The 137,602-nt window shown below is 37.6% G+C and overlaps 1 long non-coding RNA gene and 1 pseudogene across 1 annotated transcript; both read left to right on the plus strand.

The window, feature by feature from the left end:
- Window positions 1–31,232: 31,232 nt before the first annotated feature.
- On the plus strand, window positions 31,233–31,933 carry LOC112835888 (ATP synthase F(0) complex subunit k, mitochondrial pseudogene; annotated as a pseudogene).
- Window positions 31,934–32,793: 860 nt separating this feature from the next.
- Window positions 32,794–91,937, plus strand: LOC141372442 (uncharacterized). Its single transcript, XR_012377695.1, has 3 exons — window positions 32,794–32,833; window positions 33,458–33,536; window positions 91,800–91,937. It is a non-coding gene; the product is annotated as an uncharacterized lncRNA (long non-coding RNA).
- Window positions 91,938–137,602: the final 45,665 nt, after the last annotated feature.

Genomic DNA, 137,602 nt, shown 5'->3' on the forward strand with positions numbered 1-137,602 from the left:
CTTCTCTTCTCTTCTCTTCTCTTCTCTTCTCTTCTCTTCTCTTCTCTCTTCCCTTCCCTTCCCTTCCCTTCCCTTCCCTTCCCTTCCCTTCCCTCCTCGCCTTTCCTCTCCTTTCCTTTTCTCTTTTCTTTTCTCTTTCTTTCCTAAAAATGTTGAGGCTTCATTAGGTTACCCATATTATTTTGTTCACTACAGTATTTCCAGAGGCTAAAACAGGGACTGGCACATAATAAGCATTCGAAAAATATTTCTGAATGGATGAACTATGTAGATGCCCAGGAGTTTTCCTTTGTTTTTGGTTTAGCTCCAGTGATTTGTAAATATAGTTGCATAGGAATATCTGAGAAATATTTTAAAAATAAAAATCCTGGGTACCATCCCTAAAGATAGTAAATCAGACAGTGTAGGGCAGGTAGGGTCTAAGAATCTAACTATACACACACACAATCTAGTGCGTGTACGTGTGTGTGTGTGTGTGTGTGTGTAGAATAGATTTTATAATTTTTAACAAAAATTCAACTGTCTTAGCATTTCAAATATACAAATATTTCTGTATAACAGCTTCTTAAAAGTGAATTGCTTATCAAAAGGGAATGCTATTTATACGTTTGCAAAATAAGATATTGTCAAATTTCCCTCCCAAAATTCCATACATCTGAGTACTCAGAATGTTTGTTTTTAACACTCTTAACCAACATTGGATACTAACAATTTTTTTAACCAGTTGATGGATAAAAATATATATTTTTATTGTTCTATTTTTCCTAGTTATTTTAGGGTTCACCAATTTTGTTTTTGGATCGTGTATATTTCCTAGTTTATGAATTTTTTATTCAAATGCTTTGCTCATTTTTTAATTGAGTTATTCGGCTTTATTTTAAAGACTTACCCTATTTTATTAATGTAAGTCCTTTGTTACATATGTTGCTAATATATTTTTGTGTATGTTTTAATTTGACTCTTCTTATGACCATCTTCAATCGCACAAAAATTTTAATGAATTAGGATTTTATTTATTTATTTGAGAGAGTGAGAATGAGAGAGAGAGAGAGCACATGAGAGGGGGGAGGGTCAGAGGGAGAAGCAGACTCCCCGCCAAGCAGGGAGCCCGATGCAGGACTCGATCCCGGGATTCCAGGATCATGACCTGAGCCAAAGGCAGTCGCCTAACCAACTGAGCCACCCAGGCACCCAAATTTTAATGAATTAAAATTTACCTCTTTTTCTTCCCTTTCTGATACGTGATTTTTCATCTTAAAACTTTTCTATCCCAAGGTCATAAGCATAATATTTCTCTTTTTTGCCTAATTCCTTTCCCTAAAAAATTTTTAGATTTTTATTCCTTATAGTATTTATTTATTTAACATTTTTTTAAAGATTTTATTTATTTATTTGACAGAGAAAGAGATAGTGAGAGCAGGAACACAGGCAGGGGGAGTGGGAGAGGGAGAGGCAGGCTTCCCGCTGAGCAGGGAGCCTGATGTGGGGCTCGATCCCAGGACCCTGGGATCATGACCTGAGCCGAAGGCAGCCGCTTAACCAACTGAGCCACCCAGGCGCCCCTATAGTATTTATTTTTATAAGTAAGATATAGTTTATTTATTTTGGAATTGGCTAGTTAATTACTTCAACATTATAAACTGTTTATACTGTGCCTGCTAGATTTGAAATATATAAATTTTAACACATAGCACATTCAGATACGTACATGGGTCTGTTTCCACATGACCTATCATTTTTCCTTGATCTATTCTTCCATTCTCACACCAATATCATACTGTCCTAATTCCTGTAGTTGTATAATGTATCTTGTTATCTGGTAAAACAAGACCTCATCATTAGTCTGCCTTTTAATTTTTCTCTAGCACCTCTCATATTTTCTCTTCTAGAAATAGTTAGAATCACCTTATCAAGTTCTATGAAAAAATTTTGTTGGTATTTTGATAGGTATTTATCTGAAATTCTGGTTTAATATAGGGGGAAGTTAACATCTTTACAATATTATGTTTTCCCTTCCGGGAACATGGCATACCTTTGCATTTATTCAGATGTTCTTTTATAGCGTAACTGATACTTGAAGATATAGTGACAATTTAATCCAATTTGGCTTTTGATTTATTGGAATAAACAGTGTTTACATCCTCAGCCTGCTATTTGAAAACTGCTGGCAAAAAACAACTTGGAACATTTATAGCCCGTCATGTGGAAAGAAAGCATAAACAAATTAAAATAAAATAAACCAGTTGTTTCTTTAAAATGCAGTTTTCAAGGACTTCAAATTATAAGTCACCAAAAGTTTTTTCATCTTATGTTTTAATGGTATGAGGCATAGTTAAATTTTAATCCACATTTTAATACCCATTAGTTCTCCGAACAGGAAACAATATGTATAATTTTTGAATTTATTTGTTGACAATTCATGCTTTTTATTACATAATTAATTTAAAGTAAATGAAACAGTATGCATCACTTGTTAAATGGGAAAAAGTGAGAATTTGTCTTTATATAGTATAAATATTATCAAAAATTATATTAGCATCTTTAAAATATGGTATTTAAAAATATATGAATCCCAAGCCACTTTTATCCTAAATCACTTTTCACACCCACAGAAAACGATAATAGGATTCAAAAAAATGAGAGGAGGCTCAGGAGGTGATAATGTGGTTGAAATCAGTCATTTGAAAGACAGTCAAGACTGGGATGTGCCTCCTGTCTCCTACTTTGAAGTTTAGTGCCCTGTGCCCTTTGTTTGTGCTCCTGCCTCTCTTTTGCTTTTCATTCAAGGTCTCCACCCATGACCATACTGCTAAGAAACTGGAGAATGGGCTGGAAAGAAATGGAGGAACGTGGCAATCACATACATGCTTTTCATTGAGTGAAGATTGCTATTTTTCTTTCAGAGCTTAAAGCTATCAGGCTAAACAGAACAATAACTCAGACTACTTTGCATTCTGTCTAGTGACTTAATTTGAATGACAGTATTAATATTTTATCACGAAATCAGCATTTTCTTTTAAATATGTACTTTTAAAGCTTTATTGTACCCGAACATGAAATTTATGATATCTTGAGGCTCAGATATTTTCTGTTGGAGCAGTGTTCTCTCCCATTCTTTCACAAAGTCAGGTGGTCAATAGAATTCAAAATACAGAACTTTCCTTTAGAGATGCCTAGTGTCCCTGTTGCTCTTTGGAGAGTTCAAAAACTGATCCTCAGATGCATCTGCCTGAAAACCCAACTGCCATCATGAAACATTTCCCATTATTTGCATTAGGTCACAAAGAAGTCTTGCCCTGAGCTCTTTCAGAAATTTAAGAATAGAACTTTAAACCATTTATTTTATATCCTACAAGAATTTGAGTTCATTTTCAAAGAAACATCAGAGAAAGCCTACAGGATGGTGGGCTGAAAATAATTTGATACATTAACTATTTTCCCCCATATTTTCCTTCTTTTTCTTGCCCCACAGATCTGTGCTTTAAAGCCCAAGAAGAAGAAGGTGGCAAATCAGAAAAAAGAAGTCTGCCAGACTGCCTGGCTTTTGCTTCTAAAAGACTAAGTGCATTAAAAAACAAACAAACAAAACCCTCCAAAGCAGGGATGGGCTGAAATGGAAGAAGATGGAGGACTTCCTAAGAATCAAGAGAGAGCGGGGGAGTCCTGGCCTCATTCTAGGAAATAACTTGCTGAGGCTGTGGGGAGAGGAGAGGCATGTGGGTCCTAGAGCTGTACCTTGGCACTTCCCTGAGAATGTGGCATAAAGGTGGGGGTACTCAGTTGATATCTTAGGCCTAAGGCTCCTAGTCATTCCAATGTTTGAGCATCGAAAGTGGCAGGGGAGCATCTTAGTGTCAGATCTGGACAGACCACATGACCAGAGTCAATATGAATTTCATTCATGACTGCAGTGGGCCACGGGCCCATCACAATTGATGACCTACTGGTCCCTGTAGTGGATCCTCGGATCTCAGCATACCCTGGGCAAAGCCCTAAGAACAGCTAAGATTATTTCTGCCAGAATAGAGAGGGAATTAGAAGAAATCAGTTGGTATTTTTCAACACATATACCTCTGCAATGTGCTACAGAAATTGATCCAGTAGATTCTGTACTTGTCCTCACGCAAGCCTACAATTTTGAGTCTTTCTCCCCAAAAGCTTATGTCTCTTCCCAATTGTTACAATATTATGTATGTGTTTGTATCAGAGAGAGTTAAAGGTGACCATTACCCCAGACATTGTGTGTTGTGTTGCAGGGCTGTTAAAATCTGTCCCTTGGGCTGCCTGTAATGGAAACCAATGTAAACTACCTTATGCAATTAAGAGGACATGCTTTATAAGGCTAAAGCGGTGTTTGGGGGGATTTGAAGGCATGGATGTGGCTGGAACTTGGGATGGGGCTAGAAACAAGAAATGGAAGGGCATTAGAAATTGTCACTGCTTCCTTCACCTGTTTACCCTCCTCTCCTCTCCTCTCTTCTCCTCTCTCCCTGCCCCTCATTGGCTCTTTCTGCTTTTCTGTCTCCTTCGCAGAATCTTGCATTACACTTCCTTGTTGGGTATGGTGCAGCTGACTAAAGGAATCTCAGCTCCAAATTTTTAAGCGATAAAATTTGAAGGGATAGGAGGCCTTTCTCAGTGTCTAGCACGTATGAGTGCTAGATGATGCGAGATCAACACTTCCTGCAGAACACTCATGTTCTTCTCATTACCATCCTGAGCAAACAGACCACTCACTTCCAGCTTTTCATCCTTCTTGACATGGTCAAAATTGCCTGATTTGGCTGCATGTATTTACCTAAGGCTTTCATGTAAGGCTTCTTATTTGTTATTGAGTATCACATATAAGCGGACATGCAACCATGAGAAACACATAAGTGTTCTTATGAAAGAAACATATCAAGCAATCAAATTGATAGATTATGCCCACAGAACACAAGCTCTTTTATTTCCCTTCCTTTTCCAAATTTCCTTCTAGGTAGTACTTAATGGTGTGCTTTAGCTTTTTTTTTTTCAAAAATAACTGCTAAATATGTTTCCTTTGCTTCCTTCCTTAAAAACAATCCTTTTGTCCTTGCAATTTCACTTTGCAAAATCCCTGCAATGTATTATTCCAACATGGCGATGTAATGATGTTTGACATGAATTCCTGTCCACCTTGTACCTCTACCTCCCCGGCAGTCTTCACAATGCACAGGAGACTAACAGAACCTTATTTGCTAAATAATGGCTTTGTTAATCTCATTCTTTTACCCCAAATTTCATCCCCTTAACAATTTAAAATGGATCCTGAGTTTTCCACTTCCGACTGATTTGCATTTTTCTTAGTTGTGTGCTGTTGAACAGCTGCTGTTTTCTCCCCAGAAGGGGGCGGGGGATGGTTTCCATGGAGATGGTGATGACTCTGCTCAGATGTGGACATCTCCAATATTCCCACTGCATTTGTAATTTCTAGCATCCCGTCCATGTGGAGCTCCTAAGTAGTTTCATTTTCTTTTGGCAATAAACTTGGAATTCTGACTCCAGAATTTTTAATTGGCCCTGGTTTGTGGCCACCAATGTATTTAATTGACATCAAGATATATTTATTTGTCATTGAGTCGTTACATGGTTATGTGCTACAGAAAGTAATTAAAACAGGTACAATGCCTGTTATAAATAGAACACCTTGCCATAGTGCTTAAGCCATAGTGGGAATAAAAGAAATGCTTATTGATTGATTTGTGGCAATATAAAGGAGACTTTTAATTCCATTATGTTGCTGCAGGGAAAAAAAAGATACTAAATTAGAATCAGTTTGGGAACACTATTAGAAAATTTGTTACTCACATTCTGTTTTAGTCATAGTGTAGATCTTACAAAATCCTAATTTTAGAGTTGAACCCTATCATGAAAAATAATTCAGTAATTTAGGCAAGACAGTTGGTATTATAGGAAAAGACAATATTAGAGGCCAGACTAATTGAAACATTGGTTGTTTAGTCAAAAAATACAGAAGTAAAAATTAAAGAAAATTAAGATCTATATTATAATCATTCATTTATTTATTCCTTTACTTATTCAACAAATGTTTATTGAGGACCTACTGTGTATCAGACTATGAATAAAATTGTGAGCAAAATATAATCTCTTCTTTATGGATCTTAGAATCTAATGGAAGATACAGATACTAAACTAATAAAAAAATCCATGAATGTATAATAACAAGCAGTAATAATATTCCTGAAAAAAAGTATAGGGTGACATGAAGGCATTTAATAGGAAGGCAGAATTTAGACTGAAGTGTGTATGGCCAAAAGAAATCTAAAAGCTGGGCAGGAGCTAACTGAACAGGGGTCAGAGTGGTGTTTTAAGCAGAGTTAGCGTTCCAAACAATGCTTAACAATTGCTAATACTTGGTGTTCCTCTAGGATATTTGAAACACACATCCAAGTACTTTACCATGAGTCAGGCTCTATTATTACCTCCACATATGAAGAAATGGAATGCAAAGAAGTTAAGCATGAGGTAAGACAGAGGTGAAGCCAAGGTTTGAGTCTAAGCAGTCTGAAGCCAAAGCACACATACCAGATTAACTACTCTATACTCTGTCATGTGGTGAGCAAAGACAATAATAGAATTTTTTGTTCAAACAACCTGTTGATTTTATATGACTAGAGATATGAGATCTGGGCCCAACTAAAAGATCTTATTTGCTATTATTATTGATTTGTTATTTGCTATTTTATAGACATAAAGCAGGCTGAATCTATTTATGCCGGTGGACAGTGTCCATATTAAAGGTACCATGGGATTATAGAAGGATGTGAAGGGCTGTCACCATCAGTCTGCAGGAAGTGTTGATCTCGCATCATTATTTCCAGGTTTCTTAAGCCTTATTCTTCTTCCACCCTTCCTTAATGGTTGATACAAGTAGAATAATATAATTTAGCTGTGCGGGGTCCTGTATATGTATAATATGCAATCAGAAACACATGCCAATTTTATTTTTTGTCACTAGGAAAGATTTGTTAAGTCACCAAAAGCCAGAAAACACTAATAATTATTTTGTGTACCCTACAAGGCAGGATGGTGGAATGGGATGTTGCAGTTTAAATTTGGGCTCACCTATATTCAGGACAAATATGTGATCCAGGTCAAATGGAGGGGAACCCCAATTTGATGATTTTGTTTATACAATTTTAGTGAATGAGATTGCAAGAAAGAAATACATTTAGGTTACAAGTAAATCAAGACTCCAATAATTAGTTTTAAAAAATCAATAGGAATAAGATATCTATAGGCAATACCTTGAGTATAACGTGATTATTAACTATGATGTTTCAACTGAACTTTTGACATCCAAAAAAACTACACAAAGACAAAAACAGAAGTTGTGTTTGTCTAGGCATGTAGAGGTAAAATAATATGTACATGGATTTCATTAGAAAGAGTCAATTTGGAAAACTCAAGTCCTCCCGTCCTTTTTCTGTTCCCAGAGTTGATGTTTTAGGCCATTATGTCCTAAGTGTCTGGATGTTTGCCTGTATGCCCCACTCATTTGGCCCGAGAATAGACATACCCTAATGTTGCTATTGGTCTCTTTTGGATATGCTAATAGTTTAATTGTATTTTAAATTTATTTTTAATGCCTAGAGTTTCCCTAAGTGAATTTTTTAAATCTAGAAAATAAATACAGGTCTACATTATAGCAGTGAAAGGTTCCCCTTTACCACTGCTGTGTTGGAGGGCTGTTAAAAAGTTTAATCATTTAATGTTTATAAAGTGCTTTAAGAATATTAATTACAGGGTTTGGACTGAAAGAAACAAATAGTGACTCCTATTTTTAAATACTTTATCTCCTTTTGAATATACTGTGCCAAATATATAATGTGGTACACCTTTATATATAAAAATGTTTTTAAAATAATTACAATTGACATTTGGTAAACTGCTGACAGCTTGTGTTATATTTTGTAGAATATAGAAATTTTCTACATTATAAAAAATTTTTAACCCAATTGAGGCCTCACAATAACCCTATGAAAAAGGCAAGATTGGTAATAATTAATTTACCAGGAAGAAATTAAAGTTCAGAATAGGAGAATGAATTTTGCAAAGGATGCCAGCTACAACGCTGGGGGTCTTAGTGCTCTTTCTCTACACAAAACAAAAAGTAACATAAATTTTGGAAAATTTTGTACTGAATCAATTCTTTACAAGGATCAGTTGACTACCATTAGGAATAATCTAGAAATAAACCGTTGAATCTTCAGCTAATGCCCCAACTCAGGGAGAACCATGCCTTTTGGATAATAAATAAGTCAATACCAAACTAGCTACCTAAATAACTGTGGTGGAGTTGTTTTATTGGTTGTAAGTGACAGAAATCCAACTCAAGCTAACTTAAGCAGAAAGAGAATTGATTGACTCCCACACCTGAGAATTACAAAGAATGGGATTTTCTTTGGTCTTAATTGTATCCAAGGACTCAAAGTTGCTGTTCAGACTCTTTGATCCCCAGGCTTCCTCTATATTTGGCCTTATTCTCAAGATGGTTTTCTCTGTATGGCTGCCAAGGTAACTCAACTACTGGCAGAGCTAAGGCTTTCCTTATTTTTTCAGCTTGATATCCCAGAAGAAAGCAGAAATTTTCTGGAGGACTTTGGATCCTGTGCTTATCAGTGAACAAATTACTGTGGTCAGGGAGATAGAGCGCTCTAAATGGGCAGGCTTTGGACATGTGCAGAATGTTGGGGAGTCACCCCCACACAATCAGAATGGGATTGCAAAAGATGGCCTCAACCAAAGCTGCTCTATTTTCATCTGTTTCAGTGATTGAAACTCTGTATTTTGTTTGAAGAGTGGGCTCTATGGCTTCTAAAGCTTGTAAACTATTGCTTTAGCAGAGTTTTGATTAAAACCAAATAGGATTTAATCCTTCTAAGTATTTGATATAATTGAAGATATTTGGAAAATGGAGTTGGAAGACCTGGGCTTGACTTTTGGCTTCTCCATTTATAACCATGTGCCTTTGTTCAGACAACCTGAGTCTCAGTTTTTTGCGCCTGTCACAGCCTAAAAATAAAACTAGTTAGAATGCAGTGAAACAATGCATGTGGAATATTTTGTAAAGGTTCATTGGTGCTGTTTTAGTTGTTATTTATTTTAAGTTGTATATCATTCCAAGTCCTGAAATAGATGGAAATTGATGGGACAGTCAAAAGGAGTAACTGAAGACAATTTTATTAATAGAGTATTTACAAACATATGAGCAGGGCTAGGGGAACCAGCAAGGGAGAAATACCCTGAGACTAGCAAGCATGAGAAACTATTACCTCCCCCATATCTGGAAGGGCGAAGAAAAGGAAGAGTTGCCAGAATACAATGAGAACTAGAGTTATAAGAAGGGTGCCAGATAGAATCTGTGGCATTATGTAAAGAATCCTAACCACTGGCAAACCCAGCTCAGCAAGAAAAGATGGAAAGATAAAGACCCCGACCTCTCTCTACTCTTTTACAGGTGGTGTTTCCCATTGGCCAAACCCAGCTGGAATCTGGAGGGCAAGGGATGCTGGTGATGCAATCATTAGGGGTCATCCTCTTGAGTCATAGAGCTGGGTAGGGGAGGGTAGAGAGAGCATCTGTAAGGAGAAATGAATATCTGGTATAGCTCCCTTTTCTCTTTACTTGGTTTATTTGAAGAACATCCAGTGCTTTTATATTTCATTTAGTTTAGTTTCTAGTTCATTAGAATTTAGTGACTGCTAAAAACAACAACAACAACAAAACATTTAAATATGAGCTCAATAAGAACTATTGCTTACTTTAAAACTTGTCTTATTCTGTGGTCGGTGTATGTGGACTTAAAGCATATCCTAAACATCCTTCAATGTCTTGTGAAATTCCATCTTAGTTGGTTAGGATCATGTCCCACTTTGCTTCTGAAAGCAATGCAGGGTAAGCTGTGTAATTTTCCATAGTGATATTTTCAGTGGCACTTTAAATTGAGTATTTCAAATAAGGATTTAATTTAGGTTTAATGAGGGAGTTATTATATGTTAATTAAATATCAACTGATTATTATGAATATCTATTGGGGCATAACAACTTTTTAAATTAAGATTAATATCTCTTAAACAATCAAGGATTAGTAAATATGCTACTAATAATCAGTTTTAACATAACATTCAATAGAAAAAATACATCTAAAGGCACTACCTTGAGTATAATATGGTTATTACCTGTTAAATATCAATGGATTATTGAGAATATGGTTATTGAGTTTTGACTCATAGATCTTAATAAACTGCTAGTTGCACCTAAATAAACCTCCATAAGTCAGCTAGTATTTAATTAGCAGAAGTATTTATAGCCTAGCATTTACATTAGCATATTTATAATCAAATAAATAATATAATAACTCTTTTATTAAATCTAAATTAAATCCTTGCCAGAGGCATTTAAGGAGCAGTGAAACTACATTGGCTATGTGGTCTTTAATATTTAATTCATTACATCATTTTTAAACTTTAGGAATATGTTAGACAATTCATTAATATACTATTCGTATTCTAGGGATGTTATGAAATTGCACATAATCTATTTAGGATTAAAAATATTTAGGTTAAATTGGACAAAATTCTCTAAGCCTTTCATTTTGGTCCATTATAACTAGGCAAAAATATGGGGTATGAGTAAAATATGTCATTTTTATTGGCTATAGTTATTGTTGCTGAGATTTAACCACCACACATATTTGGCAAGGTTGTTATCGTGGCATGTGAGGTGTCTACACGAGCTTCTGTAAACAGGAGTTTGGATGTCAAGTTGCCCACAAGAAAAGAAGCCCCGAGGAGGCCCTGTATACAGTTAGTTTTATGTTCATAAAAATAACACTCCACAGATGAATTGGCACTTGTCTTGCACAGTTAAAAATGGAGCATAATTTCCTCTCAAGAGTGAGGAATAAAATCCAAACTAATTTTATTTCAATATTGAAATATCATAATTAAGTTTCCTTTTCACGCAAAGCAGATGAGGATGCAAAGAGAGTATTTGAGTCAGGCTTATCTCTTCTGAGGGGTCTAGTTAGTTCTTCCTCATCCTTGCTACAGGTGGAAGGCTTTTCAGGAAAACTGTAAATTTCATTTTCTCCTGTAAAAAATATCTTTGTTTCTGCAGACATTTATTTCAGTGGCACCCCTAGGGAATGATTCTGTGAGGATGCTAGCAATTGATTGACATTGATTTGTGGATTTGTGTTTAAATTGGCCAAAGAAATCAAGGAAAGTCTACTAAGGGTTCAATGTGTGAATGAAGAATTCCATATTTTGGTGCTGCTGAAACTCCCAAAGGTCCATGCTCCTTGGCCTTTGGTTGTTGTGAAACAAAGGAGACCTGGATGGTGATGGTGATGGTGAAGAAGAAGAGGAAGAAAAAGAGAAAGAAGAGGTCACAGTGGTTTACATGTATGGAGTTACATGACTCTCTGTCTGCTAGATCATGTTCTAATTGTCTTTATGTGGATTATCTTACTTAATAATTGGGTTTCCTTTATAGGATATTAAGATATCACTTCCTTTCTCTCAGAATGCCTTCCTCCATGATCAATGGCCATTCAGGTGATCCTTTGCAAATCACCGTGCTTTTCCCAATTTGTGTCCAAGTCATTTTACAAGGGCAAGGTTCATGGAGAAGCAGAAGGATGAGTTAGGAAAAGCCTTGGTCTAGAAATCTCCTGTCTTGATTCCTACTCTCACCTCTGCAGTTAACCAGCTATATAACTCACCAGATTCTTCATATATGAAATAAAGGGGTTTAGATCTCAGGATCTCAAAATCTATTCTAGTGCTGGGCTTTCATCCTTATGAATGTTAGGTTTCAGCTGGGTCAGCACTTATTGCTAGAATTTGGAATATAAAATACCTTTAGAAAGATTAATTCAACAATGTATTGTTATTGGCCTGATGGAAGTTGGTTATATATAGTCTTATTTTTCTGTAACATTAAAACTTATCCTTTCTACATGTCCTGAACAGAGAAGTAAAGATGATTATTATTGAATCTGTACAATGACTGTCTCAGAGGGGTTTAATTGCTTTCCATTCCATGGATACCGAAGGAAAGCTATTAGAATAATGAAGGCTCAGCATTTTGAAGGAGGCTAGAATGTAGCAATCATGCTATTCTACTTTTATATATCATATTTCTAAGATCTATTGATAGACTTTTTCAAAATTTAGCTCCTTCAGAAATAGGGATTTTGATTCTGTGGTCCAGCATTACAGATAAGTTTTTCACTTAACTTTGTCCCTGCTAATGATTTGCTGAAACAGGGTTCTTTAAGAAGGTAGGTGACCAAGGGTGCTTTCCTAGGTAGTTACACCACTTGGATCAGGATTTCCAGTGTTAGGATTGGCTTCTTTATGTAGAAGGGGCAAGACAGCTAAGTAAATAGAAAACCTGAGATCCTCATACCCAGAAACTGGAAGTTTCCATTCCAGACTACATAACAAGGGGTATTGAAGAGGAAAGAGACAGCTAAAATGGGTCTTATTGGGAAACAAAGAAAGCGGGCTGCAATTGAAGTTTCTACCTCGAAATCTGGCTTTTACATTTTTATTTCTTTCCATATCTCTATTAAATAACTTCTCTAAGGGACTCTTTCAGTATCGCTGTGCTTTCAGTTATGGTTTCATGTAATGGTCACAAATAACACTATCAGTGTAGATACCTCATTCAGAAGTCAGATTAGGGATCTACACATACATTAATGACACTAGTATTTCTCTTCAGCTACTTCTTTTTTCTGGTACTCATTAGGAGTTGTTCTTCAAAATTACAAATCATGGATGGGGTTGATTTTGCCATTTATATCCCACTTTATAGCATGTTGCTTTCTCTAAGTTTAATATGAGCTTTGCTTTTCCCTGAACAAAGAAATTCAGTCTATAATTTAATTTTAAAACACATAAGCTAATATAAGGTTTCTGTACCTACCATTTCAGTTAAGCATCTAAAATTAACCTACCGTTTAAAAAAAATTTTGCTCGGCTTGAGTCTGTAGCTATCACGGTTTAAATGTACATTCAGGTTTTGCAGATGTCATTCTGCGGTGTGAGCATTTGTTTTTGTAGATTGCATGGAATCTGCTGGAATTCTCTTGGAAGTAGAACGTAAAAATAGGTGTAAAAGCCACCCTGTCATATATAACTCCCAAAGAAAATAAGACATTGCATTTTCCTAGACGTAGTCAACAATTGTTGCATGCTCATTTCCATTGTAAAACTCTGCTTGATCTCAACAAGTCATATTGCCTATATCTCAAATATGTGATATTAAATGACTTGATCAAACAGCTTGTCTAGCAAAATGCAGACAAACCTCTCTCTAAGTGGTGAAGATGAACCTACTTTGAAAATACATTTAGAAATCAACTCATAAGATCAAGGTTATTCCAATGTAGCTGGAGTATAGGAAACAGATAAAGAGACCTGAAGAAGGGAGACAAGAAAGTTCTTGGAGTGATTGGGAAGAAAATTAAAATGCCCAAAGTAAAGTACAGTCTTGTGTTACATGACTTTGCCTTTGTTACAAAGGCCTTTTCTTAAAACTATTGCATCCAGATTTCCTTATTTTTCCTAACATGCTATTTCTAGGATGCGTGATTTTGTGTGTGTGTTTTCTTCTTTTCTTCTTTTACCCATACCTTTTGTATTTCTCCAGAGGCTATCAATTATTCTACCCTTCCTCCTCTTTTCTGGAGTGAGAACGCATTTTGATTAACCTCTCTTAACCCATTCAGATCTTGTCTCTTCTGTTTGTTTTACCATGATTTAATTCTTCTTGCCTACGTCCACTTGGATTATGGATACTTTCTTCCATTTGCTATAAGCCAGCTCTCACATTCTACATCTATGAATCATTCACATGCAAGGTTGAGAAGAGATTTATACGATCTTAATGCAATAATTCAAAAGGTGTACTGCTATCAGATATCTGATTTTCAAGCAAATAACAAACAAGTTCACCTCATTATAAAATAAAACAAGATAAATGTAGCTTTAATCTTGACTTTAAACCCTTATTTTGTTGTCACCTTCACAATTATTATAAGGTTAGTTCAGTGGTCATTGAGGTTTAGAGAGGGCATTTGGGTGTCTTATATTTACATCAATATTTGAATTTAGTTATAGAATTTTCCAAATGTATAGGATTTGTTTATTCTACAAAGATAAATGGGGTCAGCTTTAATCTCAAGTCCTTCATGTAATTCCTTCCTAATACATTTCAGCAGAATACAAACAGTTCAATATCTCTCATATAGGCTACATTCCTACAGATGGTCATGTATGTGTTCTTCATTTTTTCCATATCCATCTCCAGACTTAGCCTAAATTACCATCACTTGAACTATGGTTACATTTTTTCCCACTCATATATTGTCTGACCCAGTAATTCAAATGCTAACTTTGTGGTTACCAGTTTTTGTTTTCCACTGTATCTCCAGTGCTATGTTAGGCACAACATAAATTGAATGAATTAAAAAATTGTTAGATTTTCCTTCTTAAAAACTCATTGAGGGACACCTGGGTGGCTCAGTTGGTTAAGCATCTGCCTTCAGCTCAGGTCATGACCCTGGAATCCTGGGATCAAGTCCATATCTGGCTTCTTGCTCAGTGGGGAGTCTGTCTCCCTCTGCCTGCTTGTGCTCTCTCTCTCTGACAAATACTTAAAAAAAAAACCTCATTAAAAAGATTATATACAATCTCTCAAATTTTACCCTCTACCACTTCAGACTTATAAACTCTATCATTCTGTTTTTTTCCTAGACTTTCACTTCCTTAAATGCTGAAGCTGTATCTTACATCTTGATGAACATCTTTGCTTTTTTTTTTCCTTCTGCAATACTCTCCTTCATCCTCTTTCTGTTTTGTTTGTCAACTTTTACCTATCCTTCAGGTTTTAATTTAGAGCTAATTTTCCTCATGCCACTACTATGGTAGACATTCCTTAAATGTTTACCCATTGGAATCCCATTCCTCTCTGTTGTTATGTTTGGTATATTTTTCTCTTGTACTTCAGTGTGTATTTCTGGGATGGAGACCATATCTTATTCTCTAGTATATTCCCAGGCCCTAGTAGAGGCTTGGTAAATATCTATGAAAGGCTGAGTAAATGTTCTCCAATTCACCTCATGCCATCCATCATGTTGGCCCAGTGTATTGAGCCAAGTTTTTGCCTTAATTCTTGCTTCTAGATTTTGGGTTGTACTATTTTGTATTTATTAGTCTTCCTTATGGGGACAAAGGCTTTATTTCACACCCAGCAGAGTGATTTGGCTTCTGTTCCCTGAGGGTATATCTTTAGGATAAGGAAAATATATACCTGCTTGACCTCTGTGCTCAATCCACTTACTCAGAAATCCCCATGGCTAACTCATTTTGGAATTGTGCCTGAGGCTAACATGACTCTTATTCTTCCAAAACAGTTCTTATGGCTGTAACTCAACCATGGTGGTACTTGCTCAAGTCCCAGGTAACAATACACAGAGCAGAAAGGAATCTTTATCAGAGAACTCATTAGTTTTCCAACATGGCTATGCATCTGAATCAACTGAGAAAGTTGAAAATGTACACAAATTCTGGTTCTACCGCAGACCTAATGAATTAGAATTTTTCAAGGGTAGGGCTCAGGAACTTAATTGTAAAACTATCCCCTAGTGATTTTCATATACAACCATGTTTGGAAATCACTGATTTTTATTTTTATTTTCTACCTGAAGGACGACTACTCTGAATTCTGAACTAGAAAAATACAATTACATTCCCCCATTATTTAAGGGAAAAAAATTAAAGGAAGGACCAATTTTTCTTGAGAAAGAGAGATAAAAAGTATTTATGAGATAAAAATCAATCAAGGTATACTAGGAAATGAACCAAAACTCAAAACTCAGCAAAGGGACAAGGATATCCTCCATTTTTTCTAAAGATAAAAAAGTTTCCAGTGGCTTCTCTGTTTTACCTCATTTGTTCATACATTTACTAACAATTAATTATAACAGTGCCTACTACTGACCAGGCACTGTTCTAGGTGTTAGAACATGGGAATGAGCAAAAATTGACAGAGTTCCTGCTCTTACAGAGCCTAATTTTTAGTGAAGTCAAAGGAACAATAAATAAACACGTAAGTGATGACTTTATCTTGAAATATTAAGTTCTATGGAGAAGAATAAAGTAGTGTGAAGGGATAGAGTGTTAATGCTATTTTATTTGGGTGATCAGAAGGGAAGCCTTCTCTTAGAAAATGACATTTGAGCAGAGAGATCAGAGTGAGGTGAGAAAGATGTGTAAGAGATAGCTGAGAAGAGTAATCTCAGAGAAACTGAGGCAGCAATATGCTTGGTACTTTCATGGAAAAGCAACATTAGGTAAGTCATTTATCCTTCTGAGCATCAGTGTTTTCATTTGTCAAATGAATATGGTAATTTTGCTTTGCTAATCTTTAAGAGGAGTGCTGTGTGTATTAAATTAAGCAGTGTACATAAAACTGCTTTGTCAAATCAACAGCACCATACAAAGGGAATCTATCAAGTATTAATAGTCTGATGCTGATCAATGTTGCCTTCACCCAGAATAAGAGGCACAATTTTAGATATCCTGGAGCTGGAAAGAACTTCAGGAAATCTTACTTTCTCTAAGCTTTAAAGTTTGAGTGATAATATTAACCCATTTTTCAGGTTCACACAATTTCATTCAAAAAAGATTAAGTGACTCATCCAAGTTGACAATGCTAGTTAGACTAGAAGAGAGCTGATAACTCTGTTTTCTATTTTCTAAGGCAATGCTCTTTCTACTAGATCTTTTTTTGGAAATAATTTTATTTAGTCATGTTGACTCTCTATGTACTTTCTAATGTGTTTAAACATCAAATTCTGGTGAAGAAAATGCAGTCCAGTCTTTCCACAGTCAGTGCCCAGACTCAGAAGGGGAGGACAGGGGCATTCTGGTATCATTGTTAAGGTCATAAATATCTCCCTTGCAGAATTAGCACTGGGGCTGCAATCCTTGACTCCAGAAAATGGCTTCTGCAGCCGGGCCTTCCATCACTGTGAAGTGACATATATCATCATCCGATATGGATTGGCCAACATAAAAAAGCTCTATGTGCACAAATTTTGAGACATTTTATTGAGAAATGGAGCTTGAAAAATTGCCCAATGTCATCCTTCCTCTGGCCCCTCCCTAAGGAATGGATATACATGACTTAGTCTGAGAAAATCATGGTTTAGGAAAATTCCATCGGCCTGGAACTAGGAGAGCTGACTGCGTGATTTCAGGGGGATTGAAGTTGGCATTGAAATCCCCACAGGGAAAGGTCCTAGAGGGCAGACATCTACATTGGCTTATCCTGCATAGAGCTTCGTTGAACAAATCACATAGAAAGGGTAGCATAATAATGCAATCTCTTTGTGCAAGAACTGGTCAATTTGGAAAGCTGTCTTAACTCATGCTGGCCACTTTGGGACCTTTGAGTAAATTATTGCCTCACTGGGAGAGCCTGGCTCATTAGGCTGCCACATATACAGCAAGGATAGCTTTATATTTCCGTTCCCAGGAATGTTTGATAGATATTAATGGACTCTATTATAAACTGGATGCAGGAAGGATGTCTATTAGAAAGACAGTCCTCTGTTTTATTTCTACTTGCTGTGCTTGCAATCCCTCAACTCTGCAGGAAGAACAAATACATTCACTGAATGCCTACTATGTGCTGGCCACTTTGCATGGAGTTTTCTCACTGAATTCGACTAATAATCCCTCTTTTATAAATTAGGGCTTTGGGGCTTTGTATTAGAGTTATCCAGAGAAACAGAACCAATAGAATGTATATACAATATATACATAAGGAAATCTGTACATATACAATATATAGAGATTTATTATCGGGAATGGGTTACCCAGTTATAGAGGCTGACCAGTCCCAAGATCTGATATTGTCAAACTGGAGACCAAGAGAACAGATGGTGTAGTTCCAGTCTGAGTCTGAAGATCTGAGAACTAGGAGAGCAGATTGTGTAAGTTCTAGTCTGAAGGCCACCAGGCTTGAGACCCAAGAAGAGGCAATGTTTCAGTCAGAGCCCAAAGGCCAGAAAAGACCAGTGTCCCAGCTTGGCAGTCAGATAGGAAGAGTTCCTTCTTACACACGCTTTTTCTATTCAGGTCTTTAATTGATTAGATGGGTCCTACCCACGTTGGGGTGGGGGTGGGGTAGGGAATCTCTTTTGCTCAGTCTACCCATTCAAATGTTAATCTCATCCAAAACACTGTCACAGACACACCCAAAATAATGTTTGACCAAATGTTTGGGCCCTTTGTGGCTCAGTCAAGTTGACACATAAAATTAATCATCACAGGCTCAAGGGGAAGGAAATTTGCTAAAAGACACATAGAGGTGAATGAACATATTTTTGTGTCTCAAAGCCTGAATCTTTCTCTTGCACCTCATTGCCCTTACCACTTCCTAAGTTGTCCCTCTGTGTGGAACAATATGTATTTAAATAATGTGATTTTTTTTTTCTAAAGACTTCAAGGGTTACTGTGCAACTTTATTTCTTACTATTCTCTAATGTTCAAATTCCAACTCATTTAAAATCATGTCATTGTCAGTTATGTATTTATGATCAACTGTATATACATGACTATGACTCATACCACTTTAACATGCTAGGCAATCTCTACCCTGCTTTTGGATCTGTCATCCTTCACTCATCACCTGAACTTTTTTAAAGCATCTACCAAATGTTGGAAACCATGGCAAATACTGATAACATAGAGGTAATAATAATAATAATCATAATAGTTAATATTTATTGGACGTTACTGTGTGCTAGATATGTTCTAAATATTTGTGTGTATTAATTCATATTGGCCCTTCTGGATCTATCATTCTGCTCTGTCCCTGGAGACTGACCTGCATAGACTACATCATCAAGGCTGCCCTCTGACTTCTGGCTGTATAGGAGTGTTAGGGAGACCTGGCAGAAAGTAGAAGGAGAGAAGAGTGTGAGATCTGAGTGTTAATTTTCTGGCTCTGTCAAAGGGCACTGGTCTTCACAAGAAGGCAGACTTTGCATGATTCTTCTTTTGGGTTCCGGTAAAAACTCCCCTCTCCCATCTCTTAGGCCTATGCGTGATAAGAACTCAGCAGCTAAGACTTCCAAGTTGTTTGTGGTTTCTCCATATCCATATCTTTGATGACAGCTCCTTTGTAAGTAAATTCTCTTTGAATTTCCCTAGGGTGAGTGGGTATCATTTCTTTTGGATTCCTGGCTGATACATCATGGAATCCTCAAATCAACCCTATCAAAAATATACCATTATTGCCCCATTTTAAAAATTAGGGAAGCTGACGGCTTCAGCAGTTTGCTGGAGATCACATGTCTTGCAAATAGAGTAGCCAGGATTAGAAGACTGGAAGTTCAGCTTTTAAGATCATGTTCTTAACTACCACACTATTATACCTTAATGAATAATCCTTGTTTTGAATGAATACTCTACCTACAACAACCTAGTTCAAGTCTCCTTTTCCTCTGAAACCTTCCCATTTTATTTGGCCACTATTGTTTTATGATCCCTAACTCTCAAATTTATTAAGAATCATTCTTAAATCTTATGCTTATATACTTGTTCTATAGTCACAGAAAGAGCATATTTGTTGTGGTGCGGGTAGAGACTGCTGATTCCCTTTTTCACTCCTGAGCAATTAGCTCAGTCCTGGGAACATGGTACATTCTTAATAAATATTTGCTGATTGATTCAGAGGTTTACTTATACCCTATTAATAACAACAAGGAATATTTTCTTGAACATGTCATAATATGGAAAGAAGTAGACTGATAAAGAGCCTGGAGGCTATTCCAACTATTCTTTTCCAGCTATGTGACTTTGGAGGAGGATCATAACTTTTCTGTGCCTATTTCCATTAAGGCAACTACCATGTTGTGTTCCCTGCATCTAGTGTGGACCTTGGCATCAATTAGACACTTGAAAAATATGTGTTAAATGGATGAATAAATGTGTGTTTTAAAAATAAACTTTAGGGGCGCCTGGGTGGCTCAGTTGGTTAAGCGACTGCCTTCGGCTCAGGTCATGATCCTGGAGTCCCAGGATCGAGTCCCACGTCAGGCTCCCTGCTCAGCGGGGCGTCTGCTTCTCCCTCTGACCTTCTTCCCTCTCGTGCTCTCTATCTCTCATTCTCTCTCTCTCCCTCTCAAATAAATAAATAAAATCTTTAAAAAAAAATAAAAAAAATAAAAATAAACTTTACTCTTTAGAAGACCTTTAGATTTACAGAAAAATTTCAAAGATAGCATAGTTGTATACTCCACACACCCAGTTTCCCCTATTATTAACATCTTCCATTAACATAGTGCACTTGTTACAATTAATAATTTATTATTAATGATTAATAATTCATTATGATTATGAACTAATATCTATACTTTATTAAAATTTCCTTAGTTTTACTTAATGTCTTTTTTGTGTGTGTGTGTCTATCAGGATACCACATTACATTTAGCTGTCATGACTCAGACTTCTTTTGTTCTTGAAGACCTTGATTGTTTTGAGTAGTACTAGTCTGGTGTTTTGTAGAATGTTGCTCTCTTGGGATTTGTCTGATGTTTTTCTCATGATTATACTGGAGCTGTGGGTATTTTCATTACATTGCATCAAGGCTACATAGTATCAACATGACTTATCAACTGTTGTTATTGACCTTGATTACTGTTGCTGAGGTAATGTTTGTCAGGTTTCTTCACTGTAAAGTTTTCTTCCTTTCCATACTGTTGAAGAAAGTCATTATGCTCAACCCATACCTAACGAAGAGGAAGTTATACTCTACCATCCTGAGATAAAGTATCTACATAAATTATTTGGATTTCTTCTGCATTATTTGTCTCTTCTCCCCCATTAATTCCATCATTTATTTTTGATCAGCATGGACTCCTGGATATTTATCTTCTACTTTGGGCTGTAATCTAATACTACTATATTTTTTGCTCCTATTGTTCCAGCTTTGACCACTGGAAACTCCTTTAATTGGCTCTTATGTCTCTTTGACATATACCCATCATTGTGATTTGATTTTTTTCCCACCAGAATTTCCATGCTTTCTGGCACTTTACAGTGCTCCAAGCTCATCTTGTATATTTCCTCTTTCAGTCTTATAATCAACCATTTCTCCAAGGATCCTGGTTCCTTTTATTGGTAATGGTATTAGAAACCAAGAATCGAGCACATGGTATACTCAGTGAGAGTAAGGAATGGAGGAAAGGAATAGGAAATGTTCCCAAACAAAGGCCCATGCCACTAAAAAAACCCCAAAATGATCTGTGGTACCTCGAAGGGGCTGTCCACTGTATGACATGGAGAAGGTGTTTATACTTTCACAGCTTTCTTCTAATCTTTCTGTTCAAAGAGAAAACTTCAGTTTGATCCTGGTAATCTCAGACTTAGGAATTTACTTTTCTAATAAAGTAAGTAGACTTCAGACACTGAACTTCAGGCAAGTAGAAACATCTAACTGGAATCTATCAATATTATTTTGTGTTGCTTGTGTTCATTTATATTATCATCTTTACTTTATGGAAAATTCAACAGTGTCTATTTCTAATAGCAGTATATACTTTTAAAATATACTAAGTGAAAAACGTAAATAAATTTATAGGGAAAAAAGCATGTCAGTGGTTGGTATAATGTGGAGAAAGTGGTGAGTAAAATGGTTGAGTTTGGAAAAAATTAGAAGGAATAAACGTGAAAATCTCTTGCAGCTCTAGAATTTGATATTCTATGTCAGCCAGTATCTATTATCTCACCCCCATAGCTGTGTGCAATACTTGGGAACAGGAATATTTTGCATCTGAATCCCAGAAGGAAAGAGGGGACATTGTTGAGAACACTGAAATGCATACAGTCATTTTCTTGCAGCTGTTCTTAGCCCTAGATTTATCAGCTCTAACAACCAGGCATTGGCAGAGGGTCAGGTGAGAAATGCTGGGTAGTGCCTCAAGGGACCGAGGCATTGAGATCAGAGAACTACAAACCAAGGGGAAAGTTGATTCTAATAGCATCAATGGATATCCTCAAAATGTTCATGAAAAATGAAAATATAAAGCAAATAATTGTGACAAGCATATTGTCTAATTAAGATGAATGGGACATGCTCCTTATGCATTTTTAATCCGTTAAATAAACAGCATATTAATAAGGCTTAATTATATCACCACATACTTAAAGTGACTTTCTAAAATAAAGTTTATTTTGATTTAACATATGCTTTTTTTGTGTGTTTTTGTGGCACTTTTACAAGCCTCATACACAAATAACATCTTGAAATAAATCTCTTGGATGTGATTACCATCTTGATCAAAATTTCTTCCTTTTAATTTCTTGGATAATTCAGGACTGATAAAGTAATTTCCTACTTTTAAGATAAATGTCCTTTCAGTACTTGTGCTTGAGCATTGCAGAAATGACCTTCTCATCTTTGATCAGGTTGTTTCATGCTTCTATTCTTTCATTCCCATTCCACATTTAGGTGGGCAGCACATCCTGTTGACAAGCTATGTCAGAAATAGCTCCTCAATCTGCCTCTTACCCTTTACGTCTATGGAGGTTGGCCACAGATTCTTTGACCCTTTACCCCTCAGGAAATAGGGTTAATTTCCTCTCTTTGTTTCTGGGCTGGCTTGTAACTCTTTTGACCAAAGGAGTGTAATGGACACATGACCTTCAGAAAACCAACAGCCTTTTCCTTAGTCTCTTGGAGCCCTAAGACATCAATAAGACTACTCACTCTGCTGGAGAAGCCACATGGAGAGGTTCTGAGGTTCCAGAGAGAGGGAGAGCCTATCCTCATAGCCAGTGCTGGCTATGTGATTCTTGGCAAGTGAATAAGCCACTTACATATTCCAAATTAGCCTTGTCTGACTACCTGAGAATCATGAGCATAATAAATGATTGTTGCTATTTGAAGCTACTATTTTGAGGGATGTGTTATACAGTAGAGAACTAGGGTGATAGAGTAACTGTTTTTTCAAATGTTGTTTGTCCCCCCCACCCACCCGTCCCCAAGAATCATAGCTCCCCACCCAATTGCAGTTAGGTTTTGCAACCTGATTTGTGATACTCCTCACTTTGGGAGGATTATAATTCCTCATGTCACCAACATCAGACTTGGCCAGGTGATTTTTTTAGCCAGTAAAATATGAGCAGAAATGACAGGTCACTATGGATAGAAGTTTTAAGAGACATCATGGGGTTCCATCCTCCCCCTTTCACCTCTATCAAGAGAATAGGAATGTCACAAATGAGGGATGTTCATCTGGCCTGGCTGCCAGAATGAGAAGGACATGGAACAGAGGCGCAGCTGACCCACAACCAACATGTGATATGGGTGGGAAATATCCCTTTGTTGGAAGTCACTGAGATTTTTAGGGTTCTAGATGGAGCCACTAGAGGAATCATCCTGAAACGTAGGCACTATGAGGTCACTCACCTACTTAAAAGACACCATGGGCCATGTAGTCTTTTACAATTTTGTTTCATCTTACCTCTTCAGTCTTGTCATGCTCATACCCCACAATTCAGCAGGGCTTGCCTTGATTTTTCACCTTTGGCTGTGTAGGTCATTCTGTTTGGCATATATTTTCCCATTGTTCTACCTGGAAGATCCACTTTAAGTCGAATTTACTTTGTGGACACTTTCCTGTTTTTCCTGGACATTAGCTCCTCCCATTTGAGTATGTCCATAGTGATAAAGGTGATAATGATGATGACAGTGAAGAAGATGGTGATAATACAACTCTATGTACCAGGAATTGTTTTTAGTATTTTACAATTTTCAATTCATTTAATCCTTGCTATAACCCCAGGAAGAAATCCTAGCATTTCCATTTTATTAGTGGGGAAACTGAGGCAAAGTGATGTTACACGAATCACTCAAGATCACACACCTATTAAATGCACTAGCCAGAATTTGAACCCTGCACGGTCTAGCTCCTGGATCAGTGCTCTCTATTGCCATAATGCACTGCAAATTTCCAGGATAGCATTTATGTTATATATCTATTATCTATATTTATACTAGCGTTATCTGTTTTCATGTTTTTTGGGGGGTAGATTGTGAGTTTCTGCAGGCCAAGGACCATGGTAGTCATTTTTATACCTTTGCATGTAACACAAAGTCAGGCACACAGAAATTCAATAAATAATTTTCAATAGCTAAAGCAGGGTTTGAATTTAGTTCCTAGAACTTTGAGTCCAATTTTTCTTCCTCCCTCACATTAGTCACCTTCATTTTATGCTGCTTTTCATCTTACTATTATAAATGAATTCTGGAAATGCATCTGTTCTATTAGTTGAAATAGTAGCTAAGACATTTATTGAAGAAGACTACTAATTCATTTCAATTATTTCCTTTAATGTTACAATAATTATGATTCAAAAAGGAATGCTAATTTTATGAGAACTTGTTGTGCATGTTAAGATAGAGTCTAACCTCATAGCGTCTCCTTCAAGGTCTTACAATTCTTTTCTGGATTGCTCCCCACTTCTCTGTCCCAACTTGTTATAAATCACCTGTGACCTTTTGGTCCAGTTATTAATTATATTCGTTATAAAGCTCTTCTTTTTACTGACAATTCTTTTTTTTGTTTGTTTGTTTGTTTTTACTTACAGGTTATTGATCCTTTTTCTTTATGATTAAATTTCTCTGAAAATACAAACTCTTCTAATACCAATCCTGTTCTTCCTCTCCCTCCTCCTCCCCATTATCCAGATATCAGCTGGGATTGGCCCCCTGCCCTTAATATCAAGAAAAGTTAGATTCCGACCATGATCCAAAGAAAATTTAACACCTATCCTATGGTTTTGATGCTCCAAGGATTTTCATGTTCTACTACTACGGTTCTGAGATTCTACTTTTACCAAATTATTTCAGTTTAGAGACTATCTCATTTCTGGACTTTACTATCCATCAACTGTAATGCATGGACTCAGAAACGGAACTCAATCATTTTCTATAATTTCTATTATGAAAAACGACTCACACCAGGATTTTTTTTATGAAGCAGGCTTTCTAGCATCTAGGTGTGTGGGATTTACTCAAGTCAAAGTGAGAAGTATAAGTCCCTCAGATACTTCTGATGTCCATCAGGCTGTTTGGCCCTCCTCGTTTCTCTATCTTCTCCCTCCTCTACTTCACTGGCTTCCAATAAAACATTTTGGTTCAGTCTGGTCTAGCCACCTCCTTTGTTGCCTTGGTTCCTCTGAACATCTGCCTCACCTTCTTCTTACAAGCAACCTCTCAAGGTAATTTCTCTAAACAGAGATAGCTTTGTTTCTACTCTAAGAGACACTGTTGTGCTGACTATTAAGGTATTTTGCTTTGCTTTTCTACAATAATTTTTTTCTCTTATTAGCCCTGTGAGATAGGGATGGTGAGCCCAGATATCTTACACATGTTAATAACAGATTACACATGTGCCCTCATGTTTAAAATACGAAGTTTGTATTAGATAAGCACCTCTATCAAGAGAATAGGAATGTCACAAATGAGGGATGTTCATTTGGCCTGGCTGCCAGAATGAGAAGGACATGGAACAGAGGCACAGCTGACCCACAACCAACATGTGATATGGGTGGGAAATATCCCTTTGTTGGAAGTCAGAAGATAAGATATCATGATCTCTACTTTACAGATAAGATGCCTGATGCCCAGAGAGTTTTAGTGGTTTGCTGAATGTGAGAATAAATGGTGACCTGTGGCCATAGAACTCACTGTTTTCTACTTCTTGGGTAGTACTCTTCCTTAATTCTCCAGCGAATGTCTCAGGTCAGTGAAAGTCTGGGTAAAGTGTGGGATGAGACAGTAGGGAGCAGCCAAGCATGCATGTGGTGCCTAGATGAAGGTCACTGTGGGAAAGGATTCATTGGAGAATGTTTAGAAATGATTCCAAGGAAGTAAATTTTTTCATTTAAATACAGATGTCACATAGGAGAGGAAGTGTCTATGAGAATGAGGATTTGTAGAGATGCATTATTAATGTCTTTATTCAACTTTCTGCTTCTTTTACTTTATCGCCAGCATCTTTGGGTAGTTAAAGCTACAACAGAAAGAAAGGATGTTATGTTGTCTTATTAAGATATCAGCTCTTATAAAGACAGGCAGCTACATGTTTCACCAAGAGGTACAATCATCTCCATCAACATATATTTATACAATGATTTTTTTTTTTATTTCTGCAAAGGGCTAGGTCAACAAGTTTAGTTTATCAAAGGGAATTCCATTTCCTCATTGACTTTAAACAATGAAGCCCTTGAAACATTCAGTCAATACACATCTCAGGAAAGAACAAAGGAAGCATATGAAAGGAGGATTAGTAAATTACCTGCCTTCAAAATTCAAATAAAACTGCACAAAAGCAGTTCTCTATATTTGCCGGTAATTCAACAAAGCCAAATGAAGCCCATAGATCCATGTTATATAGAAGTGTTCAGCAAGCTGAAGGTTGCATGAAATGGATGTTCAAATAAGGATCATTTTAATGAATACAATTACGAGATGGATAATATGCAAAATGAATAATTTAAAAAATATGGTGGTTAATGTATGATCTATGCATAATTACAATAATACACAATTTGGGATCAGAGAAATAACTGAACTGAAATTGTTGGTTGGCGTGAACTGAAGGAAAAAAACACGAAATTTATTGAACACCTGTTATATTATAAATGTCCTCAGATAATGGTGTTTTTTAACATAGCCAACCAGAGAACACTGTAGATAAGGGCATTATGACTCAGTGGCTAATTAGTGGACCTTATGCACTGTTCACATTCTTCTTCTCTGTATTTCATTTTTCACCTTATTGGCACAGGATTTAAAAATGGGAAAACCTAGAGATGAAAAGAAAGGACGGGAGTGGGGACGGAAAGAAGAAGAGAGCCAATTATCTCCTTTCTCCCTTTTCTTGCCCCTCTAGAGTGATGGAGACTGCCAGAACAATGATCTTCAGGGGATGCAACTTAAGCCAATTTAAGTAAAACAAAAATAAATATCTGATGCACAGAGGCAAACATCAATTTATAAGATAAACATCTTTATGAGAATTGTGCTGGTTTCTGTTGAGGTAAGGGATTCTTGAGAAAAAGACTCAAAAAGTTTGTGAGAAGGGTGTGAAAATGATTTGAAGGATGAATTTTATCTTGGCATGGAAACTGAATAATGGGTAACCATGACCAGTTGACCTTTCTCTGGCTCAGCCACTATATTTTTTAAAAGGCAATAATAAAATCTTTCTTTACCACCTCTCTTAGGATAAGCAGGTTTCTTGTTTACCTGATGATATATAAATCACATTTCCTTTCCTTTATTATCATTATCTCTAGGAGTAGAAAGAGTAATGAATTGCAGGGTTTGTCATGATCTTATTAAATATGTTAAGATATTATTAGGTTATAAACAATAGAATTGGGACAATTTATAATAGGCTTTAAAATGTTAGACCTTAAGAATAAAAAAAAAAAAGCATAGACCTGCAAATTTAGCAGACAAATGTAGGCAGTAGAAGGCTAGAAGGGAAAGCCAATCTGAGAGTAGTGCTAGGTGAAGGCTATTGATGGGTTGTAGGGAAGGTAAGCTGGCTTGATACTGACTGGCCCTTGGCAAGCATAACTAGAGGCTTATAGGTAAGAATGTGAAATGAGTAGTGAGGTTAGCAACCTGGGTCACAATAAGAGCATTGTTTGGGGATGGCAGGTAAACTGGCTGCAGACAAAAACAAAAACAAAAACAAAACAAAAAAACAATCCAAGTGCAAAGAACAGGCAAAAGGATAGTCAAGAAGCCATAGCCATGTTCCAAACTTGTATGATAGCACCTGCTTACTTCTCCAATCCTAGCAAGTAATCATGTTGCTTACATAGAAGGCACTCATATTCTTGCTGATTTCAACAAAAGAGAATCACACCACGTTTTTAAAAGAGAAAGGATGTATGAACGTTTGTGATGGATTGGACTTACCCACTTTATAAAATAACTTGTGCCTCAGAGAAAATGATCCCACTCAAGACGTCTTTCTTGGAATTGCTCTCAAAGGCTTAGTGCCGAATAAGAAACTGTTTTTTATCCCCAAGCTGAAATGTCTCTTGAATTTGGACATTTCCAGCCAAAGCTTTGGCTCTCATCACCTTTCATCTGTCTCATATTGCCATGGCCTCTGCATGGGCATCTCCACCACATGTGTGTCCACGTTGTCATTGGGGTTATTGTACAGAAAAAATGCATCTGATCATGTCCTTTTCCTGTTTAGAAACCTTCGTGGTTCTTTTTCTTCTGAGTTGCTCTTGGTTCAGCCTTAATATTTCTTCAGGCTCTCTACCTATCTTCCAGCTTGTGTACCCGACGTGCTAGCCCTGATGAACATTTTACCAATGCCCCAAAGTGCATGATTGTGTCTTTGCAAATGTATGTATTTTCTCTCCCTTTGCTGAATAAACTCTTAATCCTATTCTAAACTTCACATCCCCAAAGAAGCCCCTTCTATTTATATCTCCTCTTGCTATACCCAGGTGATTCTGAGGCTTCTGTAGGCTCTTTGGTATTCTTTCCTTTGGAGACCCTATCCCACATCATATCAATATACCAAAATGCATCGAAATCCTATGCTTAAAATCAAATATTTGGCCAGTATAAATTTTTGTGGGGGGGATTTTAAATGAGCTTCAAAATTATCTGGCTCCGTATAACTCATTTACTTTGAAGTAAGCTACGATTTCTCAGCAGTCATCATGCATACTCAAGAAAATCTAACCTGCAAATTGTTTTCAAGTATAATGAAATGTTTATGAATTCTGAATATCACCATGAATGACATTGACATAATATGTTTATAGGCATCTAATTAAATCTTTGTGATTTTGACTTGGAAGTTTTGATTTCACAGTTTAAAGCCAGCAATTTGATTTTTAAATTCAAGACTCAAATATTTTCTGTGGCATTTGAAAAGCTTATTGGCCTCACTCAGTGTGTCTGTCATGCCCAATGAGTGAGCTTCTTAAATTCGTGTTGCTAATTATTGGATGGCATTCTCTGTTCTGTATGATTGAGTTCCTCAGTGTTTGGTACTATCACCAGCATTGGTATCTGACACAGAGAAGTCTGAACAGATGTACATATATGTGAATAGATACGGATGACATAGGTAGACACAAGCATAGATGTAGGTAAAGCCATAGACATATGAACAGACATATGTCATAGACATTTGACATTGACACACCCAAAGCCAGCCAGTCTAGTCTATTGGTGTCTACTGGAATGTAAGCGTTCCTGATTTCCAGTCCCCGGTTGAGAATTCCATTTTTTGTTTCTTCAAGAAGCCTTCTTTTGCTCCTTTGTTGTGTAGGTTATCTGCACTATGCCAACTGAAATTGGTTTGGATCAGTCATTTGCTGCTTTAAAATGGAACAGTGGACTCTGTAGATTTTAGTGGATTATTTTCTTTTTATACATTATTTCTTCAAGAATTGCCTGAGAAGGCACACTTTGGTATGTTCCACTTGATGAATGTTGTATCTTATTATCTTTATACTTTGAAAACATTTCCAGGAAATTCTTCTTTGGGTACCACATGAAACCAATACCCAGCATATGCATTCTCAGATTGATTGCCTTACTGCAAAGTGATTCTCTATTACCATGCTGTGGCCTTTTAGAGACTAGTGAAGTATCAAAGCTTTTACCATTAGATGATTAGCTTACATTGCTACTATATATGGAGTTACTTGAAAATTTGTCAAATGTTCCCTGCTAATTATTGGCAAAGTCCAGGCAACAGAGTTCATACTCTGATATCATGCTTGGGAATGAAAATAATTACAAATTGTCTGACATAGAGACTAACTGAGGTATTATTTGTTTTTTCCTATAACTTAAATATAATGTTTATGGTTTCTATGTGGTTAACTGGTATACTTTTGTCTACTAACATGCAGTGGGCATAGCTATATAAGGTTAAATTTGTTTAATTGTGCCAGGCTAAAAAGGATTTGAGGTTATGTACTAACCCTGTTTTCACCTAAAAGAATCAGGTAAAAATTTGAAGGGAAGGGAGTAAAAAATTCAATATGCATCTTGGTATATTTTTAGAATAGGTTGTGGGCAGCTGGGTTGCAACTCCCATTAACGATACTGGGATTTGAACATCTAAATTCCTATAATCAGTGATAAAATGATGTTCAGACTTGCCCAGAGTATATTATGTAAGACTCAGTAAGCAGGGCCTTTTATTTCCCAAGTTAGCCAATTATGGGCAGGCTTTGGTGTGTTGTTGACTGCTGCACTACATTTATCAGAACACTCATACCCTTTAAGCACAAAAAGCAAAGGTTAAATAACATTACAGTTCTGACACAAATGAACAAAAGAAATTTGAGATCAAAGTCAATGACCTGTCCCTTTTTGATTTGTTGGTGTAGGAAGAGTGAGTGAATGAAAAGGTAGCTTGAATGAAGGCAGAATTTCTACTTTGACTTAGTGTTTTTGCCATGAATTGTTCTTTTCAAGGGGGAAGTTTAGGTATATAAATGCCATCCTTCCATTTTCAAAAGGCTTTGAACAATTCCACATAGAAAATGTGACGATAGGATATAGGCTGCAAGACCCATGAGGGCAGGAAATGGGTCTGGCTTAGTCACGGCTATATTCCCGGGAACTAGTACATAGTAGATTCTCGATAAGTATCAGTAGATATATAAAGAATTCCGTAAACATATTCTTAGTCACAACTCAGCTCATTACACATATATTTGAGTATGTAATGTACATCATCAATTACTAGATGTGGGAGAAGAAGCAATGTATTTATTCAAAAGATAAGGATTATTTCTGCCCTCATCTATCTTCCAATCTAGTAAGGTAGGTAGTCAGAAATGAAATAATCATGAACGATGTCATTACAAATTGTGAGAAGGGCGCTGCAGAAAAAGAATCGGAACTTTCAGAGATAATTACAAGGGGTCCTCATTTTCATGGAAGAATTAAAGCAGACTTCTCTGAGGAAGTATCAATTAAGCTCAGGTCTAAAGGATAAGTAGGATTCATTCATTGCAGATTAGAGGCAAGGACATTTCCAGCATCAGGAAAGGCCTGCGCAAAAGTTCTGTGGTTGGAAAGAACGTGGCATGTTCAAGAAATTGAAAGGACGTGAGCTAGTGTGTCTGGAGAATACTGATGGGGAAGGTAGCGTGAGTGGAGATGAAGGGCCATGAAGAAGTCTGGAACTTACATGTCATGGCAAAGTTTGGGGATTTCATTCTAAGGTTTCTGAGTAAATATTGAATGGCCTTATGCACATTACACACATTATGCACATAACGATCTTCTTTGGATTTTATAAATATATGTCCCGACAAGAAGCTATTTGTTCACCTGGGTAATGGGATCAGAAGACATATGCCTCTGAGCTACGGTAGCTGACCCACAGTCACCAACATGGAAAGTGAAAGAGAAAGAAATGCTTTTGTAAGCAATGAAAATGGCAATGTGGCATGTTGCCCCGCTAAAACCGACTAATGGAAATGGGTTATTCTTAGGGAACCAGGACTCAGATTAAAAATTTTAAACCCGGACCCAACCAGCGGAATTGGTGCTTTCTGCAAGATTGAAATCGTGGCCAGGTCCAGAAACTGATGCCCAATTCCATTTCACTGGTATCAAAAAATATTTCAACTCTTATACTCTCACAGGTGGAATGAATTGTGTACTGGCCACATATGGAGGCATTGCTTTGATGATCTTATACTTCAAGTTAAGGTCTAAAAAAACACCAGCTGTGAAAACAACATAAACAAATTTTAACCTGTACCTCATCTGTTAAGTTCCCATGCCTTGGAGAAGCTAATGTCAACTAATCATGTGATACTCAATTTGTACAATAAATTATGAACCTGGAAAAAAAAATTTTTTAAGCCCGAAAACCCAACTTGTATTTTATATAATCAGAAAAGGAAAAATTTTCCCACAGGACAGACGCCTTGTTTTCTCTCTGTATTATTCCAATCTTGTTCTGTTTTCACAGAAGAGGGTTTATGTATCTCATTTTTGTTCTTCTGACGCATTTGTTGCCCTGGCTTCTTATATAATCTCTCTTCTTTCCTGTGACATCATTTGTTTGTTTTTCAGGGTTATGCGGCAAAAATATCTGAAGGACTTAGACCTGGCTTTCAATCCCCTTTCTGCTCCGTTTCATGTCAATAGCAGAACAGTGGGCCAGCAGAGGACGACACTGAGCCCGCCTGGGAAGACAGAAGCACAGCAGAAAGGGCTTGTTCCATACACATCCCTTCCCCCCCCCCCCCCCCCCCCCCCGACGACTTTGTATGTTTTGTAATCCGGGCCAAACTTGAAGCATTTCCCAAACTCTACTTGTCAACAATCAGCCTCATTGTAAATATTGTATAAGGAGCATTTCAAAAAACGGTTTCTTCCTGAAATAACCTTTTAAAAGTGTATCTCTTCATCTCCTTTCTCAGTGCGAGGATCTGATCGGCTTTGGAAATGTAAAAATGTTTCAAAGAGCCTATCTGCTTTCAGGACTTTCTCGGGACAGACAGGGGTAGGTGGAACACTGCCTATTTCCACATCATCCAATCCTCTGGCTTTCCACTGATCACAGCCTTCTTTGTGATTCTCTCTTGTTATTTATAGCTGGTCTCTGTTGTTTTCCTCTGTCCAGTTTCATTACGAGAAATAGCGTGGTGGTGGTTTCTAGCTATTCGGTGAGGTGGGTTCTTAAATTTAAAGAGTCCTTTTATTTCTTCCCAATGAAGGCTTTTGTTCTGGGGTAAATCTTAGTCTATCGAGTCCCTGTATATCCATGTTTCTTTCCCTTTTCTTCCCTGCTTCATTAACTCTGGCACCTTCATGACTCATACCTGTCAATACTCCCTGCGGTGTTTGGTGAGGTGCCCAGTGTCCCTGTACCAAGGCCTCTTTCCAGCGTGAGGCAGTGTGAAGAGGCACTGGTGCAGGTGGGGGGAGGTGCAGAGCCGGAGCCTCAGAGCAGAATTCCTGGTTTTCATTCTGAATGACCAGCTCTGCTTCTTTCAACAAGTCATTCTCCTTCTCTTAGTCTGTTTTTGCCTCTGCACAATACAGGAATCCCAGGGACCTAGGAGATGGCAAATAAAGTAATTTTTATGATAGTTCACTTGAAATATAAAGTATGTAGAGGAAGGCTTTATTTTGACTCCGTTAATGACAGATTGTCTACCTGAGAGACCTTTCTTCCCCCCTTAATGGGAAAATAATATGACGGTGTGTTTCTGCTCCCCCCCTTTGGCCTATTTAAGATGGACCTGAATTATACGTTCATTTAACTTATGTGAATTTGGCTGTCCTCATTCAGCAGGGGTAGACACGAAGAGAGATGACACACGGACAAGTAGACAGAGACAGATACATCTCCTTCATGAATGGAAGCAACGGTAATGTATTTCAATGCTTGAATGTTGTACTGACTGAGAAATGATATGTCAGCAACTTCCTAAAAATATGTCAAGGGTAGTTTTTAGCTTCATGAGATTTTTACCTGCTGTTGTAGTCCATTCAGGCTTCTATAACAAAATGCCACAGACTGAGCAGCTTATACACAACAGAAATTTATTTTTCAATGTTCTGGAGGCTGGAAGAGCACAGCAGCCTGCCAGCATGGTGGGGTAAAATATTCCCTTCCTGGGTGCAGATTTCTGGGTGTATCCTCACATGGTGGAAGGAGCAAGGGAGCTTACTGGTGTCTCTTTATAAGAGCATGGAGCGCATTCATGTGCTAATCACCTCCCAAATGGTTCACCTACAAATACCATCATTTTGGGGGGTTAGGAGTTTAACAGATGTATTTTGGGGGAACTAATCACTTCCCAAAGGCTCTATATACAAATACCATCACTTTGGGGGGTCAGGAGCTTAACATCTGCGTTTTGGAGGGACACAAACTTTCAGACCATAGCACCTGCTCAGTGTAGGCCCTAGCTTCTATAGGATGCAGGTCCTTGGCACTTCATTTGGCACTAGCTGAACCTTGGGGATGCCTGTTTCTTCACGCAGGCTACCCATAATGTGTCTTAAAATGATAATGACCATTTTGTTGAATGTCTACTAAATACCATACATTTTACATGTATGCATATATCACTGCTTGCCCTGTAATATGCATTTTACTAGTCCCATTTTTCCCCTAATGAAATCGAAACTTAAAGATATTTAGTAACTTGCTCAATGTCATACAGAGCAAAATTCTTGCTCAAGTGGCATGTGTCAAACTCATGTATAGTCATTTTCAGGTCCAGCAGGTTAAAGGTGAAGTTCATTAGCGTGGCATACAAGACTCTTCATGATCTCCCACATCCTGAACCTCTACCCTCCTCACCTCCTCCTGCTACATCCCTGATGCACCTGCTGCTGAGCAATGGTGCCTTCTTCCCCCACACCATGCTGTTCCCTACCTCTGTGTCTTGCACTCATGTTATTCTTGTTTGCAGAGACATGCGTCACACTAGCTGGGTCACTGTCACAAGTCCTTTAGGGTTTAAGACACCATAGACACAATTACAGTGATAAAGAACACAGCCACTCTTCTCTGTCACTTTCTAGCTTTATGCCCTTGGACAAGTTGTGGAATTTCTCCATGCCTCAGCTTCCCTATTTGTAAAACGAGGACAAAAACACACTACAGGATTATTGGGAGGATTAAGTGAGTTAAGATATGCAAGTACCTGGAACAGCCCATGGCGCAGGGTAAGACATCATGCAAGTGTTTGCTCTTACTACATTTGCCACTCTCCTCCAGAAAGCTTTCCTTGACTCCCAAGAGACTTCTCTACCAAACTGAGTTTGGTGCTTCTTTCATCATCACCTGCAATATAAACTTGTTTTAGAATTTCAGTTTAGATATCTGCGTCTATCACTGTATGTGAGTTTCTTGAGGTCAGGGAACAATTTATTTTTGAATAGTCAACACCTTGTACATTACCTAATACATAACAGGTATTCAAGAATGATTGCCAAATGAATGAAATAATTATTGATATTATTATTAGTGGTGGTATTTACTAACTTTTATGGGCTAGCTACTATGTGTTTTGCACTATTTTAAGCACTCTGTGGGATTTCTCTAATTGTTATGATTAATCTTATTTTACAGAGGAGATTATGTAATATGCCCAGAGCCAATCACTAGGATATATGGGAATGAGAATTTAAATCGAAAAATAAGATCCCAAAGTCCACATTCTTAGCTACTTTTTAGTGGCTGCTTCCAAATGAGTTTAAAGAGGGGAAGGAGGGCAGGTGGGAGGAGAGAGCGAAAAGGGAGAAAAAGAGAGTGCCTTGAAACCTGGAGTCTTGTTGGCTGTCATCTGAGTCCTTGTGGAATTGCCTTTGCTGACTTAGAGATTTATGTTAAATTCTTGACTTTTCACAAAAGTCACTATAAAAAATAGCCGTGTGGAACCTACTTTTCCATTTGCTGTAAAGAATTATTTGTGAGTGTTGCCAATTATATCATTTAATTCTTGTACATAATACCCCACACAGGAAAAAAAAAAAACTGTTCAGAGTTTGTTTCTGGTAAAACCTTGGTGACCCTTAAGGCACTAGTCTGTTTCCTTCTATCTGATCATTAAAATTGTGTGACTAGCTTTGCATTGGCTGCTGGAAACTTAGAGCCAGACTTTATGCTTGGTCACAGAAATTGTATTGACCCTCTCATTGGAATGTTTGCTTTTCTCCTTTGACCATCTTTCTATCCCAAAGCTTTATTTCTATATAATTAGTTGTACTATATTTATTTCTTCTGCCAGCTGGCTTTTTTTTTTTTTAAAGAAAGAGGTGGTATAATTAAATACATTGAGGTAAATATCTGTATGGGATTGATGATTTCCACTCTATCACACATGGCTTGATGTCAGGGAGAGCAGTACACACAGCATCAAATATACTCTTTGTAACCATCTTAATAACAATTTAATGATAATAATCTTTTGTAGATAAGGTTCAGAGAATTTCAAGACTTTGCCCCAAATCACAAAACTAATTAATACGTTGTAGAGTCCAGGGACAAACTGAGAACTTTCAACCCTCTGTCGTTACCACGTTTCCATGATGGCCATGATTCCTAGTCTCTTGAGGGCAGTATCAAAGTAGGTGACTATGCTTTCTACAACACATTAATAAGTCACTGGTAAGAGATAGAGTGCTGAGTTCGATGGAGCAAGATTATGACTTAGTATTGCAAGATTTAAGCTCTTATGTAATTTAAATATATTAGTTATCTCATTTAACTCTTCTTTTCAGATTTTTAAATTTTTTGTGTGTATATTGAGATATAATTGACATATAACATAGTGTAAGTTTGAGGAGTATAAGGTATTGGTTTGATACATCTATAGATTACAATATGATTCTGCTTTCATTTTTTAAAAATAAATGTATATTTCCTCCAACACAAATGTTAAGAATGCCCACTATAGAAAACGTGGAAATCCAGTGAACTGGAAAGAAGAAAGAAAAAATTTACTCAAAGTCTACCACTCAGAGTAAGTCATTGACATTTAACATTTTATGTTATTTCCTATGTGTAATTATTTTTTAAACTTTTTGTGGTTGTGATCACATTATTTTCTACTCTCATTTCTTCCTTAAGTTACCATAGACACTTTTCCATGTTATTATCAGCAACAAAATGTTAAATAGCTGCAGACTAATTAGAGAAGTAATTCATGATAATTCCCTTAACTTTTCCTCTATTGTTGAGCTTAAGCTTGTCTTTAATATTATTCATAATGTTTCAATAACTGTCTTGGTGCATGTAACCTTTAGGTTAAATTAGCAAAGATCTAATTACTTAACCAAAAGTTAGGAAGTGTGATATGGTGGACTAGGTATAGGTTTTGGTAGTAGAGAGACGTGGATTGGAATTCTGTTTCTGCTTCCCACCGGCTCTGTGGCTTTGGCAAATTACTTAACTCACAGATCCATTGAGTTTACATTTATAAAATGGGAATACTCATATCTGCTTCCTCAGGTCGTTGTAAGTATTAAATAGAATAATGTACATAAAGCTCTTCAATAGTGGGTAGGGTTTTGATGTCTATTATTGAATTCTTCCCCAGATGGCTGGTTGCTCCAAATTACATTCTCACAAGTAGAATTCCTATACATCCTTACAAGCTTCCTACCATTTTTTAAATGATGATTTGATAGGTAAGAGGACTGTCTTGTTATTTTTCAAGTCCTAATGCTTTGCTTCTTCAAGAGAATGAATACATCCTCACACACTGGTTACCATGTTGATTGGATTCATTTACTGACTTAGGAGAATTTTTTTCTTTTTCAGGAAAGAAATTTTATGTATGCAAATATTGTTCCTCCTGGTGTGCCTTTTCTTTTATTTCAAGTTTAAAAGGTCTGTTCCTTAACACTCTCTGTAGTTTTTCTTCAAGTCGTCCCATAAAGCCTTGTGATTACAGGTTAACTCAAAGAGCTTGTTCTATTCTACATGTGAGACATTTCATGTCTATGCTTGGTGGGACCTACAGAGGAGATCTATTGAAATCTTGCCTGCATGAGTCCAATCTTATTGGCTCACCAAGAGTAATTCAATGTCTGCAAGATATTCTAATACTTCGTGTCTGTAGGTATGGTTCTTTTGTCATGTTTATTTCAGTTTAGCAAACACTTATTGAATGTATACTGCTTACCAGCCATTGTGTTAGGCTCCAGGTCAGGAGTTCCGTGGACCCCAAACACTGTGGATAAAAATTTATGTGACCTGTGAATTTGTGCAGGAAAAAGAAATCTATCTTTTTTGCACCATCTCTTACTAACTGACCACTAATTCTCTTAGTTGCAAATGTAAAGCAGCAAATTCCAGCAGTGTTAGCAGTATCTGTGATTTGTGTCACCTTTAGAGATCACAGATATTTTCTTATCAAATCACAGTTACTGTTGATATCTAGAAATGTTACCTTTGTTATTATTTCAAAATTATGTTAGTTGTTAGAGTTACTATTAGATTTTGTTTTGTCATGTACTACTAAACGAGAACACACATTACAATATCATAATTTTTTCTTTAACTATATCTATGACCGGTTTATATATAAATATGCAAATGCTTCCATAATTGTTTTCACTTATAATCCTATGAATTATATTTATGCATGTAAAAACTTTATTCTGAGTGTGCTATTTTCCAAAGGTTTCATCAGCTTGGCAAAGGCATGGCTACAGAAATGGCTAAAAACTTATGATCTGGTGAATAAAATATTCATAAAAATAAGGTCATCACAATACTTACATTTTTTGCATTTTCCACAGATTTTCTGAACCTAATATAAGTTCTCTGACAGGGAATGTCACTCCTTGGGTATCCTTCAATCTTTCTACCATGACTTTAGAATCATAAATGTGTATTCAACTCTTACCATTTGTGTCAGATACTTCACTTTACCCCCATCATCTCATTTAATTCTTCAGACTGTGCTATGAGGTGGACAATAGTACTTCCCTTCTTTAGTAGGAGATGAAGCTGAGGTTCACAGAAATTAAGCACCTTGCTTATTCACAGTGCCCTTATATGGAGGAGACTGCTTGGGCAGGTTCCAAGGTCCATGACCTTAAATGTGGCCTCATTAAGCCAAGAGTCACTTAGCATAATTAATTTTAATCAAAAGCCACTGAATAACATCACCTGTATCCTATTACCATGAGAACCCCAATAATTAATAGGAAAATGACATACTTCCTTTCTTCAGCATGTAGAGGGCTTTCTGTGCTGATCATTCTCCATTTTTTTCAGGCCTCTGTTTTGCCCTTCCATTCCCTGCACTCTTCCCCAAAAATCTGACCTCAAGAATGGCATCACTTGGGCTCTAATTTTCTCTACTTCTAACTGGGTTCTGCTAATGAAAGGCACTGGCAAGAAATTGGAGGAAGGGATGGAGAAGGGCTACCCATAGTTCTTTCTCTATTTTCCCCTGCTGGGCTGTAGTCTTCGTAATAATTGTGCTCCTTTTCCTATGGCCACATCTCCTATGAGGCACTTCCTCTTCTCTTGCTACAAATTTTTTTTTTTTTTTGAGTACCAGTAATATTGTTCCCTCTCCTGTCCCTTCAGAACTCAGTGTATGACAGCTTCCTACTGTAGCTAGTACCCAGATGCTCTATCATCTCTCAATGATCACCTTGACCTTCTTTTTTTCTCTGTAAATAATGAGTTCATTGAGCTTTCTTCAGTTAACCCTTTGAGTGGACCATCTGATTCTTATCAGTACCTCTACTGATAATTTCCTTTTGTAGAGGAAGAGCCAATACTCATTCATAGTTCAAGAAAATCAAAAGCAGTTGTTGGTCATTAAACATTTGCATTCCTCTGCATTAAGATTTTCATACTGGATCAAACTATGTTTTGATGGATGAGCATTTGGGCAGAGAAGAAAGAACAGTGGAAAGAATACCAGACTAAGTTAGAAAACTATGTCTGCTTTTGTATCTGTCCATCTTACAGAGGTAAACTTGAACAAATTCTAAAACCTCCATGAGACTTGGCTTCTTTATTATCTCAAGGACAGTAAGGATGACTGTCCGAAAGCTGTTGTGAGGAACAAATGAGATGATCCAATGAGGATACGTACGAAGTAAAGTATTAAAGTATTTAAAAATTTGGTTAATTTTCCACACACTATGTTCATTAAAAATGTGTAATACATGTGGAAGCACTATAATAGTTTGGCATTTTGTAAATGTGATGATTCTATGTATTGTACATTTCAGAAATCTCAGGATGTCTTACTCACTGCTATTCCTCCAGTGCTAGCAGACTGCCTGGCTCATATTAGTTGCTCAATAAATATTTCAAGAAATATTCACTAAGTGCCTAAGAAGTGTTGCCTAGACTCAAATATCTCATTGTCTTGTAAAAAAGACTGACAAATAAACACATACATGCAAAATGGGTTGCCTAAACAAGAGGACACTTGACACATTCTGACCAGGCAGGAGGAAAGACATGAAAGAATGAGAGGGAATGGCAGTGGCAAGCGAGCTGGTGTGACTCTAACATTGGGTGATTATGAGAAAGAGATGCTAGAAATAGTGCAAGCTCAGGCAAGGCGACTGAGGTGGGGATTAGGAACTTAGGTACAAAAGAGACTTCTAGGTGAAGATGGAAAACTTGGGTTGACTAAATGTAAGGGAGAGACAGAAGGAATAATCAAGGATTAATAATAGGGATAGGTGTGAAAGTTCTGACTTGTATTAAGGCATAGGAAGTGGCATTCGATTGATACCAGAGCAAGCTTTGAGGCGGGAGGTCATAATTTGAGTTCAGATGTGTACTAGGAAGAACCAGAGTGACACGTAAACAGAGGTGTTTAACAAACTTTTTCAAATCTGGATCTAGAACTTAGGAGACAGGTCTGGGCTGCAGAAATATGGTATTTTATGAATATGACAAAGAATGAGTCATTTTTAAGAGCCAAATTTTTTGAATAGTAAGGGTTTATTACTTTCAGCACTAAAACTTAAAAAAAATCATTTGGATGAAGATCTTTCTAAAATTTTATTGCACATTTTTCTGCCACCTTAAATGATGCATCTGGAACCAAATTTATTTTTTTTCTCTTGATGGCTCAGGGTCATCATTATAATCATCTGTTTATGATAGCATACTATAATTCATTGATGCTGTTGGGATAATTGAGATGCATAGAGCTTTTTCCCTTTATTAAGCGACTTAAGATCATTGTTGTTCTTTTTGTTCTCAAGTTTCATTTTTATCCTTTCTATGATTTCTCATTTGCTGTCAGCTGTCATGTCCTACAGCTATCAAATGTGTCACCATGAACTGATATACTGTATCCTTTCAATCACTCATTCTTCCACTAACACTAGTCAGGACACCAGATAATCATACATGCTGTAGCTATGTGCAGAGCATGTGCAAACCATTTCAGAAGGATGAACAGAGCGTATTCCCAAGAGGGAATTACATGAGCTTTAAGGAAACACATTTTGTGATATCTTTTGACTCTCCAAAGGACCTCTGTGTTTATTTTTTTAGTTCTCAGCTGTGTTTCACAAAGATAGCATGGCCAGAATTTACATTTTGGAGTGCTAAAATGTCACTTGTTTGCGTACCAGAAAAAGACAAGATAGAACAATGGGTTCAGGACAGTAGAGTTTAATGCATATTTTTTAATTTCTCAGAACAGAATCTGCTCCAATTTTCATCAGTTACATAGGATTGAGTTTTTGGACTATTTTTTAAAAATATGTTTACTACTAGGAAAAAAAAAGAGGAAGCTCTTTGGTGGTACATAAGGTCATGCAAGGTCAGTATTTTAAATTAGAATACTTTGTTAATTTTTTCAAAATGATTAGATTGAACCCCGTCAATTGAAAACTCCAGTGTTTCTGCAGGTCATGCCTTTTCATGGTCCATGTTCACTGGCATTGTTTCTAGACAGGTTTTATCTGTGCAGTGTCTTGTGTCTCCCTTTGCTAACACCCTGGAATGCGATGCAGTCTCTTTTGCTAGTTGAAGTTTCCCCATTTGTCACCGTTTGTCACCACAAATGATGCTTTGAAACTCTTTTTCTCTCCACGTGCACATTTGTTAGCAGTTTCTTGGTAGTGTCTACTGGGTTATTTGTCTCTGAGGAATATCATTTTCAGTTTATTTTCTCTGATATTCATTTAACGACTTGTCACGTCAACTCAAGCTATAATTTCCTGTCAATTATATTGTAAATTTTTCATGTATCAGTCAGCAGGTCTCTTGACGTTCCTCTTGTTATGTCTTGTCGACAGAAATTCTTTTCCCTCCATGACCTTTGATTTCCTGAGAGTGGCATCTTGTCCTTTCTGTACCTTAGGACCAGGAGTCTCTTTACAGTTTGTATTCTGACAGCTGAAAAGGTAGCAAGAAACGTGCAAGCATATGAAGCAGCTCTGTCCACTCTTGTTTTTTGTAATGTATGCCATCCAGATAGACATGCACATACACAGAGATGACGCCATGCAAAACCTGGAATTAGGCTGTCACATACCCAGGAACCACCAGAAGCTGGGATTGAGGTCTAGATTAGATCCCTCTCGAGAACATTCAGAGGGCACATGGTCCTGCAGACACCTTAATCTTGGACCCCTTCCTTCCAGAACTGTGAGACAATAATTTTCTCTTATTTAAGCCACTAAGTCTATGGTACTTATTAGAACAGTCCTAGAAAATGAATCCAGCCCTCATTATCTTTTTTTAATTTAATTTAATTTTATTATGTTATGTTAATCACCACTATGTGACTTAAAAAAAAAAACAAAAAAATAAAAATGGAAACAAAAAACAAAGATTCTTTTGGAGAATCTGCCTTGCCCACCTCAAGAGGGAGACTCTGTTTTTTCTTTATTTAAAACAAACAAACAAACAAACAAACAAAAACCTGTAAGAGGGCTTTCTGTTCAGACTCAAAGGACAACTTTCTAAGATAGTGTTTCCTGAACCTGGCCATGTCCAGAGACACTTAAGGAAACCTTAAAAAAATGCAGAGTCTAAGTTTAAATCCCTGGAGATTCAGATTCAATATGTTTGGGAAAGGACTTGGTTATCTATTTTGAACAATCTTTCTAGGTAATTTTTATGATTGGGTAGGTGTAGGTAGCACTGGTCTAGGGGGTTGAGTAATGAAGGAGATATTTCAATAATGGGCATATCATTCATGGAAAAAGATACCATCTAATAAATGCTTGACTCCCTTGCCTCCACTTTCATTGATTTTAAGATGGAATAAGCTAACCAGAAAAACCTCTGCCCTGAACTTCATTCTTGTGAAGCAAAAGAGATGGGGACCTTGGGAGAGAGTAGATGTAATAAACTTCTAGGAGCTTTAACAGCCCAGGAATGGAATTTGGGGTATAGCTGAATACTTTAGGAAATCAGATTTCATTCACTATTTATTCGACAAAGTTCTAGAAGACTTACAATGAGCCAGTTAATGTAGACTCAGGTAAAGAAGAGACATGCTTCTGTGACCAGAGCTTCTAAAAGGAGAAATGGCCGAGGATGTAATGACAGCATGCTTTCAAATGTTTAATTGTGAAAATCTGACCTCAGGCAGCTATAGAAACCAACATGGCTATGCAGGGAGTCCTCTCAGGCATCTGGATTCTGAAAAGCAGGTGCAAAAGATGGAAGAAGAACATAGAAACAAAACTACAAAAGAGGAGTGTGAAGCTATAAAAATTGGGTCAGAAAAGCTAAACCTGTTGAAGTAGCAGAGGTAATATGGTTTCCATTTGCAGATCAATAAACTGAAGCTAAGAAGGGTTATGTACTTTGGTTCCATCTCATACACAGCCAAATGGTACGGGGTCCCTTTCCTTCCTTTTCTCTACCACTCTGCGGCCCACAGCCAACCCTACTGTGCCTTGTAGCGTAAACCTAGAGTCAAGTGTTTGGGTTTTTTTTTGCAAGAAGTAAACCCAGAACTGCCACTTTGCTTCATATACAGAGAGACCTCCTGTCCACAAAAGAAAGGGAATACTCATAAGTCTTCACAAAAATCTTTTTGGCTGAAATCTGCCTTAAGATATACTCTAAGAGGAAAGGAATATCAATGTACCTTTTGTGATGCCAAAACTCAGGATGTATTGCTATGTTTTTGTTATTTCTGAGTCAATTTTTATAACCTTTCATATTTTTTGAATCATTGTAGTGAGCTGCTTGATTTTGAAAGGGTGCCTGAATATCTTTTAATCCAAGCCTTGAGGATCCAGAGATGAATCTCTTTTCATGACAAATTTATGACATCCCCTTTATGTTCAGATATGGTTATAACTTAGGTTTTTAAGGTCAACTTTTAGTTTAATTTTGAAGAAAATAACCAAACCTTACTAAATACAGCTTTCTGGCTGTAGGTGAATCCCAGTCTGGGGTTCTGAAAGACCAGGAGATAGACTTCTAAATCATTAGTTGACAACTTAATGTATATTGGACAAGATCAAAAGGTTTGGTAATTACCTAATCTATCCTTCCAACAAATCTTTGAGGTAGGTGACTAATACCATCGAACTCATTTTGCCAATGGGAAACTGAGGCACAGGAAGAGTGTATATTTTGCCTTTTTATTCCCGTGTTCTGAAACAACAAGAAAAACGATAACCAAAAGCCCCATGCGGTTTCCTTTCCCACCTTCTCTCTCTAGTCTAGAAAGGTTATTTTCTAGCATATGGTGGGAATAAGAATAAGAGACAAAATACTAAATAGTGGGAGGCCAATACAGAACCTGGGGAGTAAGCATGAACACAGAAATGGATTTTCTTTTAGCAAATCCCTCTATCATCACAGATATATTTATAACCCTTGCTGAAAACATCAAAATTGACTGACATACTAGATTGTTGAATCATGATCTATTTTGGAAAGGAGAGAGAGCATAGTCAGGGTATGGAGGAAAACAGTGGGTATTCTGTTCTATTTGAAAGGAACAATGAGGGCCATGACCTATAACTTACAGAGAGTTCTGAGCACCTTTGGAAGAACTAACTGGCCAAAAGGACATCAGACGCAGATCATGGGATTGCTGGGCAAACAGCAAAGGAAGGATGTGCACAAAGTGGCCTTTCTTAGGAGATCAGAGATATGAAACTAGTCAAGGGAGTCAAAGGGGATATATGGGTGAGGTTGAGGAACCAGCTGTTTGTAAGGAAGTAGTGAGAGCTTGAGTCCTTAGTGTTCCATTGTGTTTCTCTGCCTGCCTTACTCAGTTTCAAGGGTGCATATAAATGCTGTGGCAAGGTCTGATATTCACTGTCATCTGTTTCAGGTGACATGAAATTACTTAGAATCCTCTGTGTGGGATCCCTCAAGGAACTTAAAGTTCATTTAGTTAAACACCGCCATTATACAGATGATGAAAGCAGACACAGAGAGGTGAAGTGACTTGCAAAAGATCATATAGTTCATTAGCAATAGCCTACTGCTCAAGCAGGGGCATTGAGTTTTATTTCATAAAAACTATATTGTCCCTACTTTTTGTCAATTCAATCCTTCATTAAACAAACATTTCCTAAGTGACCAATATGTTCTAGACACTCTACTAGGTACTAGAGATTGAAAGAAAGAAAAGAAAAAAGGTTCTAACTTAAGACCTCACAGTCCAGTGGAAGAATTTTGTGTGTGCTAAGATACTGGAAACAAAACGATAAATATCATGAGAGTAGCTGTGGGAACCAAGGTGGGGGGTGAGTTTACAATGACACAGAAGTGCCTGTCTTTATAAGTTTGATTTTTTCCAAAATCAATTATTTACTTTGGAATGCTAATTCAAATCATTGCTCAGAAATGAGAATATTTGAGAAAACATAAGCTTAGATTTTTCTTACGAATGCAAGTCAAAAGCCATCGTATTTCTGGACATATATTTTTTTCCCAAACTTTTCCCAAAAAAGTTTGATTTTTTTTAATACTTCTGCAATGAGTTGAATTGTATTCCCCAAATAAGGTATGTGGGGGTCCTAACCCCTAATATCTCAAAATGTGACCTCATTTGGAAATAAGACCCCTGCAGAGATAATTAAGTTAAAATGAGGTCATTAGGGTGGGCCCTACTCCAATATTACTCATGTCCTTAAGAAAAGGGGAAATTTGGACATGGAGACAACACGGAGTGAAGATGATATGAAGACACGCAGGGGCAAGATGGCCTTGTGACTGGACTGACACATCAGCAAGCCAGGAAATGATGCCCAGGGTCCCTTCCTGGAATTTCAGACTTCTTTCATTTTTGGATTTCTAGCTTCCAGAACTGTGAGACAATACATTTATGTTATTTTGAGCCAACATTTTTTTTCTTTTTTTTTTTTTTTTAACCTTGTTACTGCAGCCCTGGGAAACTAATGCAGGCTCCTTGGACAATGATCAAGGAGCTAGACTGATTTCTGTTCCTGATACTTTGCTCCAAGACTTGTATACAGAATAACTGGAAGCTGTGCAGCCATGTGTGACTTTGACTCTAGAGCTAGCATGATTGGACACTTGCACAGGCTTCTCTGAGGGCTGAATCGGGATTTGGAGACCAATTACATCTCCTCACCTTCCTCAAATCATCATAACTCTTCCTTCCATAAACTTCCAGTGTTGGGCTCTTCATGTGGTCCCACAAATGTCTCAGTTATAAACAGTTGGCGCTGCTCATCACAAGAACTCCTCAGCTCTCTGGGGTTAGAATGTCAGGCTTTTCACTCTAAAGTGACTGCTACCAAGTTTCCATTGGAAACCTCTACAATGGCAATTGTCATCAAAGTAAGCTAATGTTTTAAAAATGACTTTTATGACCCTAACTGCGGTACAGGGTACACTGCATTTTAAAACCATAAAATCATGACTGCAGATGGTATTTCAAGGATATTCTCTTTTGACATTAAAAAAAAAAAACAGGTATGGAAGTTATCAAGCAGCCTTTTTGAGAGCTGTGTAATTCTACGTGGAAGAATGTTGTAATAGTTTAAGGGCTGCGGTGCTGGCAGGTGGGATTAAGAACATCAGCTCCCTTTCTCTTCTGCAGTTGACCAGCTTGTGCACCTGACACGTACACTCACACTCTGTGGGCTGCCATTTCCTGGAGCAGAAAACCTGGGCAATGACATTTATTTCCTCCCACCTTAGAGACTGGTGAAGGTATAGAAATTGGTGTCAGGGTTCCTTTTAGAATTCAACAAGTGAAAAAAAAAAAAAAACCTTTTTATAATTTCAAGGTTTCCTCATACAGATTTATTTTTCACCAATAAAGAAATGACACCCCTCCTGTATATGGAAGTCTGTTCTTAAAGGCCTATTGCATACATGATCATCACACATGTCACAAACTCAGGATAGAAAATGCTGGCAAGCAGTGAGTCACAATGAGCTCATAAGAATGCCCTGGGATCTAAAGCTTTTGTTCCCAGACACAACCAAAAATTGTGCATGGCCGGTCCTAGAGCTCAGAGACTCAAGCCTCAAGTTGTTAACAGCGTGATCACATGATCAAGTAGAAGCAGAATGTTAGTGTTAACACAATAGGCGGTGAATGGGAATACAAAGCAAATTTGAGAATGCAAGCAGAAGGATCACTATTGAAGTTCTTCTTTGATATATACACAAGCACAGGCAACAGACTTAATAGAAAATTCTTGATGGACCATTACTTCTCACACAATGAATATCAGAATCTTGATTTCCAGCTTCAGGTAGAGTTCATCTTTTCCAGGTATTTATTTATTTATTTCTACAGATAATAATTATTTAGATAGGCGTGTTAACTTGAGACTTCATAAAGAAAAGGCTTTGGTGAGAATGACTGAACCCATCTCTATGGTGGGAAGTGTACACAGTGGATTCCACATACACACAGTAAACCATACGGGGTGTTTCCAGGTGTTCTCATGTTGGTTTCTACTTCCCCTTCACTAACAATCTGGTGACAGTGTTTACCCTGTGTAAGCAAGAATATCATCTCCCTTTCGTTCTGCTCTAGTTTGCATCCTCCTGTGGGCGTTCCAAGCCACTCTTGCCTTGTGCTCTCTGCCACGGGGCACTGTTCCTCCCTTCAGTTCTCTTGGTACTAATCTCCAAAGCTTCTAGACTTGGAGTGTTGGCTCCTGAGTCTGCCAGATGCTGCAGCTCCCTGTCTCTTTAATCAGGCTGCACTGAGGCCATGTTCTCTGGGGGCAGTTGAACTCTTTGGTAGGAACACCATTTTCTCTGAGTCTAGAGGCATTACAATGGAGGCAATTAATTTTTTTTTTTATGGTAGAATTATTTGGTTTCTAATGCTGTTCAGTTGATGGTACCATGCCATTCCCCATGCAGCACTATTAAGTTTCCACCTTATACACCCAACAGCTCAGGCAATGACTGCTGTAGCCCAATTCTGTGTTGCATTATAGCTCCAATAAACAACGCTTTCCTAAGGAATCCCCTTTCTTTTCTTTCTTCCTCCCTTCTTTTCCTTTTCCTTCTCTTCTTCTCTTTCATTCTCACTGACCATTCAGTACATGGTAAACACTGTGCTAAGCACTTGGTTTCCAAAGATGAATAACTATAATCATTGCATCCCACTCCAGCCTCACAGTCTAGTGAGGAAAACAGTCAAGTAAACAAAAAGCTAGAAAAGAGTGTTGAATGAGAGGTCTAAACAAACTAATTAATAATGTTTGCAAATCAGGGACTTTTCATGGGGAAAGGTGTTACATGAACTGAATCTTGAAGGGAGACTACCTTTTTCACTAGGTAGAAGGTTTCAGATAGAATAATTTTAGAGGAATGTCTGTATGTTACATGCTAGCCACTGCTATTTTTCAATCCAGGCCATCATAAATCGTAGCTATGGCATATGACTCTACATTGCATGTAGAAGTCATACCTACTTCATGTCAGAAATTCTCTAAATATCCACTTTAAGTTTTCTTGTCTCCAGGGTACTCATTCCCAATGTTTTCATCTCTTTTGCATATGACAGTTTGTGTTCTCCCTCACCCCCTATACGGCACAAGTATGCAGACATTCTCTTACTGCTTTCTGTGACCATGTTCCGTTTGTCACCGGCCTTAGTCTGAGAATTTGAAGCCAAGGGAAGAAGATTTCTCCTCCCCAGCCCACAGAGAACACACAGGCCTTCCTCAGAAGTCTCCAGATAATACCGAAGGATCCTACAGGTCAGTGCAATCCATTGTACCAGAGCATAGATGGATGGGTTCATGGGTTCTTACTGGACAAAACCATTGAGAACAAGAGGGATGTATTCTACAAAACTGCCATATCTTGCTTGCTGCTACAATACTCTCTCTGGCTCTCGACCTCTCCAGTGCTTTCTAGTCCTTAAGTCGAGAATGCAGGGAGGGGATCATTGCGAAGGGTCTCTGAGTTCTCCATAATTACGGTTCTTAAATTGGCTTTAAAGTCCTTTTTGTTTAAAATAAACTATAACACAATTAAATAGCTCATTTTTGGTCTTGGAAGAAATTCAAGCAGGCATCATTTGGCAAGATGCCTCAAATCATCACAAACTTTACTATAGCAACTAATTTGATGTCATTCAACAAATATTGGAAAATCTATCATATGGCTAAGCACTGTGCTTGGCTCTGAGGAAAGAGGTAGGGGAATGTAACAGTGAAAAAGGCATGGAGACTACAATCGAATGGCTAAAATAGATATTCACACAGCAAACTGTATTGCAGGCATACAAAGAGCTTCCTGTGGGAAACAAGGAGGCAGAAACATTATTGCACTTACTTGGTAAAAATGTATGGGCATCAATAAAATTACATGTCTTAACTGAGTATGTTCTAGAAGACTAACACTCATATTACAGCCCCAATAGTCTGTGGATATACTTGCCTAAAAAGAGAATTTGAACGCTGACTTGACCACTTACTGCATGACCTCATACAAATTGTTCAACCTCTCTGTGTCTTAGTTTTGTTTTAATTTTTGTTTATGCTTCTAATGTGGAAAAATAATATTAACCTCATAGGTCATTGAAAAGATGAAGTAGGATATAGGGGGAAGGTGCTTCACCAACTATAGAGGAAGTTGCAATTTTTAATTACGATTTTTCTTTTGGTTAACCTCCATGAATGAAATAAGAAGTATCTCTCATAAGATACTAGAAACAACATACTTAGTTAAGAGGTAGAATTCATTAAAATTGCAGTTCCAACCTGGACTAATGCTTTCTCCATGACTTGTCCAATTCTAGAACAATGATTAAGCCTGGGTGATACAGTTCCTGGCTGTTTTAGTAGAGTGATCTAAATGCAATTCGCTGCATTCTGGGATTTCCATGTTTCTGAGGTTAGCTGTATTGCTTGGAAGGCAAAAGTGTGGAAGGGCAAAGTATACCCTGGTCCTAAATAAATATATTTTACATAACATCTTCCAGAGCTTTACAAAGTGCTCCACAGGTGACTAAGAATGAACACCATGTTCCTAATTGCTAACTGAAATACCCAGGCTGGTCTCTCTCCAGTTCTCATTTTATCAGTTAAACCAGAGCTCTTTTTATTTTCTCTATGATGACCATGGAAGACAAAAGCCTTTAGTAAATTTACTGAAGGTTTGTGACTCTCTGAACTGCACACAATATTACTGAAGCTTGCTTCTTTTCCAAAGTGAGCCAATGGTGTTGCTTTGGAGTCTCAATGACCTCCTCTTGCTATAGAACAGAGATGCCAGGTAACCTTTTATTGCTTCTTACCACCTTTCAAGCAAATGAAGAGCCAGCATAGCAAAAAGGAGCGTCAAACTTATTAACGGTCTTTGAGGGTCACCAGTTGAAATACTTCCTAAATCAGCTGGAGGATGAAGAGGGTGAATTATAAGAACTGAGATAACTCTAGCAAGAGTCCTATCTATGTGAAAACAGATGATTCTGTAGGTGTCTGAACAGATGGACATTCATCTTATATTTTCCCAAGGCTATTGGCAAGTGACTCTGGCTGAACAGTTTAAAATAAAAATGAAAAATCATTCTGGTTCAGCAAAGTCTCTGCACCAACTTTTCTTGGTCTTTTGTAAAGAATCACTTGGTGAAAATACAGAGTATCAGTCTCCTTGGGTCTTGGACCACTGAAGATCTAGAATAGCCCAGGAGGGCCTTTGACCCCAGGAAACAGTACCTACCTGTGAATACCTGCCCTGTGTTTTGTTTCTTTAGCTTTACTCTTGTGGAATTAAAATCAGTTGTAGAAATTTCCATTCTTTTGTCTTCACCCCCCACACATGCCCATCCCTTACAGCTTTTTCTCCTCCCTACGCATATGGCTAGTTCCAGTTAAAAGAGAGAATTTGGTGCCCTCCGGTGGCTCAACCTGACAGCCTCTCTCTTGACCTCTCAAAGCTCTTTTAGGCCTGTAGGAAGGGTCTAGTTCCATAGATCTCTGATGGCTCCTTGGTTGTTGTCGTGTAACCACCACTTTTAGGAAAGGAATCTATCATGCTCTTAATATTGTGTGATTCTCAGAGGAGAAGGAATTGGAAAATAAAGACAAAATTCTCTGGCTTTTGTTTGTACAAAGACCTAAAAGCAATGAAAACCAAGTATAAAAAACCCTATACTCTTACCATTCCTTTTCATTTTTAGTTTTGGAAAAGCCACTTACCATTTTGCCCATAGGTATTTTCTATGGAATGAAAGTGTGGAGCTAGATGATCTTTCAGGGTTCCCCCAGATTCTACCACCGAGGGATTCTGAAATTCCAGAAAAGGGAGAAATGTTTCCAGATGATTTCACACTTCAATACTTGATACTTTTCAAAACTTTAAGAGTTTAGAAAACAAGTTATAATAAAATGTCCATATAAGTCATGCATGGTATTAGTAGGTATACATCTAACATAACTAAAGATTCACTTGCTTCTGCCCTTTAGGATAATTAGATGCTGCTTTGTAAAGTCATCAAGAGAAAGCATTCTAATTTCCTTGTTTGAAGAAGATGGAGAACATATAAGTGTATTTTCATAGCACTTAGTTAGTGTTCGGTAAACTAATGAACAAATGGATGGGAAAAGAAAAGGAACGTTGATCTTAACTCTTATAATGCATAAGAAGAGAAGGAGGCTATATTTATGATGGAATAAGAAAAAATCCACCTATGCCTGAAATTATCCTTTCTTTCTTTCCCTAATCCTTAATTCAACTGTACCTTCATGATGAGTCTTTCCATTAGAGATTTATTTAACCCTTTGGGTGATAATAGTAGGCTACCTCCAGCATTTATTTTTATGGGAACAGTTGTCTGGGATGAATAACACTTTATGACTGGTTGCAGAATCTCAGTAAAATAATGTTGAATAAAGGAATGTATCAAAATATTTCTTCTGAGCACTTTTGCAAGAATTGATTTGGAGATTAGCAGATCAGTCCCAAGAAGAGAGAGATAAAGTGAGAAGAAACTAGTGGTAGTGGTGGGGTCTTGGTGGTGGGGGTGACCCCCTAGAATGTGAAACCTCCTTTAAGGCAAGCAGCTCTGTTTGGAACATTAACATAAGGACGTTGGTTAGGCAGGAGAATATACTTTTACTCTAGATTTGTGCTGTACAATACAGTAGCCACTAGTTGCATGTGACTATTGTGTATTTGAAATATGGCTAGTCTATGGGGTGCCTGGGTGGCTCAGTCAGTTGAGCCTTCAGCTCTTGGTTTCAGCTCAGGTCATAATCTCAGGGTTGTGGGATCAGCCCTGCACTGGGCTCTGCACTGAGCGGGGAGTCTGCTTCTCTCTCTCTCTCTCTCTCCCTCTGCCCATACCCCTGCTCATGCATACTCTCTCTAAAATAAATAAATAAATCTTAAAAAGAAAAAAATACAGCTAGTCTAAATCAAGATGATAGTCCAAATTGAGATATGCTCTTAGTATAAAACACACATTGGGTTCAGAAGACAAGATATAGCAATGGTGGTTGGATTATGAATATATTTTGAAGTTGGCACCCACACCACAGGATTTGCTGACAGATTGAATATGAGGTGTGAAAGGTAGGAGACAAGGATGGCTCCAAGGGTGGATTTGCTATTAATTGAGATGAGGGAGTATACAAAAGGAGACATGAAGAAAGTCTTGAAGAAAGGCTTGAAGACATTAAGTGATTCACCCAAGGTCACAGTGTTAAGTCACAGAGAAACAGAGTTACTTGAGCTGATAGAGAACTCAGAGGTCTGTTGGTTCATCTTTCTTATTTTATAAATGAAGAATTTGGGGTCTAGGGAGGAGAAATGATTTGCTCAATGTCACATAGCAAATGAAGAACAGAAGCTCTAAGATGGATTTCCTGACTGGTAGACTAATGGTTCTCTTTTGCCATTACACTACAGCTGTAAAGATGTAAATGAAACCAGGTTTAACTATGCTTTTAAATATATTAAGGAAAGAAGAATCACTGGAGATACTTTTGGGGAGAACGTTCAAAACCACCATGTAAAGCATATTTAGATTCTTCTCTATAAGTACTAACCAGATAACTGGCTACCCCACTGAATTCAGGACAAATGATTTACTCCCTCTTTCACACTTATTTAAAGCCAAGGAGAGCTATGGTAACTGTCCCTTATGGAGAAAGTCTCCATCAAGAGCCACAAATTTTATCTTCAGTCTTAAGAATTCTCATGGCTTAGGTCAAAGCAAGGAAAACAGATAAAATATATATTTTATCTGTTCACACAGCCATCTTAACATTTTTTTAAAAAAAAATCAAGGATAAAGGTCAGTATATTTTAAAGTGAATGTGGTTATTGGTTTGAATGTGAGACCCAGATGTATGATTGTTCCCTTATCCCTGCTGATATTTTTCATAAAAAATTCAAACCAGCATAGTATTTAATGATTTTTTTTTTTTTTTTGTGGTGGACATTTGGTATAAGTCAGCTATTGCCACAATAATGATGCATAACAAACCACCACAGTGATTCAGTGTCTTACTGTGTAATAAAGAATTTGGCTGGCCTTTGTCCCCAGTTCCTGGAAGGTAACCTCTAAATCTTTGTAATTTCCTGAGTGATAGGAGAGTCTTTGTTATTCATGTTGGGTCCTGATCAGTTATGCTAACTCAGGACAGGACTGGTCATTCTAGAAAGACCAACCATGTAATTAGAGTAAAGAGGTGTGGGGGGCTCATGTGCTATCAGCCTGACCTCTGGGGAAAGGAGGGAGACTGGAGAGTGAGCCACATGGGTCATGATTTAGTCAATCATGACCATGTGGACACCAAAGCTTGGGTGAACTCCCCTGGTTGGCAATATCCTTAGTATTGTTAATGCATCTTGACTCCATGGGGAGAGAGGACAATGGAAATTTCATATTTGGTTATGAGGTTAATGCATCTTGACTCCATGGGAAGAGAGGACAATGGAAATTTTATGTTTGGAAGCCTGTCAAACCTTGCCATCCAGGTCAATCCTTTAGGCTGGTTCTGATTTCAATCCTTTTGCTATCATAAAACTGATCATAAGTCTAATGCTTTCTTGAGTTCTGTGAGGAATTTTAGTGAATTATTGAACCTGAGGGGGAAGTGAGAATCCTCAAATTTATAAGCAGTTTGTCAGAAGTACAGGTGTCCTGGTGACACCCCAAACTTCTAGCTGATATTTGAAGTTGTATTAAGGACTGTGCCCCTATAGGGAATTGGTACTTACAAACATAAGCATTTTTATTTCTTGTCAATCATGCATTTGAGGGTCAGCTGGGTTACCTCTACTTCAGACTATAGATTGACAGGGCTCAGATCCAAGGTGGCATATCTGATCCATGTCTCATTCTGGATCTCAAGCTGGAGGGTGGTAGACACCTAGAGTATGTTCTCCTACGGTGATGACAAAGCACAAGAGAATAAATCCAACTACAAGCACATTTAAAAAATGTACTCCCTCACACCTAAGAACATCCTATTGGCCAAAACAATATGGACAATCTAAAAGATAATGGGTGGAATAAACACTCAAACCTACCATGAGGCATGGCAAAGGTCTGGATATATCATTCTGCTATGAGGAGAATGACAGATTGACACCATTGTTCAATATTGTGCACATTTACTGAGGATGTTATAGGAAGAGGAAGCTTACATTGTATACTCAGAGTAAACCATCTCCAATACTGTGCTGATAGTTCTGATCTCATGGTTACCCTCTTCCAAGGCACCATGCATATCTTCTCTTAGGACTTCCACATAGTTCTCAGTGTCTCATTTGTTGCCTGGAGCAATTCTCTTTTTATTTCAATCACGCATACTGGCACACCTCAGAGATATTGCTGGTTTAGTTTCAGATTACCTCAGTAAAGTGACTATCACAATAAAGCAAGTCAAATGATTTTTTTTCTTTTTTATGGTTTCCCAGTGAATATGAAAGTTATGTTTAGATTATACTGTAGTCTATTAAGTGTGCAATAGAATTATGTCTAAAACCCAATGTACATACCTTAATTAAAAATTATTTCATTACTAAAAAATGCTAACCATCATCTGAGCTTTTGGCACATTGTAATCACTGATTATTGATGACCATAACAAACATAATAATAATGAAAAAGTTTGAAATATTGCGAAAATTGCCAAAATGTGATGCCAAGACATGAAATGAGCAAATGCTGTTGGAAAATCAGTGCCAATAGACTTGCTTGACACAGGGTTGCCACAGCCTCCAATCTGTGAAAAACACAAACTTCCAAGTGCAAGAAAGTGAAGACAATAAAAGGAGGTTGCCTGTATTCCAAAATAACAACAAAACTCCTAAACCCTGTGCTACCAGGACCTGTCTTTCTTCAGATGCAGTTTAGTGATCATTTTGTGGTGTTTGTTGACTACCAATTGTTGTCCCTGTGACCTCAAACAAGTACATAATACTTCTGTACCTTGGTTTTCTTATCTGTAAAATGGACAGAATATTACCTGCTTCACAGGATTGAAGTGATGATCTGATGAGATAGTCCATTTAAACTCTTAGAATATTGACTGGAACAGAGTCATCACTTAATTAAAAAAAAGATAAAATTTCCATAGAACTTATTGTGTGTCAGGCAGTCTTCTAAACACTTTATATGCATTAATTAATTTAATCTTAAAAACAATCCTATGAGGTAAGGATTTTGCATTTTGATTTTTCATCCTCATTTTATACAGGATGGAATTGAAGCCCAGAGAGATTTAGTAATTGGCTTAAGTCACAGTCTGTAGGAGACACAGATGGAACTTGAACTCAGGCAGTTAGGCACCAGTATCCACACTGAGCCTCCATCCCTTATGCTGTCACCTCGAGAGCTCAATAAATATTTGTTGTTGTTGCTATCTTTATTGGAGCACATGGGACTTCAGATCTTGCCCCTGCACCAAAAAGCTTATAAAAGTTTTCTTTCAAGCATATTCAATAATATTCATAAGAATACTTTAGGCAAATACAGTTATTTCCATCTGTTTACATTTGTTTATTTCTACTCCATTTGGTTACAAGTGGAGTTTCATGCCTTTGGATAGAAACACATATAATATGATAGGAAAAAAAACCCAAAGAACTCTGGCTTAGAATGGGGCTGTTTTTTCCCATCTAGTGATAAATTCAACTACAGTTCTTCCATGGGCCCTCAAAAGAGGGATGTGGTGTGATGTCATGGAATGTGCTGTCAATGACATGGCAGTAACAGCTATGGTGGAGATTAGTGGTTGAACTTTTCTGGTGGTGTCTCTGCACCCAACCCTGGGGCAGAGTGTCAAACACAGTACTGTAAGAACAATTTCATGTGATACCAAATTGAAGTGGAGGGTTGTGATGCCCAGTAACCCAGCTTGAAGCACCAAGTAGCAATTCTCCTCAAGTTCCAAGTGTAATTATGAAGTAGTGTGATTGATTGTTTAATAAAGACATTGGAATTGTACATCCAAATGAGTGCTATCATTCCAAGTCATCACCTTGGGAGGTTGTGAATCTATGCTAATGATACTACTGTGGCTCAAAACTGTTTTTGGAAATCTGCATTTAGTGCCAGCTTAAGGAATCAAACAAAACCAATGGACTCATTATTTTATAGTCAGAAATTGCATCACTCAATTCTGTCACTAGCCACTTGACCCAACACACTCACCTAACCCAAAGAGTTACCAAGTGTCTTTGGCTCTTTCAAAATATAAAGACATCTTCAAAGAAGGTAAATTTGCTGCCAACAAAGATTATTAAAATAATATGGTTGGAGTTTCAGGATGCCAATATAGACCATGCCCATTTTTCCTTGCTGAATTTGGAACCAATTTAGAGATGGATGTAGGAGTTCCATGATTATACAGCAACCTACCATGTTTATAGTGTTAATGCTGATTGAAATATGGGAATGGAGATGTGTGGAAATGTAGCCTTGCTAATCCTTCAACCCTGGAATGAGACAGACTGACCCACTCAATCACTAACTGCTAGAACGTCAGTAGACCTCTGGTGCAGGGCAGGCTGGTGTGCATGTCTTGGGCAGGCCAGGTTGCTGCCCTGCAATAAGGGAGGCGAGAGAAGAATAGGAAGACAGTCCCCAGGGCTTCCAGGTTTTTATTAGATTCATTACAGCCAAATGAAGAACATGGACAAATTAATGGCACCTAACAAACAAGAAACTCCCCCTCCTCCTTAACAGACACCGCTCTGGAGTAAGCAATGGGAACTTTTACTCTAGCTGATGCTGCCTCATGGGAACATGAGGCCAAGGGAAAGAAGGGGATCTGCCAACTAATACCCCAAAGAATCTGAATGCAGAGAGAGGTTGTGAGAAAAGTCTCTAACTCTGGAAAAAAGTATAGATAACTCTCATTTCTAAAGGGGATCTATTTATCTGGTTGGATATAGATCAGCATTTTAGAGAGGCAATAATTGCTTGGATTTACAGAATTTGGTTACAAAATCTACCACATTGTAGATATTTACCATCTATGTGTGGAAGAAAATTATGCACAGGGCTTGCAAGTTTCTTGGGCTGCAGTTGTGCAGGATTTAAAACAATATTCCAGCAGTGACGGGTTCTGATCACGTGCAAGTCTCAGTTGTGCGTCCTCAGATGCCTGCTGGGCCAGTCACGTCAGGGCACATCCCCATGACTCTAGGATGTGTCAGAGACACACAGGGAGACTCTCTGGCTTGGTAAAATCAATGCTGGCAGGCCTAAAAACATTTTTTTCAATCCCCATGGTCAAAGTCATTGCACATGATGCAATTATTTATAAATATTCAAAATACAATTATGAAAGTAAAGATATAAGGAAAAGAAGCAAACATGAGAAATTATGAGCAAATGTTCCATTTCTTTTGTATAAAATTTTTAATGCATCCCAAATGGATAAACATATCTGATAACCCCAGCAAATATTTATCTTTACAAACATACAGTATGGGAAAAATATAACTCTTGAATTGGATATTGTTTAATAAATAAAACACATGAAATACATGTTTTAAATTAGCTTCTGGCAGTTTATTTAAGATAGCTCCTAGTGTTGACAAGTATTATAGCATTTATGGGTATTTGGAGGTTGGCTGTCAAGTTTAAGGATCATCTTCTAACTATTGTCCATCCCGCTCTCCACCTTGTTTCCCTCTATTTTTAACCTCTTCTTGTTTTCATCTAAGCCCACCTGTATGATCTCCTTCCCACTTCTAATTTAGTCATTTATGGGCAGATATGGTGTTTCTCCATTTAGGTGATATAAACCTGACTCAGAAACAAGAATTTTCTTTAACGAGATTATAATCTCAAAAGAGAGAAGAACATTATTGTTATATAAATGTGCTATGGGAATTCAGAATTGAAAGTAATTTTTCCCATCTGGCAACATCAAGAAGGGTTTCATGGAAGAAATCACATTTGAGCTGGCTCTTTGAATGAGCAGAGTTTGAGCATGGAGAGATGGGGGGAGGGAGGCTGAGCAAACAGAATAGACTCGGGTTTGGCAATGGAACATTTGAGGGCATTCCCTTGTATGAGGGAATTATTGGTTTGCCAAGGGATAAAATAAGAAAGAATAAATAAATAAAATTGGAAAGAGAGGGTAGGGTCAGGTTTTAGATGATCTTGAATGCTTAATAAATAACCAGAAATAATAAGAACCATGGAGCATAATCAAGTAGGAGACTGATGTGGTCAGACCAGATCTGTGGCCCAGGTAGAGCAATCAAGCATCAATCAGAAAAAGGCATGAAATATCAAAAGACTGAAAAAGAAGGGGAGTATCTGGAGGCTGTTGAAAATGTCCAGTTCTCTGGAGATGATATTCCTGGTTTTGACGCAGAGCTCTTTCTCTCTTCTTAGGGAGTGCTTTACCTTACACACGTTAACACTCAGAACTCCTTCTCTGACTCAAATCTTTTATGTCTCTCCTTCAACATAATTCAGATCTTCAACGGCTTCAGTGTTATCAACCAGCCCATGTATTGAGATTCCCCCCACCCCCAAGCCCCCACAGCCGTGGACAGGTGCACATACCCAGTTTCCTTCTAGTCCTGTGGATGTCTACAAGAAAACAGGCTACTGTTTATTTTGTTAAAACATGATTTGAATCAGACCTACATTCTTTTTTGTTTCATTCTTTATAAATTACAAAATTTTTCTCTCACCGTATCTTTCTTGTGCTATGCCCCTTCCTTCCTCTGCCTTTGAAACCCATGACACATGCAGGTTATACAGAATGCCAGGTATAGGTCAAAAGACCTCATTACTAAAGACAAGATCTGAGAGTCTGCTGTTCAATGCAGTGTAGTGTACACATTCAAATAACTCATTTTTATTTTTTGGGGGAGAAAGCAATATGAAATAACTCTTGAATTTCTTACTTCCATTCAAGATTTGATTCTAATCAGAGAGTCCAATTCTGGATTTCTTGAAGAAAAAGTCATAACTATTCATCTTCATATTTCTAGTATCTAGCACAGGGACAGGTACGTGGTAGGTACCCTCCAAACATCGGTTGAATGACTGAATGAATAGATGGATCAATGGATTATTGTTTTTCTGGAAATATTTTATAACACTACAAAATTGGCATTTTGTTGGACCGTTTGTACTTTGACCTTGGTAATACAGTCTTTCCAGTGATCTTCGCTCCTCTGTTCTCCCCTTATTATCTCGAAACATGTATTCATTCCTTTCCTTGGCTTTTCTGTCTCTCTCAATTTCCCGCTTCCCCTTTTAGAGAGCATGATGAATATTAATTATGTTTTAATATACAAAAATAGCACACTCATGGCCTTCGATTTTTCTTTGAGTTGTCCTCACTCTTTCCTGTGTCTCTTTTGATTTCCTATTATTTTTTTGTGAAGCTAAATCAATGAGCCCTCTTTTCTCATTTTATCTTCTCACTTCTTCCTTTTGCAAGGGCTTTTTCTTTCACTTTGCTTTAACTATCTTTTTCTCATTGTCTTCAAATTATTTATGGTCATAACCATCGCTCTATACAGGTAGCATCTAAATGCAAATATTCTCCCAGAAAAATTACAGAGTGGCAGGGGAAAATAATGCTTTGAAATAAACACTGTATATTCAATTGGTTTCCAAATCAGCACCAGCTAAACAAATCCCTAATAGCAGTCCTTAGAGAGACAAGATTAGTATGTTTTGAAATCAGAAGTTATCTTTTTTCTCTTTCTCTAACTTCCCCTTCCTTTTTTTTCCCTTTAAAAATATCATAAAGGATTCTTGCAAACAACAAAGGAGACTTTTGGCTGAAACTTTTGGCTTCTTATCACAGAGTGCATGTGTGTTGTTACACAAACAGATACAGAAGTGGAGTCTGGGAGGGGAAACATTAATTTGACTTGCAAGTAAGTCATTTCAAACTAAAGAAATGAAGACTTTTGTATGCTATCCAGTCCCTTTGTGATGGATGTGCCTTATGAAAATATTCCTAAAAGATTCAAAACCATGAGAATAATCAGCTGCACTTTGTTAAGGTGAACCTCTGGGTAGTTTATGATGGAGCCAGTGTTGAGGGAAGTAAGGCGGGAAGTCTGCCTGTGGAAAGAACACAGGTTTAGATGCACCATACACATCTGAATTCCCATTTTGGCCTTACTAGCCATGTGGCTTTGGGCAAGATGTAACCTGTTTGAGTCCCAGTTTACTTGTCTGGAAGATGACTGTTTATAATTAAACCTCTAAGGGATATATAAGAGTGAAATGAAGGAAAATGAAGTTTATAATTAACCTCAAGTGTTATAGAAGAGTGAAACGAAGCATTGTCTATCAAGGGCTTCTAAGGGTATCTAACATTCTCAGGTGCAATAACTTATAACAATTGCAGACTTACTATTACTGATAATAATATACATACAATAATTCTACATGAATACTCTTCTTGAATATACACACTGATCTTTCTCACATTCTTGCCTTTGAACATGTTACTCTTTCTTAAAATGCTCTCCTCCCAGTTCATCATTTAACATAGAGAACTTATATTCATCCTTCAAAACCCATCTGTTCAGACATCATCTCTTCAGGAGTTTTGCTCTGACCTTCTTGAGGAGAACTGATTACTTCATTCATTGAATCATTCAACCAGTATTTACCCAGTATCTTCTACATGTCGGGCACTGATCTAGGAACCATAGAAATGGTTGTGAACAAAACATTAAAAAAAAACCCCTTGCATCTTGGAGCTTACATTCCAGTAGAGGATATGAACTATAATCAAAATTAAGCAAAATATATAGAATGAAAGATGGTCATCAGAAAGCAGGAAAGAGATTACAGGATGCTAAGGCTGGGGAGAAGAGTAGTTTCAATTTAAACAGGTTGATCAGCAAAGGTATTTGAGCAAAGCTGTGAAGGAGAAAAAAGACTGAACCATTGAGAAACTAGGGAAAGAGTGTTCCAGGCAGAGGAACAGTAAATGCAAAGTCTCTGGAGAAAGTTATGTTATCTCTGTGCTGTATCTACTTCTATTAGTACATTTATAAAAATATTTTATAATTATCAATTATTACAGTTTTAAATAAAACATTTTATATTAGATAAGGTATATATATTTTAAATTTTGTATTTGAGGGTGAAGACTATGAAGGCAGGGATCGTGTCTTATGTATCTCTGTATTCTTGTTAGGTAGTGTGGTCTTTAGCAGGTGTTCAAACATGTTCATTCTAATGAAATTTAACAATGATGTTAATTCTCCTAGACAGAGTGGGTGCAGAGTTTCAATTGCTAAAATAGTTGGTCAGGCCAGGAAGTTTTAGCATGGGGTAGTATTCTGCGGTTGGTTACTAAGCAGCAGACTTGTCTCTTGCATTTCTTTCTTCCTTTTGTGAAATAGCTTCCATGAATGTTACTCTCTGATCAGAAGAAAGGTATTTGGAATGTTGTGGCAGCAATAGGCACTATATAGTAGCATAAGCAATTGGTAGGTTTCAGCCTTTTGTAGCAGCTCTCACTCGCTTTGTTATTTGCAGCAATTTTTTTTTTAAAGAGTTCATTTATTCATGAAAGACAGAAAGAGAGAGAGAGAGGCAGAGGGAGAAGCAGGCTCCCAAGGACCAGGGAGCCCGACGTGGGACTCAATCCCAGGACCCTGGGACCATGACCTGAGCCAAAGGCAGACATTCAACCATCTGAGCCACCCAGGCGCCCATTGGAGCCCTGGCAAAAATAACATCATCAACAACAAACAGCTAAAACTAATGTAACATTGTGTATCAACTATACTTCAATTAAAAAAAAAAAGAAAAGAAAAAAGAAATTGAGCTATGGCATCTTAAGGATGAAAGGGATCGAGTAGCAGCTGGTTCAGGTGTCATGAATTCTTATGCCTACAGAACCAGGTAGGTGACATTTAGACGCCTTGTCTAAATAATGCAACTATAATGCAACTGTAACTCAGATCCAGCCATTTGGTCTCATGCTCAAATGAAGACTGAGTATCTGCAAGATGTTCTGAAGCGGCTATAAATCTACATGTTGTGAAAATCTCTTGATTCTTCAATGTTGGCAACCTACTTAATTTTTTTTAAACAAAAAATATGCCAAAACAAGATGCCAAACAAAATATGCTTGTGTCCCGAATCCTGTCATTTCCAAGTCTCATATTTTGTTACCCACCCCCCACCCCCATTTCATTGGTGGAGAAAATGAGATCTAGAAAAACCAACGGCTTTGCCCAATCACAGAACTAGGGCAGAGGCAGAGGCAGACCTCGAAGCTCCAAAAATCCAGACCACGGTGGACATGATTTCATACCTTCAAATACAGAGCATGTCTACTTGCTTTAAAATAAACATGCAGCTGATATTCAAATGCACTCACAAACATCACATATCCTTTTGCTTTCAGTTTGTTTGAAGGCTTAGTGTAGAAACAGCTTCTGTTACATCAAGGATCAAAACATCAGGGTTTGGAACATTGTGTGCTCATTAGAGTTAGTGTCAAACGTATCTCCCAGGCTCACACCTACCTGTCATTCAAGGGAAAACGTCTCATCAACTCTTTATGGAAGCCCCCAGGGGCTTCCTCTTGAGAGATCCTGAACATGTAATTTTCACCACTAAGAGGCAACTGCCACATTTCCTCCACTTCTGCCTCTGCTCGCAAACAGGCCTTTAAGAGTCACTGGTATTGACTTTGCTGTGGGTTTCACCTACCAAATTCATGATTCTTAAATTGGCCTCCTTTAAGTAAAACAGTGCCTTTACACTAACCGCACCCTATGGAAAAGGAGGGAATCCAGCCCCTACTCACACAATCCTTACCATGTCATTTTTTTGTGAGGGTGATCCCACGGAAATCTTTGTTGCCTTCCCAATGTTCCAGAAAACTCAGTGTGTGTGTGTATTTGTGTGTGTGTATGTATGCATGTGTGTGTAACACATCTTTCCATTTTAATTTACAGACTAACTTGTTCTCAAAAGATATTTGATGATTTGAGAAAATCATAATGATACAATACCAAATACTGAACATTTTTTCAGTAATTTCAGTTTTCATAATTTGGAAACATTTATTAGCAGTTAATTGTTTAATTAACTTGATATATTAATTGAATTATGTATTTCTGGGCCCATTTTTAAAAAGTTAGGTTTATTGAAATATAATTTACATTATTAAAATTTACCCTGTTAAAGTGAACATTTTGATGTGTTTTGATAAAGACTAGCAATCCTGGAACCGCAATCATAATCAAGATACAGAACAATTTTTCCCCAAAAAAACATTCTCGTGAATCCTTTTGTAGTTTATTGACTCCTCTCACCTCAGTCCCTGGCAACCAGTGGTATGTTTCTTATTTCTATAGTCTTGTCTTTTCTAGAATGTCAGATAAATGGACTCCTACAGTATGTAGTCTTTTATAGATGACTTTTCTTACATAGCATAATATTTTAGAGATTCATCCACAATGTTGCATTATTCCTAGTTATAATCCTTGTTACTGTTGAGTAGTATTTCACTGTATCAACATAACCACAATTTATTTATACATTTACCAGTTAATAGAAAGTCATTTCCAGTATTTTGGCTCTTATGAATATCATTATTATGCACATTTGCATGCAGGTCTTTGTGCGGGCATGTGTTTTCACATCTCTTGGAGTAGAATTGCTGGGTTATATATGATGAATGTATGTTTAACTTACAAGAAATGGCCATAATCCTTGCAAAGTGGCTGTACCATTTTACATTCCCACCTACACTGTATGTGACCTAGAATTGCTTCACACATTTACCCCCTTTTGATAGTATTAGCCTTTTCTAATTTTAGATATTTGTGATGGTTGATTCTACGTGTCACATTGATTGATTGGGCCACTGTGCCCTGCTATGGGGTCAAACATTATTCTGGGTGTTTCTGTGAGTGTGTTTTGAATGAGATTTACATTTAAATTGAGGGACCTTAAGTAAAACAGTTTGTCTTCTGAAATACGAGTGGGCCTCATTCAATCAAGTGAAGGCTGGGATAGAACGAAAGGCTGACCTCCACTGAACAATAGGGAATTCTTCCAGCAGACTTTCTTAATCTGCAACATGAGTTCTTGGTTTTTCAGCCGACTGCCTTTGAACTCAACTGTAACTGCTTGCTGAATCTCCAGGATAATAACCTCCCCACCAGATTTTGGATTTGCCAAACCTCCACAATTATAACAGCCAATTCGTCAAAATAAATCATTATGTATGTATGCACATCCTCCTGGTTCTGTTTATCTGGAGAACCCTGACGGATACAATGTCCTAGTAGGTTTATAATGATTTCAAATTCTGGTCTTAGTTTGCATTTCTAATGATTTCTGGTGATGTTGATGTGCTCATGGTTATTTGTATATCATCTTTTGCAAAGTGTCTGTTCAAATATTTACCCAGGTGTTTTGTTTTGTTGTTTTTTTTAATCTGGTGGGGGGCAGGATTGTTTGTCTTTTCATTATTAAATTGTAAGAATTCTTTACATATTCTGGATACAAGTCCTTTATATTACATGTGACTTCCAGTCATTTTCTCCCTGTGAGTGGCTTGTATTTTCATTTTCTTAATAATGTCTTTAGAAGAGCAGAAATTTTAAATTTTGATGAGGCCCAGTATATCAATTTTCTTTCATGGCTCATATTTGGGTACTATTTAAGAAATTGTTACCTATTCTGCAACCTTGCTAAACTCATCAATTAATTTTAGTAACTTTAAAATATCTTAATATTTTCTATATATGTAATTTTGTTGTCTGCAAGTGATGATAGTTTAAAACAATTCTTTTAATATTTAAGTAATTATTTAAGTCTGTCACTATTAGGTATATCAATATGCATAACTTTTGTACATATGTTCTTATCAGGTCAAATACCCTTGTATCTTAGATCACTGTGAGTTTTTATCATGATGGATGCTAGATTTTGTCGCGTGCTTTTTCTGCATTTATTAAGATGATCATATGGTTTTTCTTTTCGTCTTTTGATAAAATGGTTTACATTGATTACTTTTCAAATGTTGAACCAAACTTGTACTCTTAGGATAAGCCTCACTCACTTGTTCATGATGTATTACCTTTTTATGTATTGCTGGAGTCGATTGTTAATTTTTTGTTAATGATGGTTGTGTGTATATCCATAAGATTTATTGGTTTGTAATTTTTTTTCTCAAATTATCTTTATCTGCTTTTGGTATTAGGGTAATATTAACTTTATTTAAAGATTTATTTATTTATTTATTTATTTATTTATTGAAAGCTTGCATGTGTGAGAGATGGAGAGAAAGAGAGAGAGAGAGAGAGAGAGTTTGGGGGGGAAGAGCAGAGGGAGAGGGAGTGAGAGAATCTCAAGCAGACTCCCTGCTGAGTGCAGAGGTGACCTGGGGCTAGATCTCATGACTCTGAGATCATGACCTGAGCTGAAATCAAGAGTCTGATGCTTAACCAACTGAGTCACCCAGGTGCCCCAAGGGTCATATTAACTTTATAATATGAGTTGGAAAAGTGTTCCATTTCCAGGAAAGGTTTGTGTCAAATTTGTATTATTTTTTCCTTAAATATTGGTAGATTGCATCAATGAAACCATATAGGTGGGGAACCCCCACTCCCACCCTCTTTATATCTGTGTTTGTTTGAAGGTTTTTAATTGTAACTTTAATTTCTTTAATAGATATAGGGCTTTTTGCGTCATCTGTTTCCTCTTGAATAAACTTTGGTCATTTGTATCTTTCAAGAAATTTGTTCATCATATCCAAGTTGTAAATGCACGATTGTCATAGTATTCTTGTTACCCTGTTAAATGTCTGTAGAATCAATAGTAGTGTTCTTTTATTGGAAATTTGTATTTTCTTTCTTTCTCTTTTTTTTTTAAGATTTATTTATTTATTTTAGAGAGAGAAAAAGAGAGAGAGCACGAGAAGAAGTGGCAGAGGGAGAGAGAGAGAGTCTTAAGCAGACTCCACACTGAATGCGGGTCTCATGACCCTGAGATCAGGACCTGAGTGGAAACCAAGAGTCAGATGCTCAACTGACTGTCCCACTCAGGCGCCCCTCTCTTTTCCTTTTTGAAAAAAATGTATTGGTATAGTTAGAGGTTTATTAACTGCATTAAACGTTTTTAAAAAAACAGCTTTTGGTTTTATTGATTTTTCTCTATTATTTTTCTCTTTCCTATTTCACCAATATATTAGTACTCTTATCTATATTATTTCCTTCCTTCCTTTTACTTTGGATTTAATTTGCTTTGCTTTTCTTACTTTCTTAACATAGAAAATTGCAGTATTGATTGGAAATTATTTTCTTTTCTAATATAAATCTGATTTCTAAATATAAATCTAATTTCATGCAGCAAAATTCTCTTTGAGCACTGTTTTAGATGCATTTCTACAAAATTTGATATGTGCTTTTACTTTCATTTAGTCAAAAATATTTTCTAAAGTTCACTGTGGTTTCTTCTTTGACTCATGTGTTATTAGAAGTGTGCTATTTATTTTCTAACCATTTGGAGACTTTTCTTGTATTTTTCTGGTATTGATTTTTAGTTAATCCCATGTTGTCAGAGAACACTTTTTTTTTCCAGAGAATACTTTTTTTTTAATGATTTAAGTTCATTTATATTTATTGAGATTTGTTTCATTTTTCAGAATATGGTCTATCTGAATGTCTATGGAATATCTATTTACAGTGGAAAAGAATGTGTTTTCTTCTGTTATTGAGTAGTATGTCCTATAAACATCAATTAGTTCAAGTAATTTCATAGTATGGTTCACATCTTTTATACCTTTACTGATTCTTTGTCTACTTGTTCTTTTAGTTACTGAGAGAGAATTGTTGAAATTTCCAAACACAGTGGTTCAGTTGTCTATTTTTTTCTTTCAAGTCTGTTTTTCTTTATGTATGCTACGCTCTCAGTATATTTTGTATTACTATTCTTTAACATGATTCTTTGCATTAGACTACTATAGTAAGTACTATTATTTTCTATACTCTGTAGGTAAGAAAACATATGGATAGAAAGGTTTAATAATTTGCCAAAATGACATATAGCATGTAAGTGGTGTAGCTGGGGTTTGAACTTAGGCACTCTGACTTCAGAACTTATTTGTATGGTAAATTATTAAGTAAAGTTGGAAAGTTAAATAACTATGTCATAATTATTTAAAAGAGAGCAAGATAGAACTGGGAAGCCAATATTGAATATCACTCTGTGATAGACAATTGGTGATTTATTTCTTTATTTTACAGTTGTGTATTTTATATGCTTCCTACAGTGAACATATATAACTGTTACAAAAATAAAAATGTAACTAAGTCTTTATTTTATTTGTTTTTATTCCATAGAATCATTAAAAAGGAGGCAAGCCATTGGGTTTTAATAGATTACCATGATATTTATCTGCCCAATAATTTGCCATAATCCATTTAACTATATTCCTAATTTCCTTTTTAGAATGCATCCAATTTTGTTTTTAAATAATGTGTTAAATACCATTGCATGTTTGACTATATGTCCTATTTTTTCCTTAGTATAAATTCCTAGAAGTGTATTATTAGCTCAAATGTACAGACAATCCTATAGGTTTCTTAAGGAATACTTTATTGAGTCATAGCAAGGAATAGATACATAGAATAATTTCCTATCTCAAACACCAGAAATTACAGAGAATTTTTCTGTAGTTTAAACTAAGATACCTATAGAGGTGGAAAAGAGGGGGAAAAAGAGATTTTTGAGATCTCATTATCTCTTAAATATTTAAGTAGTAAGCATACTTTGAGAACATGATTTTATACAAGTGTCTAAAACATTTTTTACAACACTTGACATCCACACTGACATAGGGTTAGATGAAATTATTTTAAAGCAAATTAAAAAAACGACTCTATACACATTAGTAATCACTCTTATCTCCTTGAGCCTTGAGCACAGGTAGACAAGGGCTTGTAAACATCATCTGAAATGAGGGCATACAGCAATATCGAGTCTATGAAAACAAGATTTGAAATTCCTTTGTTCACAAGGTACTCAAAATATTCAAATCAGGGTCACTTATTGCATCGACTTTGGATGAATGTTTCTGAGATGTCTTCAGATTTCCCTTTTATTTTAGGCAGATTTTGTTCTTAAAGAAAGACTCCTCTTTCTTTCTTTCTTTCTTTCTTTCTTTCTTTCTTTCTTTCTTTCTTTCTTTCTTTCTTTCTTTTTTTTTATTCTTAGTAAGAAAGCTTATGTTATCCTGTTTGGTAAAAGAATAGCTGAAGAATTAGCAAAAACCAATTTTTTAATTGTTCTGTTATCCAAACAAGCACATTCAGATTTTGCCATCATTCCTCCCACCTCCCTCCAATCCTTACCCACCCTCCACACTCAGCCACACGACATTTGTTTGGTTTTCATGGGGTGGTAATGCCATGTATCGGTACTTCTGAATCTGATGCTAAAAGAGAGAAATTTTATTTTTTATTTATTTTTATTTTTTTTAAGATTTTATTTTTATTTATTTGACAGAGAGAGGCACAGCAAGAGAGGGAACACAGGCAAGGGGAGTGGGAGAGGGAGAAGCAGGCTTCTCGCCGAGCAGAGAGCCTGATGTGGGGCTAGATCCCAGGACCCTGGGACCATGACCTGAGCCGAAGGCAGACACTTAACGACTGAGCCACCCAGGCGCCCCTAAAAGAGAGAAATTTTAAAATGCTTCTTTTTATTCATTATAGATCATTTTTAAGATGAAAGTCAGTGAATCAAAACAAAATTTTTGTCATACAGACTTTTGCCAGATGGTATTGTGAAATAACAGCACTCCTCGATATTCTTAAAGATTCATTATTGGTGACAGTTGAATCAAATTTATTTTATAAATTGGAGACTCCACCTCAGTACTTTGTGATGCGTTGGTTAGTTTTTGAACCAGTACATATTCATACCTTTTTACACCATACCCACTATTGATGTGTTAATTTTGTTCAACTTTTGGTTGGCTGACACATATCTTAGCTCAGGCTACTATAACAAAATACCATAGACTCGGTGGCTTCAACCATAGACATTTATTTCTCGCAGTTCTAGAGGCTGGTAAATCATGGCCAGGTTCTGGTGAGAACCCTCCTGTTGCCTCAGACAGTTGCTTTCTTGCTGTGTCCTCACATGGCAGAGAAGAGAGAGAGATCAAGCTCTCTAATCTCTTCCTATGAAAAAGCTAATCTCATCATGAGGACCCCACCCTCAAGACCGCTTCTAAACCTAATTATCTCCCAAAGGCCTCACCTCCAAGTAGCATCACATTTGGGGTTAGGCCTTCCACATATGAATTTTGGGGGACATAGACATTCAGTCCATAACACACACACACAGCCATATATAAAGGTAAACATATATGTATGTGTGTGTAGAAAGATACATATGGAGACATATCAATAGCTAGGTAGATAGATGAAAATACAAGAACTCAGGAACCATTATATACATATAATGCAGCTATTTATATATATCTCTATATGTGTATATATATGTATATCTAGATCTTCACATACTGTATAATACATACATAATCTATATGTATATATGTGTGTGTATATATATGATATATATGTTAGCCAATCCAAAGTCAAAAAGTATACACACACACACACACATAAATAAAAATGTTATGGTTTCTGAGTTCTCATATACCTGAGAATGTATTTTTCCTTCAAGCGTGAAAACTGTGATAGACCAACATAACAATAAAAAAATTAAAAAAAAAAAACCCTTTTCTCCAGCTCTGTAGATGTTGCCATACTGCCCTCAGACTTCCAATATTTCAGATAAGAAGTCTGAGGTAAATTTTTTTTAAATCACTAAATTTGATTTTTGTTCCTATATAAAGAGTTGTGTTTTTTTTTTTCTTCCGGTTTTGTCTTTGTTGGATATTTAAACAAATTATACTTGTAATACAAAATATCTGCCAGGATATAATACAAAAAATTTTGCCGGAGTAAATATGTTATTCTTTTTATTTTTCATTTGTTTTGCCAGAAACTTCTAAGCCTCTTACCTTTGTATTACTTTTCCATTGCTGCCTAACTAATTACAAACCTAGCATCTTACAAACAATATTCATCTATCATCTCACAGTTTCTTTGGGTCAGAAGTCTGGGCACAGCTGGACCGAGCCCTACTCCAGGGCCTCACAAGGTTACAATCAAGTGTTGACCAGGCTGCATTCTCTTCTGGACATTTGCCCAGGGAAGAATCTGCTTCCAAGCTCACTGAGGTTGCTGGCAGAATCCATTTTCCTTTAGTGGTGTGACTGAATGCTCAGGGTCTTTTCTGCCTGTAGGCTGGAGTTTGCCCTCCGCAGAAGATGCCTGGTTCCATAGGCTCCCTTGCAACATGGCAGCTTCCTTCTTCAAGTTGGCAAGGAGAATCTCTCCCTGTCTGCTAAGACAGGGTTTTATACAATGAAATGCAATTATGAGAGTGACATCACATCACCTCTGCCATGGTCTTTTGGTTACAAGTGAGTGATAGTTTCTACTGGGAGAACTGAAAAGTCATTTTTGAGTTTGCCCACCACAAACCCACTCCCTTGGACTTCAGGAACTCTTTTCTTCAAGTCTAATTGTGGGTTCTTCTTCAAACATTTCATTTTCTTCCTTAGCAACAATGGTAATCTCTAGTTTTCTTAAAGCGGGATTCTGCATTTGTGAGATGTTAGACCAGTTTAAGCAAAACCAGGAACTTAACGGCAAGGTCCTGGAGTAGTTTAAGAACCACAGGTTAGGCAGAGTCGAAAAGAGCAATGGAAAAGGCTGGAATGTAGCAGAAAGAAATGGAAGTGACAAAGGTCCATTCTTCCAGTGCCCTGTCTCATCTCTGCCCTGCTGTGCACATGGCTGTTTCTGTCTCTTGCTACACACTGGCTTCCTTTGCCTCAGTCGGTCCACACTCTGGACACCAGAGGATTAAATGAGTCAGCATACAAAAAGCCGTTGGAACAGTGTTGGTACATGGCAAGTGTCCAGCCACGATAAGCTATTGGTATTACTATTATCTTTATTATTATTTTATTTTGTATATTCTTACTGTGGGGGTGGAGAGGGAAGAGGGGCTCCATTTGCTAAATAAGGTCGGTGAATTCTGGGGAGGCAATCTCATAGCTCTTCGGTAGAATTTCATGTTTTTCTCCTTTTCAGCAAATTTTATTGTTTTGCCTTTTTCTTGTGCATTCTCTAAGATCTCAAATTTTCTTCTGTAACACTCATTCTATTTTCTACTATATCAGTTGTACTGTTTACTCATTTCAGTGCCAGAATTTGACTCTGCAATTAACTCCAACTTTCCCTCTCCCCAAATTTTCTTTCCCACCTCTCTCTCCTTCTTCCCATCCCATCAGTCTCTTCAACACAATCTATTCTTTCTTCTGGCTTTCTGATTTGGTTGCATACAGTCTGCACTGTTTGTATCCTCCTTAGAATAGAAAGAATTTATAAAAAAATTTTCTGGTTATTAGAGTAAATATTTTTCAGAGATTTTTTTTTTTTGTGCTCCTAAGCTAAATTTTTTTTTTTCCTAATTCCAGAATCCCCCACCTCCATGAACTCATGATTTTATGTTGGCTTTCTTGTCATCTAATGAAAAGAGACCTCTTCAAACCAAATACATAGTTGATGCTGTCATGTCCCTCACTGCTCCATCTCTGGGGCAGGCTAATAGCTTCTTCCTGTGAGCATCTGGGGTTCTACCCCTGAAGACTTCTCTGGCATGCTTGGGTACAGGACAGAAATGCAGAAGAGTTGTCATCCCCGGGAGTTGTAATCACAGTGATAGCCCGATGGGGAATAGAGGTTGCCCAGTGTCTTAACCTCTCTGTGGGGACAACTTCAAAGCATGTCTTAAGCTCTCTCCCAGAGGTCTGCAGTGGGTCTGAGCACCTGTATCTCACAGCAAACTTGTTGGTTAATGCACTTTTATTGGCTTCCTTCCCTTCTGTTTATTACTTCTTCACTCCCTGATCAAAGTTTCCTGGGATGTCCTCCCATATAACCTACTTGCACTCCAACCTTGTCTCAAGCTCTTCTTCTAGGGGCTCTCATCCTAAGTCATTTGTCAACAAATCAGGTGAATGATTTCCTCTTGGGTGCTCATTAGATCATTGTTTTGGATTTAGAGCTAACAAGAAAGGGATATACATTGTTTGCAATTTTAAACAGATTTTCATTTGGCTCTCCTTTGGCCTGAGATGGGCTCATCCCCAATTACTACGCCCTGCTGTGAACAGATAAAAGGCAGAAAAGCTGTAATCACCAACCCACTCTGTTTTCCCGGTTTTTCCCACTTTTGCGTCACTCACAGTCTTTTACTTGGAGGCTTACAAGTTGTAGGGTGCCGTGCCATTCATCTTCATGTTGCCTTTCAGTTATTCTCTGAAACTCTCTATCTAGGACTAGATGCAGAACAAAAGACATTCACAATGTTTAAGTGGAAATAGCACTCTATCCAAAGGGGCAGTATCCATACAGAAGATGTTCTGAGACCCAGTTTTCTTACACATTAAATTCTTTAATAAAAGTGCTACGTTCCACAGGTATTATGGTCAAGAAAAAAACCCAACTATCTCTGTCCTCAGGAAATGCACATATAGTCCATAGACCAGCTGCATCAGAATGACTTGGAAAACAGATTCCCAGACCTACTAATTCATAGTTTCAGAAACCCAGCTACTTATGAGTTCTAAAGTTTGTAAGTGACTGATCTAGTGGTTAGTGTAGACTTTTTATTTCTTAATTTAAAAGAAACTCAGAGAAAGAAAAATTATCTTCTAAGCAAATGACTTTTTAATCCACTGTCCATTGATGTTAATTTAAGTAATTAAATTAAGTATTTTAATTAAGAAAGAGCAATAATCTCCATTGTCACCCCATCTCCTTTGAAAAGACCATTTGTGTATTGGGTTTTCCTTTAGTGTATTTTTGCTGCGGTATATTCTCATGTGTCTTCTAAAAATGGTTATGTGCAAAGCATTTTCTGATTCCTTGCTTGAAAATATTTTACTTCTAAATTTTATACATAATTCGTCTGGGTATAATAATCTGGCTTGAAAATAATTTTTCCTTAGTATATTTATGGCACTATTCTATTGCCTTCTCACCTCTGGAATTGCTAGGAAAATGCCAGTATGATTTTGCTTATTTTGGAGTGATCAGTTTGTCTTTCTAGAAGCTTTTAGGAATTTTCTCTTATCTTGGGGAGTCTCAATTTTTACAATAATGTTTGGTATGGTTCTCTTTTTATTCATTGTGCTGGAACTCATCGGGCCTTTTAAGCTCAATGCCGTGTACCTTTCTGTGTCTCCAGGGAGTTGGCTGTTTATTGCTCCAATAATTTATCTATTTTTGTCTTTTTTGAGAATCACATTATTTTGGATGTTGGAACATCTCTATTGGTATTCTAGATGTCAAATCTTTTCTTACATATTTTCTCTCTTATCCTTTTTTTCTCTATATATTCTGGGAAATTTCAGAATTTTACTGGCCATTCTTTATACAGAATTTTTCTTTTTTAGCCTTTTCTTTTTCATGCTGCTGCTTTGGAAACTCTTGATGGTATATATATATATATATATATATTTAAAGCCCTGTTAATCATTGTGCACTTATTTTTCATCTATTGTATAGTTTGTATTCCCATTGACTTTATTCATAGTATTAATGCTTCCAAGTGTCTAGCAATATGTTGACTTTAGTTTTAAATTTTGGTAATGTTGTGAGACTCTTTTGTATCTCCATTTGGGCAATTTTGTGGGAAACTTGGAGTGGCTCTATCAGGAGGCACTAGTCATATGCCAGTTAAAACCAGAATTAGATCCTCTGTTTCTCAAATTAAGTTTACAAACTTGCCTCTGAAGTTCATAAACTATGTAATAACATTGGCAGTGTATCAATTCCTCCCAACTTGTGTTAAGTACTCCCCGAGTGGTAATTTCCTGGTATGCATATTGGCCCTAATTGAAAAAAAAAAAATCTGCCTAACAAATGTAATGGACTGGTACTTCTAGGCTATTATTTGCACATCTTGGCGGGGGGTGGTATTTTAAGGTAGAGGCTTAAAGCCAAGTGGTTTTAATCACCTGAAAAGCAACTTACCTGGTGTAATTTATTAAGTGTGTATATGTGTGTATTTTAAGCTGTTTTTGTCCCCTGGAATCCTTAAATAGAGGAGAAACCATCCAAGACGGGTATTTTCAGGCTGGAATACCATGGTGCACATCTGCCTAATAAAGTTGTTGTTGAAGCCCTTCCTGTTGACTTTTAACCTCAGGGTCTATGTAAAGCCCCTCATTCATTAAGCAGTTGATTCCATTAGCAGCAGGCTGTGTCTGGGATCCTGGGGACCCTGCACCTGGCCTGCTTTATTCCTGACAAATCATCTGATTTTATTGATAGCCACCTGGAAAATTACATGTGGGGCAGGGGGTTAAGACACACAGCTTAGAACCCACTCCTGAAAAGGAGCAGCAAGAAACAACCCACACTGGTCACCTCTGCAGCCAGTCCGTAAAAATAGGCATTTTTAAAGGAGTGACTCAATATTACTTTGCCAAGTTCACACTGCTCTTTCTCTCTCTAAGGGGTATTTTAAATGAGGCAAGTTTCTCTTCCAGTTTGCATTGCGGAGGGGGCAAGGACAGCTCCCAGCCTATCATCAAAAGCCTTCAGCAGCCCCGTGACCAGAGTCTCTTGTCAATTCCTATATTACTCTGTCCCCCAGGCCTCACATGGTGCTTGCGGGGTGGTGCCTAGCAGTTCGGGAATAGCAATGCTTCTGACCCCATAGCAAGTCTTCTTTCTGGCTGCCACATTAGATCAGAAACTGTGTGGGATTATCCCTTCAGGAGGCAGTTCTCCTTTTTCAGTTGTTAGCAGGTGTTGCTGAACAGATTCGCACTCTCTGGGGAGATGGGAAGCGCTTCGGTGTCAGAGGAAGAGATTTGCTTTGGGTTAACAGTGATGATGCCACACCTACACACACTTCATGCAGTTCCCAGAATTTCATCCCGTGCTCTAAAGCAGCAGAGGCAAAATTGGAGAAAAGTGTTTTACTTTTGGGGAAGAAGGAGCAGAAACCTCCTAATTACTACAGGAAAAGGAAGAGGTTTTGTCAATTATTTTTCCAAGAAGATGGGAAGCTTGAGGGCACTCCCTGCAGTTGAGTCAGGAAACTTATTTTGAAAGAAAGAAAGAAAAAAAAGAAAGAAAGAAAAGATTGCACATAGTCTTAGAAATGAAACCATCTGTGACCCTGTTTCTTCAGATTTGAAAAATATGGAGCTTGAGGTTTCTGTGGCTTTTCTAGCACCTTAGGTCTTATGAGCTCAAGTTCTCAAAAGAGTCATTCTCTATAGAAATGTGCAGTTGCATATATCTGATCATCACTGATTGGAGGGGAGGGTGACTTAATGAAAAATTAGAATGGTTAAATAAGATAAAAAAAATAATAGCTGTTGTATAGATTATGCAGCCCTCCTGTGTTCAAGAGCAAGCCATTACTCAAACCAGACCAGCTGAAGTATTGCAAAGCAGATCTTCCTGGGAAGCCAGTTTTAACAGAGAACTTTAAAAACATTTATAATTCACACGGTAATTAGCAAATATAAATGGTATGATGATTTTTTGCATGGCATGGTCTCTTGGAAAGAGTGTGGAGTAGAGGAAATGATACTTTCTTTGGAGTGAATGGACCTGGGTTTAGATTCTTTTCACGCCACCTATTAATTGTGAGATTTTGAGCCATTTAATGGTGCTTAAAGTCATAGTTATTTATATCTCACTTTGACAAAAATACAACTGCATTACAGGGTTGTTAACAGGAGTAAATTAAAAAAATGCATACACAATGGCTGAAACTAAAAATTGTATGTCAGATTTTCATTGCATTTGGAATAAAATCTAAACTCCTTGCCAGGACCTCCAGGACCCTATAGGCTCTGGTCTCTTGCCTCCCTCTTTTTCTCTGTCTCCTCTACTTACCCTTTGCTCAGCTCCATGCCCTCCTGGCTTGACTGATTCCCACCATGTATATCTACCAGATGTCAGCATCAGTGATATCTTCTTATAGATATTGTGATTTACAAGAAATATGTATTTGGTCACATAGATGATCAAAATGTATTACTCACACACATTTGGCCATAGTCCATAGTTCCTGGCCCACCACTCCCCAAACCCTTGGAATTTCCTATGATAAGAGAGCTAAGTGTGTCTCCTCTTATATGAATGAAGTGATCATTGGACCACCTAAGGATGGGGGCTGTTTGTCAGGAGAATCAACTATGTGATTAGAGGGTTTGACCTTTCAATCCCACCCCAGACCCCTGGGGAGATGAGTGGGGCTGGAGGTAGAATCAATTGCCAGTGGCCAGCAATTTAATCAATCATGCCTAGGTAATGAAGCCTCTGTAAAAGCTCAAAAGGAGAGAGTTCAGAGAGTTTCTGGATTGGTGAACACGTGGAGATTTGAGGACAGAGGTGCACTCTGAGAGTGCATGGAGGCTCCATGCCCTTTGCCTATACATTGCCCTACATATCTCTTCCATCTGGCTGTGCCTGAGTTATGCCATTCTTTAATAAACCAGTGATCTAGTAAGTGAAACATTTCTCTGTGTTCTGTGAACTGCTCTAGAAAATTAATTGAACCTGAGGAGGGGGTCATGGGAACCTTCAATTTATAGCCAGTCAGTCAGAAGTACAGGAAACATATGACTGGCATCTGAGGTCCAAGGAGGGGTCCATTGGAGCCTCCAGTGTATAGCTTATTGTTCAGACACACAAGTGATAACCTGGGTTTGTGACTGGCATCTGAAGTGGGTGGAGGGCAGCCTTGTAGGATTGAACACTTAACCTGTGGGATCTGATGCAATCTCCTGTAGTGTCAGAACTGAGTTGGATTGTAGAACACCCACTAGGTATCTGAGCATTGCTTGTTGGTGTAGGGGAAACTTCACACACACATATTGAGATTGGGGACCAGAACCCAAATTAGATACCTCCCCTTGCCACCTTTCTGTACGTAATATAGTGTCCACCAGCACTACCTCATTCATTCATTCATTCAGCAATGGTTATTGAGCACCTGCTATGTGCCAGTTGTTGTTCTAATAGCTAAGAATACAGTACTAAACAGCCCCCAGTAGGTCCTTGCTTTCACAGAACTCCCATTCTCATGGGGGAAGACAAATCATAAACAAGTAAATAGCAGGATGATAGTAAAAAGAGCTATTGAGAAAAAAGTCATTAAAACAGAATGGAGGCTTGTATGGGATTGGTGTAGTTGGGTAGACTATGTCTCCAATGAGGAGGTGATTTTGAGCTGACACCCCAGCTCAAGCCAGAATCTTGTAGCAAAAAAAGGACATAAGTTCCTGTAAATAGAAGGGTTTCCCATCCTGCTGTATGTTAAAGGAGCAGGAGGTTTTGTGACTAAAATAAGCCTGGATAAAAATGTACTTCTGCAAAACAAACTTGAGCTGTCACATCACTCTTTCCCACTGAGTTTCTTGACTTTAGGTGGGCAATAAAACTTTCCCAGGAAACCATCCTGACTGCTGGGAGAGTGGGCCTATAATTGGGTCCAAATTTATGAGGTGTTACTCTATACCATTTCAAAAGGGGAGCTTTTGAAATCACAGAGTTGGATATGTGGCTGTTCTTTATCACCATGGAGAAAGCTGCACTTTTCCCCTGCTCCTTTTCTCTTAGATATCCATGTCTCCAAACCAACCATTACATGTCCTCCTAACTGAATGTATGGATGGGCTGTCTATGTGGTCTGAGGCTGCTACCACTATTCTAGGTTCATTAGGCATCTCTTCAATTGGAGCCATCCCAATTCTGATGCCTTCAGACCAGTGGGTCTGTCCACTGTGGCTATTTCTCCCTCTTTCCCTTCATTGCTTGAATATGTCTTTTCAGGGAGTTCCTTCTCTTCTCAGTGTGGTGCTAGGAGAATGTTTTTCTGGAGTCCTTACTTGAAGAGAATTATGAACCACTGGGAAAAAGCTCTTCTGTTGATTAGGCTTTTTTTCTCCATTTGGGGGAAATCAAATGACTGAAATATAAATTTGATTTGAACAGTTCTTAAATATCTTTTTTCAACATTGACAGGAATTTTGCCTTTGCATTTTGATTTTGCACATTTAAAAAGTGAACCAGAAAGACTCTTAACCACTACAAGTAGAAATTACAAGAAGCAATCTAAATACAAACCAGTAGAAATGATTATGATAAAATGTCTCTTGCATGTCTGATCTATAAACACATTTAATGGCCTACTCAGAGGATGATGGTATTATTATTGCAAGAACATATTCATGGAAAGTGAGTCCCAAATTTAATTTTTAACCATTCCAAAGATTTGAAAAGCCTGGAAAATACGGTTTTAAAAATTGCAACACTCACATAGACCTGTATTATATATATATTTAGAGAAATTTGGAGAAAACGGAGACAGAGGAAGGTATTTATACTTTTGCTCATGGGCTGGACATGCATCAGTCTAAAGAAATACTCAATTTCATAAAAAGTGTAACAGGGGCTTCTCCATATTAGTGGTGGGTTTCAAAGCTGTTCTGTCTAGTCCCACAGTGTTCAGGAATATGAGAGTTTTTTTTCTGTGTTCCTGAAGTTTTCTAAGTTCACTCATCCTCTGAGTGGTCCATTGAATGGGTTCTTTTGCACATGAGTTCACTTGCAGAGAGCCCTGTAAGTATAAAAGCAAAGCAACATCACCCCAGATGCGGTGATCACCATGAGATGGACTCCAGAGATGGAACTGTCTTGTCTTAAAGGAAACTGGAAGAATAACTAGCTGATGACTCAGAATGCAGCCAGTTCCTTTGAAATGTTGTCTAATTCTCTGCAGAAAGCCCTCTGTTTTCCAGTATCATCTTTTCCTTCCAGGGTGGCTCCTCTTTTCTATTCTTCTCTACTGTACAATATCTTAATATTGAGACAGTGGGAGTGAGGGAAATTAGCTCTGCCAGAACACTTGGAAATCTTTTATCTCCCTCACACAGGCACAAACTGAACTTCATAGCAGAGTTTCTGGTCTTTGTTTCTGATTCTAAACTGTGGCACTCACATTGAGCTCTTGAGGTTCAGTGGCTGGAGCTAAACAGAAAGAGGCCCAACTGAGTCTCCAGCTGAATGTAGATGTCACCAGGCACAGACCAGATCTTTTGGCACAGACCCAAAAAAACACCTAATGACTCCTGACTCTCAACAATTTGGGGTGGTTTATTATTCAGAAAGAGCCATCTGACAGATATCTTCTCTTAGGATTTCTATGTTAGTTTGTGTATAAACCCAGTGCCCCCCAAAAATGGGATGCTTATTGATGGATGCATCAAAGGATATTGGTACATCAAACTACAAAGTTCAAGCCAAAGGCAAAAAGGGGAAGGGAAGGATGTTCCTGGAATGACTATAGCCCAATTTCTGCTTTCCTAAGAACTTGACAGTCACCACCCTACAAATTTGGGTGGAGAGAAGATTTGGAGCTGCCTATGTTAAGAATGTTCTAATGAATCCCATGGTGGTAGTAGCTTGAGTTTTGGAAAATTTAGAATAATTACAAATGAAAGGCTTCTTACCTATGATGTTTATACAAATTGTAGGCTCCCGAATGATACTAGGCAAAAATTGATCTTCTGTGGGAAAATAGGAAGAGACAATTTGGGATCTATAGCCAGGGGCTCACATACAAAAGTAGTGAATTAGATTCATTTGTCTCAGTCTATTTAGCCCCACTTCCATGGTAATATTGCTATTTGATACGTCATTTCTCTTCTTTAAAATTCTAAACTGTCACCTTTAAAACCTGACTATTTATTATTACATGTCATCCTTCAATTCCAGAACAATCACAAAAGGAGACATATGAGATATTCTTTTAATGCCAGGATTTATTATAAATCACAATTTCTTCTTTTCTCTGAAAAAAAAGAAAGGGGCGGAAGACAAAGATGACAGGGGGCCCCTGTGCTTAGTTACATATGATTTGAGACTAGAGTTAATAGCATGAAATATATTCATGCAGTGAACTTCTGCAAATGTGAAATTTCTGTGCTTCACGATCAAAATTCATTACCAATGGAAAGGTTTAAAACCAGAGAAAATGGGGAAAACTGCTTGAAAACATAACAGGCTTGAAAAACTAGAGAAACAGGAGATAAAACTAAAGAGAATGATTTGGCATTAAGACTGTTTAGTAAGATTTTATATGTATGTACCTATATAAAACCTTCACAGATGATCATGAATGTATGGAGGAAACTCTGATAGGGAAACTTAAAGGCTGAAATTGTACACATATCCAAACAGGATAATGGCAGCATTCATGGAAGAAAAAGACTATATAGGTTCAAATTTATGTTGGAACTAGCCATAGCACCTTTTTCCTTCTGCAAATGTCACTACATAAATAAAAAAAATCTCGGTTCAAATTCATATTGCTACAATTCTGATGTGGAAACTAGTAAAACAAAACATCTTTTTGCCTTGGAGTAATTCCGCAAGTGATCTAAATTCAAGAAACGAAGTACAATTGAAAAAGGGCAATTTTGTGACTTTTAAATTCACGGCAATGAGAGTCAGGCTAGCATCTGTCAACCCTTGGCCTCCTTTCATTTAAAGATATTAATGTGTTTGGACTGTGCCACATGCTCATTCATTCACTCAGATGTTTACTCCATATATTCCAATTGTCCCTGTCCTCATGGAGCAAACAATCTAATGGAGGTGATGGACATGAGTTAGACATTAGAATGGTGGTAATACTGTGAGCAGAGGAGCATGGCTGGGCAAGATTATAGTAGGACTTGGCTTGAGAATTCAAGGAAGTCTTCGCCAAAGAAACGGTTTCCTCCAGGAAAAGAGCGGTTAATTACTGCATGGGAGGTGTGGGCAAAGTGGTGAGACTCTCAGGTTCAGAGAACTATCACTTACAAAAGCTGGTCCTGGGAGAAGAGGGAGGAGTTCTGCAGATGATGCATTAAAAGGAGAGTGTGGTTGCCATGCGGGTGTTCACTAGGATCATAAAGTCATAAAATGTTAAGGCTGGAAGGGCACTAGTGATGCTCTAGTTCAATCTCTTCATTTTACAGGTGAGGAAACAGACTCAGAGGGGTTAAGTGACTTGGCCAAGGTGACACTGCTAATGAGTGGTGGAGCTGGGATCAGAGCCCAGGGCTCCTAATTACCCTTTTAATGCTTTTCCACCACACCATGCTGATTCTTTGTATCTGTGTTAATGAGTAGATCAAGATGCTGTGAAATTAGCATAATAATTATTTGTATGTAAATACTGCATTTAAAATGCTGCTATATAACAGAGTTTATCCTTCACAACCCACATCTGCAAACTGTCAGTGGATTAGTCCTAAAGAAGTAAATAATAATTGGCTTTTTTATCATAAAAGGGTGCAGATTGAAACCCAAGCTCAAGACTTGTATGAGTTAACACAAATCCTCTATTAAAGGATTCTGAATTAATGACATTTTACTATATATTGATCTATTACTTTATCCAATAACTGTAGTGCTGGGTGGTAGGCATTGTGCTGGGACTAAGGTGGTCCCATTTTAGTGAACAGTTAGGATACAGTTACTTCTTTCAAGGAACTTGCAACACAGTGATAATACTTAAGCATATATATATATATATATATATTTTTTTTTTTTTTTCTAACTGAAAGCTGACACCATTGTTGTAAGGTGAGGCCTGACACAAAAAGGATGAGATTTCTGGGCAGAATTTTAAAAGGATACCTTCCAAAAGGACATTTAGCACAGGCAACCATTCTAAGATGAAGAAGCTTCCAGCATGGGGAAAGGGAATGGGAGGACATTGCAGTTGTTGCTTAATTAGGCCTTGGTTAGGTCTTCAAATTGAAATTACCAATTGTATTCCTATGATAGATTGTACTACTTTGGAGAGCTGGTGATGAAATCCGGCCATTGAATTACACTGAACTATAAACTTCGTTTGTTCTTAGGTGCATAGTGATTTGCTGTAATAATGATCATCCATTTGCTGGACAGCTGAGATTTTTTAAAAGCTTGATTGCTTTTGGCATTGTGTTATTAGTTCTGGAAGAATGCAACACATTTGTAGCAATTCTCAGCTTGTACAAGCTAGAATACCCATCTTTTACAAATGCAGGCCACTTAAGACCTGTGTGTTGGACTTCTGTGTTTTTTTTTTTTTTTTTCTGGCAATTCTGCACTGAGTATACACTTTTGTTTTTCATTAACACTGTCATGAATACACCCATCTCTAAAACTTCAAAGGAGTTAACTTGAGCTCACTGTGATGTATGGACACAAAGGCCAAGAAAAGTCCCCAAGAAGGGTACATGCTGTCAATTTTCTTTGGTGAATGAAAGCCTAACAATTCCAGACAAACCCCTTCCTAAGAAATACACTGCATATCTCGATCTGAATACTCATCTGATGAGAATCTAAAACTCCTACTGAATTACACTGGACAAGAACCTGATGATGTTGATTCTTTCAAGATCACTGAAGAAATCGACTCTCATCTCTGATTCTGATACCTTTTAGTCCATCCATCTTGAAAATGTCTATGGAATGATTCTGTTGTACCTTCAGAAATGAAATTCATAGGCATGGATTTTCTCACACAGCAACTTTATATACAAAGATGAGAATAGCAGAAAGGTCATTTCCAAAGAAAGTGACATTTATTCTGTATTCACTGAAAAGCCAAAAGAGTTTTCTCATTCACCCATACCGACCGAGCCTTGCATCTCCCTCAGAAGACGTGAAAGAGACCTCTCCTATCTGCTCTTGCATCGAACTTCAGGCGCAAGACCTGTCCAGACAAAGTGGCTTCTTTCAAGGATGAACCTGCTGTGCTCATCAGAGGCTTTATTTTGTTTATAGTTCAGGTTTGTTTGGCAGGTTTTATTTATTTTGTTCAATACCACTAAGCAAATGCCTGCCTCCTTTCTGCATTAGTTTTTCATCCATGTACCCTCCAGTATTTTCTCCTTTAAGGTAAGGTGTTAGCTGTGCAAATCTATATATACATATATATGTATATTTATCATGTATACCTGCATGTCTATCACATATACATGCACACATGTATGTATATCATACATGTATACATATGTGTATAAGTATATACATGTGTGTATATGTGTGTACAGTGTATGTATGTATTATTCAAAGTCAGTGGTTTCAAAAGAAATGCAGCCAGGCATCAATTATTGACGCTAATGGAGACCAAGACCAAGAACAGTTGAGTAAAGTCAAATCAACAAAGACTCCCCAAACCCCATATTAACAATGGTTTTGACCTCATTTGCAACAAGATTTTTTCCCCAAGCTCTTGCTAACCAGACACCAGCACCGAGGCTGGAACAGCAAATGTTGCAGAGAAGTCACGCAGTTGTTTTACATAAACTGGAGAGAGAGTTCTATCCATTCTTACGGTGCTGCTGAGGATAAGGGCTGTAGGTGTTAGAGCAGAGAAAGGAGGGAGAAGGTCAGCGGGACAGAAAGATTTCCCTGCATTCTAGTTTTCCCTGGGTTGGAGCTTTATGACTGCCATCCTACATAATGAATAATTAAGAGTCTATTGTCTTTTCCTCAAATGAAACTTATTTTGTTGGAAGACAGTATTGCAGAATGACTGAGCATACCGACTCTGAGTAAATCATGGCTGTGCCACCTACTAGCTGTGTGACCTTGGGTAAATTATACAGCCTCTGTGTGCTTTTGAATCCTCATCTGTAAAGCAGATTTCATATTAGTCCTTACCCTATTGGGTTATGGTGAAGATTCAGTGAATTAATACACGTGAAACAACTATAACAGATTTTGACATATAGGAAGTGCTCAAAATTGTGAACCATTAAGGAATGCCCCATCAGAGACAACTTAGGTCGTTGGGAAATTGAAAAGTTTGGAAGGTGAGAGACCATGTCGTTAAAATGCGGGCTAACTAGAACTGTAAATCTGACTGTTGAAATAATAAACAGAGTAATTGTTGGAGAATTAACAGCAACTCATATACCATTACATTTAAGACTTGAACCTTGCTCGAACTACTTTTAACTTCTTTAATGTTTAAGACCTATAAATGCCAGAGCTCACTAATTTCTTTGGCTTTCAATAAATGCCAGTGACTTTGAGAATTGTTATCCCTTTAGCTTATCTGGCAAGAGCTCAAGCTTAAAGGGTATCCAAGAAAGCAGTGATTACAGTGATGACCCATTCTCTTCCCAGTAGAAAATGCGAGTTGCTGAGGTCAACCAGCCTCTTGAGTCACAGTCCTTCTGAGGACCTTTTGTGTTTGCGTCACTTGAACTAGGTGCTGAATGGGATTTCCAAAGACAGAGAAGACAGAACACTTCTGTTAAGGAGTACTCTACTCACCAGGGGAAATATGTTGACAGACATATACTAATGTCTAATTTCTCTGCAATCCTCAGAGAATGTGATAATTTTATCAAGTAAAATGTTCCAGGTAACCAAAGCTTTTCCCATTTGGGCCCCCAATAAGCGATTTAAATATTTCAGATGGAAACCTTTCTGATAAAAGTTGAACACACTTGAGCAGAGACTCTGGAGAAGAATTTTGCATTTACTTAATAAGGCAGGATCATCATTATGGATATCAATAATTGAGCTGTGCTGATGTATAGGGGTCTACTGAGGTATGAAGTACTGTTTGCCCTTGTCTTAAATGACCCCAGATGGACATACCTTTTATATTTTTGCTTCTTTCCTTATGGATAGGCAGTTAGCTTCCGTTCAATAATACAGGTTAGTCTTTTCTAGTGGGTTGGACATCCAGAAAAAACAAATTGTCAGAATTCTGCCCACCTAAAAGTAATTAGGTCTACATTTTTTTTAATAAAGGTAAATGCAAGGAAAACATTACCTCTTGAGTACCTCCTATGTGCTAAGTATTTCTGCATACATCATTATCATTTGGCCTCTTAACAACTTTGCAAAATAAAGGAAGTTATTATGGCTTAAGGGTTTTCTAATTTGACCGAGATCAGTGTTTCTCAAAGTTTAGTGTGCCTAAGTGTCATAAGAAGAGCTCCATAGAGCAATTCTGTGGGCCCCCTCTCCAGAGATGCTGATACAGCAGGTCAGGGGTTGGGCCCAAACATTTGCATTTCTAACAAGTTCCCATGTGATACTAATGTTGATGGTCACTGAATCTGCCCTAGATGATTCAGGTAGGGAGGAGACGGATGGAATTCCAACCAAAGAGCGTGTAATATCAGAGTGCACGATGTTCATGAAATCATACTGCCTAGAATATGGTGGCATAATTTTTGTGTGTATTTTGTATTTGTATTTGTATAATTGAATTTGTATAATTGAATTATGCTCCAGTATATTTGGTAGAAAAGTGCATAGCTCCAGGTTCAGCAATATTGGCTACCCAATTAGCTCCTATACTATCTATGCATATATAGGTATTTATTTCATTTTTATAAATATTACAGCCCACGTATTGCTGTATGTGCTGATGATACAGCAGGAAACACTCTTTTTCCTCCTGGAGCTTACATTCTATAAAGGGGAATCAGGCATAAAAATACAAGCAAATAACAGAACAAGATAATTTCAGAAACTACTAAGTGCTATGATGAAATTAATCAGGGCTGGCATGATAGAGCATGGAGACTGTGGGAAGTTACTCTGGACTGGACAGATAGCAGAGGTCTCTCAAAGGGGGGATCTTTGAGCCCATATCTTAGTGACATGAAAGAACCAAAACATTTGAAAATCTGTGAGCAAATCCTTTCAGACAAAGTGAAAGATTTCTGATTTGGGGAATTAGTTTAGTGTGTTCAAGAGAGAAAAAAGCCATCCAGTGTGTTTGGAGCAGTAGGAGACCAGGAGAGAGTTAGATGGCACAACAGAGTTGGATAACTATTCTTTGTACGAGTGTTAGACAGTGGGGAGGAAGTAAAATAAAGCCACGAATATGAGCAGAGTAACAAAGACATTGGGAGAAAGGCTTTGAGAAGGGCTGATGATGAGTGAGGACCTGAAGGTAGAGAAAGATGTACTTGGTTAACGTGGGTATGAACAATCCTGCTTGGGCATACTTTGGAGGAAAAATAAAAGCTTTTATAATGGCATGAGCCAAAAATTAAAGGTATTAATTCCATTAGATATTAATATCTGTTTGTGATGAACCCTTATTAATACTTAGAGGTCTGGCAAGAGTTAAGGGCAATAGGAATGGCTTGGAATTTAGTTTGGTTATATATACACATATATGCAAACATGGGCTAACCATAACCATGAATTAGAATCACCTGATGCTTAAAGAGGCAGCTGCCTGGTCTCCATTCCAGATGAATTAAATTAGAATCTGTGGGTAGTTGGGCCTAGGGTGATGTGTTTAGTTTTGATGTGCACACCACCCCCAGCTGAGAATCATTACCCTAAAGCAGGTGTTAGCAACCTTGACTGCACATTAGAATCACTTGGTTAAGCTTCAAAAAATAACCCATGCGCAGGCTTCACCCCGGATCAATTAAATCAGAATCTCTGCGAGTTGGGGGGCATTTAATGAAAACAAAAATACAAAAACAACAACAACAAGCTTTCCAGGTGATTCCAACCTGCTGCTGCCCTTAACCAATACTGCCTAGGGCTACACAGGTAGATGAAGCCCCATCCCTGCCCCCTGAATTTACACTCTAATTGGAAGCTGTGAATAAATGCAATGCATTGTGCCACTCAGAGTCACATTAAAAATACAAAGTGTAGGAAAACTAGAGAGACAGATTAATTCTGTCAGTGAGGGGCCGTGTAGGGTGACCAACTTGTCCCAGCTTGCTTGGATTTTTCCTAGTTTTAGCACTCAGATTCCAAATCCCTGGAAATTCCTCAACTCCATGCAAACTGGGATGGTTGGTCCCAGTCAGTGGTAGCAGAAGTTTCAGATGGGGGATTTGAATGGTAAAAGGAGATTGCCAAGCAGGCCTCATGGAGGTGGGAGTCCATTTCAGGCAGGGAGGACAACATGCAAAAATACATAGCATGGGCCGAGAGCTTGGAAGCATGAGTTTGGTTTCACTGGTAGAAAAGCATGACCGGGGTGTGACACATGAGTCTCAAGAGGTAGCTCTAGATCATAAAGGGCCTGCTTTATATGCCAGAAGTTTTGCATTTTCTTCTCAGGTATCAAGGGGATGGTTGATAATGTTGGTGGGAGAACATAGCTGTGGTTTTTGATTTTTGGTTTTCATTTTAGAAAGATCACTGAGGAAGCTCTGGGGTCGTATGCTTATTTTCCTTGAGCACTGCTGACTCTTTGAGGCACTGACTCATTGAACACTTCTCTACATTCAGATTTATGAGGAAAATGCAGGTGTCCCACTTTACACAGTGCAACATTCAGAGGAAAGCAGATCTTATTACTTCTGTTGGTTCTTCAGATGGAATACCCTAGAAAGTTGATGAGTCTTCAGAACCTAGAGCCCATCTTGGATTTGCCACACACCTTAATAAGTTCATCAACCTGAGGCTCGAGGTAGCAGCTCTAAGGAACAGAGCTTGCCCCTTACCATAGCTGGTGCTGAAAGATGAATGAAATTTAGTTGGAAAGGGTGTTGCACTCTTGGAGGAATTTGCCCATATAGATATTTCTTCCATTGTAGGAATAATAGTGGAAATGCAGAAAAATAAAACATAACTAATTTTATAAGTCAATGTATTTCCACACCAGTTAATGATTCCATTTTGATACCCGAAGCATCGTGGTGCAACATTAGTATTTGGTGGATGATAACATTTTGATGTCACTATTTTACCAGTAATCTCTCTCTTCCTTCTCCATACACCAGCCCATTTAATTGGATGGGTCTCAACTAACCTCTCTTGTTGACTTTGACCCATATCTCTTAGCTTTCTCACCCCTAATTTAAAACAAAATAAAGAGCATACTAAGCCCTTAGTTAGCAATATCACAAATAACAAAAACAATAATAAAAATAAGTAAATAAATAAAATAAAAATATAGTAAACTGCAAACTTTAATCCTTGAAGATGATGAGTCTATATACACGATTTGGAATTCTTCTGTATGGAAGATTTGTTTCTTCTCCCCATTTATTCATTTATTTATTTATTCAGCCACTTATTTATATCAGAATGGATACATGGATATTTATTTTATACTTTGAGCTATAATCCGATAGTATGTTATTTACTTTGTTGCTCAGAATGTTCCAGCTTGGCCAATGGGAACGCTTTCAGTTGGTTCCTGTCTTCCTTTGAGATGCCGCCATCATTTTGTTTTTTGAGCACTTTCTTACCTAATGACACTACATGATGTTCCAGACTCATCTGGTATGTTTCCTGTCTTTAGCTGGAGAATAGCATTAGAAAATAAGATCTGGGTGCTGGTGTACCACCTTTGTTTTTGAGAGTTAGACTTAGCCAGACAAAAATATTAAACTTTTGTCTGCATCTGGGATGCTGACTTACTGTTAACTGTGCTTTTCAAATTTTACTGAATGCAAATTCTCTTCAGCATTTTTGGATACAGATAGTACCATTCTTAAATGCAGCTGTAAGACCTACATAGATGGTTTTTAGCAGCTACCCAATTATCTGTTTGAGATTTGATTTCCCACTTTTTGGCTCTTCCTCCTGTTCTCTGTGTTCTGGTAGATTTTTCAAAGTTCCCTATTTAGGCCTAGCTTCCATGTTTGACTTGTCTGGTGACCCACTCAGACATTTTTCTCTAACATCTGAGCTCAGTGAAGATAGTGCTTATCTTGGCCTGCTCTGATGTCCCCCAGTACATTCTGTATTTTCTGGCAGAGTGAGCACTCAATGCCTATTTGGCAAGTGAAAGAACCAATTAATACATTCTGGTAATTGGATCCATGCCAGGTCATTACTGATTGACAGCAGCTTAACATGGTCTCCTTTAGAGATATCTTAGGTAGAAATTGCAAATGAAAGCAGACGAGATGCTGCATAAAAGGGATGGCAGCTGTCAGGGTGCTTAATCCCAAGGAGCACTTAGGTACTTAATCACTTTAGTCAGAAGACCTCTGGGTTAGAGGGGACCTTGAAGGTCTTTAAGCTTATTCTTGAATCTTCTCCATCTGACACTTGGTTTATCTGTGATCTAGAATGATTGACCCTTTACATAAGGTGGAAACATAGTCCAAGGAAGCCTTGCTCCATGGAAGGAACCAGCAAGTACTGGGGCATGGTGGACAGGGAGAGGGACACTTTCTTTTGTCTTGTGAAGAATCAGCAAGAGAAAGGGAGGGGAGCAGGGGAGCTCACAGGTGTTAAATGCCTACTATATGCTTGATACTGTGGTGGGTCATGTTTTCCTCTTCTTCCTTCTTCTGGTACTCCTTTTTCTTCTTCCTTTTGCTCTCTTTTCCTCTCTCTCCTTCTCTTTTTCCTTATATCCCTCATTTCCTCTTTCATCCCTTTATATCCCCTTTCTTTCTCTTTATACCCCTTCCAGTCAACCATCTTCTCTCTCACTCCCTTCTCCTCTTTTTCATCATCCAATTTCATAACTTAATACAATGTGGACTTCCAGCTTTTGGTCCAGCATGTTAGGCATGTTAGGAGCTTTGAAGTTGTCAGTCCATCCTGACAACAAGTAAAAAGGTAACCCAACTAGAGTTAACTTTCAGTTGGGTTACCTTTTTACTTGTTGTCAGAACTCTTAGATCGATCAGAGAGCAGAGGTCGCAGGACAAGTGGCTGTCTCCCCAAACTGGAGAGCCTGAGAGATGTATACAGAGAATCACCACTTACTGGAGCATGAACCTCCAAGGGAATCAGCGCTGGGTTGGGAAAGCCTGAACTGTAATCGACGAATTGCTGGAGGCTCAGTGGAGACAAGTCTGAGAGTCAAAAACTCGAGGGTGGTCCAGTTATGGGGAACCCCACACTGTTGTGAGTTTTACCTTCAAGGGCTCGATCAGGTTCTCATAGTGAATATCAGAGAAAAATCCCTTCATACTTCTAGCAGGGGCAGAGTAAAACTAGCCATTATGAAATAAGCCAGAAAACTCTGTTCTTCGTAATAGAAACTATTCAGTAGAAATTGTTTTACCAGGGCTTAGATTTTTGGGCCTTTATCAAGTCCTAACTGACCTGGGAGAAAGGAAATACCCAACTTCAGCCCACTGTAGCCATTTTGTCCCACCTAATGCAGTAGAGGGGACGACTGTGAAGTGCGTGTGAAGTTCACGGTCCACAGACACAGGCTCACTGAAGACTGAGACCTAATTATAGGGCCACAGACCGCTTCCACTCCCCCACACCTCACCATCATACTACTAAAGACTTATTTACCACAATGTTGAAGAAACAGAGCAGGCATCAGAACCGGGCTCAGATATGGCAGGGACATGGGAACACTATGCGTGAGGTCCTAGGCACTAACCCACAAGACCTAGATATTATTTTAGCTATTTTATAGACAAAGGCTCTGAGGCTCTAAGAGGTTAAGTAACTTGTTCAAGGTCCCACAGCACCTCAGGGCAGGTACTGAGGTCCAACAAGAGTCTCTATAATGATGCTTACCTCCTACGGTTGTGCCATACAATAAGGTAGCCACTGCACTGATAGTTGTTTACATGTAAGTTATAATCATATAAAATTAAAAATTCATTTCCTTAGCTGCATGAATAAGAACTCATAGCTTCATTAGCCAGGTGAGACCAGTGGCTTTCATACTGGACTGAATAGATAGAGAATCATGGCATTATTGCAGAAAATTCTACTGGGTAGCATTTGCTAGAGTATTAACAGTCTAGGAAACAAACAGTTTCCTTTACACCCAAGTCGGAAGGTATTGTGCAGATCAGCTTTTATACCCTACCTCCTTCCTGCTGACCCTGCGTCTCGTCTTCTTAGTATCACTGGACACCTTCTGGAGGGAGATATAGCTCTTACCAATAATTGCCCTGGTCTCCCAAGGGTGCCCCCATTACGCCTTCTTGTATAAGCAGGAAAAGCAGCCAATGCAGCCCATTTTGCTCTATCTTTTCCTTCAGCAGCAATTTAGAGTGGATGGATTCTGCTTTTCATTCTTGTCTCAGAATTCTTTCTTGTTAGTCGTGTAATATTGAAGCTTATCCAATTTGCATCTGCCCTTCAAGGACTTATATTTGGTTCAAATTTTTTTTTTTAAATCTCTAATTTGATCTGGGGCTAATGTCAGGTCTTTTTCCCACAGCTCTGGTATACACTTCTAAACGCATATCATCCACGTCTGAAGACTGAGACTGTGTGCCCGCTTGGACGATGCAGATGAAGGTTGCTCGTGCAGTTGTTAGGGTCCAGAGCTATCTTTTGAGGAGATGTTCAATTCCTGAGTTAGAGCTTGTGTAAGTAAACCTGGGGCTTATTCAGCTATCCAATGGATTTCTGAAATGCTTTCTGACTTTCTAAATAAAAGCTCATTGCCACAGAGCTGTTCTTTGAGGGGTAAAAGCAGAGAGATTAAAAACCATCTGTGGGGTGTGTGTATGTGATCACATCTCCAGGATCCAGGAAGGAGGCAGGGGGCAAGGAGCCATGCAACTCACTCTTCTTGTTACTGTTGTTTTTTGTTTTCCACTTTTCATTTTAAGCAGCTCTGTGGCCAGAAGGCTGTGTGCTTACCTAAGGAATAGTTAGCACAGTGGTGAACGGGCAGTGTTTTAAAGGGCCTTTTGTGTTAGGAGAAGTAGGAGGAGCAGGTATGATGGATGAACTTGAGGTATGCTAGTGAAACGCCCTTAGAAGCTGGAAATGTTCAAACCAGCTTGTTTACTACACCTATCTTTAGGGCTTAGTATGGCTACTCAGATTTCCCTGACACAATCGTCAAATACAAAGTGATTATAAGCAAAGAAGAAACAAAAAGAGGTGAATTGCCTCAAGGAACTTAAATAGAACAATGAAGAAAGTCTCACATACCGGATCACAGACCTTGGTTTCTGAGTGCCCTTAAAGCAACAGTTAGTTACCTAAGATGAGAGAGACTGAAACCCAGGAGTTTCTTATTAACAACTTAAAGCAAAGTTCGGACCTCTTTATAAAGTTTCGATTCATTCAGGGCTTGGCTCAGAGATGCAGTCCTGTCTGCTTCTTTCCCCTGTTAGTATTGACCTGATTTGGAAACGTCACAATGAAACTAACTCAGATTCCCAAAGCACAAAATGTAGAAGTAGACATTTATTTCTTCTTCAGTGTAGTGGAGACTTTCTGTAAATTTAGCTTCTGATTAGAAAACTTCTTACATCGGAAAATTTCAGCAATGAAATCTCAGTAATAAGCCAAATGCAGGTCTGCTTGAGGTCGAATGAAATTTAGATGAAAAGTCCAGGATTATCAAAAAGAATGAGGGAACTTCAAGTTTCTGTACATTCAAGGTCAACGGGCTGGATTCTTTCATTTTTGATTTTTATGGCAGCACATAATTTCTGTTCCTACTTGGCTCCTTGCTTTTTTTAAAGCAATAAATTTCAGGTTATGATAGTAAACCTCACTTGTAATGAAGCTTGTACGTCTCTCTATCTGAATATTTCTATAATACCTGTCACTTTAGCATGCTGGGGATTATTTCCTTTTACAGAAAATAACAACTCATGTAAACTGATCATTTGATTCTCTAGTGATATTTTATAGAAAGATGTATTAATCCGGTCATTTAACTATTGAGAAACTGAGGCATAATGAAATGAATCAATAGTAAACAGTTTGCATTGAACATATCCTCTTCTAAAATAGGAAAGAGTGAAGTACTCGTTAAGCATCTATTTCCATACACATTTTCTCAGTCAGTTCATGGCACGTATACTCTACACCAACTGTTGGGCAATCACCTTGGTGCTGCCTCTGTTCCTCCCTATATTGTTGCCTTATGCCCTGCTGTACTTCATCATCCACTCTTTCCAACAAGAGTGTGAATTATTTAAAGGCAGAGATAGTGCCTTGAACTTGTGTTTCTCTGTCATAATACCTAGCATAATTACTTGACACAGTCCAATCCAAATGACAGTTGTGACAAAAGATCACCGCCAGATCAGTTGCTGGAGACTTCCGTGTGTTAGTCAAGGGGTCTCGCTGTTCTTTGCCTTTACAAGGGAATGGACAGGGGCTGAGGGAATTTGGGGGAAACCAGAGAGAATCTTCATCCTGTCAGATTTTCCCGAGTTGGATGCTGTCTCCATAGTTCCTCTTGTGGGACTCTTACCCTTTATTCATTCCATATTGAATAGAGGGAATGACTCCATGGAAGGGATTTATGGCTGAAAGCTTTCTTAATTATAGGCTAGTGTAATAAGTCCTTCCACAATCTTAATGATTGGGGAATTAAGAAGCTCCTTAATAGAAATTGACAGGATCCATTGTCATTGTGAAGAAGTTTCTGTTATGGTCTGGAGTATCCTGCCAACCATCCCAGGATTTAGGGTTCCCTAAAGGCTCATTAACATCTCAGACCATAAGGTCTCCAAAGAAGGCACTAATGGTCCACCTCGTTATGATCTGAGGATAATGACTGCATGACATCCGTATCCATTGAGATGATAATGACTCTGTAAAAACTGTTATGATGTCAGCAGAAGGAAAAAAAAATCTCATTTGCACTTTATAATCTTTGGTTTCTAATATGCCATAGTATCTAAATTATACTAGAATTATTTCACAAATCTGGCTTAATAGAGGCAATGCATATGATGCTCTAAAAAAAAAAAATCAAAATCCTCTCTTTAAACAGCTGTTATCACCCTTATATTACCACATAAATGAAGGATAAGATTAGTAATGCTCTCATAGTACTGAAATACTTATGAGTAATGGAAAAAAAAACAAAGACTAAATTTTCCTAATTTACATAGTCATTTACTCCTGAGAATGAAAAGGAGTTCTGTTTTTAGACTGCCCCAAAACAGCAGAGAAAAGCTCATAGTAATAATAGTACTGATACTGAGTACTTATTATGCATCATGTCCTATTGCTAAGTAATTTTCCAGCAACATCACATTTTAATGCTTACAAGCCATCTCTGAGAGGGGCATCCCCATCACCCTCACCATATGGATGAAAAGGATTTGCACGATTATCCAGACAAACCACAGCCAAGATGGGATTCAAACTCATTCAGTCTGACTTCAGACTTGTTCCACAATGACCGGGATTGTATTCTAGGAAGGGTTTTGGATTCCCACGTCGGTAGAAATAGGCTCCAGCTTGGCCACCAACTGTGTGATCTTGGGCAAATTCTTTCATCTCAGGACTTCTGGCCTAGTAAATCTTGAAGGCACTTTTCAGTCTTCACATTTTAACTGACAAGAACATCACAACAGCAGAACTGCAGTCAGAATTTTGACATCATTCCCACAATAGCTACCAGTATTCATTGGTAATAATATCATTGTTTTCCCATTATAACCCAGTTTAGCTGAACAGTTTTTCCATTTGGTGCCAGATGATGGATTTTAAAATAACCTCATTGTTTATGGGAAGCATACAGGGGAAAAAAAAAAAAAAAAGACATCCTCCATTATTGCTTAACTCAGTAAAGTACACACAAAAAAACATTTTTCCAATCAATTTCTATTTGACTCTAAACAAGGGAAAAGTGGAGATGAGTGTAAACAAAAATCTATTAGTGTTAATACTGCCTGTTTATAGCTTGAAGCATTTCCCTGTGTATAAACATAAGCAAATGAATGAACATTTTAAAGAGATTTCTTTATTGAGTTATATTTAATAACAAACCAGCATAAAAGGGGGGAATCTTATATATAAAAAAGTCTGTAGTTACTCTTTCAGCCGTAAGCTTAGTTAGGTATTTGTCAGAGCTTAAGCTGCAGTACTCACATCCTTCCACTAGAGGGGTGAATTGTTCCTAATGAATAAACCTTCAGTGTTTGGGGAGGGTACAGCAGAGGGCTGATAAGGTACAGTGATATCCTGGACTCTAAAAATGGAGTGGCTTTTACCATATCATCTATCCTCAGCACCGCTAGCTACAGAATAGAGAGTTCTAGAAAAGAGATTTTAAAGATCAGGGATTAATGGAGATATAATCTACTTTGACATGAGATGATTTAGGCTATGAATGGAAAGAATTTGACCATTGTGCCTAGGGTGGCAAAAGGTGACAGCTTGGCTGCATGATGACACATGAAGACAGAGCCAACAGGGGGACTCAACGGTAATTCTGAGTACCTGAGGAGAAGCTCCCTGAGAACCTCAAAACATATATGGCTTCTACAATTGTTTTGCAGTAAAAGAGTCATAATTTTTACACAAAATGTGATTAATTTAGAAAACAATAGGCCCAGGAGTACAGCCTGAGATTTTCTACTTGGTTCTGGTAAGAGGAAGCACTGCTGCAAATTCTTTTTTTTGCTGCAGAGTTTATATCCTATTTGCTACCATGTTCTCCAGTGACAGGAAGTCTGACTGCAGCAGGCAAACTGTTGAAGGAACAGAAACGCCATAAGCTACAGGACTGGCCAAAAAATGTAGATGAGTGTATGGTGACCACCACTGTTTAAAAATGAAAAGCCAAAAACTAGTTTTTCATGTTCTGGCAAAAGGAGAAATGTTTTAAACAAATCTCAAGGTATTCCAGTCCAGTGTTGCACATTGGCTTTATGTGCACAGAATGTAGACATCATTTTTGACATTCTGCTGTTTGAAGAGATTCAAAGATATAAAAATTAACAGAAAGGAAGCAATTCAAAGGAGGCATATTATTAAAAGAAAAGGCTATTCCAATGTGGGAGCTTGTTCTCCAGTAGTTTCCAAACTTCACAAGCTTGTTGAAAGGTCCTTTTCTTAGGGAATGTCACATAGAACTCTCCATCAGTAGACAGTCCTTTCAGTGTGTGGCATGGGACAGTTTCCAATATGTAAAGAAATACTAGCTGGTACTTGGGATAGCATTTAAATTTGTGAAAAGCATAGATAAGCACTCATGCACACACACACACATACACACACACCCACAAATCGATCTTCATTATTCAGATTCTGCATTTGTGAATTCACCTACTTGTTAAAACTAATTTGATAAACCCCCAAATCAAGACTCATGGAATTTTTTTGATTACTCGGAGACATGCCCCAACAGGGTGACACTGCCTTATTGTTTTCATTCTCATACTGTATACACGTGACCTTTCTATGGTCTATTTAGGGCTACATTTTTCACACTTTTTGTGCTCTTCTGGTGATTTCACCATTTTAAATGGTTCGCCACCATAATGCTGACATCCTGTCTAGTGTTCCTAAGTGCAAGAAGGCTGTACTGTGTGCAATGGAGAAAATACGTGTGTCAGATGAGCTTCATTTGAGCAGGAGTCAGAACGTTGCTGACCATGAGCTCAGTGTTAATGAGTCAACAATAATATTACACAAGGTGCTTTTAAACATAGACACATAAAACAGTGTGACACATTGACGATTTTATAAAACATTGGGACCAGAGGCTCATAGGAACCTAACTCTGTATTTCCCCTAGGAGCAATGGTTCAATATTTGTTAATTCAGTGTTTGTGGAGACTTTCTAGAGCATAACTACTGTGAATGCTGAGAATCACACAGATAGGTAGATGGATGGCCAGACAGATAGATAGATGGATGGATAGATAGATGATAGATAGGTAGATAGATAGGTAGATAGAGGAGGGAGAGTAAAAACAGAGAAAAGAATTATAAAATGTGAATATTAAAGTGTCTTTTGCTCTGGAATAATCATCTCTACTGACAAGGGATTTATTTTAATTTTTGCATTAAAATACAATTTAACTGAGGTAGAGTAGCTCAAATACTCCATAAATGCATGAGAAACAAGAGTAACAACAACAATACAATAAAGGCTGGTTTGAAATTCTAACCAGTAGTTTAGTATTTATTTCTTGGCTCACTTTAAAGGAATTCCCTTAAATAAGAGTAGTGAAATGTCTTAAAAATGGAGACTTGGTATAATGAAGATACATCTGCCGATAGCACACACTTGAGCTCTAAGCAGCTCTGGATTCTATCCCGGCTCTGCCTGTTACTACAAAAGTGATCTTGGGTGATTTATAAGAAAAACTGCAGCCTCAGTTTCTTCATCTGAAAAATGGAAATAATAATATCAATTCACATAGTTTCCATGAAGTTTATATAATTTATGCAACACACCTAAAATAATGATTATTTTTTCCATGAACATTATTTTCCTTTATTCTTTTTTTCTAATGTAGTGGGGTTTTTTTGTCCCTGTCTCATGCTCAAAGGAAAATGAGACTATGATTCTCCTGGTTTCATTGATTTGTTCTATTGTTTTTTTTTTTTTTTTTTTTTTTTAGTTTCTATCTCATTTATTTCTGCTCTTACCTTTATTATTTTTTTTAAAGATTTTATTTATTTATTTGACAGAGAGAGACACAGCGAGAGAGGGAACATAAGCAGGGGGATTGTGAGAGGGAGAAGCAGGCTTCCCGCTGATCAGAGAGCCCGATGCGGGGCTCGAACCCAGGACCCTGGGATCATGACCTGAGCCGAAGGCAGACGCTTAATGACTGAGCCACCCAGGCGCCCCTGCTCTTACCTTTATTATTTCCTTCCTTTTGTTGGTTATGGGTTTTGTTTGTTTTTCTATGATTAACATCATAGAAAACGATGTTAATGATTAACATCACATTTAGGATCATCTTTTATGATTTCCAGACTCATTCCTGATCCTTAGCAGTTCCCAGGAATTCCTGTGTGGGTCCTTTGCCAGAGCCTGTACCCATTTCCTGCACTAGCTTTCTGAAACAATCTCCACTTTTCTCATGCTTCTACCTATCACTTCCTCTGCTCCTCTTTACAGAGAGCCTGGATGCCTGCTTTAGAGAAAATAAAGACTTTCAGAAGAGAATTCCCTCAGCTTCCTCCCCGTTCATAATGCATTATATATGCATTATATGAATTATATGCATCCACCTCTACAGTTTGATATGTATCTTTTATTAGGTTCTTGCCAATTTATGGGATGTTGTGCTAAGTGCTTTATATATTTATCTTATTTAATCCACATGACAGCTCTTTGAAGTAGTTATGACCTTTGCTACTCCAAATGTGCTGAGTTGAGGAAGATCCTAAGACTAAATTGGAGCCCAAAGTGCAAGAGGTCTGTGCTAAATTCCTCTATGTGGTGTGGGCACAAGAATGGTTTGGGTGGTCCTTTTGCCAGAGGGTGGGCATCTCTGTCCTTGCCAGTCTTCTAACGGAATGTTTTATTCTCTGCTGGTCCCTTAAATGTTGGCATTCTTGTGTTACATAGTAATGTCATGCATTTTCCCTTAACATGTTTCTCCAAGGTTGACTGCATCTACTCTTATGGCATCACTTTCTTATGTGACAGTGACTTCAATTTCTACTTCTTTGGACCTAGCTGCTTCTCCTCTTAGGCCAGGCCTCTGGTTTCATGTGACTTTCCCACAAGTAAATGACCCTCAACTTCTCCAAAACTGTATTCACTATTTGATTTCCTGAACTTTTTTTTTTTATTATGTTATGTCAGTCACCACACATTACATCATTAGTTTTTGATGTAGTGAACTTACCTCTCCCTCTCTGACTACCAGCTTAGTGGGCAGCATAACCATCATTTGACACAATCACCGATGCTGGACACGTGGACTCATTCTCAAATTCTACCTCTCCCATTACCCTCCATTGTCAATTCTTCAGAAAGTCCTGTTGATCTGATCCTGCAATAACTCTGAGATCTGTCCTGTCTTTTTTATTTCTCTATTAACTTAGTTCAGATTCATGTCATTTCTTACCTGGATTACTGCCATGGGCTTCCAATGGGCCTCCCAGCTTTTTATCTTGATCCCTGCAATCCATTCTCCCCAGTGCCGTCAAACATGAATCTTTTTGTAACAGAAATCTGATCATATCACTGCTCTGCTTAACTTCCCACAAGGCCCTTTTATTGCTCTTGCATAAAGGAACATCTCTTTGGCTTAGCTCACAAACATCTTTCTGATCTGTCCCTTGCCTACCTGTCCAGCCTTTCTTCTCATCATTTGCCCAGTATGCTCACTCTTTTATTTTGGGTACACTAAACCACTTTCAGCTACTTAAACATGATAACATACTGTCTCTTGCCTCCAAGACTTTGTACATGCAATTCCTGCCTTTTGGAATCCTCTTCATGCTTTAAAAAATCAACTCGAATACCACTTACTCCAGGAAATCCTCTTTGAACAAAGCCCCTTACAATCTGTGTTAGGTATTTCCATAATATCCCGTTCTTAACATTCTTATAGCACTTGTCTGTATCTGTTTCCATTTGGGTTCATGTAGAAGCAGATCCTGACACAAGGATTCAAGTGTAAATAGTTTAATAAGGAGCTGAGTCTAGGCAACTCTAGTAGGGGAGTGAAGAAATGAGTCGGGGGAGGGAAGAAATCCAATAACGTATACATCATCAGACAAGTTACCATTGTTGGCAACTAGAACATAAATCAGCTGAGGAACCCCGGGAATCATTATCACACATGTGCCTCAGAGTTGTTTCAGTGGAAGAGGGTGGGACCTGGGTTATTTATATACCAATGCCCATTTGTCACTGGTTTGAGGGGCTATTGCTAAAGGATTGAAGGTGTTGAGGGGAAGGAGATAATTCCCGGGCACCTCTGGCTTGCTATATATACAAGACCTCAGCAAAAAGATGAAGATGCTATAAGCAAGAGGTCGGGCTGGTGCACACAGAAGTGCAAGGTCTGAGAGCATGTGGACAGATAGCTGATAGCCAAAGCCACCTTCCCACCGGGTATGTGATAATCTACCTGAGAACCAGGGCCAGATAACCGAATGTTTAATGCTACAATATTAACTTCCCCGAGATAGCACATGTAGTAAAACTTAAGTGTGGATTTTAATCCAGTTTTGTCTGACTTCAAATTCTGAACTCTTTTGCCCACACTAGACAGCCACTCTTCCCAGAAGAGAATGAAAATGAGGAGTGGAAACACAGGCACACACGATAAACTGGGTACACTGGGTGCTTTAGGGATGCTGAGATATGCTTAGAGAATTTCAGTTCAGCTTAATTACGTGCAAGGAACTAGGTTCTTTCCTGTGGGATCACAAAAAATAAGAAACTGGCTCGTCCTCCAATATCTCGTAATCATCTATGCGTATTTGTATTTGTATATATGACTGTGTGTGTGTGTGTGTGTGTGTGTGTGTGTGTCTGTGTGTGTGTGTCTGTGTGTGGTGGTAGAGTAGGCAGATACTCTACTTCAAGAAAATTTTCAAGAAAATGATGCCCACTCTACCAACACTTTCTTCTATCTTTTGCCAGCTTCACCATGACCATAAACATTTTTCTGGGATGAAATTGCTTATCAAGAATAAACCATAGTTTAGGGAAAAGAGCAATCAATCCATGATGTTGAAGCCACGGGTTCTGTGCCTCAGACTGCATCAAGGTTGCTGTATGAGTTTGGACTGGGACTGAATTTCCTGGCCTTAGTCTCCTTATCTACGGAATGGACAGGTCATAAAGGGACTTGATTATATGAGGAGCTGTAAGGTTCCTTTCAGACTTACAACTACCATCCCATGCCTTAAAACAAGCTGTATGCCAGGCAGTTTCAAATGAATATTCTTTTATTTCTTTTTCTCCAGATGAATTCTGTGACAGTTTAGTATTTACTTTTTAAAAGAATCTTTGCATTTTCTTTGTGATGACTAAAAGTAACTCATTGATATTCCAAACAGGCCATTTGTTAAGCCTTTATTTCACAATATGACCCCTTGCACATTAATAGTCAGAAAACTAAGACTTAAATAAATAGAAATTACTGTTTGTCCCAAGGATTAAAGGAGAACAAGTTTGTTATTGTCAAATAGTTTTCACAAAGAATATTAGAAGGCCATGCATAGGCTTTATAATGGAACAGAAGAAATTTAATTTTCCATATTAAGGTTTCAGAAGAGAAAGTATTATATATAAATAATCAGAAGAGAGAGTATTATATATAAATAATATAGCTGGAAAAAGTACATATATTAATTTATAATTAATTATGTGTATATTTATATAGTGTATAAAGTATTTAAATAAAAGAGTATGTGCATATGTAAAGAAATATACCCAACAAAGTGAATATTCTGGGGGCTCAGATATGGTATCTTTTATTTGTCTGGTTTATTTCAGACTGTGGAATAGTAATGAATATCTAGTAGGCTTAAAAAAATTATTGTTGATTATTGATAGATTTTGTTTGATGTTAGGACCAAAAAAAAATTTCTATAGTTAAGTCTACAACCTTTTCATTTTTCAGTGCATTGAATTAAAAACGACTCAAAAGTAAAAAATATAAAGTTAGTCCCCAGAATAATGAAGGACATGTATGTTAGATTAAAAATATTGAAATGCAATGCTGGTTAGAGAAAACCCTTCCATGTTCATTATTATCCTTTTATCTACTTCATATATTAGAGGTGTTAAGTTTGCTTTCATGTAAGACCCGATCTTATGAGAGGTTTGCTTCCCCATGCTGTTTTCTGAAGTTTGCATTCCTTTCTCAGAAATGCTCAATAACTATTATGATTTAATTGTAGTAGGAGTTTCCAGGTGGAGACTACATGTGATCTTGCCTGGTAAACTGATGTGTAGGGTCCATCATTAGAAGCAGATATGTCTTTGGGTCCCTTTGACAGAGGAGAGTCCTGCTTTAGAGAAAGAAAGATAGGAAGAACATGAAGATGGCTGCTTGAGACACTAATTTCTGCCTTGGACACTAGAATTTGTTTAAGCCTTGAGAGAAAAGAAATATGGTTGGAAGTCTAAGGCAATATCCTCACATTCTACTTCCTCTATCAGGAAGACCCCTTCCACTAAATCCCTGGTCTCCCCACTCTTGGGTAAAATTATGCCTAATGCAGAAGCATTTGAGGAATGCATTACCCTACATCCTTCCCATCTTCTGACCAGAATAGGTATTTCTGTTATTCACTCTATAACTTCCTACACTTCTTCATGGCATTTATCACATTAATAATTGACTATTAGGGTCTTGCTCCAAGACAGCAGCAACCATGCTTATCTTGTTCTCTGGGATATCCTCAGTACCCAGCATGATGCTAAATTATGTTTGTTGAATGAATGATGAATGGCTCCATCTCTTGTCCAGAGAAGAGAGCCTATCAGGTGAATATTTAATTAATCTTTGAACATTTCAAAAGCACCTTAACTTATAAATAGGCCATTTTGATATTGAATATTTTATCATATTAGAAAGCAAAGAAAGATGTAAAATGACCACAAAGAAGTAAAGTTTATAATATTTTCATTCTCTTATGGCCCCAGTAGTTCCTCCCTTACATATAGATCTGAGAGAAATATTTTCACATTTATCATAAAATACATTTACAAGGATGTTCACCACAAACACTGTTCATAAAAGTGAAAGACTAGAAACAACCAAATGTCCACTAATAGGAAAGGATAAATAAATAAATTATGATATATTTATATAATGAAATATTAAGCAGCAGCAAAATAAATAGACTCAGCTACATGCAATAACATGAATGAATTTCAATAATGGGATATTGAACAAAAAAAGTCCCAGATGACACCATGCAGAATAACACCCTTTATAGTAGTTAAAGTTAAGGACTAAAGTAAACACATATAATTGAGGCATATCTATGTACATAATAATATAATTTTGGAAAACAAAAAACTGATAAACACAAGACCTGGGGCATTTCTTACATCAGACAGTGGAGTAAGAGCGCACCGGGAGTTCAGTTCTTAGGTTGGATAGTGTGTTCGCAAGTGTTCATTTTAATGCTGCTACAATTGAATGAATGAATGCATGCATGAATAGATGAATAAATGAACAAATGAACAACAATCAAATAAAAAAATGAGGGCCATATATATATTGTTATAATCTACAGTGAACCAAGTTTTGTGATATGTACAATTTTGTGTTACCTAAGGTCCATTAATCCTTAGAGTGAATTAGGAATGATGAGGTTTTTGCTTTTTTTTTAACTTTAATTGCCAAGATTTGATTATTTTTCTGATGGACATCAAGATCAAATACCAGTCTGGTATCCAATAAATATCTTCAAAATAAGCAGAAATTTCCTGAAGCAAGGCTTTACTCTGCATTCTTTTGGTTCATTCATTCATTGACTCATTTATTTAACCTTATTCTAAGAATATTTACTGAGTATCTACTATGTCCTGGCAACTATATTCAGCATACTGCTTCCAAGAAATTTATAAACCTAATTCCTATGCAATAAACTAAGGCTCAATCCCAAAATAGGAATAAACCAACCATTATTGTCATGGTAAATGCTTCACAAGTAGAAGTATGGCATATATACTCTGGGAGAATTTTGAATGCTTCAAAAGTAGAAGCTCAGAGATTAAAACTAATCTTTGTTACCTGAGGAAGTTTTTCTAGTGAAAGGATGCATAAAAGATGTTTAGGTAAAAATGAATATATTCCAAGTAAATAAATAGAATGTTAGAACACCTGGAAATGAGAGAATAAATAAAATAAGTGTGGCATGACTAGAGAAAGTGAGAATAACAAGAGACAAAATTGGTGAGGTAGGCATGGTCATATTGATGAAAGCCTTGAAAATTATGCTATAAAGTCCAAGCCATATTTCAAAAGAAATGGAATTCCATTCAAGTTTTATAGCAGAAGTATGATAATGATGGATTTCCACTTCTTAAAGATCACACTTTCTGACAGGTGGGGAAAGAATTGGAGGCAGAGTAGAAATGGACGATGAAGAGTCCAGTCAGGAGGCTTGTTTCAGTGTTTCACAAGGAAGATAATGGACATTTTGACTTCAGTATTTGTGATGGAGGCAGGAAAAAGTAGTCAACTTTGAGAGATACATTAAAGGAAGAGTATATAAAACTTAGTTTCTATTAAGATTTTCTTTTTGTTTTGCTCTTATTATCTTAGTCTGATGCAAATAAATATTTCTTACTTATCATGCTTAAGATTCAGAAGGTTTTCAGAGTCTCTGTGTATTAGTTAGTGTCGTTAATACCAGCTGCCATAACAAAAAGGCCCCATTGGTTTCACACACTGTAAGTTTTATTTCTTGCTTCTTCTTCATGCGAACTTCAGTGCAGGTGTTCCTGGCTTACTGGCTTTCCTGGACTATTGTCCTCTAAGCAAGAACTGAGGAATCCAGGTTCCTTCAAGTTTAATATGAGGTCATCAATTTATCATCTTGGGTGGGGAGAGAGAGGGAGGAAGGGGGAGAGAGAGACAAAAAGAGAGAGAGAGAGAGAATGGAGGGATGGAAATTGAAAATGGGAAATGTTCATCTATTCTTAACTATAACAGAAAGTGACCGTCTCCTCCAATTACATTCATTTGCTGAGAACTAGTTAAACGGCATGGGAAAAGAGCCTGTGTGGCAATAGCAACCGACTGGTCTCCCACACTGATGATGAAAGTGTGAGCATTTCACAGCTATTAACTGTTCAAATATTCTCTCTCTCTCTCTTTATATTCTCTCCTTCTGGGACTTCCTTCACATGTATATGACCTCATTATCTTCCAAATTTTTAAAACTGTCTTTCATATTTTAAAACTCTTTCTTCTTGTAATGGATTTTAAGTAATTTTTTTCAGCTTCCTTCCTTCCAAATTACTAATTCTCTCTTCAGTTGTAATTAATCTTATATTTAACATCTTTGTTGCATTTTGTATTTCAAAGACTATTTTTATTTTGAGAATTTCTATTTTTTTCAATTCTGATGTGGTGTTTTAATTCTATGTTTCATATCTTTAAGAAATACTTATTTAAAGTTTGTATCTAAGGATTTCAGTATCAGAAGTCCCTGGGAAATTTACTTCTACTGCTTGTTGGTTCTTCTGACATTCATTCTGGTAGCTTGTTTCTCTTAGTATTAATTTTGGATTATGGATTCTTGTTCAAATGGTCAGGTTTTATTTTTAGAAATTCTACAAGCCTTGTATTAGGGCAAATTTCTCGAGAGAATATCTCTGTTTGCTTCTGTTTGGCACTGTAGGATTCTACTAACTTGATATCATTTAATTCAAAATGTGTGTGGTGTGTCAGATCATATAAATCATACAAATAACAATTCCAACTCCTCTTGAGAGACAGCTTGATTTTTATATATTCTTAGGAGAAACTTTTGTTTTTGTATAAGTCTGGGCTAAAATATATATGTTTCCTTTGTTTCTCTCTTTGCTTTCAGGCAGACTTTTTTTTTTTTTTTAATGGTCTACACTTTCACCAAGCATGGCTCTTTGAGGGCTTTCAGCTCCAAATCCTTACCTTAAGTGAGCCCAACGTCATTGACAAGTTGCTGGGTGATAAGAGATTTATACATGCAGTCAGGGTAGGTCTGGTTTCATCACCCACTTGTGTCCTTGTTTTCAGCTTCTTTTAAGACCTTGTCCCCCTAGAAGCACCTCTTTTTATTTTTAAGAGCTATGTACTTCCAGATAATTGTTATAATTCAATACTCCTAAATGTTTCATAGCAGAACAAATATTCTGGTATCCAGTCAACCATGTTTTCAGGTATGGCAGTTCTTTGTAATTAATCAGCTATATAGAATATTCTCATACATATACTCCCGCAGCTTTATTTATGTTGCCAGCTGCTGAACCTGAGTGTTTTTTCCACTTTTCTAAATCACTGAGCAGTGTTTCCCTTTTCATGTTCATTACAGTACCTCCAACTCATTATGTTTAAAATAGTATGCCTCATGTTCCTCTCTTCCCACCTTGATTCTCCCTCATCTGTTTTCTGCCCCATTCTCATAGCTAGGTCCAGTAATGCAAGCTCAGTTCTGCCATGGTCTTTGAGGTTATCTGGACCCAGACACTATGCATTGCCAGAAATCTAAGCCCCACCATCCAATGGAAATTAGAATTAAGCCATATTTCCCAGTCTTAGGATCAATAATAGGTCATTGCTAATAAAGGGACATTAAAAGACACTACTGTGAGTTAGCCCAAAACATTGGGTTGCATTTTCTCCTAGCATTCTTTGGTAATACTGGGGAGGGGATGGATAGTAGGACGTCCTTTACCTCAAAGAGGAGCATTGGTACTGACAGAAGGAGTGATAGAAATATGGGAAGTGCTAACAATGTCACATTCCAGCAGCAATGTCAAGGTCAAGTTGCAAGACAGAAAAGCAGCATATTCAGGGTAGCAGGTAGGGATGAGTTTGGCACTAGTAACTTTATCAGAACTTGAGTGGATGCCAAGAAAATCACATGAGATACTTGGGACTCTGCCTGAAGAAGAGAGGGAATTAGAATGCTTATATCTTTAGAAATTATGTTGAATGGAAATTCAGAGTCACAGACCATATTTATGACCATTGCAGATGTTTTCTTTCAGTATGGAACGGTAAGAGTTATCTAAATATTACTAAAGTACACTTCAAGAGGAAAAATGCAGTATAAATAAATAGAATAATACAAATAAGTACTATAAGAATATAAAGGGCTGGAAATATAGTCTATGGGTCTCTAAGAACAGAGAAAATTGATATATTTTATCCATTTCAAGATGTAATATGAAGAATTAAATTACCTGCATATGAAGGAACTTGATTTGGGATTCCTCACACCGAGACAATTTGAGGTGATATTCAAAGTAGAATTTTCCTAAGACAACAGTCTTAGGACAGGAATTAATATTCTGTAGTGGCAAAAAAAAAAAAATCCAAAATATCAGTGGCTAACTCAACAAAGTTTATTTCTCACTCAGGCAAAGTCCACTGTAAGTCTGGAAACATTGTAAGGCAGCCTTTCACCACTCAACTATTTTTTTCAATTCTGCCAAGGACGTTACATACTATTATCATTCTAGATGCAAGGAGAGAAGTCTATTTGCTTTCACAGATTAAGGCTTAATTGTCTCTTGGGGCTTCAGCTGAAGGGCAACTATCCTCTAACTAAAGCAGCCATCCAGGCTGAAGAAGATTCCATCATCCTATACCTATATCATCTGGAATACATGATCCATTCAGCCAACATAGCAGAGGAAGAGACAGCTGGAAAGATATTGACCAGTTCTTTTATACTTCTCATGTCGTATCTGACCACAACCACTGGCCAGGTGTAATCTCATCAATTCCTCCAGTTGCATAATGGCTGAGGTTTAGAAAGGAAGAAGAACCAGGTATCAGTGCCCACTAGCAATGTCTACCAAAACAAATAATGGAGATCTCCAAGAAATAATGGAGATCTCCAAGAAATAATGAAGTCTGGTTTTGACTTGGGAAGGGAAAAATGTCAGATATTGAATGCTTTTTGAAGGAACCATAACAAGATAATTCTTTAAAGATAAGGTGATTTTCCTACCAACAGAAAGAAAGCAGTCTTAGGATGTCAGTTGTATACTAGGGATAGGTAATATTGCTGAAAACTATTAAAAATAGTTTATAAAACCAAATTTTTAGTTATGAGTATATAAAATGTCAGTTTAAAAACTCTTTGGAGAGTTACTAATCAAGGAGCATAAATTTTCAGTAAACAAGTAGAATGAGTTCTAGAGGTCTGCTATACAGCATTGTACCTATAGCCAACAATATGGTATTGTACATTTAAAATTTGTGGATCTCATGTTAAAAGAGTAGATCCCATGTTAAGTGTTCTTACAACAATAAAAAAAAAGAAAAAAGAAAGAAGAAGAAAAAAATAACATATATGCAAAAATATTATCAATGGTTATTTCTTAAATGATAAAACTATTTTCTTCTTTTGTTCCTCTGTATTTTCTAAATTTTTGACAATGTGCATGTATTAGTAAACATACAATATACTCCCATATGTAATACTATAGTGTATATATATCTTATAATAAGTATTACTTTTGCAAAGTAAAAAATATATATTTTCATATATATATATTCTTGACTTAAATATTAGAAGTGTGCAACAATCTTTTAAAATATGGTTCAAAGTTGGTTTTATTTTAAAACTTAAAAAATTACATTAATACCTATGCATTAGAAAATATAAAATATAAAGTGAAAATACCTTTATATTTGATCATGTTATGTGATAATTGCATTTTTAAAATAAGGAAAGTTTAGATTTGTGTGTGTGATTTACCCAAGATCATACAAAGGTCACATGACAAAACCTGATGAAAATCTCAGTTAATTCTGACACAAGAATCCTTGCTCTTCCCATTATACCACATATGTGTATAAAGTATACGGAAATATATAATTTCTTTTGGTAATAAAAAAACTGTACTGCTCAAATGAAATCATGGAAATAAATTACTTCAATAATGTTTAACACTGTATTAAAAGCAAATGTTACTCACATATTTACATATCCTGTTATGATAAGGGGGCTAATGGGTTGTATAGGGGTCAGACACAAGCCATTACCTGTTTGTTTGTTGAGTTAGCATTTTTAGAAGAGAATGCTTCAGTGAGAGACAATGAAAGAGAGAGAGGGAGGGAGGGAGGGAGAGGGAAACTCATAGCTGCAAAACAGTGTAAAAGGGTTTGATTTTTTTTTTAAAGAAAATTGTGAGCATATTAACTTGGTTTGAGCAAATGGTCCAGTTATGAGAGCCATTAGAGAGAAAATGTGTGGTGAAGATAGGAATCTGGGGATCTTTGGTGAAATAGTGAGGAGAGTCCCTATGACGCACAAAGAAAGGGAATGAAATGTTGCAGGAAAATTATTCCAGCAAAGACGTGAAAATGGATTGGAACAGAGGCAGAGTAGGCTGAGTATATGAATTAGGATATTTGTGGTCATATATAATAAAAATCCCAACATTAACTCATTTAAATGAAACAGAAATTAGTTGGGGCTACAGCCACAGGGCTGATTTCTTTCAAGTCTTACTCTGGCTACTCAGTGAATGACCAAGACTTGGTTTCTCTCTTTCCATTTCTTTTCTCCACTTACTCAGTCTTAAGTTCATGTTCAGCAATGCTATTTCCTTATGGTTCCAAGATGGCTGCCCACACCTCCAGGGGCGGCACAGTGTGCACATGCAGAAAAGCAGAGTGTATCTCTTCTCTCAGTGGTGGAACTGAAGGCTAGGGCTTCATTTTGATTTGCTCTTAAGTCCTGTACTCATCCCTGAAACAATTTTGCTGTGGCCAGATGGCTGAGGTTTCACAAGGCACACTTCTAGAGACAGGAAGGAAGTCAGCTTCCCTAAAGCACTGGGCTGTGAAGTGGAAAAATTAATATCTGAGCCAAAATTAGGCTACTGTATCAAGAACAGAGGATGAATGCTCAGCAGCCCAAAGTGGTAAACGTTAATGATATGGGTGCACTGTGATGAGGACCTAGACTATGATAAAGAAAGTGGAAGACAGAGTTCCATAATGCACCAGTCTATATGGTGGCTTGAAATAGGCCATGACAAAAACACTGGAGGTAGTGAAGGTAGCAATTGATAAAGAGCATTTGGAAGCAGAAAGGGTAAGGGAGATAACCATGTCCATTTGGAGACTGTCAGATATGTCACCTTGAAGAATCTGGAGCAAGAGTGAGAGCAGGTAGCAATAATGATGCTTCTATTGGCCTATCCTTTTTAAAGGTAAATTTCAATTTTCTAAGGAGGTGAAGTTTTCAAGTGACAGATTTTGTAAACTGTTTTTAATAAAAATCATTATAAAATGAATTATTCACCTCTCTGACTTCCTAAGAGGAGTGTATTTGGATGTAATTTACACTTTTCTACGTGATTCAAGGCTACTGATTCTAAGAGAATAGGACATTTTATCTTTAAGAGAGAAGATATTCTCCATCTGGTGTTTGTTTTCCTTTGATTCCTTCTACCTCACTACCAAGCATCAGCTTTCGCTTTTTGCACCTGTCTTGTGCAGTCTCCTTCTCTCTTATGTTTCTGCTTCTACTCTGGTACACTGGAAAAAATCAATAGCCATGCTTGTTGAAATTTCCCATTAAACACTGTCAATAGTGAAAAAGAGTCACAAGAACTGGGTTTAGGATTGGGGCAATGAGCCAGTTATTGTGAACTGAAATACCTTAGGCTCCTTCAGATTCAACCCTGTGTTTGAAGGTTGAGATCCCATAAGACTTGTGGCCAGAGAAGAGAGATACTGAACTGGGTTAATACTGATATATTTATGACTGGGGATATTGCTTCTTTCGATACCTGTATTGGATAATGTGGACGGTGATCACGCCAAGGATAACATATAGGGTGCAGGGCAAAAAACAAAACAAAGTAACATCTAGAAGAAAGAGGCACACCACATTTCCAATACGGCTTTGCTGCTTGCAAGCTGTGTGAACTTGGACAAGTCACTCATCTTCCCTAAGCCTGTTTCCTCATCTGTAATATGGGGAAAATAAACAGGCCTGCCTCATAGGAGTGTCAGGGAGATACAATACACAAAGACATTTTTAAAACTCACACCCCATAAAACTGTGAGGCATGATGTGCCCTCAGCCACCAAGACAGTGGGGTGGTTTGTGGCCCAGGCACAGTGTGACATGGATGCATTAACATTGTGAACTTGAGTTTCCTTATCTATCAAATGGGGATCAAAATAGAAACTCTCTAATTGGAATTGAAGTGAGGATTAGTTGAGTTAATACACGTAAAATGTAAACTTTTCATATTATTTCATTTCTTTATTGTCTCAAACATGATATAAAGCAGTACCTTGGCTCTTTCAAATGAAGCAATGGACCTAAATCCATTGCAGCAGGTGTGTGCTCTTTTCACTTTCCTTCTTTTCTACTTACAGATTCCTCACCATGTTTCAGAGATGCATAGAATCAGAGTCAACTTGCCATTACGATTTAAGAGTAGCAAGAAGTGGCTAATCAATTTGTTTGTAATTTGCATGTCTTCAAATCCATACTTATTTGGGAAGTGAATGCAATGTTGTTTAGTGTTGTATTTTCACACACTTGTGAATATCCTGGTTTAAGAAGACTCATTTCAGTGGCCCTTTGCAGATCTGAAGTAGCCGGGAATTAGATAATCCCATGTAGAATGCTGGTCAGGAGACGAGTAGAAAAGTGAATTTCTCAGTGCAGTTGTAGTTAGTTGGGCCTCTGTTACCTCAAGAGGGAGGGAAGATGGGGATAAAAAGTTGCATAATAAAACAGAGTCATAAAGACAGAGAACAAAGTGGTGGTTGTCAGAGTGGAGGGGGGGTGGGGGGATGCACAAAATAGGTAAAGGAGATTAAGAGGTACAAACTTCCAGTTATAAAATAAATAGTCACCGGGATGAAAAGTACAGCATAGGGAACATAAATAATATTGTAATAACTTTGTATGGTGACTACATTTGTTATGGTGAACATTGTTGTCATATATATAATTGTCAAGTCACCATGTCATACACCTGAAACCTGCAATTCAATTAAAAAAAAATAAAAAGAGGAAGGATCTGGTCCAAGATGGTGTCATAGGAAGACCCTGAACTCACCACCTCCAGGGAACACACCAAATTATACCTATTTATAGAATAATTCCTCCTGAAGAAGAAATGAGGGCTCTGGGAACAGCTTCTGCATGACAAAGGATAGAAAGAACACTAAAGAGACCAGCAGGAGAGACGAAGACATGAAGAAGACACGGTAGGGAAGGGAGCTCTGCTGGAGGCTGCGAAGGGCAGTGGCGGGGAGTGTAGGGAGGGTCAGGGACAGATCCCTCTGTCCTTGGGCACAAAACAAGCCTGTGGTTTAAAAGAGCAACTGGCATATTAAAGAGATAGCACAACAGCTCCACCAAATGGGGCCATGAGAAAGCTCTCCCACAGGAGGATAGGTATGCATTCCCCCACCCCTTAAAAATGCAGCCAGGAGTGGGGGGATCCTGTGGCCATAGCGTGCAGCCTCAGTGAGCCCCACCAGCCCCCCAGGGCTGGGGCACAGGGTAAAAAGAAAAGAAAGTAAAAACTTTCTGCTTTCACAGGGTTGACCCTTGGGATAGGGGTGGGGGAGGAAGCGACAGATAATAAAAAATATATAAATACAAAAATAATATGAAACTTAGACATGATTGCCTTCCAATCAAGTCTGCTCCCATTAAATAGTATTTTGCTGTGGGTCTGTCCTGAGCCAGAATTTTATATTCTTGTGTAACAAATATAAAAAATCACTGTCACAATATCTTATAAATGCAAAGTGCAAAGACATTTTTATTTCTCTATAACTGAAATAAACTTAGTTCTCAAGGCCCTGTTTCTCCTGTTGACTGAAAGCTGAAACTTGTCAATTCATGGTCAATCTGTGAGCTTCCATTTTAGATGAAGTCTTTAATTCAGGATTCTCCTTTCCTTCTCTTTCCCTAAGTTCTGTAGCAGGATTTGCCAATCATCCTGGAAGAAAAGGTGGGTAGTTTGGTCTTGGTGGCTTCTGGGTTGGTCCTGCTGGTAGGGAATTTTGTCTTCCCGTTCCCTTTGCTTGGGCAATGGGGGGCGAGGAGCTCACTGTCCCCCCCTGCTGGCTGGGCTCCCTCTCTGGCTGACACTTGGTTCTCTGAAACACAACAGAAGTCCCTGGGAATTTCACGGGGCACCAGGCTTGAGTAGTTCTTCCCAAACCTGTCAAAGTAACCTCATGGGAGATCTACTGAATCTCAGTTTTAACCATTATCTCTGCCACCCTGGACTTGTGGGAACTTTTGTTAAATCCTTCCCTTGGGGAAGGTATTCTTATTAAAAAAGTAGGGAGGTGATAATTTTTGAAGAATAATTTAAAAAATATCTTAATAAATTGTCTGAGTCAGAGATATTGATACTTGGTATGTCCTCTGGGATGTTTCATAAAGTAGGCCAGGCTCTCCTTCATGAGAACTCCTGCAAGCTTGGCGCTGTTAGGGAGACAGTGCTATTACGATACCATCTTGGGAGATGATATCTCCCAATGCTGTTGGAGAGAGTCTAGATTTAAAGTTTATTTTATGTTGCAGGTATGAAGAATTTTCAGACCTTACTCAAAAGAGAGAAAAATAAATTGGTATTATATTATTGTGACCTATCAATAAGCATAGTTTATATGCCAATATAACTGAACAAAATTATATTTATTATTTTTCCTCAGATAAATTTAACTAATGAATCCAGTATAATAAGAAAGATGAATGGATTTAGATATATGTTAAATCAAATTACTTACAGCCAGATAGGCTATTGTTTTCCCCATCAGACTGATTCTTTATCTGAGCTGAGAGTTTTTGGAAAGGTTTATGCTCATAAAGCAGTTGGCTGTGAAAAGTTGTAATTCAAGTTTGTATTTTTGAAGGACCCTCAAAAAATAAAGTAATACTAGTTACTGGCCACCTAGTTTAGCAATTTTCAAAATATTGTCTGGGGACGTCTTTGGATTTCTGACCCTTTTGAGAGCACAATGAAGTCAAAACTATTTTCATCATAATTAGTAACATTGTTTACTTTTTTTCTCTCTTATTTTCTCGTAACAGTTGCAGAGTTTTCTAGAAGCTACATGAAATGTGATGATGTCATTGCTTTGATGGTTAAAGGAATGCACACATATATTCTAGTGTTTAAAAGTTTCTGTTTTTATTTCTAGTATAGTAAATATTGATAGATATAATGCACATAAACAAAATGTTTTTGGAATTCTCATTAATTTTTAAAAGTTTAAAACGGTACTGAGATTAAAATGTTTGAGGAATGATGACCTAATTCACTGAGTTGACACATATGTTCTCCCCTTAAGTTAATGGTGGTCATATATTTTCTGCAGAGCTGGTAAGCTCAGGGATTGTTGTTGTTGTTAGCTGTCTTTTCTTTCTTTCCTTTTCCATGCCTCTTCTGGACTGCATGGTTTTTCCCCAGCTTTTCTCCTGTTGCTTGGAGTTTCCAAATACAAAATAAAAGTGGGATCTGGGGAAGAAGCATTTACCTGAGGAAGAAAATATATTAGTTAAAAAGATTTTTTAAAGATGCTAAATTGCTAAAACAGATGTTTCGGTTAAGATCTGTAGTGGTCCAGATCAAGTAATAAAGTGAGATGTGAGACAGACCACCAAATAGAACTTTCAGTAGTGTTCAGGGAACAATTAGCAAACTCTTCCACCCTTCACTCACTTGAAAGGTACAGAAGGCTCAGGAGAGTAAGGGAGATGGAAGCAAGATGACTTTGGGAAGGGTTGTGTTATAGCCCCATGCAACCCCTGAGGGAGAGATGTGGGATTACTTCACCATTCCCCTCAAGTCAAGAGAAAGAACCTTAAATGGAATACTGTGAGCCTAATGTGAGACTCTTGCATTTTGAAAAGGATTTAATTAATGATGTGACTTTCATCTGAGAAATCGGGAAGATCTGAGTTGGATTAACCACTGCTGTCTTGGTGAATGGACCAAAGCAGAGATGTTACAGAAGGAGATAAGACTTCACACCCCAGGGTAAAGAATGTATGAGTGGGGGGGGGTGATTCTAATGGACCAAATATGGACATGTGTCTATCATACACACACACACACATATATGATATACTATAGTATGAAGAAAACAAATCTTGATGACATAGAGTGAGTTTGATGGATGGAATCTTACTTCAGGAGGCCAGGTGGTAAGACAAGGCCAGTCTGAGAAGGTGACATTTCATTTAAATTATGAATAATAAGGAGTCAGCCATGCAAACATTTATGCTAAGAACTTCTAAGCAGAGTGAACAGCCAAGATGTGAATGGGTTCTGCATGCTTAGAGACCAGAAAGTATCCCAGTGAAGTTGGAAACTAGGTTGACTGGTGCAAGATGAGTTTGGAAATGGAGGCAGGGATCAAATCATGGTCCCTGGTCCTATAAGCCAAGATAAGACCCGTACAGCTCTACTGATGTACTCTTCATGCTCTTTTTAGGCTCACAGTAATTTTGCAAACCCTCAATGAATTTGAGCTTCCATGTACTTTTTTGTCTTGGAATTTTCAAGGAAAGACATGGAACCTATAATTTGATGGGTTTGTGCAAGGCTGAGTGCCTGCCTCTTAGGTTTTATTAATATCAAGTTAATACCATAAAGTCCCCTAATAATGGTCCAAAACATTAATTTTAGCAAAAGCTGTGTTTACTAAGTGAATGCCCTGGGTAGCAGTAAAGACTTTCGGTCAAGGTTTTATAATTCTTACCCTGTTTTTATTTTTCTGATCACCATATTAATTCTTAATTTTAGAAATGCTTATACTAGAAACATCCAGTAGATTCTGCCATGATTTAGAAAAATTAATACAAATCAATCAGTTTCCTTGGCAATATCAGGATTATAACTTGACTCTTTATATTGGAGTTGTTTTAGCTAATCTTTTTGAAGGATTTGAGGCATTCTTCAATAGGTATTATTTTAACCAATCAGCAAATATTTATTATGTATTCTCTCAGGTGATTTTTTTTTCCTTCAGGTGCTGTGACGATGAGGACATGAAAAGTAAATGACTCTGCCCCAGTTCTTTAAAGGATCTCTCATTCTATTTGTAGATATATGTATTTACATATATGTATATATGTAAAATATTTATGATCTATAGTATTATATGTAATATACTATATATAGTATAACATATTTATTTTACATATATTATATATTATATATAAGCTAAAATAATTAAGTATAAGGATATAAAGATCAAGGATACCATAGTTAATAACACCTATAGAGGAGAGAGAGATTCCAACAGACTGAGGAGACAGTGGAACATCTTCCTTGAGGAGGAAAATTTGGAACAGTACCTTGAAGGATGCTAGGCATTGAATAGATTGTGAGAGGGAGGAGGCATGCAGGCATGAGTTGATGCAAAGGGTGAAGATGAAATCACATGGAGCTTATTTTGGAACACTGAGAAAGCCAATTTGGAAAGATGTATATATTGGTGAGAAGAATTGTGAGTAATAAAATTGGAGAGGAGGTTTCAAACCAAAATAAGTTATCTTCCCTGCTGTAACTATGAATATGACAGGATACCTAGAAGTTACTCTGAAGAAATATTTTGAATCTGCTTGGAAATTCCTCCTTTTTAGTAATATATCAGTCACCGTGAATGGACTTTAAAATGATCAATCAGGATTTTCCATTCACCCATGACCTTTCTGAGAAGCATGTTCACAAAATAACATTTAACAGATTAGGGGCCATCCTGCAGGACTGGCAAAATTTCAGGGGATGCTCATTTTGGTCCAACCATCATAAAGTAATGATTCAGCTTTGGAATTCATCAGAATTGTTTATTAGTGCCACAGATATTAATATCTGCTCTCATGGCAACCCATCCATCATTAAATCATACATCAGAAGGATGAAGAAATTTTTTTTCTTTAAAGTCAACTTGTATCTCTTTAAACTCACATTTTCCAATTGACAAAAATCTCTGTAACATGGTCACAGACTGCAAGAAAATAATGCTCTTAAATCTACCTGGGAGGTAAATTTGAGGTGTGCGTGCCCTGATTCGTGGTATTGCAAATTCAAGCACCATTGTTACTCTTAATTTTCCTGCTGAAAATTAATTCCACTAGTCTTTCTTACGAAGAAGATGAATTTTGCCTCTAGTTTTGCTCTCCAACTCTTTCTCTATTCTTTCAGCAGAATGGTCTTTCTCAAATCTGCTGCAAATGCAGATGTATATGCTACCTCCTGTTTAAAAATCTTTCCACAATTCTTGATTCTTTTCAGAATGGAGGTTAGATTGATCATGACAAACAAGATCACTGCAGCAGCTTCAGATCTTGGCTTAGTTTTACATCCTCAAGGAAGATTTCCTTGACCTTTTTGGCCAAGTCAATTTCACAGCATGATGCATTTTTCACAGTTTTAGCACTGATCACAATTGTAAATTTACAACTGGTGCCACTATTGACAAATAATGACAGATAAAATTAACAGATAGATAAAATGTGTCTCTGGCACTAGACAGCAAATTCTATGAGGGCAGTGCCTAGAAAATGTATTCTCTTCCCAAGCACTGACCCAGAATCTGACAAATAAGAATTCAATACATAGTTGATGTAGTTGTTGATATTTTTCATGATGTTGCATGAAGGAATGGACCTATGACCTGTGTAGAAAATATAGTCATCACTTATTATATTCATTAGATCATAATGTGTTTGGGAAGGAAAAGTACCTTTGAAATCCTGTATTCTAAATCTCTCATTATTTATTTATTCATTTATTTAAAGATTTATTTATTTATTTATTTGAGAGAAAGAGCACTAGTAGGGGCAGGGGCAGAGGGAGCATGAGAGGGAGAAGCAGACTCCCTGCTGAGTCTTTGCTGAGTGCAAAGCCCCACATGGGGCTCAGTCCCAGGACCCTGAGATCATGACTTGAGCAGAAGTCAGACACTTAACTGAGTCACCCAGGCGCCCCATAAATCTCTCATTATTTAGATAAAAATTGAAGCTTGGAAACCAAATGACTTGTCCAAGATCACATAGTTGATCACAGTGACAGAACTAGATTTAGACTCTAGGTCTCCAGTAGTACTCTGACCTCTTTTTGTTATGTTACAACTCCTCTCAGCCAACCTCCTCATTCCAGAAGTACAAGCTGAGGGCCAGAATCACAGTGAAGTAGTGCAGGATTTGGGTTACTCCAGTATCGGTGTCTCCAACCTCCTCTACACTCAGGGGCTATCAAACCAATAGTCGAATGTCAAGGGTCTGTGAAGTTGTATTTGGTTTAATTCCTTCGTGGTTCCATAAATTTTTACCCAATGCTTTCTTAGACTAGCCATTTCTAATGGACACATCATGGTCATGGAAGGATTTGGAAATTGAGTCTGAATGGAAAATAGAAATATCCATACTTCCAGCCAAAGGGTTCAACGATCAGTTCCACTGATGATAATCCCAGTTCAACCTGTTCACAGAACAACAGCCACACCTGAGAACTTGGGGCTATTAATCAACATTTTCCGTTTATTTTATCCATCTCTAAAGCCATTACAGATGTTTTTAATTCTAAAATGTTTTGATTCTATAAATATTTCAAGGAATTATTCTTTTCCTTTTCATTTCTTTTTAAAATATTTTTTTAACTTTCCCTTTTTTGGTCAATTTCCATAAATTTGTTGCCTCTTAATTATAGCAGTGGAGCTCAGTATGAACCAAACACCACTCGATGAGTCCCCTATTCATCATAATGTCCCGTTACAGAGGGGGTCAGATCACCTAATGTCTTTGCTCCCTTGCGTAGCTTGGGGTTACCCCTAGGTAGTCAGGTAGAGTAGCAGGTTGGCCATTTAATCTCCCCCCATTCTCAATTTCACTCCCTTTCTTGTGAACACAAAAGAACCTTAAGTGCTCTGTCCGCGGCATTGAAATGCCAACCTTAGTTGGTACTTTGAAAACTCAAAGCCTTTTACAAGATGAATAGCAAACTGTGGATGACAGCTCCTGTGGAGCCATTATTGAATTGCAGCCCTGATGACTGCATTACTTTGGATTTAGATAAAAGACTCCATACAAGACAAATGGTAGGAGGACATCAAACAAGACTGTGTCCATACAGTGACAGAAGCAATCCAATTGAAGAAGCTGTTGATTTCCCCAAGGCTACATACTATTTCTTCCCGAGTAATTTATATTAAGGAACTAAAGATTGTATATTCATCTTCTATTTATACTTTTCTCTAAAAACACGAATGTCTGTTGTCAAATCAAAGTCTTACTTCTGCTCTTGCCTAGAAGAGAAATATCGAGATGGGAACATGTTAATTATTTTGTATTGTGCTTTATTTAACCACAATAGTGGTGTGTGTAAAGGTTATAGACTGAGAGTTACAATCTATAATGATCAGATAAAAAGATTAGTCAGCAAATCGATAGTTCCCTGTACCAACAGGAAGCTCGGTATATTCAAGGCAACAATGAGTACAAAGGGTACAGATAAACATGGGGCACCTTTATTTAGATGAAAACTAATTCTAGAGAACTTCCACTACCTCATTAATTATGTACCGAGCTTCAGGAGGCTGCACTGGGTGAAGTATCATTAGTGGCTTTTGGAATGTGTTGGAAATGCTTCTGGCTCTAGACAAACTGTGTAAAATGAGAGCTTTTCTTTCTGTTGGGCTGGCAGATGTTCACACAAACCCAGTTCCTCAAATGGAAAGGGTTTCATGTATAGAACTTGCATGGATTTTTTTTTTTTTTTTTTTGTAGCCTAAATCTTGGGAACAAGAATGAAGCATGCTTTAGCTTCAGAAGTACCATCAAAATTGTTTAAAGCATGGATTTAAATGTTAATCTATTTAATAGATAAATAGAACCCTTCGTATACATTTTATATGAAGACATAATGTCCCTCTCTGTTGGCATCTTTTTTTTAAATGTAGTTTTATGCCTTTGTGATGTCGCTGCTCTCATGAATTTCCATACTAAGGTTTCCTTTGCTTTTCCTGCTTTATTTAGCATGGTCTAGCTCCCCCATTTTCCTATGCAAAAGCTAATGCCCTAAAAAGCGGATTTGGATTTGCTGAATTGTGAACTTTGAATAGAATCTGCGGAGTGTACTGGGGAGAATTCTTGAAATTAAGACCTCTTCTGGAATTACATACAACTTCATTCATTTCATTACCATGGCTTTTTTGAAGGGGGACTCCCTTTTAGCATCTTTGACTTTGAGCATTTTCCAAAATCAGACTTGCTCTCTTCTGGACAATTATTCAGTTATCCAGGAATTCATCTAAATGAAAGCAAAATGTCATTTGTTTGGAACTGAGTCACATAAAGGAACAAGTTTCAATAAGCGCAAAGCTCTTAAAAATAGCTTCAAGAGTGTCTAATAGGTGATTCCCACTTAACACCAATAATTAATATCAAAGAAAGGGAGAAATAAAGGGAAAGAAAAAAAAACTAAAGAAAACTGACATAATTGAACTCAGTAATAGCAGTTTGTTTCTCTTGAAGCCATCCTCAGATATTACTTTGCAGGATTGCTTTTAGAATTTTTTCTCATTTCCATGTTTTTGTGTGTTAGAATGGGTATGTATTGATTTACAACTTCTGGGTCCGATTAGACCCTTAGATGTGCTCCTGCAACTCTCCTTTAGTGAATTTAATATAAAACACAGCCTATATTATGTTGCTTAAATACACAACTCCAGAAGTGTGTGTGTGTGCGTGCGCGCACGCCTGTGGGTGTGTGTGGTGTCAGTCTCTGGGAACTTCTTGTAAACAAACCTAGCTCCTACTGCCTGTCCAAAAGGAAATTGTACCACCTTTCCTGTTGCCTTTTGGATGCGGTCTTGGCAAAGCTTCTGTTCACTGAGCTTGCCTTGGCTGTGGCTGTTTGAGCAGCGACTGAAACTACTGAAGAAGGGTTCTGATTAGTTTTCAGTAGAACCGATCAGCGGCCATCTGGCTGATTGCCTGGGACCTGGTGCACTGGTAATCCTATCACACCTCTGGGGAAGATTAACAGTTGTGATTGTCATTTAATGAAACGCTTTGACTTCAAATGTCCGTTTAGCTGAAGACTACAGTTCCTCTTTGTCTCCTTCTTTCCCTTACCATCTTCCTTCTGCTCCCCTCCTTTTCCTTCCTCCCTCCCACTCTTCTACCTTCTTTCCTTCCTTCTTTCTTTCTCTCCTTCCTTCTGTCAACTCCACAGTGGCCTTTTACACTTTACAAAGTGATTTCACACTTTGCCACTGCCATGGTTCAGGCCCTCCCCTTTGCTTGTCTGGATTGTTGCCACAGACTCATAACTGCTCTTGGGGATCTCCCCTGCACAACTCCCATCACCCTTGCAATGGCATCACCATAATACTCCATTGTCCATAACGTAGCCAGAACGATCTTTCTAAAACATGTATCTGCTGATAGCAGAAGCTAAAAATACTTGCATGACTCCATACCACATCCGGTATAATGCTCAGATTCCTTCACTGGCCCTTGCTGACGTCCCTGACCTTATGTCCCATGCTCTCCATGTACACTGGGGCTCTGCCATACAGATTCCCAGGTACACCAGTCTTCGCACACTTCCCTGCTGCTCCATGCTGCTCCATGTCCATCTCTCCTCTCTCACGTCTTCCCCCTCATCTGGCCTCCTATTTTTGGCCCGGCTAATTTTTACCTCCTCTTCAAGGCCTAGCTAAAGCATTATTTACCTTTGAAATCCTCCAGGACTAACCTCCCACAACTTGCTGTCCCCGACACTCCCTCTGTATATACACACACACACACTCACACACATACACACTGATCCAGATTGGGATTCCACAATAGCCCTACCATATTAACTGTACTGTTGCAATAAAATTAATTATATTGTATTAGAATTGTTGACTTACTTAAATATTACCTCTTCTATAGGCAGGATTCTGAACCCTGTCATACCATGCATCCATTCTCTGAATCATGTTATTTTTTTTTTAAATAATCTCTACACCAAACATGGAGCTCAAACTCATAACCCCAAGATCAAGAGTCACGTGCTCTACCTACCAAGTCGGTCAGGTGCCTCCATGTTTTTAAACACATAAAACAAAATACATATGACTACAAAGAAAACAAATTATACTGACAGTTACCAAAATATTAAAATGTAATATAATATTACATATAAATATGTTTATTTATTAAAGTATCAGCTAAGAAAGTCAAGCAGCAAGCCCACCAACCATTCTAATTTAGATGTAGCAGTGAGCAAAAACAGTATTTCAGGATATCTTCCACCACTCTGATATGGTATCTATAGTTTCCACTTGTGACAAAGTATTACTGTGGTTTGTTTTATACATTCATAATTTTTAAAAATGCTAAATTTTGGGGTGGCTCAGTCAGTTAAGCATCTGCCTTCAGCTCAGTCATGATCTCAGGGTCCTGGTATCGAGCCCTGAGTCTGGCTCCCCGCTCAGCTGGGCATCTGCTTCTCCCTCCCCCTCTTCCTGCTGCATGTGCCCTCTCTCTCTCAAATAAATAAACACAACCTTTAAAAAAATAAAAATAAAAATAAATAAAAATGCTAAATTTTAGTTACAGGTAAGTGAAAATAAGGGTATGATTATTACTTCAAACCAAGTTCATGGAAAACCTGAATTCTAGAATCTTTTGAATTTTAGACCATAAGATCTTCAAGGTTTTCATTTTAATATACCTATGTCTCTATAGTATTGGAACATAGTAAACACTTAAAAAGTTTATTGGCCCAATTAATGAAGGAAAAAATAGTTTAATATTTCTTCTAATTTAGACTTCACACCTACCCACCACCCCTTTGTGAATTAGATTTTATTGTTTTGATCACATATTAAGAGATTGAAATTCAGAAAGGTTAAGAACATTTTTCTAGTTCACAGGGCTTTAAAATGTCTATTCTATCATAAGGTTGCCTCCCAGAATATTGTGTCTGGCTTATCAGATAATCAAGAGAAAGGGAGCAAATATGAAAAAATGATGTTATCAGTTTCTACAAGGAGAAATTCTTTTTATCCCTTCAGTAACTCTTGGCTTCCGTTATATTAGTGTTCCATCAGTATTGGCCAGTGTGCTATTTGGCATTCATCTGGACTTTATGAGAACAGCTGGGAACTTGGAGAAAATGATCCTGCCATCCATGAGAGTTTGTCTCACCAAGAGGAATGCTCACTTCGACTCAGAAGCACTCGGAGCATGGGACAAATAAGGATGGAAATGCCACTTCCTCAACAGCTTGCTCAGGGAGCAGCAGTTGTATAGACTGAGCTTTTTGTTTCATTTAGTCCCCTTTGAGGGGAAGAATAAAAGAACATGACTGAAACTAGGACAAGCCTTTTTACATCTCAGGATGTGAGTGAAGGAAGGGTTGGTGCACTCTATTCCGCCCTGTGCATTGAAATGCTCGGACCATTGTGTGGCACAATGACTCCCTTTCAGGAAGGTAGCTGCTATTGTGTGTCTTTCTGTTGTTCTGTGTCACTCTGTCTATTGCCTGCTTTAGTTTTTCCCAGTGTCTAGTCTACAAAGAAACCACTCAGTAGCAGTGCCTGGGCAGGCTTCTTAAGGAAAAGAGAGAGACTCCCCTCTCCATTTCCCAACACACACATACACAGAAGGAGAAAGAAAGGGAGGTGGCATCAGCCTTGGGACATATAAGCTGTGTTGATCCGATAGTACAGAGCCACTTTAAGTACTCCAAACCCTTGTTTCCCTTGGCAGTGAGAAATCAAACCAAAAAGGGAACAACTTATATTGTCAAGCTCTGCGAAGTTGCTGTAAGGATAGTTAAGCTCTTGACATCTGAAATGTATGGTTGAGGTACTTCTTGATCTTCTTTTTTATACCTGTGTATTGGATGAATTAAAGTGTGCATATCAGGAATCACACAATGGTTCCTAGGGGCTCCAGCAACAAGACATGCTATATACTATTATTTATATAAGGCAGTGAGAACCTGCATGAATAAGATACTTTAGAACGGACACTTGAATGGTGAGGCCATAAGATCACGCTTCCTAGGATCTTCCTGTGCTATTACATTAAAAAATACTTTAACATTTTTTCTACTTTACTCAGAGAACAGTGACCACCTTTGTTTGTTTTTAATTTCAGGGTATCTCCTTGTAACTCATGGACCTCATTTTTGCTCAGCAATCATGGAACTATAGACTAAGATTTAGATATATTTATGATGTGAGGGAATAGGGTGGAAATATTTTTTTCTTCTCCCAAAGAAGGAATTGTGTTGGAGAAAGAAAACACTCGAAGTCGGACAGCCCTGAGTGTGAATCACAAGAATGGAACTAAATATCTATGTGTCCTTCCACGACTTGTTTAATCTCTTTCATCCATTTTACTCTTTCAACCAATTGTGGTTGCACAATTTTATAGCCTTTTAAAATAGGATTGTTTTGAGAATTAAATGGGATAATGTATCTAATATGCTTAAACCTGTGTCTGACACAATAAAAATCTAATACACAGAGAGTAATATGACCCCAGTCCTGGTGTAAACTCGTTTCATTGTGATCTGTCTTCAAATGGGGTGCACAGTGAAGAATATTTAACATTAAGTGTGACTAACATTGTCTACAGTTTACTATTTACAAAGTGTATTTAAATACATCATTACCTTTATGTCTCACAAATTTCAAGAGGTAGGTACCCTTATCTTTCTCATTTTACCAACTGGATGGCTGAATCTTGGATAGGTTGTGACTTCTTGAAGGTCCAAGGTAATATACAGTAGGGTAAGAACACACATTGTCTTCAGGATTCCACTTAGTTGGTTTTCATTAACTGAAATTTTACCTTTGATGCAACTGAATATCTGATAAATAGAATTATTTTTCTCTTCTCTTTCTTGTAGTCACTTGTATGGTCCATTAAAGGATAGATAGCTTTAATGTGCAGAACAGCTATTTGGAAAGCTTATTAAAATGTAGAGCGCCCACCCCCCTCCTTTCCTGGACCCAGGAAATTCTGATTCAAGAGATCTTGGATGGGGCAGAGAATTTGCATTCCTAAGAAGCTCTCAGGGGATGGCTAAGCTGCTAGGTTAGGGACCACATTTTTTAGCAGCATTGCTTCAGCTGATTTCACCAACAATGGTTATCTTGAGATAAGTTTGTCACAATCCAATAATCCATTTGCAGAAGAAACTTCACAGATGCTGCATTGTATATATTATTTTACTTTTTGTATACTGTGATGTTTTGCCATTTTAAGCTTTTCTGGATGAGGAGAGACTGTCCCCCCACCCCTGCTAGGCGATTCTTAGAGGTAGCAAAGGACTCAGCTGGCAACATGACTTTGATATGCAAACTAACCAGGCCAGACACAGAAACTTCTCTATCTGGCCAGTACACCCCAGGAGCAATATCCTTTTGCTGAATCATCCCAGGGTCATATACCAGGACTACCTCCATGAAGTCCACTGAAATCACTCCGACTTGCCAATCCTGAACCCTTACCCTGCCCTGTTGTGCTTTCTCTTTGGAAATGCCAATAAAGTTTTTGGTCTAAGCTTTGCCTTCGGTGCTGTCTTCCGCCACCTGACCAAAACCTAGCATTTCCCCTGTGACCTTGCATGGCATGTGGACATCCCCTTGCTAGGACCTGTGACTATAATAAACTTGTTTCCTTCTGTCCCTTCTGTGGTGGCTCCTTACAGACCAACAACTAAAAGCACACCGGAACACGTTTCCTTCAGACAAAAAGGAAGGGCCATTTCTCCTCTCCAAATGAGTTGTGACGAGTCAGGCATTTTTGGCAATCATTCCTTCCCCACTCCTAATCAGGAATGGGAGGAATAATGGCATTAGGGATACTGGTGATCAAGGCACCCCTGCACATTTCAGGAGCAGTTTTGGCACACAGTGCTCTTCATTGTCTTCTGACAGCAATTTCAACCTCCCGCTGCCCAGCCCATGACTCTCTCTCGTTAAACCTCTATGAGTAGCCCTGCTGCAGCCATGAATCATACACTGAGGGCTTCACACAGCCTGGGTTTATGGAGCTGCATTATAGAAGACTATATCTCAGATGGCCCCAGTGCAGCCAAAACAATCTGTCACTTTTAATTCTTCCTGTCACCTCATTAAGTATATGGCAACGTTGACAATAAAACACATTTTCACACAAACATGCAACACTCACATCACCCCAAAATGTAACATTTCCTCCTCTTGTATTCAGATGTGGTTGTAAATATCCAATCATTGAAAGATTCACTGAGCAAACATATGTGCTGGGGTACTGTATATAACTGACAGAAGCAAAGAACAGTCTCCATGGACACATAAAGCAATTAAAAATAACTGTGCTTCAGAGCAGGCTACTATAATACAAAGGTCAGGACCATAAATATGAACAGGATGGCAGTAATGTCTCTATCCAAATATACCCCCAAACACACAACTACAACAGGTCAGATCTCAAAGGTTAATGTTAAAAAAAAAAAGCTTTGAAATTATGCTATATTCCTCCCATGCCTTTTCCTTCTTGTGGTCTTTTCATCAAAGGTTAATATATGTGAATACAGTGGAAAAAAATTTAGCAAGGCCAAATATGTGTCATAAGCCACTATTTTATTCAATGCAAAATATTTAGCCTTGGACATATGATACAATGAAGGAGCTCTAGCAAATATTCTGTGAAAGGAAAATGTCTGTTTCTTTCCCCCCCCCCTTGCTTACTAGGTTGCTTGTTTTTATATTAACTGCACGGAAGTTTGAATTCCACTCAAAGCTGTAGAGAGACAGTTCTGAGGGCCGGAATAATTTTTGCAGTAACACACTGAGTGTGATAATAAGGTTTATGCATGGTTGTAAAGAATGTGCTGACAGATGGAAAAGGAGCCACGTCAGTTTGCACAGCATTCATTTTTATATATATTAAAAAATATCATACTACACCTGACTCTAATTCAAACAGCAGTTCTTCCTCCCGCTGTCTTCTAGGAACAGAAATATTTTAGAGTATATAGAAAAAATGCAACCCCCAGTGGACTGATTTGCTAAAATTTCAAGTTCTGTGCACATCAGAGTATCATAGGCTCCTGTATTACCATTGAAAGTGTCATGTGCAATGAAAAACTTATTCCCTCCAAACATGAATCTCCACGTAGTAAGTGCCTCAGATAGTGAGCAAGTAAATGCAGCAAGGAAAAAAGATGTGAGCCGAGTGCCTCCCACAATGGGGAGGCACAGCCCGTCTCTTCCTTTACAAAGCAAAATGCTAGCTGATTTGTCAAGGATTCGTTTTCATCCAAGGAAATTCAAATACAAGTGCAGATTGAATGAGAGCATTGAGGTCATCTCTACCTCTTCATGATGTGATATTCGAGAGCACATTCGTTAGAGGAAAAGAGCACTGTGAGGTAAATTCCTTATCCTTAACAACAAGAAGCAACAATGATCAACCCATCCAGCACCACCGACTTGATTCTGTGAGCCATGGTACCGGCTTTTGAGGGAGAGCAACCAGCTCCCGACATGTCTCTTCCAGACCTATTACCATACTCTTAGAAAAGCCCATCCTATGCTAAAGTGAATGGATAAATAAATGAATGAATGGATGAATGAATGAATGGATGAATGAATGAATGAAATAGAACAAACAAACAAAAAAGCCCACTTTCACCCTCAACCTGTTTTTGATCAAATGCATCTGTATTAATTTGCTAAGCCTGTGGCTACCAATCACCACAAACTGAGTGGATTAAACAAGAGAAATGTCTTGGGTCATAGTTCTGGAGGTCAGAAGTCCAAAATCAAGGTGTTGGCAGAGTTGGTTCCTTCTGAGGGCTATGAGGAAAGATGTATTCCTGGCCTCTCTCGTTGGCTTCCTTAAATCTTTTCACATTGTCGTCCCTCTGACAAGAAAGGAAGAAGGTAAGGGTATGGTATGGTAATAGGTCTGGAAAAGAGAAGACGTCGGTAAAGATACTCCTGAATTATTACATTTATTAGCTTTTGCTTCTTACAAATCCATAACAAGTTATGCATCTGCTACTTCTCTCCAATATTCTCTTCAATCAACTTCACAATTAGTCCCAACATTCAACCACTATTTTGTCAGCTGGTTCACAGATACTGTCCTCACATCAAATTCTGGCGTGACCATAGGTTACTTCTGTATCCATGGCAGTGAACCACCCAAAACCTGTTCCATTTGCTCTTGATCTCTTCAACTCAAGTGACCTTCAAATGTGGTCCATTTATACTGCCTGATCATTTACATACTCTATCTAGCCTGTTCTTTATATATGTGTGTTAGCTCTAGGAATTTAAATTTAAATACTCCTTCCTTTGACTGCTATCTGCTCATGCCAATTTTCTCATTTCTCTACATCATTTATACCCTCAGTTACCAAATTATGCTATTACATGGAAAATTAGTGTTTCAGTATGTTAACAAGATCACACAAAGGAAGATAAAATGGTATATAGTCAAATAAATTTAGGAGAATGAGGTTAATAAAAGTTGAAACGTTTCTTTACTGAAGGAATTTAGTACACTAACATTTGTTCTGAGTAACCAAGATTTTGTGACTGCTTTAACCAAATTAATGTCAGCAATTAAAAAAAAAAAATAATGAAGCCTAGTGAACCACAGTCTGGGAATTAGCAGATTACAACTGTTCTTTAATCCATAACCCCTCTTCTCATTCCCCCACTTCATTCCAGTTATCCACCGCTTCCTTGGGATTTTTGGCTAGATCACTTAGGCCATTCTTTTGCTAGATAGTTCTTCCACTCAGTTTTATTTCTACATCCACCCTGTAACTCTCTGTCCTTTCTAGTCCCACATATGAGCTCATGTTCTGCAACTTTCAGTAGGCCTTTGGAACTGCAAGCAAAAATATCCATGCTAAATCCTTTTTCAGTTTAATCCAGCATATAATAAACTATCACTATTTTGTAAGTCACCTGTTCACCCACTTCACTCCGTCTCTTTTCTCTGTTTTTCTCCTGTCTTCAACTCTTCTCTACTGGTTCTTTCTCCTACAGTAGTAAATCTGTTCAAAGGAGTCTCATTGTAATTTTCTTTTCCTTATTCACAACTTCCTTCTTGAAGTTTTGGTCTTATCATCCTTTTCAAATTAAATTCCATGAGCTTGAAGTATCTTTCCACTTATCTGTGCCTCTTCAATTTCTTTTATCAATGTCTTATATTTTTCAGTGTACAGGTCTTTCATCTCTTTGGTTAAATTTATTCCAATGTATTCTTTTTGATGCAGTTGTAAATGGGATTGTTGTCTTAATTTCTCTTTCCAGTAGTTCGTTATTACTGTATAGAAATGCAACAGATTACTGTACAGTGATTTTGTATCCTGCAGTTTTGCTAAATTCATTGGTTAGTTTAACAGGTTTTTTTGTTTGTTTGTTTTTGTTTTTGTTTTGTTTTTGTGGGAAAGTAATTCTTGATAGAGACAATGCAGATACTTAAAAATTTCAAAAAATAATTATGCTATAAATACTAGATTACAAGATAGAAGTTAATAAAAGAAGGTAAGTGTGTTTGAGTTATCAAGGGATAGTGACTAGATATATACCATTTAAAAAATAGACATTTTATTTTAGAATAGTTTGTATTTACTGAAAAAAATAAATATAGTAAGAGGGTTTCCATAGAACCTATATATGGTTTCCTGTTATTAGTATCTTATATTTGTCACATTTAATGGTACATTTGTGGCAACTCATGATCCAATATTGTATGTTAATATTAAAGTCCATACTGTATTCAGATTTCCTTGGGCATTGCCTAATGTCCTTTTGTTGTTATTGTTGTTCAAATGTACCATATTACATTTATTCATCATGTCTCCTTAGACTCCCCTTGACTGTGATACTTTCCATGATTTTCCTTGTTTTTGATGACCGTGACAGTTTTTTTTTTTAAAGATTTTATTTATTTATTTGAGAGAGAGAGAATGAGAGATAGAGAGCACGAGAGGGAAGAGGGTCAGAGGGAGAAGCAGACTCCCCGCCGAGCAGGGAGCCTGATGTGGGACTCGATCCCGGGACTCCAGGATCATGACCTGGGCCGAAAGCAGTTGCTTAACCAACTGAGCCACCCAGGCTCCCGATGACCGTGACAGTTTTGAGGAATACTGTTCAGTAACTTTGTAGAATGCCCTTCAAAGGGATTTGTCTGATGTTTTTCACATGATTAGACTGCAGTTATGGGTGTTTGGGAGGAAGGCCACAAAGGGAAGTGCCATTTTCATTACACTCCATCAAAGGTACATACTATCAGTGGGACTTATCACTGTTGATGTTAATTTTGATCACATGACTGAGGTAATCTTTGTTGGGTTTCTCTACCATAAAGTTACTTTTTTCATTCCCTCATTCAATATGATACTCTTTGGAAGGAAATTTCCACATATAGCCCACACTCAAGATGTGGACAATTATGCTCCACTTTTTTTAAGGGTGTGTTATCTACATAGTATATACAAATTTAAAAAAATCATTTAGATAGCTGAGAAATACCAGGATATAGTGCAGAATACAAAACAATCTAACTATATTAAAAATTTAGGAAACAGCATCACTAAAGGTGATGAGGGAAAATGTGCTGATCTAAGTAACTTTGGAAATTAGTGGAATCTGTAAAGCTAAAGACAAAAACAATACCTAATTACATAATTTAGTTGATAATGTTGTTTTCCACAGGGATATTAGTTAAAAATTATCATATTGCTATACATGTATACAGGAATTGAACAATTAAGTAAATGGATCGTAGATGGTGAGAGCCAGGTGGGAAGTGAGATTTTACAGATAATGGAAAAAGATAGAATAATCCATGTTTTAATGGAGTAGAATTGGGGACCTCACTATGAAATAATGTTTAGTTTAATATACATATATTTATTATTTAACATGTGTGTGTGTGTATAGATAGATAGATAGATAGATAGATGTGTGTAAATACACAGATAAGTTTATACACATAACCTTTCTTGCTTTGTCAGCTGAGACAGCCCAGAAGTGATGACATTCCCATTATAAATAAGTACATATAATACCCAGATCTTAGCTCCTAAGTACCATTCTTCAGTAAAAGGATCACGGTCTCTTTGGAGAAATGACTAATTCAGGGGCTGGGGCAGAAAATAGAAAAGGTGAGGATGGAGTATTTTGTAGAGCCAGAGGTAATGAATGCTGAGAAATAAAAAATTTAAAAGCCCTGTTAGGATGGGGCCATGTCAAAATATACAAGAGACATTAATAGAGCTCCCAGTAGCCAATATTGGAATAATGTGAACAAACAAAAGAAATGAAGTAATAATACTGGACTATGAAACAAATACCCATGAGTATTTGGGTATAAATAAATTATTGAATAAATAAATGAGGGAGAAGAGACAAGTCTTTCATGAGAAGAATTCCAAATAATATATATGTTACTTTGACATATATAATTTCATATATAAAAGACCAATAGTTTTCGCAAATATAGAATAAAAACAGGATTTCCAAATTCCATATCAGCACAAAATATAAGAAAGTAGTAGATCATGGGTAAACAAAACAAAACAAAGCAAGATACTCATAAAGTTAAATTAAATTAAAATTGAAGACAAAAGATCAAATGCAATATTTATTTTCTCTTCCCTTATCAAAAATGTTAGTTTACGAATTCTGTGGTTGGGCTCAGACAAGTTCATACTGAAAAATTATCCAGGCGACTACAAACCATATTAGATGTTGTAAGGAATGAACATTAAGAAAATTTTGGCAAAAATAATGAAGAAAAAGAGATAATGCAATTATGCTACATTAGGAAGTGAAAGAAATGCAGGATCAAATATGAGGATCTTAAAGCTTTTCAAATATTTATATATTTATAGAATTTATTTTAAATTCTATGTATGTATGTATGTATGTATGTATTTTTATTATGTTATATTAATCACCATACATTACATCATTAGTTTTTGATGTAGTGTATCCATGATTCATTGTTTGCCTATAACACCTGGTGCTCCATGCGGAACGTACCCTCTTTAATACCCATCACAAGGCTAACCCATCCCCCCACCTCCTCCCCTCTAGAACCCTCAGTTTGTTTCTCAGAGTCCATAGTGTCTCATGGTTAGTCTCCCCTTCTGATTTCGCCCCCTTCATTTTTCCCTTCCTGCTATCTTTTTCTTTTTTTTACATATAATGTATTATTTGTTTCAGAGGTACAGGTCTGTGATTCAAGAGTCTTACACAATTCACAGCGCTTACCATAGCACATACCCTCCCCAGTGTCTATCATCCAGCCACCCCAACCCTCCCACCCTCACCACTCCAGCAACTGTCAGTTTGTTTCCTGAGATTAAGAATTCCTCATATCAGTGAGGTCATATGATACATATCGTTTTCTGATTGACTTATTTCGCTCAGCATAATACCCTCCAGTTCCATCCATGTCATTGCAAATGTCGAGATTTCATTCCTTTTGATGGCTGCATAATATTCCATTGTATATATATACCACCTCTTCTTTATCCATTCATCTGTCGATGGACATCTTGGCTCTTTCCATAGTTTGGCTATTGTGGACATTGCTGCTATAAACATCAGGGCGCATGTACCCCTTTGGATCTACATTTGAATCTTTGCGGTAATTGTGCAATTGCTGGGTCGTATGGTAGCTTTATTTTCAACTCTTTGAGGAACCTCCATACTGTTTTCAAGAGTGGTTGCACGAGCTTGCATTCCCACCAAAAGTGTAGAAGGGTTCCCCTTTCTCTGCATCCCTGCCAACATCTGTCGTTTCCTGACATGTTAATTTTAGCCATTCTGACTGGTGTGAGGTGGTATCTCATTGAGGTTTTGATTGGATTTCCCTGATGCGGAACGATGTTGAGCACTTTTTCATGTGTCTGTTGGCCATTTGGATGTCTTCTTTGGAAAAATGTCTGTTCATGTCTTCTGCCCATTTCTTGATTGGATTATTTGTTCTTTCAGTGGTGAGTTTGATAAGTTCTTTATAGATTTTGGATACTAGCCCTTTATCTGATATGTCATTTCCAAATATTTTCTCCCATTCTGTCGGTTGTCTTTTGGTTTTGTGACTGTTTCTTTTGCTGTGCAAAAGCTTTTTACCTTGACAAAGTCCTAATTGTTCATTTTTGTTCTTGCTCCCCTTGCCTTTGGAGATGTTTTTAGGAAAAGTTGCTGCAGCTGAGGTCGAACAGGTTGCTGCCTGTGTTCTCCTTTAGGATTTTCATGGATTCCTGTCTCACATTTAGGTTTTTCATCCATTTTGAGTCTATTTTTGTGTGTGGTGTAAGGAAATGGTCCAGTTTCATTCTTCTGCATGTGGCTGTCCAATTTTCCCAACACCTTTCGTTGAAGAGCCTGTCTTTTTTCCATTGGACATTCTTTCCTGCTTTGTCAAAGATGAGTTGACCATAGAGTTGAGGGTCCATTTCTGGGCTCTCTATTCTGTTCCATTGATCTATGTGTCTGTTTTTGTACCAGTACCATACTGTCTTGATGATGACAGCTTTGTAATAGAGCTGGAAGTCCAGAATTGTGATGCCACCAGCCTTGCTTTTCTTTTTCAATATTCCTCTGGCTTTTTGGGGTCTTTTCTGGCTCCACACAAATTTTAGGATTATTTGTTCCAATTCCTTGAGAAAGGTGGATGGTATTTTGATAGGGATTGCATTGAATGTGTAGACTGCTCTAGGTAGCAGTGACATCTTCACAATATTTTTTCTTCCAATCCATGAGCATGGAAAGTTTTCCGATTTCTTTGTGTCTTCCTCAATTTCTTTCATGAGTATTTATAGTTTTCTGAGTACAGATTCTTTGCCTCTTTGGTTAGATTTATTCCTAGGTATCTTATGGTTTTGGGTGCAATTGTAAATGGGATCAACTCCTTAATTTCTCTTTCTTCTGTCTTGTTGGTGTATAGGAATGCCACTGATATCTGTGCATTGATTTTATATCCTGCCACTTTACTGAATTCCTGTATGAGTTCTAGCAGTATTGGGGTGGAGTCTTTTGGGTTTTCCACATACAGTATCATATCATCTGCAAAGAGTGAGAGTTTGACTTCCTTGCCCATTTGGATGCCTTTGATTTCTTTTTGTTGTCTGATTGCTGCGGCTAGGACTTCTAATACTATGTTGAATAGCAGTGGTGATAGGGGACATCCCTGCTGCGTTCCTGACCTTAGGGGGGAAGCTCTCAGTTTTTCCCCATTGAGAATGATATTTGCTGTGGGTTTTTCATAGATGGCTTTTATGATATTAAGGTATGTACCCTCTATCCTTATACTCTGAAGAGTTTCGATCAAGAACGGATACTGTACTTTGTCAAATGTTTTTTCTGCATCTATTGAGAGGATCATATGTTTCTTGTTCTTTCTTTTATTAATGTATTGTATCACACTGATTGACTTGCAGATGTTGAACCAACCTTGCAGCCCAGGGATAAATCCCACTTGGTCATGGTGAATAATCTTTTTAATGTACCGTTGGATCCTACTGGCTAGTATTTTAGTGAAAATTTTTGCATCCATGTTCATCAAGGATATTGGTCTGTAATTCTCCTTTTTGATGGGGTCTTTGTCTGGTTTGGGGATCAAGGTAATGGTGGCCTCATAAAATGAGTTTGGAAGTTTTCCTTCCATTTCTATTTTTGGAACAGTTTCAGAAGAATAGGTATTAATTCCTCTTGAAATGTTTGGTAGAATTCCCCTGGGAAGCCATCTGGCCCTGGGATTTTGTTTGTTGGGAGATTTTTGATGACTGCTTCAATTTCCTTAGTGGTTATAGGTCCGTTCAGGTTTTCTATTTCTTCCTGGTTCAGTTTGAGTAGTTGATACATCTCTAGGAATGCATCCATTTCTTCCAGGTTATCTAATTTGCTGGCATAGAGTTGCCAATAATATGTTCCTATAATTGTTTGCATTTCTTGGTGTTGGTTGTGATCTCTCCTCTTTCATTCATGATTTTGTTGATTTGGGTCATTTCTCTTTTCTTTTTGGTAAATCTGGCCAGGGGTTTATCAATCTCGTTAATTCTTTCAAAGAACAAGCTCCTAGTTTCGTTGATCTGTTCTACTGTTCTTTTGGTTTCTATTTCATTGATTTCTGCTCTGATCTTTATGATTTCTCTTCTCCTGCTGGATTTAGGCTTTATTTGCTGTTCTTTCTCCAGCTCCTTTAGGTGTAGGGTTAGGTTTTGTATTTGAGACCTTTCTTGTTTCTTAAGAAAGGCTTGTATTGCTCTATACTTTCCTCTCAGGACTGCCTTGCTGTATCCCAAAGATTTTGAACCGTTGTGTTTTCATTTTCATTGGTTTCCATGAATTTTTTTAATTCTTCTTTAATTTCCTGGTTGACCCATTCATTCTTTAGTAGGATGCTCTTTAGCCTCCAGGTATTTGAGTTCTTTCCGACTTTCCTCTTGTGATAGAGTTCTAGTTCCAAAGCATTGTGGTCTAAAAATATGCAGGGAAGGATCCCAATCTTTTGGTACCAGTTGAGACCTGATTTGTGACCGAGGATGTAATCTATTCTGAAGAATGTTCCGTGGGCACTAGAGAAGAATGTGTATTCTGTTGCTCTGGGATGGAATGTTCTGAATATTTCTGTGAAGTCCATGTGGTCAGTGTGTCATTTAAAGTCTTTATTTCCTTGTTGATCTTTTGCTTCAATGATCTGTCCATTTCAGTGAGGGGGGTGTTAAAGTCCCCCAATATTATTGTATCTTTGTCAATGTGTTTTTTTGCTCTTGTTATTAATTGGCTTATAAAATTGGCTGCTGCCATGTTAGGGGCATAGATAATAACAATTGTTAGATCTTCTTGTTGGAGAGACCCTTTAAGTAAGATATAGTGTCCTTCTTCATCTCTTATTACAGTCTTTGGTTTAAAATCTAATTTGTCTGGTATAAGGATTGCCACCCCAGCTTTCTTTTGGTGTCCATTAGCATGGTAAATTGTTTTCCACCCCCTCACTTTCAATCTGGGGGTGTGTTTGGGTCTAAAATGCGTCTCTTGCAGATGGCATGTTGATGGGTCTTGTTTTTTTTATCCAATCTGATAGGCTGTGTCTTTTGATTGGGGCATTTAGCCCATTTACATTCAGGGTAACTATTGAAAGATATTAATTTAGTGCCATTGTATTGCCTGTAAGGTGACTGTTACTGTATATTGTCTGTGTTCCTTTCTGGTCTATGTTACTTTTAGGATCTCTGCTTAGAGGACCCCTTTCAATATTTCTTGTAGGGCTGGTTTCATGTTTGCAAATTCTTTTAGTTTTTGTTTGTCCTGGAAGCTTTTTATCTCTCCTTCTATTTTCAATGACAGCCTAGCTGGATATAGTATTCTTGGCTGCATATTTTTCTCATTTAGTGCTCTGAAGATATCATGCCAGTTCTTTCTGGCCTGCCAGGTCTCTGTGGATAGGGCTGTTGCCAATCTAATGTTTCTACCATTGTACGTTACAGATCTCTTCTCCTGAGCTTCTTTCAGGATTTTCTCTGTGTCTGTGAGACGTGTAAGTTTTACTATTAGATGTTGGTATGCTAATCTATATTATTGATTTTGAGGGGGGTTCTCTGTGCCTCCTGGAATTTGATGCCTGTTTCCTTCCCCAAATTAGGGAAGTTCTCTGCTATAATTTGCTCCAATATACCTTCTGACCCTCTCTTTCTTCTTCTTCTGGGATCCCAATTATTCTAATATTGTTTCATCTAATGGTATCACTTATCTCTCAAATTCTGCCCTCGTGATCCAGTAGTTGTTTATCTTTCTTTTTCTCAGTTTCTTTATTTTCCATCATTTGGTATTCTATATCACTAATTCTCTCTTCTGCCTCATTTATCCTAGCAGTTAGAGCCTCCATTTTTGATTACACTTCATTAATAGCCTTTTTTTTTCATTAATAGCCTTTTTGATTTCAACTTGTTTAGATTTAGTTTTTTTAATTCTCCAGAAAGGGTTTCTTTAATATCTTCCATGCTTTTTTCATGCCCAGCTAGTATTTTTAAAATCATCATTCTGAACTCTAGTTCCAACATCTTACTAATGTCCGTATTGATTAGGTCCCTGGCAGTTGGTACTGCCTCTTGTTCTTTTTTTTGATGTGACTTCTTCCATCTTGTCATTTTGTCCAGAGGAGAATAGATGAATGAGAGAACAAAATGCTAACAGGGTAACAGCGACCCCAGAAAGATATACACTAAGCAAACCAGAAGAGACCTGAAACCAGGGGGAAAAGAAAGGGAGAGAAAGAAAAAAGAAGAAAAAAAAGAGAAAAAGATAAAGATAAAAACAAACAAACAAACAAAAAAACAGAGTATGATACAATATGATGAGGCTGGTGCATAGATCAGTGCCACACACTAGATTTTCAGCCTATTTTGTCTGTTAGAAGAAAGTGCCTCCCAAAACTTTAAAGAAACAAAAATATATGTACAAAAATAAGGGTAAATACGATGAAGGGATGGAATATGACTGTAAAGATGAAAATTATAAAACATTTTATAGTAGGAATTGATAAGAAGTTGGTTGAAAAAAGAAAAAAGAGGATTTAAAAAAAAAGGGAGAGAATGTGATCAGGCAGGAGACT

This window comes from Callorhinus ursinus, unplaced genomic scaffold (genome assembly GCF_003265705.2).
Source record: "Callorhinus ursinus isolate GAN/ISIS: 27379988/994484 unplaced genomic scaffold, GSC_fseal_2.0 scaffold4, whole genome shotgun sequence".
NCBI classification, from domain to species: domain Eukaryota; kingdom Metazoa; phylum Chordata; class Mammalia; order Carnivora; family Otariidae; genus Callorhinus; species Callorhinus ursinus.